This window comes from Xyrauchen texanus, chromosome 17 (assembly GCF_025860055.1).
Source record: "Xyrauchen texanus isolate HMW12.3.18 chromosome 17, RBS_HiC_50CHRs, whole genome shotgun sequence".
NCBI lineage: Eukaryota > Metazoa > Chordata > Actinopteri > Cypriniformes > Catostomidae > Xyrauchen > Xyrauchen texanus.
In genome coordinates this window covers 41396170-41540348 of record NC_068292.1, presented here as the reverse complement: position 1 = coordinate 41540348, position 144179 = coordinate 41396170, and the positions used below count along the sequence as shown (strand labels likewise).

At 37.4% G+C, this 144179-nt stretch overlaps 6 protein-coding genes across 9 annotated transcripts in view; 3 read left to right on the top strand and 3 right to left on the bottom strand.

Moving 5' to 3' along the window:
- The window catches only part of LOC127657846 (raftlin-like), a 112246-nt gene extending 87549 nt beyond the window's left edge, over positions 1-24697 (top strand). Inside the window, exons 7-10 of the mRNA XM_052146788.1 lie at positions 2412-2530; positions 15027-15130; positions 19739-19814; positions 22385-24697. Of these exons, the coding sequence (XP_052002748.1) occupies positions 2412-2530; positions 15027-15130; positions 19739-19814; positions 22385-22927 (842 nt within the window). The 3' untranslated portion in view covers positions 22928-24697. The remainder of the gene's footprint in view (positions 1-2411; positions 2531-15026; positions 15131-19738; positions 19815-22384) is intronic.
- A 15620-nt stretch (positions 24698-40317) lies between these two features.
- LOC127657845 (bromodomain-containing protein 2-like) lies at positions 40318-62474 on the bottom strand. Its single transcript, XM_052146787.1, has 12 exons — positions 62337-62474; positions 57088-57376; positions 56780-56917; positions 53564-53711; positions 52226-52401; positions 49720-50178; positions 48971-49099; positions 46686-46949; positions 45779-46023; positions 45348-45664; positions 44201-44329; positions 40318-40454 (listed from the first exon to the last, which is right to left on the bottom strand). Exons 1-12 carry the CDS (start codon positions 62366-62368, stop codon positions 40324-40326), a joined length of 2457 nt encoding a protein of 818 aa, XP_052002747.1. The 5' UTR covers positions 62369-62474; the 3' UTR covers positions 40318-40323.
- Positions 62475-63749: 1275 nt separating this feature from the next.
- On the bottom strand, positions 63750-82318 carry LOC127658012 (antigen peptide transporter 1-like). Its single transcript, XM_052147074.1, has 13 exons — positions 82202-82318; positions 81056-81390; positions 78804-78999; positions 77459-77573; positions 77195-77325; positions 74389-74594; positions 73976-74173; positions 70240-70368; positions 69814-70002; positions 68680-68853; positions 67129-67288; positions 66797-66933; positions 63750-66057 (listed from the first exon to the last, which is right to left on the bottom strand). Exons 2-13 carry the CDS (start codon positions 81380-81382, stop codon positions 65824-65826), a joined length of 2196 nt encoding a protein of 731 aa, XP_052003034.1. The 5' UTR covers positions 81383-81390; positions 82202-82318; the 3' UTR covers positions 63750-65823.
- Positions 82319-84804: 2486 nt separating this feature from the next.
- Positions 84805-105626, top strand: LOC127657731 (neurogenic locus notch homolog protein 1-like). 3 transcript variants are annotated; one of them, XM_052146601.1, is made up of 11 exons: positions 84805-85029; positions 86757-86901; positions 91967-92294; positions 92587-92813; positions 93602-93905; positions 97328-97491; positions 98009-98067; positions 98284-98413; positions 101873-101970; positions 102893-103227; positions 103804-105626. In XM_052146601.1, the coding sequence occupies exons 3-11, from the start codon at positions 92200-92202 to the stop codon at positions 104321-104323; spliced, it is 1932 nt and encodes a 643-aa protein (XP_052002561.1). In that variant the 5' UTR covers positions 84805-85029; positions 86757-86901; positions 91967-92199; the 3' UTR covers positions 104324-105626. The 3 variants fall into 3 exon arrangements, with proteins under 3 accessions (XP_052002561.1, XP_052002560.1, XP_052002559.1); XM_052146600.1 differs by having other exon boundaries at positions 91962-92294; positions 97328-97470; XM_052146599.1 differs by having other exon boundaries at positions 91962-92294.
- Positions 105627-105769: 143 nt separating this feature from the next.
- Positions 105770-117742, bottom strand: LOC127657733 (pre-B-cell leukemia transcription factor 1-like). The gene is made up of 8 exons (XM_052146602.1): positions 117335-117742; positions 116212-116285; positions 111136-111380; positions 110658-110848; positions 110285-110420; positions 109997-110138; positions 107955-108049; positions 105770-107468 (listed from the first exon to the last, which is right to left on the bottom strand). The coding sequence occupies exons 1-8, from the start codon at positions 117580-117582 to the stop codon at positions 107388-107390; spliced, it is 1212 nt and encodes a 403-aa protein (XP_052002562.1). The 5' UTR covers positions 117583-117742; the 3' UTR covers positions 105770-107387.
- Positions 117743-119632: 1890 nt separating this feature from the next.
- Positions 119633-139117, top strand: LOC127657734 (G-protein-signaling modulator 1-like). Of its 2 annotated transcripts, XM_052146605.1 has the most exons (6): positions 119633-119839; positions 129456-129576; positions 129781-130338; positions 132281-132437; positions 136427-136665; positions 137222-139117. In XM_052146605.1, the coding sequence occupies exons 3-6, from the start codon at positions 129805-129807 to the stop codon at positions 137357-137359; spliced, it is 1068 nt and encodes a 355-aa protein (XP_052002565.1). In that variant the 5' UTR covers positions 119633-119839; positions 129456-129576; positions 129781-129804; the 3' UTR covers positions 137360-139117. The 2 variants fall into 2 exon arrangements, with proteins under 2 accessions (XP_052002565.1, XP_052002564.1); XM_052146604.1 differs by lacking the exon at positions 129456-129576 and having other exon boundaries at positions 137222-139116.
- The last annotated feature ends 5062 nt before the right edge of the window (positions 139118-144179 follow it).

Here is a 144179-nt window from a genome sequence, read left to right as displayed (position 1 = left end):
ATTGTACAATTGTTTCATGCGCATTTCATTCCTCCTAAGCACTCTGTCAATTGTAGCGACTGAAACAGATTCAATATTCCCAAAGACGTTGTCATCCTCTATAACAGCACTTTGTATCTCTCTCAACCTTATGGCATTGTTTGCAATCACCATTGCACAAATGGCTTCCTCTTGTTGCTGGAGTAAAAGGGCCCTCTTCCACCTCTGCGAGGTTGTCTTGCAATCCTGTGTGGTGCAGAGTAAAATTACAGTAAATATGGCAAATCTTTACTGTAACACTACAATACACTAAATGTGTGATACAGTAAAGCTGTACGTCTAAATGTAAAATGTACAGTGACAAGTTATTGTCCCACTGCAAGCTTCATGTATGACACAATGGCAGTAGTGCAGTGCAGATTGTTTAGTGCTGAATTACTGTCCATTTATACACACCTGTTCTCCCGACGAAATGTTTGAATAATTGAATTTACAGTGGTTCTCCCAACATTTGGCTGCACCCTTCGACCAGCCTCAGCCATTGTTAGGCCGTGATTGACAACATGATCCACAATTGTAGCCCTGATTTCATCAGGGATCCGCCTATGTACTTGGCCTCTTCTTCCTCTTCCCCTGTTTTGTCCACTTCCTCTTCCTCTCCGCACCCTCACCCCTCTTCCACGAGGCTGACCTTCCATTTATGTGTCACAGTATTGTATAAATGGTACACACTATGTCCTGCTTGGTTCATATATGCTTGTAAAGTGGGGGTTTATGGGATTCAGCTCTGACAGTGATTGTAGAGAAGTGGCTTATCATTGGTTGCAACTAACACGTCACACACCCCTTCTCATCAGTGAAAGATTCACCTGAGAGAAATTGTTCAATTTAGGAGATATTTTCAGGAAAAAAAGATTTAATTTGTTTAATTTTATTTGCTTGACAGATTTTGACAACTAGTTCAACATTTTTGTATGTAATGACTCAAGCAATGAAATGAGGACTATTAGTTTTATATGGAATGACTATTCAGCATTCACAAGTATAGTTCATTTTGACTGACATGACATAAGCAAGTGATAATGTTATAGAACAGCAGAGAGTTGTATGAAAGCAGTTGATGCATGTCCAAAAGCATTACGCAATTTGTTGGAAGGAATGAGAAACTGCTACTATGATGTGCACAAATGACTAAATGTTGTGGAGGTTGAACTAACTGTTGTGCAAATGTAAATAGTGATGTGAGAAATGCACCAAAGCTGACTGAGAAAAACTGTAATATATATATATATATTATATTATATATATATTTTATATATTTTTAGCTAGTTGTTAAATTTTATTTATGCTTGTATAATATATTTTTTTATATTATACAATTTTATGTTATTTCATTTTAAATATATTTGGTTAGTCATCTGTTCCATTATTTATATATTGATATATATTGATAATATTGAGTTATTGTTATATGAGGGGCTTTCTCAGCAAATATTTGTATATGCGATTTAAATGCGATTTAATCGGGACACCACGTAATTAATTAAATAATCGATTGACAGCCCCTATATATATATATATATATATATATATATATATATATATATATATATGACGCTCTTGTTCTACTCGAACCAACGTCTCCAGCGTGGGAGGCGGGTGATCTAATAAGGATGCTAAAGGCTACAGCCTCTAGCATCAGTCGCTAGTCTTGAGATCAGGAGAGAGAGGTGTACACACTGCACAGCTATCTACCAGCTGGACCCCATATATATATATATATATGTATTTATTTTATCTATCTGTTACCATCAATTTGTTTTTTTCAGACAATAACAATAAAGTTTGTCTTGACAAACATTAACTATCTAGTATATCTAGGATCTATTACTTTGTTTTGGACAAACATTCTGATCACAGAGTCTGTACACATTTCCCACTAATTACAGTCCGCACCATTATTTGAGTTAATCTTTTGCCATGTTGGTTTATTTTTGTGTTATCAACTATTTCAGATAAACATGCCCCACTTTATGCATCCTAAAATTAAACAAACTGAGTGTTTGTTTTACATGTCAGTCAGTCAGTCAGTCAGTCACCTTCCTTTCTAAATGCCAAAGCATACTTTTTTATGTGTACCAGTTTGTCTCGTGTACGTGCACATGATGCAAATTTTGTCATCAGCACAGTACGCACGGACTGTCCGCATACAGCCTAGTTTAGACATGCAGACCTACTGGAGTTGACTGTTCTATAATAATCGTATATTTTGAAAGGCTGAGCACTCAACTTTGTGCGAGACCGAGTGGCACGTGGGACAACTCTAAGAGTACCCTAGTCTTAAATGGGCAGTTTTTGCAATAGAGATCATATTTATGCTGATAGTCAAAGGTGTCTGGTAGAGTTTTGCCTGATCGTGCCTTTCTTTCCAGCAGATCTGATCGCCAAGACCGTGGACAGCGTGTTTGTGTTCCAGGAAGGGGTGGAAGGCGACGCTAATGCAGCAACTGCGTATGACGCCATAGTAGTGGAACAGTGGACAATAATTTATGTGAGTGACACTCAAACAAACACGTTTCCATTCTTTTCTTTAAACAAATATTGTCATATTTCCCTGTACAGAACAACATAACCAATAACCTTTAATATAAAATACTTAACTTCAATAGCATGTAATAGTGGTTTGGTAATGACTGACTCAGCATAAACAAATCATTCTGGTTTACTTCCATGCAGTCTACCCATTTTAAAGTGTGTGTAAAATTGTTTCGATGTGGCGGCCTGGGTAGCTTAGTGAGTATTGACGCTGACTACCACCCCTGGAGTCACGAGGTTGAATCCAGGGCATGCTGAGTGACTCCAGCCAGGTCTCCTAAGCAACCAGATTGGCTCGGTTGCTAGGGAGGTTAGAGTTGCATGGGCTAACCTCCTTGTGGTCGCTATAACGTGGTTCGCTCTCGATGGGGCACGCGGTGAGTTGTGCGTGGATGCCGTGGAGAATAACATGAAGCCACCACTCGCTCCATGTGATAAGATGCGTGGATTTACAGTCTCAGATGTGGAGGCAACTGAGATTTGTCCTCCGCCACCCGGATTGAGGCAAGTCACTACGCCACCACGAGGACTTATACCTCATTGGGAATTGGGCATTCGAAGTTGGGGAGAAAAAGGGGAGAAAAGAAAAAAGTATATACATTTGATATACAGTAATAAGATAGCATTGTGTCAATAAAAGGGTGAAAATTGAGTGTTTAAGAACTGATAATCTGCCCTTTTTATTTATGATTTGTGCAAATAAGTCATTGTTATAGCACCTCTAGATTTCATTTCACCTGGAAAATGTTGCAATACGACACAACGTAAAAATTATTTTGCAAAAATTTTGGAATTGTAACAGGTTTTTAAGAGACCCAGGTAGTTATCTTCCACTTTCCACGTTTTCTGAGTAATGTCTGTTAAATTATCTGTATTATTACTTTTGGATGGACAGAAATTGTGATACCAATCTCAACACATTTTCTTGACCAGAACAAGCTGCAAAGTGGACCAGACATTATGTCGATAGTCAAAAGTCTGGCTATACGAGACTAGCATTCCTGAGTGCGTGAAATGACTTGCACAATCTACTAACAAACATTCAGTTAGGTGAAGCTACAAAAAAAAGCTGTCTTAAAGGTCACTGCAAATTAGACAAAAAAGCCCATTTCACATCAGAGCTTCCTGTTTGAGTGACAGTAATGGGCCCTGCTTCTCAGAGCGACTAAGCCTTGCTTGTTGAAATCAGATATCGTGCCAGTTCACCATTGATTTCTCTCAAGTTGGTTTCCCTTGGGTTTATTTGGGGTATGTATCTATGTGTGTGTGTGTGTGTGTGTGTGTGTGAAGTGAATGAACTGGGCAGTGTTGTGTTAGTTAGTGCTGTGTACTGATACTATCAGGGTAATTGAATTTTGATCTTCATTTTATAATCCTGTAGCCTTCCTGTGTTTCTGTTTTTTCTGAAGCATGGCATTGGGTAAGGATACACTTTCTCTGTCCAGCATTATTCAGTGAAGCTTGACTGACGCGCTGCATTAAAATCTAACTTTACTTCACTTTTCCCAGTGTACAGTGCGATTGTAATTTAATGGAATAATTCACCCAAAAATGTTTATTCTGTCATTGTTTTCTTCATGTTGTTTCATGAAAAGGAGTGGGCAGGATATTCTTTAAAAAAAATGTGTTCCGACGGAAGAAAGGAACTCATACAGGTTTGGAACGACATGATGGTGAGTGAATGATGACACAATTATTATTTTTGGGTGAACTGTTCCTTAAAAGATCTTACACATATTATTAAGTTGTTATTTTAAGGGCATTTTGATGTATTTTACAAACATCAGAATTATACATATTATACATATATCTATATACAGTAGATTCATTGCAAAGAAGGATGTTTTCATGAATGCAGCCTGACATTTTTAATTTGATGTTTTCTGCTGCTGCTGACTCATGTCTTCTGTCAGCCAATCCATCACGGTCTCATATTCCATCACTGATATTTCTGTATTCAATGAACACATGTGGTTATTTTAAATGTCTCGTATATCACATTTCTCTAAGAACACCAGTCAACTACTGCACTTTACTGATGGCACACTGTTATTTATTTTATCAAGCATTTTGTTTTATTTATTAAGTTCTGTCTCTCTCTGTCTATCTATCTATCTAACTGTCTGTCTGTCTGTCTGTCTGTCTGTCTGTCTATCAATCATCTGTCTGTCTGTATATCTGTCTGTCTGTCTGTCTATCTATCTATTTGTCTGTCTGTCTATCTGTTTGTCTGTCTGTCTGTCTGTCTGTCTGTCATCTATCCATCCATCCATCTATCTACCTGTCTGTCTGTCTGTCTGTTTATCTATCTATCTATCTATCTATCTGTCTGTCTGTCTGTCTGTCTGTCTATCTACCATCTATCTGGCTGTGTGTCTATCTGTCGTCTGTCTATCATCTGTCTGTCTGACTGTCTGTCTGTCTATCTATCATCTATATGTCTGTCTGTCTGTCTATCTACCTATCTATAATCTATCTGTCTGTCTATCTGTTTGTCTGTCTATGTATCTATCTATCTATCTATCTATCTATCTGTCTGTCTGTCTGTCTGTCTGTCTGTCTGTCTATCTATCACCTATCTGTCTGTCTGTCTGTTTATCATCTATCTATCCATCTATCTATCTATCTATCTATCTATCTATCTATCTATCTATCTATCTATCTATCTATCTATCTATCTATCTATCTATCTATCTGTCTGTCTCTGTCAATCTATCTATCATCTGTATGTCTGTCTATCTTTCTGTCTATCTGTCATCTAGCTGTATGTCTGTCTATCTGTCTGTCATCTATCTATCTGTCTGTCAGTCTTTCTGACTGTCTGTCTGTCTATCTATCTATCCATTTATCTATCTATCATCTATCTATATGTCTGTCTGTCTATCTATCATATATCTGTCTGTCTGTCTATCATCTATCTGTCTGTCTGTCTGTCTATATATCATCTGTCTGTCTGTCTATCTATCTATCTGTCTATCTATCATCTATGTGTATGTCTATCTGTCTGTCTGTCTGTCTGTCTGTCTGTCTATCTATCTATCTATCTATCTATCATCTGTCTGTGTATTTAGTTATCTATTCCATTTTTGAACATATTGTATTTTTTTATTTAGTTTGTTATTACTCTTTAATTAATTTATTCCATTATAAATGTATTTAGGTAGTTGCTAGAATGTATTTATTAATGTATTTATATTTAGTTTTTATTTTTATATTCAGTATTGTTTATTTTTTATCAAATCTATTTTTAATATAACTAGTTATTCCATTTTAAATATATTGAGCTAGTTATCTGTTCTATTATTTAAATGTATATATATATATATATATATATATATATATATATATATATATATATATATATATATATATATATATATATACAGTATATACACATATGTTTGTTTCTTTGTTTATTTTTTAAGTTAATCCATCTTTCTATCTATCTGTCTGGCTGTCCGCCTGTCTGTCCCATCATTAATTTAGTTAGAGCATTAAGACAGAATATACTGTATATATTTGGAAATGTTTAATTTTATGCGCAAATCTCTGAAGCTCTTGCCCAGTTGCTTGTTTGTTCGGCACAAGTCAATTTGAGCAAGGACTCTATTCTCATCGTAAAGGAAAATCAATAGGCAGTGTAGCCTTGGACAAGTAATGCAATGAGCGCTCTCTGTCACCAGAGCTCAGCCCCTGAACCACAACAACAAAAAACTGTTTTCCATTTTGCATTTCCTTGAGGAATAATCTTTGAAGATTTACTCCCTGGCAACATTTATTAGTTATGATCCACAGAAGAGGAAATTGCCTTAACTGCCTTTTATTACACTGGCAGTGAGCTCTAGCTGTATATAAGTGTGTATTATTAACAGGAGGGTAGATACTTGAAAATAAAGTAAATAAATAAATAATAAAGTCAGTGTTCTGGAACTTACGTTCAATTGAGTCCAAAGAACAGGCTTAATTCTGTGTTGCCATATACAGTAAATCATATGTGGTATGGTCCAAAATTCACTTTAAATTAACCCTCAGAAACCAAGCTTATAGCAGAATTGCACTCAACAAGCCACGTGATAAGATGTACGGATTGACGTCCCCCTAGTGTTATATAATTGCTTAAACATCAAGGCTGAACTGCTCAGATGGTAGAAACATTCCTTATTACGGAATTTACATTGGGGCATGGTTAATTGCATACATTTTTAACGTGATATTTTTCATAAAATGATTGCACTAAATTAAGGTGAAATCGACAGCCTTAAAGAAAACACATCATAAACGTTAATTCTTGGTTGTCTGAGGGTTTGCCTAAATTTGCCTGTCATAAATATTACTTGCAGTCAATGAAACTGTATTTAGCATTATTTATATGACATTATATACTGTAATTCGTCCCTATGATAATGGAATTATTCTGCTGTTTTCATATGCAAGTCAGTCTCCAGTTCCAAATGAAACTGCACCTGTCACAAAAACGCATTTTCATTTTGGTGGCTTAATGCATCGAATATTCCAGTTTTGGAGAAAAAAAGCTGTAGGCATTCATTGAGGAAAAAGTTATAAGACATAATAATAAGTTATTCGTTATAAGACTGAGCTATTTACTTGCCAAAGTCAGTATTTTCTTGCACTTAGCACTTGCCGATTGTTAATTTTGGATGTTGTTGTCATGCTGACATTGTAATGATAGCAACCGCAGGCGGTGACAAAGATTGGATGTCATTATAAACACTGCTTTACCTGCATAAAAGGTCTGACACATATTCCGGTCACTGAGAAATTAAGAGGAAATTGCTGTGATTAACACGAATATGAAAACATTTGTCACAATGCATTATCCCTGCATCCTATTTCAGGAACATTCTGTGAGTAAACACAGACAGATGAAGGCCTTGAGATGTCTGCAAGAAATCCACTGACTCCACTGCTAAAACCAATTGATCCGCTCAGGGTATCTAAAGTCTCGATGTGAAATGTAGTCCGATCTTGTTATAGTCTTCCTGTCTATCTCCCTGGATTTCTTTCCTCTTCCAAATTATTTGTGTGTGACATCTTGTGTCACTACGGCCTGCTCAAATTCTTTTCCCATGTTTTGAAGCATGCCAATGTCTGTACAGTCTTAACTCTAATCACTTTTGCTCTGATCTGGTTTTTGAAAGAGATTATTTTTGGATTAGATTTCATGTACTATGAAGGATGTGAAGGGTGAACTAAGGTAGAAAAAAACTTCAGACTTTTTCTCTCTGGACAACGATGAGATTCAACAAGGTTGACCAGGTTAACATGTTAATGCAACTCAAGGCAGATATATGGAGTTTACTGTTTGAAGCACATGGCATATCTCTTGTTAACAGTTTCAAGAAATCCAATTAGAGTTCAAATAAGATTACCTTAACGTGGTCGCATCAGGATGCTAATTACAAATCTTTCAACCATGTTTCAAAGAAAAAGAGCGTGAGAAAAAGACAGTAATCTCACATAAGTGACCTCAACAATGTCTCAAACTGTGCTCAGATTTGATAACAATAAAACAAGCAGAGATTTCAAAATGAAGATTTCTCATCACATTTTTCCATGAGAAAATAATCTGAGCTATGCTATTCACACTAATTACAGTTGTGGCCAGAAATATTAGCGCCCTTGGTAAATAGGAGCAAAGAAGGCTGTGAAAAATATGTCTTATTGTTTATACTTTTGATCTTTCATTCAAAATATTCACAAAAATCTGTCCTCTAATGGATATCAAGCAATTGCAAACACAATGCAAGTTTTCTCAAAAACAAATATTTTTGTCAAATATATTATGTGTGGCAAAATTTCACCACTTTTTTATTCAATACTTTGTGCAACCTCCCTTGGCCAAGATAACAGCTCGGAGTCTTCTCCTATTATGCCTAATGAAGTTGGGGAGCACATGGCAAGGGATCTGAGACCATTCCTCCATACAGAATCTCTCCAGATCCTTCAAATTCCAAGGTCCACGCTGGTGTATTCTCCTCTTCAGTTCACCCGACAGGTTTTCTATGGGGTTCAGGTCAGGGGACTGAGATGGCCATGGCATAACCTTGATTTTGTGGTCAGTAAACCATTTTTGTATTGATTTTGATGTTTGTTTTGGATCAATGTCCAGCTGGAAGATCCAACCAGGGCCCATTGTAAGCTTTCTGGCAGAGGCAGTCAGGTTTAAATTTTTTATCTGTTGGTATATGATAGAGTCCATGATGCCATGTATCCGAACAAGATGTTCAGAACCTCTGGCATAAAAACAGCCCCACAACATTAAAGATCCACCACCATATTTAACCGTGGGCATGGGGTACTTTTCCATATGGCTACCTCTGTGTGTACGCCAAACACATCTCTGGAGTTTGCTGCCAAACCGCTCTATTTTTGTTTTATCTGACCATTGAACCCGGTCCTATTTGAAGTTCCAGTTGTGTCTGGCAAACTGAAGATGCTTGAGTTTGTTGTTGGATGAGAGAAGAGGCTTTTATCTTGAAACCCTCCCAAATAACTTGTTGTGATGTAGGTGATGACTGAATTTAGTTTTGGAGAATTTCTGACCCAAAGACCCATCTAATTTCTGCAATTCTCTAGTTTTAATTCTTGGCAAATTTTTGGCCATTCGAACCATCCTCCTCACCGTAAGTGGAGACAATATAGACACACGTCCTCTTCTAGGCCGATTCTGTAACATCTCCAGTTGATTGGAACTTCTTAATTATTGCCCTGATGGTGAAAATGGGCATTTTCAACACTTTATCTATTTTCTTATAGCCACTTCCCATTTTGTGAATCTCAACTTCCTTTTCCTGCACGTCATACATTTTCTTTGGTCTTACCCATTGTGATGGATGACTAAGGGAATTTGGCCTGTGTGTTACATCATATTTATACCCCCTGAAACAGGAAGTGAAATAGGAAGGCATGGCTGAACAAGTTCATGTTCCTAGTCACCCAGGTGTACTAAAAATGTAAAATATGAATGGGAATATACTTCAGATATATTTTACTCATAAGAATTTCTAGAGGTGCCAATAATTGTGGCAAATTGTGGTGTTTTGGATAAAATTTGTATTTAATTATGAGATTTTCCCCCATTTCAATTAGTTTACTTCAATTAAAGGTTAGATGTTTGTGAATATTATGAATTAAAGATTAAAAGGCTAAACAATAAAGATGTATTTTTCACAGCCTCCTTTGCTCATATTTACCAAGGGTGGTAATATTTCTCGCTTTTGTTGCTGTTTTGTCATTTTTGCAGCTTGAAAGCTGTGGTCACTATAAACTGTTGTGGTATGAAAAGAGTTTCATAAAGATTCTTGAACATACTGTATCTCATTTTTTGTTTCATGAGAAAAATAACAGAACAAGGGTGATTACATTTTCATTTTTGGGTGAACTATTCCTTGAAGTAACCTGAGCTACAAAAGAGCAATAATGTTTGAGCATAATATATTTAGTATGTAGTTGGAGAAGAAAGTAAAGTTTGAAGGTCAGTGCAGTCATTGGTGCAAAGTGATATCTAGACAGCAGACTAGATCATTAAAACAAGTCCTTTGGCAATGTAACCTTTATGGCTCCTGCAGGGTTGGGAAAAACATCGTGGTCGCGGTTCCTCTTTTCTGTGGCACTCAGTCCATGTGAATGTGGCTTGATGAACTTGCAGTTAACGGCTCAGGTAATTCTTGTAGGTGTTAGTTATTGTAACTAACTATATATATATATATATATATATATATATATATATATATATATATATATGTTGTTTTGGTTAAAGTGTTCATTAAATTATTATTTATATTGACAAGCCGGTTCTCGCCTCCTCCTTGCCCATCTTAACCCCCTTACACTGGTGCCGAAATCCGGGAAGGAGGAGGGATACGCCGTAGTAGAGTTCTCGCCACTACCGTCCACCCCAATGGAGCAGCCGCGCCCATCTGCTGGGGGACGAGGAGCCCAGCCGCCTGGAAGAGGACGATGGCCGCCGACCGCGAGGGGAGAAGGGGCTCCTAGCCGACCGCCTGTAGCAGTCAGGGCCGCTGCCAGGGGCGCAGGAGTCGCCTACCGGCCGCTGAAACGCAGCAGGGTTTGAGACTGCCGACCGCGAGCGGGGAGGGGCTCGCTGCCAGGGGCGGGGCAGACCCCTTCTGTTCCCCGAGAATGCAGCGGGGTGTTCCGTCCGCCAGGGGCTGGAGGACTGCCTCTGATCCGCCCGGAGAGGCGTGGCTGTCGTCCGATAGAGGGTGGAGGAGTGGCCGAGGAACAAGCTGCAGCGTATCGGAGAACTGGCGAGTAAGAGTTCATCTCTCTCTCCTCTCTCTCTCTCACTGCCGCTCTGTGTTGGCCTTTTCCCTCTCTTTTAAATTTTACAGTGTTTTTTGGGGGGTACTACACTGTTACAGGAAGTACCCCCCCCCAGTTTAATTATTTCTGTTTCCCTTTCTGACTTGCACCGTTTCGGACCGCAAAGCCCTGCAGAGGATAGTGAGGACAGCTAAGATCATTGGGGTCTCTCTTCCCTCCATCATAGACATTTACAAAAAACACTGTATCCGCAAAGCAACCTGCATTGTGGATGACCCCATACACCCCTCACACAAACTCAAGAGGTAACGAAGCATTCGGGCCCTCAAGGACAGACTGTGTAGCAGATTCTTCCCCCAAGCCATCAGACTCCTCAATACTCAGAGACTAGACTGACACACACACACACACACACACACACACACGTGTCCTGAGATGCACTTTAATTTTGTCACTTTATAACTGTCTGCTACCTCAATAACTGCTATGTGCATAGAACACGATCTCATAGTATGTTATGTTTACATTTGGCATTGTTAATAATTTATTGTACTGTCCCGTACTTTTTGCACACGTTTGCATGTGCACTTTATTTAGGTATTTTATTTAGTCTGTGTAGTCTCATGTGGTTCTGTGTTTGTCCTATGTTGTTTTATGTATCATCATGGTCCTGGAGGAACGTTGTCTCGTTTCACTGTGTTCTGTACAACTGTATATGGTTGAACAACAATAAAACCACTTGACTTGACTTGATAGAGGATTTGACAGATGTGGTGAAATCTAGATCCAGGGTAGAAAACTGTGATGGAGGTGTAAAATAAGGTTGGACTATTTTTATTGGCTAGAATGGAAGTCTGTGCATTGAAATGTGCTTCAAAACATTATTTGAGTGTTAACTGTGAAAAAGTTAACCCTTATGTATCTTTGGGGTCATAATTGCCTCCGTTTGAACTTTGCTTCTTCAAAAAAAACATGGTTTCCTTCATCACAGTGGCATGAGATTTGGTGACTTCTCCTACATTTGCTATCTATACACACACAAAATTGGGTTGTATTGAGGTTGTGTGGTGGTATGACAAAAAAACTCACACTTGTGATGTTCAGGGTCAAATTTGACCCCACATTGGAAACGAATGGGTGAGAGGATAAAATTAGCAATTTGGATTATTATTATTTGTCAAATAAAATCAATAAATCAGCATCAAAGCAGAACACACACACACACACAGAAATGAAAGGGTGAGGCAATAATACTTAGCACAAAGCTTGCCTACGCACGTGCACACACACATACAGATCAAAGGCTGAGGTTTAGACAGTTTATAATTTTTCCACTGTGAGAAAGTTTACTCTTAGAGGTGGGAGCAATATGTTATTCTAAGTCTTATGTTTGTATACAAAATTAATTATCACTGTTCATTCCTGTTTATTGCTGTTGGTTTTATTGACATTTTTGTATTAATTCTATTGATTTATTGAATTGAGATGTTTGAAATGAATGATAGGTAACATAAATCTTACTCTAAGTCTTCTCTTTGTAACACCATGTTTTGTAATAATTAACCTTAGCGGTATTCAAAGCGCTTTACACTGCGTCTTATTCTCCCATTCACACATTCACACACCAATGATGGCAGAGCTGCCATGCAAGGCCCTAGCATGGGGTTCAGTGTCTTGCCCAAAGACACTTCGGCATGTGGACTCGTTTGGGCCGGGAATCGAACTACCAACCCTCCAATTAGTGGACAACCTGCTCTACCACCTGAGCCACAGCCGCATGTAGATCTTCACTGAAGGGAATTAGTAATTTAGAGGTAAATAAGGTAAAAAATACCCCAAAAAACTGAGTTTTTAAATTAGCGAAGTTAGTGTTATTACATTTGTTTAAAACATATATTACATGATTACGCTACAAAATTACAAGTTTTTTGTTTGGGGTCAAATTTGGCCCCCAGAGCCTCAAGAATGCACCCGTAACAAAGACCTTCTGGTACAGAATTGTTGATTGTCTTCCCTTAATAATAAAATCATGCTTTTATTGATGCTTTGGATAATTATATATTATTATATGATGTATGGCTGCATTATTTGGCTTAGAGTAATTTATGCAAAAATCTTGACTGTTCAATAATAATAATAATAATCACAAATCACACTTATTTTTTACCCCCTCTCCTCCAACCGCCTGGCTCCATTCTGGTATGTAACAACAACTTTTTATGATCAAATCATGTTAGAAACAAATCCAGTCAAACCTTTTTTTTCTTGCTGAAGAATTCTGTTTCAATCAACATTCAGTAAATAATACAGAAGTAAAACGGCATTTGTTGTGAACGCTATTTCATTTAGGCATTTTTTTTCTTGAAGAGTGGGTTCTGCTTTATTTTATTTGTACCATGGTGAAAGAATGCAGTACTTCAACAACGTGTAGATGTTCACACAATCCAGCAGCAATGGAAAGCCATTAAACAGACCATATTTTCTCAATTCTCTTCTTCTTTTAAGTCTGAGTTGCCGGTTAAAGGGTCAGCTTCTGGGACTGCTTCCAACAAAAACCTCTTCTCGCATATCTGGAGTCCCCCAAGACTGCTCCTGTGTTATTGGCCAACACAAATACCTAAAAACCATTTCAAAAGAACCCAGGGCCTCTGAGGTCTAAACACACAGCCCACAACAATCTGGGCAAAAGGGCTCAATAAATATAAAGGGTGTTGAAACACGTCCCCCACAGAGAGGACTAAACTAAGACTTTGCCTCTGTTCCAAATCTAGTGTGCTCCCTACTCCCTAAATGCACTCTAGGCCGCATTTTATGGCATCACAGGTGCAATCCAGAGGTAAAGACTGTTCCAACAGCCAGATTTCCTAAGCAACCAAATTGGCGTAGTTGCTAGGGAGGGTAGAGTCACATGGGGTAACCTCCTCGTGGTCACTATAATGTGGTTCTCGCTCTCGGTGGGATGTGTGGTGAGTTGTGTGTGGATGCCATGGAGAATAGTGTGAGCCTCCACACGCACTATGTCTCCGCGGAAACGCGCTCAACAAGCCACGTGATAAGATGCGTGGATTGACGGTCTCAGATGCAGAGGCAACTGAGATTTGTCCTCCGCCACCCAGATTGAGGCGAGTCACTACTCCACCACGAGGACTTAGAGTGCATTGGAAATTGGGGAGAAAAATTTTTTATATAAATAATAGGTGTTGCACCGTAACCCTAACTGCCCAGTTCTCATTACCGTAACATGTCCAGACATTTAACTTTTACTATTCACATTGTTTTCAATGATGATTCTCATTACCGTAACATTTATTTTTTGACTGTATTTCATTAAAAAAAGATGCTTTAGTACAATTTAAAGGTGAGAATCACCTTGTCGTGCAAGCCCTTATTGTCTATTTTAACTGAAAATGTTTGTCCTGTGTATTTTTTGCTCATTAAAGTATTGCATGATTAGCTAAGCAATATGTTAATGCCAAAGAGTTTTTCAAACTGGTAACTTATGAGGTTCCATTTTATTTTCGGATGTTGCCTTAGAAGGCAATTGCCTTCTGTATGTAGACAGTAGACACCTAGGCAGCTTACTATTTACACAGCCTACAAGAGGAGAACTGTTGGATTGAAGCCTTTTAGAAGTAGTCATTGCTAACTAACAATTACAAACCTTCCCAGAGCAACTTGCGGCTAACTTCATAGTGTGTACTAGCAAAGCTGTTATCAGTAGTCTTGTGTTATCATTATGAGTGTGAGCGTGTTGTTGCGTGGGTGCCATGCTGACACGCGACATGGTTTCCTTTAAGAGGACAGGTGCCGTTAAACCGCACTGACTTCCTGTCTACTCTTAGCGAAATGAGGCTACAAGTGTTCTCTTTGAAACCACAATACAACCACTAACTGTTCAAAACAACACAGTTACATTAACACTGCTTTCTAAATTACACATAAATGCATTCGTGATCTCTTCGCACAGTACATCTTTAATATCAAAAGCTGTTATAAAGAGCACTTCTGAAATTAAACTGTGATCTTTATCACTTTGAATTCGAGATAATTTGTTCTCTGTTCTCTCTTTGCAGGATTAACCATTTATGTGTGAAGTACTGATATAATAATGTTTTGTAAAGTGTGTTTTTGTGTATTCTTTTCAGGGTTTACAGGTGAAGACAGATTATGTTCCTTTGCTGCAGTCACTGGCTTCATTCGGTTGGAGACTGACTTGTGTGCTGCCCACACCTATTATAAAGACTAACAGGTATTCTATTGCCTAATAAAAACTTCCTTCCCATGTACTTCCTATCCTAAAGAAATGCTTGAATTTCTGTTGTTGTGTTCTGAAATGTGTCCGAACATAATGCATAATGTAACGCAACTCCTCAGTGTTGCCACAAGGGGCGCTATAATAGATATTAACATATACTGCTTTTTTCTACAATCATGACAGAGCAACTGTTTGAAGAGAATTTACAAAAAATAAATTCTACTAACACAACGATATTAACACACGTTGGCAAAGACATTTGAAAGTAACAGATATTTGAAGTGCAAAAGTGCATTAGTGTTAGTGCGATAGTCCATAAAAAAAAAGTCCAGGTATGCAAAGATATAATCCAATTATCCACATGCATAGATCCAAAAAATATGCAAAGAGAAGGAATGATAAATCCACACTCAAAAATGGGCTAAATCTCACATCAGGCCCCAACAGGGTTTACCACAGGGCGGAGGGCGTGATTATACACACCCGGTCCCTTATCAGGCTAATCAAGCCTCTGATGGTGCGGGAGAGACAGATCGTTTAAGGACATGTGCGTCATCTGTGTGTGTTTTTGTCTTTTGTTTATCATTAAAATACTATTTATATTGAAAAGCCGGTTCTCACCTCCTCCTTTCCATTGAACTGCGTTACACTGGTGCCGAAACCCGGGAAGCCGTAGTAGAGTTCTCGGGGGAATGAGGAGCCCGGCTGCCTGGAAGCAGAGGAACGGCCGCCGACCGCGAGGGGAGAAGGGGCTCCTAAACGACCGCCTAGAGCAGTCAGGGTCGCTGCCAGGGGCTGAGGAGTCCCCTACCAGCCGCTGAAACGCGGCGGGGTCTGAGACCACCGACCGCGAGCGGGGAGGGGCTAGCTGCCGACCGTCTGAAGCAGGAGAACCACTGCCAGGGGCGGGGGAGACCCCTTCTGTTCCCCGAGAATGCGGCGGGGCGTTCCGCCCGCCAGGGGCTGGAGGACTGCCTCCGATCCGACCAGAGAGGCGCGGCTGTCGTCCGTTAGAGGGTGGAGGAGTGGCCGAGGAACAAGCTACAGCGTATCGGAGAACCGGCCTGGCGCTATAAACAATGATGAACAAAAACACACACACGACGGACATGTCCGTAAACTATCTCTCTCTCCCGCACCATCCTCAGCAGTCGGCCTTTATCCCTCTCGGAGGCTTGATTAGCCTGATAAGGGACCGGGTGTGTATAATCACTACCCGGCCCCGCCCTCCGCCCTGCCACACCATGGTACTGTACATGTCTGAAAAGCATGGTATTACCATATTACATGTTCAAAAACAACAATATTACCATGGTACATGTCCCAAAACCATAGTATTGCAATAGCACATGTCCAAAAACCACAGTATTACCATGATACACTCCATGTCCAAAAAGCATGGTGTTGTCATTGGTACATTTCTGAAAATCATTGTATTGCAATTATAAAGACATTTGAATATAACCCAATTGCCACCTTGAGAAGTACCATGTTAAATGTCCAATAAGCATAGTATTGCAATAGTACATGTTTTACGATGGTCCATGTCACAAACAGCATGTTACTGCAGTTGTGCATGTCCAAAGACCATAGAATTGAATTCGTTCTTGTTAAAAAAAAAAAAAAAGAATAAAAAAGAAAAACAGTATTACTATGGTACATGTCCAAAAAGCATGTTCTTGCAATAGTACATATCAAAAAACAATAGTATTACCATGATACTGTACATGTCCAAAAAGCATGGTATTGCAATAGTACAGACTTGATTTGAAGGTAACCCTATTGCCCCTATTGAGTATTGTTACTGCCAAAGCAATTCTCATTGTCGGGTGAATTATCCCTTTCAGACAGACTTCTACTGGCTAGCTCTGTTGGAGATGTAAACCATAAAATGATCAATTGATTTTGTCTAAGCACCTCATAGTGGGGCATCAATTCCAACCTAATCCCTCACTGCCAATAATAATGGTACATCCCACAAAGAATAATAGCACATCCCAAACTCCAACTGTGACAAAGTGCTTGGGATATCAAAAACTCTCCAGGTCTCATTGAGTCACATGTAATGAAAGGCACAGCCAGTAAGGGCTAGAACAACGTGACTGTTTGTTCGCCGTAATGGAATGTCAATACGAGCTAACTGATGATGCATCCTGTAATGGTGAGTGGAAGTTTACAGCGATTTCGAACAGAAGTTCACTATGTAATCTCCATCTGTCATAACCGATGTGTGTGTTGGGCCAATCCCTCAGTGGCCTCTTTCACACGTCAGCTTTCTATCTGTCCCGTAGACTCTCCTGATTAATTATGGGCCTATTTTAAAACTTTCACAAAATGCCAAAACACAACACCGGCGATGTGGCTAATTAATCACTATGCTGTCCTAGATACAACAGAACGTTCACTTTTCTATGTCTTAGAGACGGCTGCCCTTGTTTTCCTGGGTGTGATGTTGGTACCATGGCATTAGATGGGAAAACCCTTTGATATGTAAAATAGTACAGAATGACCATGTTCATATACTAGGGTATTTACATGGTACTCCAACATGGCGCCAACAGTTTCTCACTATACACTAATTTACATACACAACTATAAAACATGAAAATATCAGCAATTTAAATAAAATAAAAACCATATTATTACTATGGTACATGTCCAAAAAGCAAGATATTGCAATATTTCTCCAAAAACTATAGTATTACCATGATAAATGTCCAAAAACCATATTAGCATGTTGGTGATGCTAAGTTTCCACTCACAGGGTGGCATCTCATTGCTATGCAATGCACTGTACAGTACTCTTGTATATTCATCACATTCAAAATCGCTGAAGTTACCATTCAATTAAGCCCTTAATGATGGAGATTGTATAGGCGATGTGTGTCGTCCTCTATAAAGCCGAGACGGAGATTAGTTTGGATGCTAGCGAGACTGAGGACAGAGCTGTAATTTTACAGACCAGCCACTCGTTTACATTTTAATAGGCTGAGGCTTGCAGAAATCCAGTTTAGCCTCTTTGATTTAAGCAGAATGCACTCGAATAAATATCTAGTTTCCTGACAAGCAAGGAAATAGGCAGCAGGAGAAAAAAAAGCTGTGTGAATTAGACATTTGCTATTGATTGCAAGCTTATGCCAGAGATGTAGAGGCCCATTTGATGTAAGAGATTTGTAGCAGAATCATGCATTGCGCTTATGGGCCGTAGGTCTTACGTGTGAAGTTAAGGAGGGAGATTACTTGTAAGCTCGACAGAGGCTCTGTATGGGTTTCGGGAGGCAGAAATAGCGGGGGGCAAGAGAGAGAGAGATAAAGAAAATCGACTAGAGAGAGCAAATACGGGGAGCGTGAGAGATGTTTATAAACTCCATCTCCTCTGAGGATTAAACAGCTTGTCAGAAGTATCTGTATTTTCAACTTTTAAACACGTTTTGACGCGAGTCATGAGAATCTGACTTTCATATAAGCTGGCTGAGATACGCCAAACATTTAAAACTCACAGCACAGTGTGCAGCTCTGTACTGTTCATCTGTAACTTCCTTCTATGCCACATACAGTGGCTCCAAAAACGACATTTTCGTCACTTAATAATGAATAACTGTCAATGCACTCGAAATCAAAGTATCAAATCGACTGTCATTTATTTTAAAGAAAGATTTTTGGGTAGTGCGTTTGTGTGATAGAGCCAAGAAAAATACAGAAAGAAAGAGAGATTTAACCATAACTTTGAACATTTCACAAATAAGATACATATTTTGTTTGTCCCTCTCAATGGTGGAATGTTCCCTTTACATTTAAACATGAAAGATGTTTGACCCAACCTGCATAATTGACACTTTAAATACAAGATGCTGAATAACACACCTTTCTTTCTCTCTCTCTCTCTTTCTATTTCTTTCTTTCTTTCCTGTGCTATTCCTTCCCTGCTTCCTTTGTTCTTTCTTGCTTCTGACCTGCTTCCTTCATTTCTGCCTGCCTTTTCATTCTTTCCTTCCTATCTTCGTCCTTCTTCCTTCCTTCTTCATACCCTCCTTACATTTTTCCTTTCTACTTCTTTTCTTTTTCATTCCTTATGTTCTTCCTTCCCTCCCTTCCTCCTAATTAATTCCTTCCTCCCTTCTTTCCTATCCTTCCTTCTTTCTTCCTCCTTTCTTTCTTTCTTTCTTAATTTATTTATTTATTTCCATTCTTTTATTTCTTCCTTTTTTCTTCTTTTCTTACATCCTTCTTTTCCTTCATTCTTTCTTTCTTCTTTCCTTCATTCTTCCTTATGTCCTTCCTTCCTTCTATCCCTCCCTCCATCCTTCCTTATTTCTCCCTTCCTTCCATCCTTCCTTCATTCCATTCTCATTTTTTCATTCCTTCCATCCTTCCTTCCATATTTATTTCTTCCTCATTCCTACATTCCTTCCTTTTTCATTCCGTCTTACCTTCATCCTTCCTACCTTCTTCCTTCTTTATTTATTCCTCCTTTCTTTTCCTTCCTTCCTTCTTCCTCCTTTCTTCTTCTTTCCTTACAACCACCTTCCTCTTCCTTTCTTTCTTTCTTTCTTTCTTTTCATTAATTTCTTCCTTCTATTTTTTTCTTCTTTTGTTCTCCAGTGATGGAAGTTTGGCCACCAAACAGATTGTTTTCCTCCAAAGGCCAGTGCTGTCTCGCAAGAAGAAGGAATCTAAGGTGCGTGACCTCATATTCTGAATTGCACACACATACTGCTGTAAAACATTCCCCGACATAATATGATATTCCTCACACATACATTAATATTCTGCCTGCTGCCCGACTGGAAAAAATATATACTCTTTATTAAGTTTGACGGAGCAGCCACAGTCACACATCAATTGTTTTTCTAGGGTTTTGTGCCAGCATTAGGCATTTCCTTAAAATACCACATAAAATAGGGCAGAAAAGAGAAGACACTGGAGACATTGGAACGCCCACTGATGAAAACAATGCATAATTAAACAAAGATTTAACTCCATGTTACATCAAGGAATAAGAGAGCATGCATGCTTGTGTGTTTTGTTTCATGTTTAGTTTTCCTGAAGATATTTATTTGCATGGTAGTGTTGTCATTGTAAATTTTTTTATGTAAATTCTACAATGCAAACAAACTGTACCAAGCTTTATTCAGTGTGTCTCAGTGGTCAATTGTGTAAGTAATTCAATGCTTTGTGTATTTTTGCGTACAACTAATAAATACACTACCAGTCAAATGTTTGGACACACTTGAAAGAATTTGTTTCTCATGAAATTAAAAAACTTTTGATCTAAAGGCTTCTGCTTTTAAGGGTTTAATGTAACAATCTATCATATGCCTTAAGTAGAACGAGACATGTGCAAGGATCCATTTTTTGGACTTCAGTTCGGTTTGCAACACCATCATCCCAGCTATACTCCAGACTAAATTACACCAACTCTCAGTTCCCATCTCTATCTGTAATTGTATTTTCAGCTTTCTGACAGATAGGCAGCAGTTAGTGAGACTAGGGAAATTCAGTGCCCCCCAGGGATGTGTGCTCTCCCTACTACTCTTCTCCCTGTACACAAGTGACGGCACTACTGTCATCAGCCTCATCCAGGATAGAAAGGAGGTTGAACAGCTGGCTTTCTGGTGCAGTCAAAGCATCCTTGAGCTGAACACGCTCAAAACAGTGGAGAGGATAGTGGACTTTAGGAGGAACACCCAACATTGACCCATGCACCATTCTTAACAGCGCTGTGGCAGCAGTGGAGTCATTCAGGTTCCTGGGCACTACGATCTCACAGGACCTCAAGTGGTTGACACACATTGACTCCATTGTGAAAATGCCCAGCAGAGGTTGTACTTCCTTCTCCAGTTGAGGAAGTTCAACCTGCCACAGGCGCTGCTGATCCAGTTCTACTCAGCAGTCATTGAGTCTGTCCTCTGCACTTCAGTAACTGTCTGGTTTGGTTCAGCTACAAAATCTAATATCAGAAGACTACAAAGGACAGTTCAGACTGCTGAGTGGATTATTGGTTGCACCATGCCCCCCCTTCAAGAACTGTACACTTCCAGAGTAAAGAAAAGAGCTGGAAAAATCCCTCTGGACCCCACTCACCCAGCCTACTAACTTTTTGAACTGTTGCCCTCTTACAGGCTTTAGAAAGTACTGAGCACCAGAACCGTCAGGCACAAGAACAGTTTTTTCCCTCAGGCTATCCATCTCATGAACAGTTAAAACTTCCCCATTGAGCAATAATTATGTCCAATACACAGCTTAGTCTATTTATATTTATCCAACATACCCTACCTCATCTGACATTACATTCCCCTGCACTATCTATATATAAAAGGTTTGCATTTGTACATACGTATATATAGAGGACACCCACATTAAGATTCAACTTTATTGTCATTGTGCAGAGTACAGGTACAGAGCCAATGAAATGCAGTTGTTTTTGCATGTCCCAACTAAGCTGGGGTCAGAGCACCCCTTGAGCAGATAGGATCAAGGGCCTTGCTCAAGGGCCCAACAGTGGTGTCTTGACAGTGCTGGGGCTTGAACACCCGACCTTTCGGTCAGTAACCGCTGAGCCACCACTTCCCACTTCAACAGGATTACAAACTACCTCATGGGTGTTGTTATCCTAACTCTTAAACTTCAGGAGTAAATAATGGCTGTGAATGGAAAGAAAAAACATTTGCAGAACGTTCCATCCAACAGACAGTGTTTACACTTTCTCCATAAATATTTCTCTGTTGTCTTGAAAATTTGGATGAAGCCTTTCTGAATTCAGGGATTGAAAGGTTTGAGTTTTAATGATGTTGAAACAGTTCATTTCCCCAGATGTGTGTCCAGACTTTGCTGACTCTATTGGAGCTCATTCAAAGGTTGCGTTTTAGTTTTGATGGAAACTGGTTTTCCAATATACCATTACATCATGTTTACTGATCTAGAATGCCTCCTTATTTAGGCTTATTATAGATTGCACCATATTCACAAAAGTCCCCAAAGTTTGCAAGGAATTGCACCAATCAGGAATTGCGCCATGCAAATTGCATTCAGCACAGATCATTTAGACATGTTTGCGCCATTACATGATTCGGGGCTAAAACAGCGCATATCATGTTTTTTTGTGATTCCCCCACTGAATTTTTCTTCGTGGAAATTAACTCAGTTCCTCCATCACTAATTTGAAATATTTGTATGTATTAAAAGTGTCTCTCTTTATATTTCAATGAAAGAAGTCTCAAACATCTTTGTCAACATTTTCTGTTATAGAAAGTCATCTTTAAAAACCGGAACAAGTCCAACAAGAATTCTGTCAAAGATGCACCAAAGAACAAGAGGAAGAAAGATATCAGTGATCAAAAGATCTGTGACGGAGCGGAGAAGATGGCCGAGGAAAGTAATATGAGCGTGAATGAACGAGAGGCGAGAAACCGGCATAATGGCGCTGATTCTGAAGTGAAACGTGGACAGAAAGAGGACAGAGAGAAAAATACAGAGGACGCAAATGAGACAGCAAAAGGAAGTGAGGTAGGAGCTGGCAAGGAAAAACAGGAAGAGGTGGGCGGTAATGGAGATGGAAATGCTGAGAAGGAAAATAAGGATGAGAAAAAGTCAAACGTAAAAACAGTTGCTGAAATGGGTCCATGTCAAGACAAGTCCTCACATGTAGATATGCTGACAGCACAAGAGACGGGACAGCGGGACAGTGAGGTGGACAAACAGGAAGACAGGTCAGCCAGCCAGAACCATGGCAACGTGCAAGCGGATAAATTGGCACCGGCGCAGGATGGCGTCTCAGCCAATCAGGATTGAAATTGTGCTCACACCCAACAGGCCTAGAGACGTGGACCTTTATGAATGTTCAAAATACTACACTGCAAAAAATATATATACAGTATATATATATTTATTAATCAAAATTTGTTTCGAGTAAAACATCTAAACATACTTAAAACACGATATATTTAGTTGAGACGCTACATTGCATAAAATCTAAAACAACAGTTTGTCTGTTTGACAATCACATATTTTATATTTAATGCACAGTTATGTGGAGTTGAATCAATGAGACTTCACTCAGTGCCCGTCCATTTTTTTTAGACGTCTTGTTTCCGGAAGTATTTTCCTATTCATTTTTTCCACAGGGATTTCATAAAATGGTTTATCAACCAGTTCCAGGCTCAGAACTTAGGACAAAAATGCCACTGAAAGTGATAAAATGCAAATAAATTACAAGGATAATTACTTTATTATTTTTTGTAATTTATTTAATATTGTACTCTAGGCCTAGTTATGCATTTTATCTCTTGTTAATATTAATAAACGGGTTAAATTGATGTATTCAACCTAAAATGATGACATATAGTATATTTTTTATATAGTTTGGAATAAAAATGCCCTCATTAAGGTAGAAAATGCCCCTGTGAATCAAATTCAGGGGGCAAATATTGACCCATTTTTTACATTGACCAGTTCCGAGGTTACAAGCTTAAAAATGAAGCCAAAAATGTAAGAAATGTGCACTTCTTGTCTTTAATGAAGGAATGAACTACAATCCCATGAAGCATTGTAAATGACATAATCTTTATTGATTACAAGTATAGAAACATAATATGTGTTTATTGCTAAAAAGAAATCATATATATATACAAATGTATTAATTTTAGAGTGTAGGGAGACCGACTCGCTTGCATCATTCAAAGTGCGTCATGGGAGTGAGCATTTGCTGTAGAGCTTTTTTGGCGCATTTTATTCAGCGTGATTCTCTGATTGGTGGCTCTTTCTCTGCAGGATCATGGGTAGTGTAGTTCTTTTCCAGTAATTGTGCTATTAAACACGATTTTTGAAACATTAAGTTGAAATAACGCAAACTGATGCCTTCAACAGAAGTATTTACCATCAGTTAACAACCTCAGCGCTCATGGTTGGTCTGTCTCTAATCAATTTCCCTATGGAAAAAGATATGAATGAAAACTTCACTAAAGTTTGTTCAATTTATGCTTCGAACAAGAAGAAACAAATTCAAGATACGTCTTCATAAAGGCAGTTTTGCTTCTCAAGTAAAGTTATCTTGTTTAAAGAATGTTTAGATTTCTTTACGGTAAAAAAGACAAAAATACTGAAAATGAAAAAGATGTTTGCAGTGTAGCTTACTGTTGCAGACAGTTGCACTGTCATGCAAACACCTCAACTGACATTGTGACCTCTTGAACATTTCAACTTGCTGGCGAGCGAGCGATACAGTCCCTTCCCCATTGAGTTCTTTAAATGAACTGAGAGGACTCCAGGAAGAGGGAGGAGATATGGGAAGAGATTTTTATCAGTAAATGCACTGCATAGGAAAACCACATTAATATTTACTCTATGTGCCCAGCGGGCCGGGGACCGACTCAAAGTCTGCACTTCTACCATACTGCATTCTGAAGACAGCAGACGCACTGGGAGGACATGGTTACTTATGCGAGAAGCAATCGATTGTGATGTAAGGTGCATATGTTTGTGTGTGTTTTTGTTTACGTTAACATTAATATTTCATGTTGCAATTCCAAATGAAAGGGTCACCTCAAAATTAAAATGTAGGTTAGCACCAGCTGGATGCATACTGAGAGTTTTTCTGTTGAAGCTACTTTTCATTTATTGATTTCTCAAATCATGAAGCATATCCCCCACGATTTTAAAGGAATCTTTCACCCAAAAATGGAAATTCTGAACTAAACCTTTTAAAGTAGGCAGATGGCATAATCAGATTGAGTGAGTTTCAGTAGAGTTGGGTTTCAGTATACTTTTAAATTGAGACAAAATGCCAATCTAGCTCTAAAAAAAGTGTTTTAATATTTATCTGAGAGGCAATAACAGAGTTGTTTTAGAAACAGACAACAGAAAGCTGAATAAACAAATTTGATCCTAGACAAATAAGGGGCGTTCACACAGGGCACGTGATTGTGCTAAAAATGCATATAGACGTATTAAGTCCCACACTCCATTTTTAATATATACTCAAATTGATCTAATTGGTCTATTGTTTTAAAAACTGACATTCAAAACTGACATTTCAGTTATTTAAAACTATTTTTAAAGTAAACGTGCAATGAAAATGGACCCAATTTACTTTCTTACAATGCAGTTCTGTAAAAAATCAAATAAAATACTTGGAATCTTTATATCAAAATGTAAAAACGTCCTAAAAATGTGTATTTTTCGCCTCTGAAAATTACTTTTTTTCTTTTCAGTTGAAGTCATCAAGCCCTCTTACTTTTCAACACCTCCCCTCAAACCACCTGGCTCCATTCTGGTATATAATGACAGGGGCGGAGCCAGGAGTTTTTCAAAAGGGTGGCCAGGTAGAGGGCAAGCAATCAGTCTGTGGTGGCATAGGTGTGGGGGCTGGGGGGGTACAATGACTCCCGGGATGGAGAGGTTTGGCGACCTTGGTGTGTGCACATGTTAAGTTTGTACATGTGTACATTGATGATTTCTCCTCTAAAGAACTAAATTGTGCCAAAAAATGACCAAAACAGCAATTGTTAGTGGGGTGGCCAATGGGGTAGCCATGTTGACCCCTGGCCACCCCCTAGCTCCGCCAATATATAACGACCACTTCTCACAATCAATTCCCAACAGATGTCTTAATCTCCAAAGACTCTTTTTTTTCTCATTGAATTTCCTATTTTACTTGGAAATACATGAGATTACGTAAGTAAAATGGGTTGCAAACAGCATTTCATGTTGACTTAACCTTGAGACATTTACATTTAGCAGACGCTTTTATCCAAAGTAATTCATCATACAAAACAAGTAATTAATCATACAAAAGTCAACAATATCCGCAGTATAACACTGCTCATTTCTAATCGCAGCTGGAGTAGTACAGAAGTGCAGAAGAACAAAAACACATTTTTACATTTGTATACATTTATTGTGTATAAAAGCAACATTTATTAACGCTTTATAACAGCACCTTCAAAAACATGCAAGGTCCTTGAATGTACATAGGCCAGTAATTAAAAAACATAGCATATAGAACGGCCCCTAACATGACTGCTGAAATCTGTTATGTTAGAAATTGAAATGTATAACTGCTCAGCATTCATAAAGTATATTTCGTCAGTCTTTATGATGAAAACCAAATTGTGTTCTTTGCAGAGAAATATAAGAGCAAAATTTAATCAGAGTAAAACTACATGGTTTTATTATGCAGACCGCAGCCAGTTTTCAATTTGCATAAAGAAGTAAATGGATACATGGATAATCCAACTCAGAAGGTCGTGATAGGAGAGGGGGGTTACTTTATGACAATGATATTATTACCCTAATGATCCAGGATATTTTTCATTTAAAGTTGAACAACAGAGAATGAGGCAGTTGGCAGGCTAACATTGACGGGATAATGTGGTTCTGGGTTCATGCATTTCATCTGCTTCTATTATTGAAACAAATGTCTTGTATTTCAGACTTTGATCCAGAAATCAGATCCCATAATCCTACTGAATAACAAGATTTCAAATGGAAAGGATTATCCTATCTGACTCATAGCTAGATTGTTCTTATGGTGTAATTGGTTCGGAGGTTGCATTTTCACTCTAAAATTACATTTTTACTCCACTGACTGTTAGGTTTAGGGTTGGGGTTTAGGTTAGGGGTTTGGGTTAATTAAATATGCATTCCTGTTGACTGTATTACACCATTTACAACTAAAAACAATACTCGCTTTTGGCACTGCTCTGTTGACATTTGTTATTTAGATTTAACAAGTTTATACAGTATAATACAACAATATTAGAAATTGTCAAATCTTCCTTTATATATATATATATATATATATGTGTGTGTGTGTGTGTGTGTGTGTGTGTGTGTGTGTGTATAAAATATATATAAAATAATTGTTAAAAAAATGTCCCCTTTCCTCCCAATTTGGATTGCCCAATTCCCAATGTGCTTTTAAGTCCTCGTGGTCACGTAGTGATTCGCCTCAATCCAGGTGGTGGAGGACAAATCCCATTTGCCTCCATGTCTGAGACGTCAACCCACAGCATCCACGCTCAACTCGCCACGCGCACCAATGAAACAAGGAGGTTGCCCCATGTAACTCTACCCTCCCTAGCAACCGGGCCAATTTGGTTGCTTAGGAGACCTGGCTGGAGTCACTCGGCACACCCCGGGATTCAAACTAGCAACCCCCAGGGGTGGTAGCCAGCGTCTTTTATTACTGAGCTACACATGCCCCTAATTTATACAGTCTTAAAATATGGAGAGCAAATAATATAAGTTGTATACACAGGATTCAACAAGCTCTGTTGACATTTCACCCATAAACTGGAGCTCACACGCATTCATACGTTCAACAACACTTCCAGCTTTGGCCACTAGGGGCAATAATTTCAATTTTGGTACAGACCGATTTCAGGCAGCCAACCAGAGGAGTCTGACAGTGAAATCGGAAACAGTAGGTTGACTTTTCTTTAGCTAAAATCAGTCTCTGCTTACCGAAAGGCAAAACACTGCCCCCAGTGGCCAAAGCTGTAAGTGTTGAGGGTGTAAGTGCAGTAAGTTGAGTAAAAATGTAATGTCAGAGTGAAAAACGCAACCTCAAGATTGCACTTGTCACTCATTATGCCAATGCAATTACTTCCACGGATCTGAACCTTGGATTCCCATGATGTTGATGCAACACACTTCCAGCCTCACCACTGGGGAAGGTAAACATGCTGGAGCCGATGCAAAAATGTCTGATAGGTGATGGCTCTTGTGGATGGGGGACATTTCGGAAACCCGTCCCGTGTGATTATGTAGTTACGACTCATTTTATTTCCATAATGTGTCATATTTCCAAGTCAAAACAGCATATTTCACACAAAATAAATGACATTTCACCCCTCTGGAATTGATTGAATGTGAAAAGTGTGCATTACATAATAGAGCCAGATAGTTGGAGGGGAGGAGTTGGAAATGTACGAGGACTTGATGACATCAGCTGAAAAAGAAAGTTGTTTCAGAGGTGGAGCAATTTATTACATTTTAATTTATGATTTCAAACATTTGGAACAACATGCACCCATAAACTGTGCACAATGAGACCAGAACATGCATTAAGAAAGTAAATGTGTCAGTTGACTTTAAGTGTCCAAATGCTTTTTGGGGTCACTGTATACCTTACCTGACCTGTATATGTATTTTCTATTAGGTCAGCACTGTTGTGTTGGTGTCAGGCCGTGTTTATAATCTGGGTCCGCAGTGTCAGGGATTTTACCAGCATGAGGTCTTCAGGGAGGCACATGTGTGCTTCTGCAGGGGCTTGCATTAGCTCTAATGGCTGGAGAGGTCACATTTAAAACCATAATGTCTTTTCCACTCACTCCTCCTGCTGGGAAAAAAATGTCTCAAGCACTTGGCCTCATCAAAAAGGACGTCGCACCCCAACTTCCCAATAAAAGACGTTGGCTTCAATCTGTCTGCATATGCTTTGAAGAAATTCACTTTGCCCTGCCCTAGATCGTCTAATTCCTTGCCTCTTACACGACGAAGGTTCTCAGTTCTTTTCAGAGACATTTCTGACACGTTGTCATTATAATTGTGCATTTGTCACAGTGCTGTTTGTTTGATTGTAGCTAGATGGGGAAATTGCATGTTTGTTGTTTGACGACGACTGAACCAGAGACGAAAAGGGACACTGATCATTTTATATTAATTTTTAACGTGTTCAATCTCAGCTCTTGTGCAGAAATAGATTTTCATGCATCAGTTGTTGCTCATCACCGACAGACAGTAACTGTTTCAGTATCGGCTGGTATAATCTAGATTGAGTCTAAATTTGATGGCTGTGCTCCACTTTGTAAACCAGATTTTTTAAAGAAAAGGAGGGACCAGTCGAAATTATGTTTTGTGGGAATCAACATGTAGTTACAAAGGCTTTAATTGACCTTAACTTGTATAAAACCCAGAATATTCATTTAACTAATCGTGAAAAATGTAGATCCCAGCCTTCCATTTATGTCTCCTATTGCATCACTAATTTCTGTTTACAATGCCCATTGCTCACTTCTGTACAAATGACTCTAAATAAGTTTATGCTGCTAAGAGGGAACTGCCTTGATTTGCTTCTGTACTGTATAAAACAGTTATGAAGTAATTGAGGAACACTGTTATCAGACTCAAAAAATAATCAAGCCAATTTTTAAATTAAATTGAATTGTGTTTGTACAAAAATAGGCCAAAATATGTTTTTAGTGCAGCTCGGTTTGAATGTGTAGCTTATTTAAAGGTATGCAAAGTATGCAAAAAATATTCCTACTCCCTTAAAGATATTAATGAAGTGTCTTGAGATATCTCACCGGCCTCTGTGACAGCTGCAGTGTTTGTAAACCGCAAACAAAAATGTGTCCGCGAACATTAATGCTTTCAATCACCTATCACCTATCGATCGTTTTGCTCGTTCTCATACTGTTGTATTTGAAGCGTTTCATTGAGGCTATGAGTCATAATGTTTATCAGTTAAGGGTGCTATTGTGCTTCTGTTGAATTTGACAGCTATAGGAACAAGCAACGCTGCTCTTTTGCTCAGTTTTGGTCTCAAAATGATCCTTGGAAGGTGGGATTTTGGAATGAGGGGGCGTGGCTAATTCAACAGCTCAGTCATGTGAAAGCTTCAATATGCTAAAATAGCTTACAGCACCTTTAAAGAAAATGGCATGCAATTTCCATACACAAAATGAGTATTTTAATGTAAATTCGAATTATCGAAATGTATCGCATTTACAAGATCAATGGAAACCCTGATGCAGCCCTAAAGCAAACAGAAACTTTCATAGTATACATACCGCATAGTACGAGTAGTGTGGTGTTCAAAACACATCCTTGATTCTGCCCTAAAACTCCTGTGGAAACTCAAGCTTAGAGAATACTAGAGCATAAACGGCCACTATTAGTTTCTCAAAGAGTTTGAAGGTTTGTATTATTGCTTTGTAGACACTGAATATCAAACAGCCGTGAACAGTTTAATTATCTGACAGTGACGAATGCTTTCTGTGTAAAAGTTACTGACCTGATCTGTACCGCCCACAGTTTTGCATGCAGACTCTAATGTACACAATAGCAGGCATGACATCAGCAAGTTTATGGTCATGTAAGTCCGGTTTGGGCCTTCGGGGTCAGCCTGTAGGTTGGTGCAGCCACATCCACGGGCGATTACAGACGAGCTATTAGGGAAAAACAAGGACGTGGATGAGAATACTAGACAGGATCTGCCTGTCCATCAACAAAATGATGCTGAGCAATATTTATTTGCCTCTTGAGTATCAGACCTATGATTCACACCGCAGTTAGCCCATCTCCTGTAGTTTCCCTCGTCATATACGAAGAAATGTGCTTGTTCGTTGGTTATATAACGATTCAATATCTGAAAGTATCCTACAGTGGTATAGAGGAGATTGCTGTAGCTAATAATGCGTACTTACGTACATGCTTTACGGTCCATTTCCTGTCTGTTTTTGCTTATCAGAAGTCGTTAACTGCTAAAAGAGTGAGGAACATGCTGGTGTAAAAGCGTGCTTGTGTATCTGAAAACATTTAGCCATTTCTGCCTCCATATTCGCAGGTTGCTTCTTGGTTGTCAGACACGTCGCCGTTGTGAAACATTTGATCAATGTTTTTCATCATTTGTAAGGACAAGCAACATGAAACTGTCATCTGTACAATTTGTATATTATAATAAATATGATTTATATTTGATTTGTGGTTGGGTTTTTCTTTGGAATAATATGTGCCAGCTACTTGGGGCGGCTGTGGCTCAGGTGATAGAGCGGGTTGGCTGCTAATCGCAGGGTTGGGTTCGATTCCCGACCCACATGATTCCCGATTCCACATGCCGAAGTGTCTTTGGGCGAGACACTGAACCCCAAGAAGCTCCCAATGGCAGGCTAGTGTCTTGCATGGCATCTCTGCCGTCATTGGTGTGTGAATGGGTGAATGAGATGCAGTGTAAAGCGCTTTGAATACCGCTAAGGTTAAAAAGGTGTTATATAAGTGCAGACCATTTACGTCAATGCTTGTAAAAAAAAAAGGCTAAAGCAAACACTCACTCAGGCAAAATCATTGCTGATATTAGAACGACACACTAATCCTAATCTTGCATACTATTTAGGACAGTGTTTCTCAACTGGTGGTTCGCATGTCTGTTGATGTCACAATGCCATGGTTCTCCCTCCATTAAAAAATGGCAAATTTCACGATAACCTGGCATTCGATGCACTAAATATGCTTGTGATCTGCTCTGTTCTAACTTACTGTATCTCTGGATTGCACGTGCATCACCCGGGCTTCCCTTGACTTCGCGGCGCAGACCACAAAAATGATGCGACCCATTTGAATTCTAGTTAGAATCTTCTAGTTTAAAGAGCTATAGAGGAAGTCAAACGGTAGACAGTTCCAACATTAAAAACAGCACTGAGGAGGAAAAGAGCTTTCCACCAAAATAAAGGTTTTTCAAATTAAACATGATCAGGCTTACGGTAATTTAGCACATTTGTATAGTAACAGTAACAGTAGAATTTTTACCCAATTTGTTTTATATATAGTTTTGTATATTATATAATCTTAATCTATTAGACAGAAAATATTGATTTTATTTACAACAGTGGCAGTTGTGGTTAAAGTTTCTAAATGTGTTTATTCTACGTTATTTTCATAACAAATAGGCTACTATTATTTGTATTATAATTTAGTATTATGACATCAACAACAAAAATGATGTCCCTTGATACATGCCCCTCTACTTGAAAACCATAAACAAAACAATACAAGATATAAGAAAATGTGACCCAAGCTACATTAAATATAGGTTATATATATATATATATATATATATATATATATATATATATATATATATATATATATATATATATATATATATATATATATATATATACTGTATATATAATAAAAATATATTAACAAATATATATATATATATATATACTGTATATATAATAAATAATATATAAAAAATGTATATATATATATATATATATATATATATATATATATATATATATATATATATATAGTATATATAATAAAAAATATATTAAAATAAAAAATATATTTAAATATATTAAAACAAAAACTTAAAAATAAATATATATATATATATATATATATATATATATATATATATATATATATACTGTACATATAATTAAAAGTATAAAACAAAATTATATAAATATATATATATATATATATATATATATATATATATATATATATATATATATGTGTGTGCTGTATATATAATAACAAATATATTAAGAGAAAAAAACAATATATATATATTATTTCAAATGCCTTTTAAAGTATGTATAGATTTTACTGTTTTAGACTTTCCTAGACCCAGACTGTCAATATTAAACTGTAAAAATCCATTAAAAAATATACAAACTATTACTTGTTTTATATGATAATCTAAACAAAAGGTGAAATAAAAAATTAACCATTTCAATATTTATTGTGAATTTATTTATTTATTTACTTACAACTGTCCCACAGTTGTGCCGTCATTTCCACCACACCAAACAGTTTTGCCCCTAACATTTTATTTATTTATTTATTTATTTGAGTAAACTTTAGATGAGACTTCAAACAGGTGATTTTTGAAGAAAATAAAGAAAATTCCAGGTAAATATCACAATCATTTCCAATCAAGCTGTGATTTTGCCAAACTATACAAATAGTGTGAAAATATTATTTAATTGTGTGTATTTAGGGTGCATAAAATGTTAGCTACGAAATTAGACCAGACATAAAAAGGAGTCTGTTTTTTTACAGCAAAAACTTGAGATATGTCATTTCCACCATATAATTCTATGAAACACAATACAGGAATTTTCTGGAAATGACACTGTGGTGGAAATTTTCATGACAAAAAAAAAAAAGACAAATGTAATGCTTGTACATCAACTGTTGGACATATTAGCAGACAAATAGTGTGAGAGTGCCTAAAACGTGCTCCATGTTGAAAACACCCATCTGTAGATCATGAACATTATATGTAATATATGTCATGAAAAGTTTGGATGGCATTCTGCATGCACCACAAACTAAATGCATGTAATTCCCATAGCACATGCAATCTGTGTCCATTACCAGAAAACACTAATGACACTTCAATGATACAGGGAGAGGAGAACACTGAATAATGTATGGACGTTATTTCATCATTAACATCAGACAGCAAGCATGGTGTCATTAACTTACACCACTGACTCATATTTTGATTCTAGATTAAAAAAAAATGGCCAAAATTGACTGTATAAACTTTGGTCAGCGTGCAATGAAACTGAAAACAAAGCAAACTAAGTACACAAGTCTGGTCAAAGGAACACAGCGCCGTTTAGTGGCTCAAGGATGTTAGTGCAGGGAAATTGTGTCAGGGTGCTTTCAGGCCTACCTGTCAAGCATTGCTATATTGCAAATTTAGGATTGTGTATTTGAACAGACGCCTAACCTTAAGTATTATGCCACCTGATACTCGCAGTGTGCTACAGTATTATAGTACCATCTAAGTGCTTTTTTTTTCCGTTAAGGTAAAACCAAGATACAGAAGTTCAAGCCTATTAATCTTCATTGAGTCCCGTTTCCACTTGAATCTCTTGTTAATGAGGGCTTTTACACTTTGAGTGCAGCACTCTAAGTTAGGAATCGCTATAGACGTAAACAGAGTTCTAGGCAGATAATCCAGCCCTCATTTAATTAACGCAATTAAGAACTGCCCTCCCCACATGCATGCTTATCTGGTGCTGTCAGAGCCCGAGATGTAAATGAATTAATTAGCTCTATCTGCTTTCTTCATGATGAGAATATGAAGTGAAGGCTGCAGAATGCATGATCAGCATAATTTTTTTTTTTGATGCAGCGCATTATCTCACTCCATAAAAGAAAGCTGTTCCCACACCTCTGATAAAAGGATATTAGAGGTGTTATTTAAATGTCTTAACTTAGAGGAACAGTTTGGCCAAAAGGAAAGTTTTGTCACTACTCACTCACATTTTGTTTCAAACCCATTTTACAAATTTTCTGTGGATCAAAAAAAAAATTTGTTTTATTATTAATATTATTATTATTATTATTATTATTTTAAGTCACACATTTTGTTTTCCTGATTGTGGTCGTGAAGCTCCAGAAAAAGAAAAAAAAATTCTCCACATGACTCGCACTCTGTATTACAAATCTTCTGATGCAGTACGATAGTTATGTGTGAGAGACCTTGAGAACAGACTTAAATTAAGGTCACTATCAACTCATGTATTTCCCCTACAGACAATGAGCCGTTTACTCAAGAACCGCTGCATCCGGAACATCAGTGAGTTGAACTAGAGAACCGGATCAGATTCAGTCCGCTTTGTGAACCGGTTCATTGTAAAGAATCGGCTCAAAAGAACGATTTGTTCACGAATCAGATCAGTCCAGTTCTCGAATTCCACTCACTGACTCTGATCTTATATAGGCCTGTATATAATTAGTTTTTGGGAAAAACGTAATTGTTCACAGAATCACAGGCCTCTTGTGAGACACAACAATACCACTATCCAATCTTATTCTTAATAATTAATTTTACCAGGCTTTAAAGTAACAAACAGGAAAAGTCACAGGAGGATCAAGTAAATAGAATTGTGTGCAAATACATCTCTATTCCCAAACTATTTTTGAACAATGTATTTTATTCACAGTTTTATATTTATTTTTTTTTTTTACAAAATATGAATATGAACAAATCTGCATACAACAGGTAACACAGATATATACAATTATAAAATTATTTCAAAATAATCCAAATAGAAACAACTACAGCAACTAAAAGTCACTCCTTAAATATGTAGTTGATTCATACAGTATATTGATTATGATTTTAAAAACCTAAAGGCTTCTGCTTATATGCTTTATGGAAGATTTATTCTCAAATATAAATTGAGTTTACGTGGATTTCTTTACAAAAATAAAAGAGTTCTTCGTTTATAATGGATGCCAGAGCTGGCCATTTTGAAGAAGCTAAAATATGAAATATTTATTATTATTATTATTACTTATTATCTAATTTCCCAAACGTCCATTTGTGTTAGATTCTCATTTTTGTGACTTTACTATTATTTTAAAATTTGAAAAGGACTCATAATCAGTGTACCCAGAATTATTATTATTATTATTACTTATTATTATTATTATTATTACTTATTATATAATTTCCCAAACGTCCATTGTGTTAGATTCTCATTTTTGTGACTTTACTATTATTTAAAAATTTGAAAAGGACCCATAATCAGTGTACCCAGAATTATTATTATTACTTATTATTATTATTATTATTATTACTTATTATATAATTCCCCAAATGTCCGTTTGTGTTAGTTTCTAATTTTGTTGTCTTTACTGTTATTTTAAAATTTGAAAAGGACTCATAATCAGTGTACCCAGAATTATTATTATTACTTATTATTATTATTATTATTATTATTATTATTATTATTATTATTACTTATTATATAATTTCCCAAACGTCCATTGTGTTAGATTCTCATTTTGGTGACTTTACTATTATTTAAAAATTTGAAAAGGACTCATAATCAGTGTACCCAGAATTATTATTATTATTATTTTGGACTGGTAGTGTATTATATTATACATTCACAAAATCCTGTATTTTTCTGTTGCCAACATTTGGTATATCTGTGAGAACCAAAAGCACTATTCAACAGTATTTCTAACAGGATAAGCAGTTTCTCATAGTATAAAGCAGCCGAGGGCATTTGTGGTCATACAGCCGGTAGCTCCATCCTACTCATTAAGATCAGAACAATTCCGGCCACCAGTCCCAGAAACCCCACAATAATCCCGACCATCAGCAGTCCTGTCTCAACCTCTTGAGGGTCTTCTTGCTTCACCTCTGTGCGATCACACACACGAGTGTTCAATAATGTACAGAATGAATGATAGTTTTATGTACTTACTTGCAACTGAAATCAGAGGTTTTTATTTTTTATTATAAATTGTATTGTAATTGTACATTACAAAATTATAATGCTACAGCAACAATTTTGTATTAAATATACGTTTACATACATACATACAAACAAAATTGACTCTTGTGAATTCATTCAACAAAAAGATTTGTTCAGTGTCCGTTCACTCAAAAACAAATTTAACCTATTTTTAAGATTTACCAATTTTTATTTCATAAAAGAATTCCATAAAATTTAACTGAGTAATATTTAACTAATTTAAATGCATATAGCTTGATCTTAAGAATAGGCTAAATTACCTGGAAGCTCAGCGGGTACTCACGCTGACTACCACACCTGGAGTCACGAGTTCGAGGATGTGCTGGGTGACTCCAACCAGGTCTTCTAAGCAACCAAATTGGCCCGGTTGCTAGGGAGTGTAGAGTCACATGGGGTAACCTCCTTGTGGTCACGATTATGGGTTCTCGCTCTCAATGGGGCGTGTGGTAAGTCGTGCGTGGAGTGCGAAGAGTAGCATGAGCCTGCACATGCTGCGAGTCTCCGGGGTGTCATACACAATGAGCCACGTGATAAGATGCGCGGATTGACGTCTCAGAAGTGGAGGCAACTGAGACTAGTCCTCCGCCACCCGGACTGAGGTGACTAACTGCGCCACCATGGGGACCTACTAAGCAGTGTGATTTGGGAAAAAAGGGGAGAAAAGAAGAACAAAATGAAGAAGAATAATGGAGGGACAAGTCGAAAAAAATTTTTGTGGTAATCAACATTATACCCAAAAACTGTAGATCGAGCTTAACTTTTTTGGATCCCAGAATATCCCTTTAAGAGCCTGTCTGTGTTTTAAAAATATGACCTGAGGACAACAAACCCCCAAGTGTCTCCATTATCATATCACGCATTTTAGTATTATTAGGAAAACTATATTGTGTTTAAAAGTTCTTCTAAATCACCTACTGCGCTTTTTTTCTGCACTGTTTACACAAGGTCCATGAAGTGCTGAAAGTGCTTGAATTGAGCTTTTTTAGAAGTTCTGTACATGGAAAATCACCTTGTTTTGTTAAAAAGTGCTTGAGGTTAAAACGGAGCATTTCTTCCATGTAAAGAGTCTGTTAAAGTAAGTAGATGTTTAGCAGACAAGTACGCTTATTACAGAGGCAAACGCCCTGGAGTAACTGCCCAAATCAATAAATGTGGCGTGTGAAATTGTTTCGATGTTACTATCCCTTTAACACTGATTCATAGTCTGTGACCTCAAATGTTCAAGTGGCTTTATTAGGCCATCTGCTCTCGTTTAGAGGTCTTATCATTGAACTCCTGTGGATAATTTTGTCCTGCAATGCAATGAGGAACATTGTAGAAGCATGTGCTGGTGGAGTGGTGTGCTTGAGAGGTGCAGATCACTGGCAGTCCAGTCTGCTGCAAACTCTGGTGAGCATCGCCTCACTCTGTAGCATCCGCGTGCCAGAGTTCCACAGCATTAAACTCCAACTCAAATCGTGCATCCTCCATCACCATATGGCAGTAGCATCAAATGCTTGGCCCCTGAGAGAGTCACACTCTGTTTAACTACCCAGATACCCAGATCAGAAATGATGGGTGGCTTGGGGCACCGAAACAAAAGTAACACAAATATCCTGTGAAATGTAAAATACAATGGTAAAAATATTTCCTCTAATTTTATTTATAACATCTGGTTATTATTTTTGATGATTTAAATATTTTTGAAAATTATTTACTATTTATAAACTGCTTGTTCTTTTAATTCTTGAATAGAATGTTATACATAATATTCTGTTCCAGGTCTAGTTATGCATGAGTAATGTTCATTTTATGGATAAAATTAATTTAATTTCAATCATTAGATTAAATTAAAAATCTATTGATCTGGTTTGAAAAAAATTGCCCTCATTGAAGTAAAAAAATTATTATTAAATAAAACCTGTAAACCAGATCCAGGGGCAAATATTGTTTAACTACCACTTAAAATGGTCATGCTTGGGGCACCGAAAGTACCACAAATGCCCACTCTATATAAAACGTTTTAGTTTTTAAACATCTGTTTAAGGCCAGCAGCTGAATGTCACGAGTCAGCTGGGAATTTACTGGTATATTTACTTCCTCCTCAACTATCATGATTGTGTTGGTAAAGTTTCCTAATGCCTGAAAGAACGTGGAGTGCTTATGTGTGATACATAGATTTGTTCTTCAAGTTCCGGTACTCAAACCTTGTTTGTGTCACTATATTAAATCAAAAGTAGTACTTTTGCAGCACTTGTAAATACAATTTTCTGCCAACAGCAGCAAATCTAGTATTTTTTGTTCAGCATACATCAGCTGTGCTAAGAATAGAAATGACAATTTCACACCCTTCACTTGTTGTATTTGTATTTTCATCCAAATAAAAACCAATGTGTAATACAGAGTGCATAAACTCTTAACTATACCGCAGATACTGAATAGGTTTCTCTCTCTCTCTCTTTCACACACACACACACACACAAACAAACACTATCACTCTCTCTCACACACACACACACAAACACTATCACTCTCTCTCTCACACACACACACTCTATCACTCTCTCTCACACACACATACACTCTCTCTCTCACACACACACACAACACTATCACTCTCACACACACTCCCTCTCACACACACTCCCTCTCACACACACACTCTCTCTCACAAACACACACTCACTCTCTCACACACACTATCACTCTCTCTCTCACACACACACTCCCTCTCACACACACACAAACACTCTCTCACACTCTCTCACAAACACACACTATCACTCTCTCTCTCTCACTCACACACACACACAAACACTATCACTCTGTCTCACACACACTCTCTCACACACACAAACACTATCACTCTCTCTCTCACACACTTTCTCTCTCTCTCACACACACTCTCTCTCTCACACAAACACACACAAACACTATCACTCTGTCTCACACACACACTCTCTCTCTCACACACAAACACTATCACTCTCTCTCTCACACACTCTCCCTCTCACACACACTCTCTCTCTCTCTCTCTCTCACACACACACACTCTCTCTCTCACAAACACACACAATCACTCTCTCTCTCTCTCTCACACACACACACAAACACTCTCTCTCAAAGACTTTTAGAAAAGCAATGCAAATAAATATAAAATGAGAGAAGGAACAGCATCATAGCATAATGCAAACTATATACAGGAAATACGTAACATTGTTTAATAAATATTCATTCTATTGCTTAAATGCAATGCCTCTACAATTCCCCAGAAATCTAATTTGTCTTAAGTTGACATTCAACCTAATATCTTTTCAAATACTATATATAATGTATAACAACTGAGTCTAGTCATTTATCCTCTAGTGCTTATCAACATATACAGTCCATCTTCTGCAATCCAATGAGGCATTATGGCTGTTATTGTCAATGCTTCACTTAATGAGAGATCATGTGTCATCACTAACATTTCACAGACGCCTAACATGACTGATAATATGGTCAGAGTGTCTGATTATTTGTCATGGATTTGACCATGTAAAGAAATAAAATGCAATTAAATGAACTCAATGTCTTACAAGATCAAGGCAATAGCAAGTTGAAATAACTAGACAGCATTCATTCATACACCGTTATGAACTACTCGGCATACATTATGCATCTGAAACAAATTCCAAAACATTCCATTACAGAGCACTGCAGCACAGAAATATAAACTCTTTAAAGACAATGCAAAGAAAAGTCATTCATATTTTCAGTTTGGGTTTATATTGTGAATCCACTCCAAAGTGGATTGGTTGCTCAAAATATGATAGAAACACCGGCACTGGTTTTTAAAGTGTTACAGAGATAAACCATAAATGTTGTTTAGAGTCAAAATGGAAGCAAAAACAAAACAACAAGCTAGGTCATCAACTAAGAATAGTTATGGTTATATTTTCCCATTATGGGCATTTTGGTAAAAGTCTTCTTTATAAAAGAAACAAAAATCATCCTTCACAATATATACATTTTCTTTCTTTCTTTTTTTTTTTTTTACACAGAAATAAACAGCAAGCACAAGAGTAGGGAGCACGGAAAATGACGTGTCCTTGTGAACAGCAGGCTACAGCTCCAGAATAGTGTGAGCTGGAAGAGCTCACTTCTTGTGCCATCCAGCATGTACAGCTCGAGAAGATCTCTTCACCTCGAGTCAGAGTCACTGGTGTCTGAAGAAGAGGAGGACGAGGATGAAGAGGAGGAGTCTGAACTGGAGCTGCTGGCGCTGAGACGAGATGACATGGTGTGCGGTTCTACGCTGCTGGGTTTCTCCACTGAAATAATGAACAAAAAGGCAGATATTCACTAATGAAAAAAACTAGTTGTTTAGCACTCCACAGTAAGGAATTTTGCCTTTTTTTTATTTTTTTTTTATATATATAACTTGCCCTGATGACATTTTCACTGGCCCTGTGGCAAAACTTAAATTCCATTTTTGATTGCATACAGTGCTGTGAAAAAGTATTTGCCCCCTTCCTGATTTCTTCCATTTGTGTATTTTCATCCTAAATTGTTTTAGATCTTCAAACGAGATGTGATGTAAAACAAAGGCAACTTGGGTTAACACAAAATATATTCTTATTGAAGCAAAAACATTATCCAACACCTATATCACCCATGTGAAAATCCAACTGCCCCCTTAAACGTAATAGCTAGTTGTGCCACCTTTAGCAGAAACAACCGCAAACAAACACATCCGATAACTGGAGATCAGTCTTTCACAATGCTGTGGTGGTATTCTGGCCCACTCTTCTTTGCAGAACTGCTTTAGTTCAGACACATTGGAGGGTTTGAGCATGAACTGCCCATTTAAGGTCCTGCCACAGCATCTCAATCGGGTTCAAGTCAGGACTTTGAGTAGGACACTCCAAAACTGTAATTTTGCTTCTTTTGAGCATTTCAGAGGTGGACTTACTCCTATGCATTGGATCATTGTTATTCTTGCTACATAATCTAGTTGCGCTTGAGCTTCAACTCATGGACTGATGACCGGACGTTCTCCTTTAGGATTTTCTGGTAGAGAGCAGAATTCGCCCTGGCCCTGAAGCAGTAAAGCATCCCCACTCCATCACACTACCACCATGACCGTAGGTATGATGTTCCATTTGTGGAATTTGGGTACCCCTGTCTTGCAAACGGTTACAGTTTCGACTCATCAGTCCACAGAACATTCTCCCAAATGGTTTGAGGATCATCAAGGTGTGTTTTGGCACAATTAGGATGAGCCTTAATGTTCTTCTGGGTTAGCAGTGGTTTTGCCTTGCGACTCTTCCATGGATGGCATTTTTGGCCAGTGTCTTTCTGATAGTGGAGTCATGAACTGTGACCTTTATTGACGCGAGAGAGGCCGGCAGTTCCTTGCTTGTTGTTGTCCTTGGCTTTTTTGTGACTTCCTGGATGCGTCGTCACTGTGCTCTTGGAGGAATTTTGGAAGGTCAGCCACTTCCGGGAAGGTTCACTACTGTGCCGAGTTTTCTCCATTTGGAGATAACGGCTCTCACTGCATTTCTTTGGATTCCAAGAGCCTTTGAAATCGTTTTGTATCCCTTCCCAGATTGATGCATTTCAATCACCTTTTCCCTCATAAATTCTGGAATTTCTTTCGACCTTGGCATAGTGTGCAACTGGGTGAGACCTTTTGCCAAATTCATGCTCCTGAAAAAGTTCTATTTAGGTGTTCAATTGATTGAATTGACAGTATATTAGGCCTGGATGTGTCTACTCCAGCTGAAACCCATTATGAATGCAATTTCATAGATTTGGGGATTTAGTAACTAAGGGGGTCAAATCCTTTTTTTTACACAGGCCCAGTTGGCATTGGATAACTTTTTTCTTCAATAAATAACATTATCATTTAAAAACTGTATTTTGTGCTTCCTCAAATTGCCTTTGTTTTATGTTAGATTGTTACATTTTTGAAACAATTAAGCATGAGATATACACAAAAACAGTAGAAAGCAGAATAGGGGCAAATACTTTTTCACAGCACTGTATTTCTGAATAACCGCACATCCAGGGATAAAGAGTATTGAGAGTCCTTCCTTCTGTGATCATGGTGAGATCTCTACATTATTATAAAATAATTTCAACCCAATGTTTCCTGTGCATTTATTTATTTAGCAAGTAGTCTTGTAATGCAATGCATTATGAGCAGTCAGATGGTTATTTTCACTAAATAAACACCAGACAAAAACAGACCTCCAATGCAAACCAGAGGTGGAATTCAGCTGTTGAGTGGTCTCTTTTCTTCATGCATAATTACATAAAATATTGATTTGTGCTGAAATTGTCCATTTATTCATTTGGTTTGTAGCCGTGTTATAAACAACATCATTTTCAGCTCTGTTTTGAATTGGGGTCCTGATCAACTGTTTCAGGAGATAAAGTCAGCATAAATGGTACTCCATAGTTAATCAAGACTAGTGTAATCAGTGTCTTCTGAAGTGATCCAGTTGGTTTTGGGTGAGAACAGACCAAAATGTAACTCCTTTTTCATGGTATATCTTGCCTTGCAGTCTCTAGGCCAGATCATGATTTCAAGCTCGATTACTCTTCCTAGATGGTGCTATTGGAAGTACAATCGAGCTTGAAATCATGATTGCCAAAGAGACTACCGTCACGACATACAGTGAAAAAGGAGCAATGTTTTGGTCTGTTCTCACCCAGAAGGCATTGATTTAACCACTGGAGTTTGAAGGATGAGTTTTATGATGACTTGATTTGTATTTTGGAGCAACAAAGGCCTGATCATTCACTTGCATTGTATGGACCTACAGAGCTGAACAATTCTTAAAAAGTCTTCTTTGTGTTCTGGAGAAGTAATACACATCTTCAGGGATGTGATTCCGGAATTTTTGTATATTTATACATTTATGCATTTGGCAGATGCTTTTATCCAAAGCGACTTACAGTGCATTTATTACAGGGACAATCCCCCCCGGAGCAACCTGGAGTTAAGTGTCTTGCTCAAGGACACAATGGTGGTGGCTGTGGGGTTCGAACCAGCGACCTTCTGATTAACAGTTCTGTGCTTTAGACCACTACGCCACCACAACTCTTGTGCAAATACGTAAAAAAAAAAAAAAAAGGGTGGGGGGTTAATATTTCATCAGGGTGTTAGACAATGTCCTGTCCATTCTCAATAAGCATTTTTCACCCCACCAAAAAAAGAAAGTGTCATTCAACCTTCCCAATTCATTGCTGCGTCTACATCCACGCACACACTGTGTTGAGAACGTGCAAGACGGAGGCTCCAGATTTTCGCCGTCAGGACTTCACTCAAGACAGACAGGTTTATTTTAATTCATCAAGAGAAATAAAATGGTTGGATAAAAAAATGTTAACAGTCGCCACAGTTGCTAACATGTTAAAAATCAAAGCTGACCTAATGCTTATATTTCAATCCAAATCGTGAAGCGTCAAAATGATCCCTTCCCAAACGTTGGCTATATATTTATAACTTCTGTGCTCTGTTTGGGTGGTTTTTTGCTGATCAACAATAGCCGTGTGACACTTTACACTTTACAATAAGCTTTTATTTGTTAATACATTAAAGTGTCGATATACTAACAATTATCAATATTTGACTGCATTTATTAATCTTTCTTAATGTTGGTTATATACATTTCCATTGTTAGTTCCTAGTGCTGATGTTAACATATACAACATTTGATAAATACAAAAATTCATGTTGAAATGAACATTAACAAAGGTTAATAAATGCTGTAGAAGGGATTTTAATTGTTAGTTCATGTTAACTAATGTTGATAAATTATGATGGGAGGTATTTGTTGTTTATGTTACACTGATATGGCAGTTGTCGTGGACTGATATTGACGATTAGCCATATTGATGCAGCATCATGATAAAGCAATACTTTACTTTTGTAGAACTGCACTGTGAGTGAAAGTGCAACTTTAGATAACACACCTCACCAAAATGCACTTGCCCCGAGCTGTTCAAACAGAATTAAACAGAAAGCAAGGATCATAACATTCAACTACCCTTAACCTGACTGTACCTTTGGGTTTCTGTGGTTTCTTGGAAGAGTTCAGCTGTCCGCTCACATCCTGTAGTCTTCTCTCCAGCTCTCTCTTCTTCTCCAGAGCCAGTTCTTCTTGGCTCTTCCCACTTCCTCCCTTCTTCACAACTACACAGATAAGTGAAAAAACAAAAAGGAAGTGGTTGCTTAACAATTATACTTTTTCATCATTGCCAGTGGACCCATGATATGTCCTAACCAGGCATGGTGACAATATAATACATATAATTGCAGAGAAAGATAGCACTAGGGCTGCAGCTAACAACGGTTTTTATTATTGATTATTTCTTCAAGATATTCCATGTTGCCAAATGTGCAAAAAAAAAAAAAATTGTTTTCACAATTAATTTTATTATCTTAACTTCATATTGTAAACAGTTTAAACCAAAGTATAAATAATACTGAATAATAACAAATCCCACAAACTGTTCATAAATTTGATTCATTTCTGTGAATCAGTTCCAATGGACCGATTCATAACACTCAAGTCTCTGTGTGGGACTGTTCATCTAAAAATTTTTAATAAAAACAAATGTACTTTGAACTTCAAGAAAAAAAAACTTTGAAGCTCCAAAAAGCACATCAAATCAGCATAAAAGTAATCCAAATTCATTTTTTTAGTGAGACCTGACCAAAATGTGACTCCTTTCTTACATCTAGCCACTGCACTCTCGAAGCATGATTATGACTATAATCTCGATTACATTTCTTTGAGCTTGACACATGAGCAGAGCACTAGAAAGTGTAATTGAGATTGAAATCATGACTGCCAATGAGACTGCTGATATAGTGATTTATAATAATAAAAAAAAAAAAGTTACATGTTGGTCTGTTCTCACCCAAAATCAATTGGATTACTTCAGAATATATGGATTAAACCGCTGGAGTCTCATGGATTACTTTTAAGCTGCCTTTATTTGCTTTTTGGAGCTTCAAAATTCTGGCCACAATTTACTTGCATTGTATGGACCTACTGAGCGGAGGATTTCTTCTAAAACCCTTGTTTGTACTCAGCAGAGGAAAGAAAGTCACACACATCATTGGTGATTCAATTATAAGATAACATTTTGGGGTGAACTATCCCTGAAATATCCCGTTTCACCACTAGTTTTACATCTCTGCTCACCGTAAGGTTTGCGGGGCTTCTTGCGCAGACAGGTCATTACATATCGTTCTAATTCACGCAGTGTGGATGGTTTGAGCGTCTCAAAGTCGATTTCGATCTCCTCTGGGTTGGTGTCACGCAGGGAGGGCTCACGCGACTGAATGATGTGCACCACACGGCCGAGTTTCTCCCCGGGCAGCTTGTTGATATCCAGACTGAGCTGTCGTTTGTCATCGTAACTCATGGGAAGACCATCCTCTTCCTCCTCAGAGTCGTAGTGAGGGATGGAGACAGCGGCTGCCGCAAAATGAGATGACGAGGATGATTTCTTTGCATTTCTGTCAAACAAAACAAGTCGTATGGGTTTGGAACAACACAGGGTGAGTAAATGACAGAACTTTCATTTTGGGTGAACGATTCCTTTAATAAGTGCTAGTGAAATAACCACACACTTGCTTTTGTTGCTTTTTTTAGCAGGCCCCTTCTTGCTCTGTGCGGATGAGATTGACGCTCGGCTCGATTTGCTCTTAGACATCTTGGCAGGTTTTTCGCGCTCATCACTCATCAAACCTCTGCTTCCTCTGTGCTTCTCCAGCTTCTTTTTCTTTCTTTTGTCCTTCTTTTTCTCTCGTTTCCTCTTGGGTTTGACGATGGGGCCGGAGGAGAGAGCAGCCAGCTGCTCGTGCACCGCTCGAAGCTAAAATACACAGATACACAGTGTTAAAACATCCATTGCAACTGATCCAATTAGAATGACAACAAGCCTTTTGTCAATAGCATAGGAACAGCATTTCATGACTAGAGGTTTACTGGCAACTAAGGTGGTGGGAAAAGCCACTTGTTTGATTTTAAATCAATATAGAGAAAATGTTTCTACACGTTTTCTATATACAGTATATACTTTTCTATACGTTTACCAGATGAAGGGTTTTGTGTATAAATATTTCACCAGATGAGGTTTGAGGAATACGTTTTATTATTCACAGGATACAAGTTGTAAATATGATGAATGTGCTGACACACACACACACACACACACAGTATCTCACAAAAGTGAGTACACCCCTCACATTTTTGTAAATCTTTGATTATAATATTAGATTTTTTGATTTGTTTACTACCATATTATTGATCATAAGTCAATCATTGGCACACAGTTCACAGCAATCCATTTCACAAGTGAATTTGTCAATCAGTTGGAGATTTATTATGAGGGCTTGTTTAAGGACCCGTCAATGTAAACCTGCATCAGACATGCTTGTGTAGCGTCTCGGGTGCGTTGCATGACATGAGTATTTTTGCATTAACTATTTCTTTACACTTTCTGCATGGATGAGAGAAGGAGAAAGGTTTGTGTACCTGAGTACACACCTGGTCCTGCAGTTGGGCCAGGCGTTGTGCTCGCTCCTCCTCGCTGTCAGAACTCGGGCAGCTGTCGCTGCTGGGCTCACTGTCGCTGCTCGGTTCACTCTCTGATGAGGAGGAAGATGAGGATGAAGAAGAGGAAGATGATGATGAGGAAGAGGAGTGGTGCATGCCCATGTTTCGCCCCAGTGGCATGGGAGATAATTCCTCCTCCGAAACCTCGTCGGGCATCTTTGCGAAGCGGAACTCAAACACATCCTAAAAAAAGAGAAGGGAGACCAAAATATAAAAAACTAAATACAGATATAAACCTGTTTGAGCTGTGAAGTAGCAGTAGTTTGCAACATACAGGGGCAATGTTGTTCCTATAAAATATTATGCAATAATATATGGGATTATATGGAAACATAATACATGTATTTAAGTTACTTAAATCAGTATAAAAACGACCATGATGCATAAACAATTTACTTTACAATTTAATAAATAATAACTCATTCTGACATGAGAATATTATTTACATAACAATAAATACATTTCCATCCAAGGATTTTATGCCAAAAAAGTTAACGCATCAAAATAAAGCTGATGGAAGAGCAAATTATCGCAAAAATTTCACAAGTGTCGACATAATATTTTTCCGTTTAACACTAGCGCATAAACCATGTCGATACATCAAACGTCCCGAAAAACTGGTTTGGAAACACTTTGTCTAGAAAATTGGCATTAATGCAAAATGTAGTGTCACATGACAGAATTTACCCTAATTGTTAGCCTGTGTTAATCACGACAACAAGGAATACATTCTTGAAAGCCAATTCATTGTTACGTGATTATGGATCGATCTTAACGGCATATAGATCCAATGCTGCAAACATGACACTTCCAGGAGCACTAACACAAATATCTCATATCATGCACATCGACATCTGAACGGAGAACAAATTAATGGCCACTGTTTGTAATTAATTTAATCCATCCGTTTATTTATTAAAGTTGCTTTAACACACCATTCAAAATAATAAACGGCAGTCATGGAATTAGCACATAACACAAAAAAAAAAAAAATTCCGTGCACAAAGATGTTTTAAATTAAAAATAAATACACAATACTAGGAGAAAGCATCGGTGTGCTATTTTGGAAAACTAACATACAGCCCAATTCTATAAAATTATTGTTTCACTTATGAAAAAATGCCAGCAAAATTCCCTGTATTAAATTAAATAAATTAGCCTACCAACTGAATTAAGCATTAAATAATTACTAAATGCCTTTTCTTAACAAAACTTAAATTAGCCTTACCCTGTTCTGTAGATGAATAAAGTCAGCTGAATGACATTCTCAGAATGTTCTAGACTTTTTTCAAGACTATAAACTATCAGAACTATTTGTCCAATGCTCTGTTCACTTTCAGAAAATGAGCTTTTGAACATTTTTAACCATTTTAAATCTAACCCTCTTTACCTCAGATCACATTTGCTGAGCTTCTTCAGAAAATGTCAATTGCATTATGATGCTAAAATTAAGTTTAGATGACAATCATGATCAGTTGGCCGTTAAAAGTTGCTGGACAAATATGCGGCACATAATGCAGTTGTGATGGCGATGCTTTAGATCAGATGATTGTTAAAAATAGCCTATTGAATATCAGGAATGGATCATATGTAAACCCTGATATTACACCGTATATATTTTTCTTTAATAGCTGTTGTAGGGTCCACCTTTACATCCAAAAGTGACCAGTGGTGAGATGGAGCAGATCTGAGATTTGCGTTTTATGGTCCTTAAAAAGTAGGGAGTGTTGTCTTGGTTCTTACAGAGTTCTTTGACTTTTACCAGAAATGGTGCATTTTGGGTGTAGACATCTTGGTGCCAGCCTTACATTGCGTATATGCTGTGTGCACATCGATTGATGGTCCTTATACTATGACTGAAAGTTTCCCCACTACGTCCAGGTTGCCAGCTTGAACTGGGCCATGACTATTCGCTTTGGGTCGGAACCGGTGGCAACCTACAATAGACGCAACTTCAGGACCAATATCACTGTCCTATCAGAAGGGAACAGCTCCCTTTTGATTGCAATTCTGTCTTCTGATTGCTTTTATTTGGGAAATTAAAATGACAGTAAGCGGTCTTATTTCAATTAATTGTCTCATACTCTCCCAATTTTACCAAAACTTCAAAGAAAAAAAAAATAGGGACATTTGGGAGGCGAAAGGGGCACAATAAGTGCTAAATGCACATTTCTGTATGGAAACGGCTTAAGGACAGATTCTACCTGTAGTTTGCGTGCCATGGTGACGACATCATGATCTGGTGGGTTGTACTTGTAGCAATTGGAGAACATGAGTCTGACATCCGCACTGAACTGTTGAGCATCTCTGTACTCGCGCTCATCCATCTTCCTCTGTCAGACACAAACCAGATGATTTTGTAGTTACAGAAATACTCAAACCAGCCCATCTTGCCACGGTCCAAATCACCGAGATCAAATTTTTTCCTCATTCTGATGGTTGATGTGAACATAAACTGAAGCTCCTGGCCCGTATCTGCATGATTTTATGCACTGCTGCCACACGATTGGCTGATTAGATAATCACATTGATGATTGTTGGTGCCAGATGAGCTGGTTTGAGTATTTCTGTAACTGTTGATCTCCTGGGATTTTCACACACAACAGTCTCTAGAATTTACTCCAAATGGTGCCAAAAACAAAAATCATCCATGAGCGGCAGTTCTGTGGATGGAAATGCCTTGTTGATGACAGAGGTCAACCAATGTTAAAATGTCAGTGAACCGCATTGGCATCAAATTTCCTGATCGGTGCATTACTTAAAATAACCATTACAAGATGATAAGTAGAAACATGCAATGTGCGGAGGTCATATGACAACAATGTTACATTTTACTGTTTAAAATGTTCATCATTGCATGCATTCTGTTTTACATACTGTTTAATAAAATAGGCGGTATACAGTACATTCTGTACATGTGTTTGTTAATGCATATATAGTGCATACAAATCACCTTGATAGTGCTGAGGTCCATGGGGTGTTTTATGATGTCATGGTAGTCATGGAGACCCAGCACTGATGCATCCACTGGTTTGTAAAATGGCCATGCGTACCCTGCATGTTTTTTGGACAGCAGCTCTTTAAGGACGCCGCTGCAGTATCGCAACTGCTTGCTCAGTTTCCCGCGTCGCGAGGGCTGATGGGGTCGCACTGAGTCGGGCAGATCCTTGCATGGTGGTTTGATTGGCCGTCGAGACAGCGGTCGCCCCAAGACGGGCTGCAGGTGGGAGGGCTCGTTCACACCCCTGACCACGCCTATGCTGGGAGTGCAGTCTACAGGCATGGAAGATAGTGAGAAGGGCATCTCTCCGCCTGAACCGTGACCTTTTCCCATACCTCCCATACGGACGGGAGCAGAGAAGCCAAGCGTAGTGGGAGTGGTGGTGTCGGCTTTACGCTTTACGCCCTTCTTCTGTGGAGAGAAACGTGACATAGCGAATTCATTAAGAACTAAATAGGACAAAGTACTTGTGCTGAACTTATTACTAGGGATGCACTGAGATCTGATACTAGTGTTGTTTTTTTGCATAATCAGTTTAGAAAATCTTTACATTATTGTGTGGAACTAATTGAGAGTATTCTTTAATATGTAAAGAAACAAAACCTCTAACTACACATTATTTCAATATAAATGTAAAGCTTATTAAGAAACACTAGTATACTGGATAATGTAGCAGCAAAATTAACAGTAATTCCAGTACAAGTCATCAGTAGAAAAGAAGAAGTTTTTTTTTCAACTTGGATTCAGATTTCTATTTTGTTCAATTTAGTTGTAAGATATCAGTCCACTTTTCATTCACACAGTTATTTTTTTGGAACTTATTCAACTTAAATATTATTATCATTTGTAAACATATTACTATTGGAATATGTTGTTATTTATCTAAATCGTGCACCTTTAACTTTTAAAACCTTCACGCTTTTATTTTGACATTTTGAACTCTCCAGGAAGTCCTGTAAGTTTGTCTGTTTATAGGCAAGTTCAGAGTAGTTTTAAGCTTCTTATTCAAATTCTGGTTAAAAATGCACAGTGAAGGCTAAAAATAGCCACGAGCATGTGTAAACAGAGCAGTGCCATTCACTGACGCGCTGCATCCGCACGTGCATTTTATTTGTGTATATATTTATATATATGTATTTACTTATTAAACACAGCCTTTTGTGATTCACAGAGCTATTGACATCAGTCATATGAACTACTTTAATTGTGTTTTAATGGTGCTTTATGTCATTTTGAGCTGACAGTAATGAACATGACTAACACAGTGATCGGACGCTCTCAAAAGCTTCAGTATCAGTATTTGGTAGCACTGCCTTTAAATTGTTTAACTTGGGTAGCCTTCCAATGGAATATTGAGCCATTCCTCCAGACATGGTGTAACTGAGTCAGGTTTGTAGGCTTCCTTGCTCACACACTCTTTTTCAATTCTGCCCACAACAATCAGATTGAGGTCAGGGCTTTGTTATGACCACTCCAATACCTTGACTTTGTTGTCCTTAAGCCATTTTGCCACCCATTTGCGACCAAGCTTTCCTGGCTGATGTCTTGAGATGTTGCTTTAATATATCCACATAATTTTCCTTCCTCATGATGCCATCTATTCTGTGAAGTGCACCAGTCCCTCACGCAGGAAAGCATTCCCACAATATGATGCTGCCATCCCCATGCTTCACGGTTGGGATGGTGTTCTTCGGCTTGCAAGCCTTACCCTTTTTCCTCCAAACATTACAATGGTCATTATGGCCAAACAGTTACATTTTTGTTTCATCAGACAGGAGGACATTTCTCCAAAAAGTAAGGACTTTGTCCCCATGTGCACTTGCAAACTGTATTCTGGCTGTTTTATGGCGGTTTTGGAGCAGTGGCTTCTTCATTGCTGAGCAGCCTTTCAGGTTATGTCGATATAGGACTCCTTTTCCTGTGGTTATAGATACTCGTCTACTAGTTTCCTCCAGCATCTTCACAAGCTGTTATTCTGGGATTGATTTGCAGTTTTCGCACCAAACTACATTCATCTCTGGGAGACAGAATGAGTTTCCTTCCCAAGCTGTATGATGGCTGCATGGTCACATTGTGTTTATACTTCCATACTATTGTTTGTAGAGATGAACTTGGTCAGGCATTTGGAAATTTCTCCCAACGATGAACAACTTGTGGAGGTCCACAATTTTTATTCAGAGGTCTTTTTTCAACATTTAAATGTTGCTGCTTAATATCAATATCGAATGATTTTAAAAAAATATTGTGATAATATTTTTGGCCATATCGCCCAGACCTCGTTAAAACTATCCCATTTATAATACTAGTTTTACTGTTTTTACACGTCTTTTGCTGTAAGCTCAAGTCTTACAAAATTATAAGCTGTTTTTGCATAAATGTCAGACTTGTGATGAATAGGAAATGTAACTATATATTGATTTTGTGACTATGTAAGTTTTATAGGTAGTTGTGTACGTACCTTTGCAGTGGGTTGAGTGGGATGTGTGTTGATCAGTGATGGAGGGGGAACACTGTTGTTCAGCAGGGTCAGTGGAGGGGTGGAGAACCGAGAATCTGGTGTATCAGGAGATGAAGGAGAATAAGCCGACTGGGATACTGCAGGCACCTGGTGATCACTTATAAAACTTCCTCCACCTGATGGAAATAAGGTACAGTATCAGAGCCAAACTTTTTGCATTAATAAGACTGTAAAGATTAAACATCAATGACTTTAGCCAGTGAACAGGTCATTCAAGGGCTGAGCGGAATGGCGATTATATATATCATGATGTATAAAGTGTCAGTCGTTAGAGATTTTGCTATACCGTGAATATCACGGTATGTACATATCAGTGTGCACGGCACTCAACCTGTACACAACAGAATTGGACAGTGAAGAAGAAACATGGAAAAAAATGAATGCACAGAATGGGACGACTCCCAAAGAAGTCAAATGCAGGAGTAGGTGCAGTGTGTGGCATGGACATGTTTGGGTCCACATCAAGCGGTCAACCTATATTGACTATTGCAGACGCAGTCAAGCTTTCGCATTGCATAAATTACCCCAGGAGTTATTAAATAAAGCCTTTATTTATCGTGCATCTTGCATAATATATAGCCACGGGTGGAAGGGTTCTTGATCAAAAGCAAATGCTTTGGGTGAAGGGGGCAATTTCATTCCAATGGATATTGATACATTCCAATGATACAGGTCTACCATTACTTCTGTTTAGAACAAAAGTAAACGTAAAAAAAAAAAGGTATATATCATGATATATCGTATATTGTTAATACACCCCCCCCCCAAATAAAAATTAAGAAAAGCACAATCTAAATGTTTACTTATATCGTCCACCCCTTGCTCATACAATTTTTACCCAAGTGTTTCTAAAATAGTTTTGCTTCGGGACAGATTTTACATTGGACAAACAGTAATGTGGCGAAACACACAGTATCAAAACTGCTTATTGTAAAGTATACACAAATACCAATAAAATTTTATATTTAAATGTATTAATTGGTTTACTTTGTCTCTTGATGGTGAAATGTAGTCCGTCACATTTTCTTCAACTTTGCATAGTTTTGCTCATGGTTTTCCTGAAGACCGTCACACAACCTGTCCATGTTATGTGCTTGTCCTCACTATAAAAAGTTGATAAGACTATTTATTTTGCCATGTAAACTATGCACGATTCAATGGTTAGTGGCATTTAGCATTGTTCTTTCCCTGCTGTCCATGATGACCCTATCAGAAGAGACCTGCAACCCTGTTATCAACTATCAGTTTCTCCTCCAGCTTCATCACTCCATAACTCACCTCTCCCTCTGCGTCCTTTGACAGTCTTGGCTCCTCTGCCCCTCGGAGCCGGAGGGAGCAACTCAATCTCGTCTTGGGGCATTTGGGCAACTTTCTGTAAGAAGACCTTCTCCAGAGATTGTGCCATCAGCACTATATCATCTGTAGGCTGGAAGAAAACATTCTCTTAACGGGCCATATTCTAAACTTCAGTAGTAATGTAATTTTGTCCTGTTAGTGAAGGTTTCTTGCACCAAAAACGGTTAATCATGACCAATTCGCACCCCTTCTCTGACCCTTAAAATTAAACAGGCATTTGGGAAATAAACAGGCTACTGTAACCTTTAAGGCTTTTATAAGTAAATTACATTAATAATGACATTAATAATAATAACTTTTTTTTTTTTAAGAATACAGTGCTTTTATCTATAAACAAGCCTAAAACACAAGGGGGACTCTTATTTTGAATTGGAGATGGTCCTACAATGCTCGCTTCTATATAGTAGGACTGGGGAATAAAATCGATTCGGTTACAAATTGCGATTCTAGAGCCAAACGATTTTAAAATTGTCTCCCTAATGAAAAATATATTTTTATTTAATAAATAAAATACATCTTAATGCAACAATGATTAATCAATAAATATAGGATGCTTTGTGCAGTGTTCCAAGTAACAGGTTCTCTCTCAGAGACGTTTTGTCCTTTAATACACCGCTGCTACATCCATCAAAGCACCCTTTGTTTACTGTTGGACATGAAAATCTTCTGCTGTAATCAATGTTCCTTCTATTATGCATAATCCAAAAGTTAATTTGAGAAGTGTTGTGGAGAGTATTTGTAACAAGTTATACTGCAGATTCTGTCTGACAATGCTTCAATAAATAGTTGAACTGTAAAAAGGCTTCTCAAACTATTGGGTTGCAAACTACAATATATATACACACACATCTAACAGCATGGGCATTCATGCGATGACTACCCATGCTGTTAGATGTGTGTGTGTGTATATGTATATATATATATATATATCCACCACTGTTGACATGAAATGCAGCTAGACACAAAGACGCGTGCTTGAGGTAACACACCTGATTTTATTTTGAAGTTGAAAGGAATGCCGTTGATGCACGTGTCTGATTTGCTTTTGTGTTCAGAATTTGCACTTTGGCGCCAATGCCTGCAGCGAGATAGTGTCTCGTGGAACACTCGTGGAACATACGCAAATTTTGAGTTCTCACTATTTTTCATCTGTCAATTATCTGGGAGAAGTTTGTAAGAAACTTAGTCTATGAGAACGTTGCATAGGATCTCAGACTATCTCAGGATGTATATGCAAATAACATGCAATGATATTGGGACTGTAGGTGAATCATCTTGTGTCATAATCATTATAATAATAGTAATAGCCTATGGTAATATATTTTAAATTCTAAAATAACAAAATTAGTTTGATAAGTTAAAATGATATATTGTATAGCCTATATTTATTTGTTGAATATAAATGGATATAAAGCAGCCTTATACATGGGTTCCTTGGTACTAACTAGTCACCTAGCTCAGACAATGCACTGACTGATCAACTGTTAGTTTTGCACATCCTACATTTGACCACATCCCTATCTTTTACCTGAAAATTACAGCCTATATTAAAGAGTGCAAACAAATGCCATTTCAGACACAAATGTTCTTCATTTCTTTCTAAGAAGCGCAGTAATAAACACCTTGTTACGACGCAGCCATCATATCGCTCAGGAAGGAGACATCTTCTGTCTCCCAGAGATGAACATAGTTTGGTGCGAAAACTGTAAATCAATCCCAAAACAACAGCAAAGGCCCTTGTGATGATGCTGGAGGAAACAGGTAGACAAGTATCTATATCCACAGTAAAACAAGTATCTATATCGACATAACCTGAAAGGCTGCTCAGCAAGGAAGAAGCCACTGCTCCAAACCCACCATAAAAAAGCCAGTCTACAGTTTGCAAGTGCACATGGGGACAAAGAACTTACTATTTAGAGAAATGTCCTCTGGTCTCATGAAACAAAAATGTAAGTGTTTGATGCCAATCATTATGTTTGGAATGAAAAAGCGTGAGGCTTGCAAGCTGAAGAACACCATCCCAACCGTGAAGCATGGGGATGGCAGCATCATGTTGTGGGGGTACTTTTCTGCAGGAGGGACTGGTGCACTTCACAAAATAGATGGCATCATGAGGAAGGATAATTATGTGGATATATTGAAGCAACATCTCAAGACATCAGCCAGGAAGTTAAAGCTTCGCAAATGGGTCTTCCAAATGGACAATGACCACAAGCATACCTCCAAAGTTGTGGCAAAATGGCTAAAGGACAACAAAGTCAAGGTATTGGAGTGGTCAAAATAAAGCCCTGACCTCAATCTGATAGAACCTTTGTGGGCAGAACTGAAAAAGCGTGGGCGAGCAAGTAGTCCTGCCAAACCTGACTCAGTTACACCAGGTCTGTCTGGAAGAATGGGCCAAAATTCCAGCAACTTATTGTGAGAAGCTTGTGGAAGGCTACCCAAAATATCTGACCCAAGCTAAACTATTTAAAGGCAATGCTACCAAATACAAACAAAGTTTATGTAAACTTCTGACCCTCTGGGAATGTGATAAAAGAAATAAAAGCTGAAATAAATAATTCTCTCTACTATTATTCTGACATTTCACATTCTTAAAATAAAGTGGTGATCCTAACTGACCTAAGACAGGGAATATTTTCTACAATTAATAGAAAAGATTAATTCCATTAGGAATTGTGGAAAAACTTTGTTTAAATGTATTTGGCTAAGGTAAACTTCTGACTTCAACTGTAGTAGCTAAAATAGCATTAGAATCGAATTGTTTTGTGTACCGGTTAAAAACTGCCTGTTTCAATTAAATTATTCAAAATTCTGATTCAACTATTGACAGAATAATTTTATTACATACATTAAAATTGCATCAAAAAGCAACTTTGATGGATCCTCTTTTACATAGATAGACAGACAGATCTCCTTTAACTTGAACTCTAAAACAGGATTTTAGAGCTGGATTTTGTAGTTGGAATTTAACCACAAATAAAGCTACAGCAATTTCATATAACAAAAGTTCAAGGCTGTAGATTCTTGCTCTAACCTTTAAGTAATGCAAAACTACTGCAGAATGTTTCCATGGCAACTTGTTTAAGTCTGCGCACACACACACACACACACACACACACACACACACACACACACCTTGTTGTAGATGTAACAGTTGGTGAACATTGTGTTGAAGTCCTGCAAGCATTCACTTGCGCTGCGGTAATAGTTATTCTCCAGTCGTTTCTTGATGGTGCCCAAGTCCATCGGCTGTTTTATGATCTTATGGTAGTCCTGAAAGCAAAACCGGAAATTGCATCATTGCATGGCTAATCAGATTATCTTGTATATTTATTATCTTCATTAGCATATTAGTGTATCTTCATTAAGGTGATGAACTAATGACCCATTTCTTTAAAGGTGCCTTCAGTCATTGAACATTCAGAAAGTGAACATTCACTCACAGGTAAGTTGAGTCGGACCGCGTCCACCGGTTCATGGAAAGGCCAAGCGAAATAATGCCGCCACAACGCCTTCACCAACACCTTGTGGAGGAACTGCAGCTGGTTGGTCGCTCGCCCCTGTCGACTGAGGTCCTTGACCTGGGCCTGTTGGGGTGGAGGAGGGCCGGGCGGAGGCACGTAGGGCAGAGACGGACTCTCAAAGCCCTCGTACAGCAGCGAGGGTTTCCGAATTCGCTTGCCGGAACTTTGTTCCATCCCACTCATGACAGACAGCCCCACTCGCAGAGTGCTGTGGTGGACACCACCAGAAAAACACAGATAAAACACAAGTCAAACAGCAATTAACTTTGGGGGAGTGGATGAGCAGGAATAAACATGCTATAAACCAACACAAATTATCAATTCAAATTATTCTTTTCAGATTTATTCATATCTATAAATTCAATGGGGTTAAATATTATTTGCAAAACTCATCGATGTGTCCATCTATAATCAGTCTGAACTTTGCCTTAGATTGGGTATTGTAGATAATATTGCACATAGAAATGTATAGGGATAATTTATATCAAATCAACTACATTTTTGTAACTTCCCTGGCTGAAATTTTCAGATTGTCTAAAGATAACCATAAATGATTAATAGAGCCAACATTTTAAATGCCATGGATCATTATTTACAGAGTTAGTTAGTTAGTGATTTTACGCCACATTGATCCCATTCTGTTTGCCATTTGTTGATGATGTAAGAGATTATGGTAGGTTTCATATCTAACGGTGGTATGGAGCATGTTTTAAGATCTGTAGAAGGTGCTTCATTAGCAGCAGTGTCTGCTTGTTCATTTCCTAGGATTCCACAATGGCCAGGTACCCAACAAAAGTAAATAATATAATTCTGTGCCTCCAGAGCTGACAATTTGGTTAGAATATTTACAAGGGCTGGGTGGTCATTTTTGAGTGATGCAAGTGCTTGAAGACATGATTTTAAATCTGTCATTATTAAGAAATGTAAATATTTACAGAGTAATCACCAAGAATTTTGATTCTAGCCCATACATTTCCAGAAATATTAAAGAATATATACATTTGCCAATCATAGCGCCACCTAGTGTTGGATGGGTGGGTGTGTGCACACGCCCGAGTGGTGGGGTTGATTTGCGACCATTCCACCAATTTTGGGATCTCAACGATTTAAAGTCTCCGACACCCATAATCAGTTATGTTTTTAAAAACTTCGATTTTTCATTATTCTTTTAAGCTAAATATTTAGGTTCTAAAATGTTTTGTACTTCAGACCTTTGTTATTTGTTTTTAATAATAGAAATCAAACATAAGCTTCATACCATGTGACCCACATTTAGTTAATCATTGAAAATGGTTACGATTTTACAATTTATGGATAAAGCCACATTGAGAGCCCCATGTCTCTGGGATTTAACCATATACAGTGCATCCGGAAAGTATTCACAGCGCTTCACTTTTTCCACATTTTGTTATGTTACAGCCTTATTCCAAAATTGACTAAATTCTTTATTTTCCTCAATTCTACAAACAATACCCCATAATGACAACGTGAAAGAAGTTTGTTTGAAATCTTTGCAAATTTATAACAAATATAAAAAGAAGAAAAAATTTAAATAAAATCACATGTACATAAGTATTCACAGCCTTTGCCATGACAATCAAAATTGAGCTCAGGTGCATCCTGTTTCCACTGATCATCCTTGAGATGTTTCTACAACTTGATTGGAGTCCACCTGTGGTAAATTCAGTTGATTGGACATGATTTGGAAAGGCTCACACCTGTCTATATAAGGTCCAACAGTTAACAGCGCATGTCAGAGCACAAACCAAGCCATGAAGTCCAAGGAACTGTCTGTAGACCTCCGAGACAGGATTGTATCTAGGCACAGATCTGGGGAAGGGTACAGAAATGTTTTTGCAGCATTGAAGGTACCAATGAGCACAGTGGCCTCCATCATCTGTAAATGGAAAAAGTTTGGAACCACCAGGACTCTTCCTAGAGCTGGCCGCCAGGCCAAACTGAGCGATCGGGGGACAAGGGCCTTAGTCAGGGAGGTGACCAAGAGGGAGGTGACTCTGACAGAGCTCCAGCGTTTCTCTGTGGAGAGAGAAGAATCTTCCAGAAGAACAACCATCTTTGCAGCACTCCACCAATCATGCCTGTATAGTAGAGTAGCCAGCCGGAGGCCACTCCTCAGTAAAAGGCACATGACAGCCCATCTGGAGTTTGCCAAAAGGCACCTGAAGGACTCTCAGACCATGAGAAACAAAGATTGAATTCTTCTGTCTGAAGGAAACCAGGCACCGCTCATCACCTTGCCAATACCATCCCTACAGTGAAGCATGGTGGTGGCAGTATCATGCAGTGGGGATGTTTTTCAGCAGCAGGAACTGGGAGACTAGTCAGGATCGAGGGAGAGATGAATGCAGCAATGTACAGAGACATCCTTGATGAAAACCTGCTCCAGAGCGCTCTGGACCTCAGACTGGGGTGAAGGTTCATCTTCCAACAGGACAACGACCCCAAGCACACAACCAAGATAACAAAGGAGTGGCTAAGGGACAACTCTGTGAATGTCCTTGAGTGGCCCAGCCAGAGCCCAGACTTGAACCTGATTGAACATCTCTGGAGAGATCTGAAAATGGCTGTGCACCGACGCTCCCCATCCAACCTGATGGAGCTTGAGAGGTCCTGCAAAGAAGAATGGGAGAAACTGCCCAAAAATAGGTGTGCCAAGCTTGTAGAATCATACTCAAAAGGACTTGAGGTAGTAATTGGTGCCAAAAGGTGCTACAACAAAGTATTGAGCAAAGGTTCTGAATACTTATGTACATATGATTGTTTTCGTTTTTTTATTTTTAATTAATTTGCAAAGAATTCAAACCAACTTCTTTCACGTTGTCATTATGGGGTATTGTTTGTAGAATTTTTAGGAAAATAATTAATTTAATCAATTTTGGAATAAGGCTGTAACAAAAATTTGGAAAAAGTGAAGCGCTGTGAATACTTTCCGGATGCACTGCAGGGTCAACTTAAGCTCAATCGACAGCATTTGTGGCATAATATTGATTAACACAAAAGTTATTTTGACTTAGCCCACCTATTCTTCAAAAAAAGCACAAATCTGGGTTACAGTGAGGCACTTACAAACAATGGAAGTGAATGGGGGCCAATTTTTGAAAGATAAAATACTCACTTTTTCCAAAGTATAGCCAAAGACATAAACAATATGCATGTAACATGATTTCAGTATGATAAATTCACTTACTAACCTTTTCTGTGTAAAGTTATAGCCAATTTTACACCTTTGTTGCCATGACAATGTAATGTCAGCAAACTTAAAACCCTAAAAGACTGAAACATTTTTACAATTTAAACAGCTTTACAGCTCAAATAATACATGAGTTTAACAGAAGAAAAGTGTTTTTATAAAATTATAATCTTCACATTTCTGCCTTTCAACCCTCCAAATGCTGGTCCATTGACTTCCATTGTAAGTGCCTCACTGTAACCTCGAAGTATTTTTATTTTTAAAGAAAAGGAGGGACGAGTTGAAAATATTTTTTGTTATAAACATTATGCCACAAATGCTGTCGGTTGAGCCTAGTTAATATTGAACCCGGAATATTTCTTTAAGCCATCATAACTCCAACTTTATAAAACCAACACACAAAAATGTGTTTTATCCATTTTTGGTTTTACACCATTGGCATATAATGCAACAAATGGTACTATAGTCAACTTATTTGAGTAATAGACCAATGCATCTCTGTGTAAAAATAAAATAATAATGATGCCATCACCTAAGGTTTCTAATGACATTTCATCCCCCCTCTACAAAATGATTGATTACTCAGTAAATATCTATACATATTATTTAAAATATTATTTTGGCTTTCATCATCATGTGTTTATCAAAATAAATATATATATATATATATATATATATATATATAAAAATAACAAAAAATGTAATGCATATTAAATATTGAATTGTTTAGATGACATTGTACCTATATAAACTTCCAGCCATGCAGTGCAAATCATAAAGACAAATGGGTTAATTAAAAAAAAATAAATAAATAAAAAAAATAAATAAATAAAAATGCCCAGATGACATATTACCATTAAGATTTGCATGACAAATAAGCACATTTCGTCAACCAATTTTCATTATTGTAATACAATTATTTAAATCAACATAATGGCAGTACACCAAATACTATAATGATGTTAAAATACTTTTGAGTTTATATAATATAAGCTCTTTTTTAAAGATATATATTTATTTTGCAATTCTGAAATGATGCTGAAAACATCCTGAAAATAATTTTGCAAGCAAAATATAATGTCTTTCTTTTGATTTTGTTGTGAAATATGACCCAGAAATGTTCTTGCCTAGGATAAATATACAGACAGACAGATGTCATATCCACAGAGACATATACTGCACTGCATTATGGTGCATTAGCAGCCACACAAATTCCTACACTGTACAAGATACTGTAACACTTCATTTTAAGTATCATCTTGTCAGTTACTCTGCCCTGCCTATTCTGTTTAACTTACTGTATGCACAGAACAGTCTTTGCATAGATACTAAAATGTATATATATATAGTCCATTTATCACAGTACATCCATACAATGAAAATATGCCATTACCTCTATGCACAATATAAACAGATGAAACTAATGCACATAAGTTGTTTAAAAACACAAGAGTTTAAAATGACAGCTATGGTAACTATAGGTTTCACCTAAATAGCATAGTTGCTACTGTAAAACCATTATCAATTCAAGAGAGCATTCAAAATCTTTATTTTTATTGACAGAAGTTCCTAAAACTCCAAGTTACCACAGTTTTATAGCTGTATGTAATAATATATTATATTTTACACCAGTAACAATAGTATTCTGTCGTGCACTGTGGTTACCATGGTGAATATTTATAAGTGTTACAGTGCAGTAGCCTTTTAAATGCTGAAGATGGCGGAGAGAACTGATGCAGTTCAGACCCCACAACAAAGGGATGCTCGATGCAATGCTGCTGTTCAAATGGCAGAAACTCATTTAAGGTTACAAAATACAGCTTTAATCCCCGTCTCCCGTTCCACCCCCTATTTAGGAGGAAATACGCCATGTAAACAAACGCATTCCCCCTCATCCTTTGTGATCGGATATACACATAGGATTAGTTTATATGCTCGGAAAGCTCAGCAGTACTACCTGTCAAGAGACGGGTTGACGGCCACCTCCATATGAATGGATTGCGATTGTTTAACGTTGCGGTATCCTGCGTTTTCGCCTCCGTTTTATTGTCATTAAACTCGCTCTGCTCGAGCACCCCTCGCCGTCCAACGTGCAAATGGCGCCTATCAATTTCCGCTCCCGGGTTTTTATATAGCATCGGGACTGGCCAATCAAAATGTGTCCCGCCTTTATGTCTGGTTTCTTATTGGATTATATAAAAGCCTCTCAAGCGATGGATACGCCCATATACAGCACAGCGGAAGTGCGGAAGTGAGGAAGTTCGTGTATGAACGCAGCCATCTTTGAAACGCTCCCGGGCAGCGGCGTACATGTGCAGCTTCTATCTACTTGAATGGGGAAAGAACGAGATCTCCAGAACGTTTGGGAAATATTACGTTCAAAGTAAATAATTCAAATCATCAGTAAAATCTGACATCACTGGTGTCATAAAGTGTGCTACTTTACTTCAGATTACCCTTAAAAACGAAATTATCCTGTCTTGTATAGCTAATGCGCATGTGCGTTCTGGAGTTGATTGACAGGCGATATCTGCATCTAAAAGGTGATTGGCTCTTTTACCTGTAAGGCGGGACTTTCTTTCTACGTCCTTTGACCGTTGGGGGCGGGGGGTTCCAATTTCTCCCATTAATTTTAATAGAAGTGGCCTGTCTCTGCTGAGTGACTCTGGCATGATTCACGGTCGGTTACGATCTACCGAGGGTTTTATGATAAAATCGACTCATTTAGACTGCGTTCCAAATGGCGTAAATCACCCTCCAAAGAGAGAAGAGTCATGGTAGTCATGCTGTAAGTTTATGTAAGGAATTTATTCTTAAAGTTATATTCCAGGTTCAAGCAACCGCATTTGTAGCTTAATGTTCCATCCATCCATCCATCCATCGTCAACCGCTTATCCTGTATACAGGGTCGCGGGTAGCTTAATGTTGATTATCTTAAAAAAAAAAAAAAAAAATTCTCCTTTTCTTAAACAAATAAAAATAAAATGTGGGTTACAGTGAGGCATTTTCAATGGAAGTGAATGGGGCCAAATTTCGGAGGGTGCCACAAATGCTGTGGATTAAGATTAACTTGTATTGAACCAGGAATATTCCTTTAACTTGTTTATTTATTTAAATAAGCATAACATGTACCCCGAAGTTCCAGATTTTTCTTCCAGACTTTTAAATCGATCAAATAGAATAATATTGAATTAATAAATGAAAATAATTTGATTATAATTAGATCATTACAATACTCTGTACACATATCCATGTTTTATTATAGCGTTAAAGGTCAAAAATGTGTTGTTGTTTTATGTATAGGTTAGTGGCCATTTTGTGCTTAAATAGATTGGTCAATTCATATAAATAAAAATACATTTAATCTTTTTTTCTTTTTCTATTGACTTGAATAATGAAACTTTGATGAATATATTTTCATACATCTGTAATTGCACATGATCATAATATAATAAAATACTATATAATGTTTTCTAATGAAAAAGCAATACATGTTTTTTTTACAACATGAAACAAACGGCACACACATAGAAAACAAGTTCTTAATTCTACCTTTACATTACTTTGTATCTATGAAACAAAGTACAACTCAGAACAGCCATAAGATATAAACATAAATAAAGCTCCCTGCCGTAGAAATTTATTTTGTTTGCTCTTTGAGCGACTGCCCCTCTGTCTAACAGTAAATGGGTGAATCTCACGAAACCAAGAACATGTCTGAGTAATATTTAATTCCAAAACAAAAGAAAGAAAAACAAATTCAGGAAATGAAGCGTATTTTTATGACCATTAAGATACCACTATACTACAAGTAGATTACTACTGGTGATGTATAATGTGTGCAATAGTTACTTTTTGGCATACTATAGAGTACATATTTGCAAATCAATTAAATATTTAATGTGTACTCTTGTATTCTTATTTTCCTAATTATGTCTGTTTATTGTAATGCACAAAGAGTTTATTGAGTAAGATGTGTTTCTTGATTATAATGTAGATGTTTTCTAATGTATATATACCCTGGCGGCCAAAAGTTTGGAATCATGTACAGATTTTGCTCTTATGGGAAGAAATTGATACTTTTATTCACCAAAGTGGCATTCAACTGATCACAATGTATAGTCAGGACATTAATAACGTGAAAAATTACTATTACCATTTGAAAAAAAAAATAAACTACTTCAAAAAGGTCTCATCCAAAAATCCTCCACGTGCAGCAATGACAGTTTTGCAGATCCTTGACATTCAAGCTGTCAGTTTGTCCAGATACTCAGGTGACCTTTCACCCCAAACTTCCTGTAGCACTTGCCATAGATGTGTCTGTTTTGTCGGGCACTTCTCACGCACCTTACAGTCTAGCTGATCCTACAAAAGCTCAATGGGGTTCAGATCCGTAACACTCTTTTCCAATTATCTGTTGTCCAATGTCTGATTCTTTGCCCTCTCTAACATTTTGTTTGTTTTTCTGTATCAAAAGTGTCTTTTTCTTTGCAGTTCTTCCCATAAGGCCTGCACCCCTGAGTCTTCTCTTTACTGTTGTACATGAAACTGGTGTTGAGCAGGTAGAATTCAATGAAGCTGTCAGCGGAGGACATGTGAGGCATCTATTTCTCAAACTAGAGACTCTGATGTATTTATCATCTTGTTTAGTTGTACATCTGGTCTTCCACATCTCTTTCTGTCCTTGTTAGAGACAGTTGTACTTTGTCTTTGAAGACTTTATTATGCATATACTGCATAGCATTCATTCCTCAAAACAATGATTGACTGGTGAGTTTTTTTTTTTTTGTGCCATTTTTTACCAAATATTGACCTTAAGACATGCCAGTCTATTGCATACTGTGGCAACTCAAAAACAAACACAAAAGCAATGTTAAGCTTCATTTCACGAACAAAATCACTTTCAACTGTGTTTGATATAATGAAAAGTGATTTTCTTGTATCAAATTATCAATTTAGCATGATTACTCAAGGATAAGGTGTTGGAGTGATGGCTGCTGGAAATGGGGCCTGTCAAGATTTGAAATAGTGATGGTGCTGTTTTTTACATCAGTAATGTCCTGACTATACTATGTGATCAGTTGAATGCCGCCAGTGTATATATCCCTAAACACATTGTACTTCAGTATTTCTTTTACGGTATTACAATACCAAGAACCACCACTGAGGACAATGGAAATAAAAAAAATTTAAAAAGTACATTCAAAATGATTGAAAAATAATCAAAATTTCTCCTTTTGATTTTGAGGTGAATTGTGACCTGGACATGTTTTTGTGAAATTCTCTCATAACCCTTTTGCAGTTTTTGATATTTACACCTAATTAAAAAAACTAGAATTTACATGAAAGAACAGATGACGTATTGATGTATTAATAGAATGAATAAAAAGGTTCAGCTATCCCTGCTTGGTGGTTGAGATTAAATATAGAGCCGCAGACGTACATCAGGTATCAGTGTTTGTGGCATCCTCTGTTTTGCGACTGATAGAAGCATTCTGTTGTTTCACAAACTCTGCGTAAAATCCATTCTTTGCCAGAAGTTCATTATGGCTGCCCTGTTCGGCCACTTCCCCTTCTCGCAGGAAGACAATGTGATCAGCCTTCTCAACCCCGCTCAGCCCGTTACTGATGAGCAGCACCGTGCACTTCCTCGTGTCATTTCTAAGAGCGCTGTACACCTGTAAATGATGGTATTCATGTATAAAATGCATGTGTATTTCACCAAACATTATTATAGCATGTATATCTATCACAGATTGATCTACAAAATACCCAGATAGTGTCAAATTTTCAAAGCATAGAATATATTCTGATATATTTATATATCAAACAGATGATGCAACATATATAGAACAGGATTCATTACTTCCACATTGAAATTTCATGAGACACAACTGGCCGTCAAACACATATTGAGCTACAAATAACACATAAGCTACTCATAAGTTTCAGGTACTTTCTGAGACTAAATAGACTTGCATCATTTCAGTAGTACACCCAAATCGTACTGTTCATGTGTTACACTTGCTATAGTTTACTTCCATGTTGCTGCTTCTTTAAATGTAAATTAAGTTAATCACTGAATCATCAGAGCCACCTTGAGTATGAAATGGCATGTATAATAATAATAAAGGGTTAATGCAAAAACATGTTGGTGCTTTTTATACTTATATTAGTGCATATAAATGAAAAATGATTTAATCTTCTTATTCAATGTGTCAGTTTACTGAAAAACAGTGTGGAACATTTTTTTAACAGTATTCCTCTTAGATGAAACTATATTGAATCAATGGCAGTGCAGTTGAAATGAAGGTTGAAAAAGAATCACCGTTTTAAGCCATTTCTGAACAAATACATAATGGCTGAAAATATTGCAATTGATATTTTTTCATCTACATGCCCCTGCTCTCCTCTTACCCTGTGTTCACTCTCTGCGTCAAGCGAGCTTGTTGCATTATCAAACACTAGAATCTGCGGTTGTCGAATCAGAGCTCTGGCGATGGCGATACGCTGCTTCTGACCTCCGGAGACTTGACCGCCCTTCTCTCCTGCATCTAAAAAAACACAAAACAAAATGTTTAACTTTCTCAACCAACTTTAAATCAGTCAGTCCCAACAGAAACTATTTGGATGAATATCATACTATAAGTAGTATGTGTACACTTAATCTAGCCATGCAAAGTAAAATATTAGAGCATCAGAAGAGCTTTGTAGAGATATTTAGACGGGTAAAAGTCTTTACGACTCACCTGTGTCATATCCTTTAGGTAAATTCAAAATGAACTCATGTGCATTGGCGAGTTTGGCAGCAGCGTACATCTCTTCATCGGAGGCGTTTTCTTTGCCGTATTTGATGTTTTCTCGCACCGACCGAGCGAACAGAACTGGCTCCTGTGAAACCACACTAATCTAAAAAGGGTGGAGAATAAAATACATCAGCAAATCAACTTCATTTATATTCACTTAAGATTGGGTGAATCACACGAGAACTGTCAAGGACATGTCTCGGACCTCAAAAGTAAGAAATGAGAAGTTATATTTTGAATAATAAATTAAGCTATCTTTAGGACTATTAAAAATGCAGCATTATGACATTATTATTATTATAATATAGCATTATTTTCATCGGGGACTAAAAACGGTTTAAGGAATAAACAAACAAAAAAAAGATTATATATATATATATATATATATATATATATATATATATATATATATATATATATATATATATATATATTTTTTTTTTTGTCGCTGCAGGTCGCCAGTGGCTGGCGGTGAAGTCGCTAGTGGGTGTTCCCACTACTGGTTGCCTAGTAACGTTTATAAATGACATTCACGGATGTCATTCCATTGCTGTTGACAGCGAATCGCATTTCTTGCAGCTAAAAACAAATATTTTGGAGGGAAAATACTAAATATAAATGGAATCAGTACATAAAATGCTATATATCAAAGATGAATGAGAAACAAGGCGTGCTATTTGCCATAGCAGCTGTTTATCTGCAGCGAAAATGCAAACGTCGGTCTGTCTGGGTCCACAAAATCCCCGCAATCTCAGATACACCTTTCCACGCAGTATTTTTCTTAAAAATGTACTTGTACGTGGGAACAGACATAACATAGAGCACTGGAAAATTGCTAACAGCAAGAATTAGCCTCTCATCCATCTTTCCGTTATTGCAGGAGCTGAGAGAGAGAGAAAAAAGGATCACGTGAGCTATCCCATCGCCAACGGTCGCAACAGCTCGTGTTGCCGGAAGTCGCTGTCCTCTCATTGAAAATGAATGGGATGTTGTCGCTTTTTTGATAACCTTTCAAAATGTAAGAAAATATATTTGGATTCTTCTCAGAGACTCTTATACTACAACACAAAATATGAGTGCTAAAAAAGAAACTTTTCACTTATTATTCAGTTTAACATTATACCTTTTAGACAGGAAGTATAGCTGGTCAAATAAATTATAATTTGGAGTTGTTCTCCAACGTGTGAACTATACCAGGAAATAAAGATAGCACAAAGCAATCCAAAGTTATCGCATATGGATACATGCTTCTCCAAAACAAAAACAAGATTATCAAAGAGTCCAAATAATCTTTCCAAACCATTTAATGTGTTTTATTAAACATTGAAACAGAATAACTGAAAACGATGAATGCAAAAATCTCACAAAATATTAAAATACTTAAACTAGTCCAAATTGACCCGGAGATTCACCCTACTAGTATGATCACATACAGTATTTTGAAAACTTTAAAACGCTAGTAACACATTGGTCACTAGAATAAAGTAAGATTACCTTCTCATGCAGATATTGGTCTTGGTAGCTTAGCAGTGGTTTATGGTCCAGTAAAATCTCTCCATTATGAAGCTGGTAAAATCTCTCCAGTAAACTCACGAAAGTGCTTTTCCCAGCACCTGACGGCCCCACAAGAGCAGTGATCTGACCTGCCTTCAGCTCGAGAGAAACATTCTGGAAAACACCAGCAAAAAACATAGAGCCATTATAAACACAAACTACTGTAGTAGCACGTTTTATATCTTCTGAGTACATACAGTATACAGATGTTTTGAGTGGTTTTATAGCTGTGCTGTGCAGTTGCTATGTGTTCTGAGTAGTTGCCAGGATGTTGCATTCATTCAAGTATGTAGCACAAACAGTGCAGTATGAGTTACTGTGCAAAGTTTGATTCTTACAGTATGGTTAGTGGTTTAAAACAAACCTCTAACTCCAAGTAGTAGTAATCGTGATACAAAATACCTCTAGGAAAATATTTCCTGGTAATTTTCAAGTTTCAAGTTTTATTTGTCACATACATAACCATACACAGTGCGACAAGTAGTGAAATTCTTGATACGACTTTTCTCCGAGTTTATGATAAAGATATATATATATACTGTATATAGATAAGAAGTAGAAATAGAAGTAAAACCGCAATAAAAACTATTTAAAATTGCCCATTTAAAAACAATAAAATACACAATAATATCTCCCCAAAATCAAAAGAAAAAAAAAGTTTTAGTTTCAGTTTAATTCAAGTTTAAAAAAAAATTCATATCATATTATTTTTTATTTTTTTTATTTTTTTGCATAGCGGCAAAATGAATGAGAATGCATTACCATGAGAATTTGGGAAGGTAATGTGCTAAATTGCCATGAAAATTATATCAAAATAAAATAAAAAGATAATAATAATGAAGAAAAAAAATGTATGGTCCTAAAAATAGGCTTCATTTTCTACAAAAATATTATAAAATAATATATATGAAACTATCATAATATATTACATTTTAAAATATTATATAACAAAATATAAACTCAAGAGTTAAATATGACTGACATACTCTTGACAGGTTGCGTGAGATATCAAAATATCAAAAAACTATCAAATACAGATAATACATTTGTTTGCTGGACATTTTCAATACACACCTTCAGTACATTTGTATCTGGTCTCTTTGGATAGGCAAAGGTGATATTGTTGAAGTGCACATGTCCCTTTAGAGCTTGAGGAGCGAGTGATCCATCAGGAGGAATATCAGGCTTACGGTCCACATACTCAAAAATCTTCTCTGATGCACCAACAGCCTTCTTTACATGTGGCCAGTATGACATCAGAACCTGTCATAAAAGTAGCATGTGTTTAGAGACATAATAGCAAACGTTTGAAGAAAATGTGAGTGGTGTTTGCCCATGCAAAGCTCGCCTTGCAAATTGAGGTATCATTTGTGTCCAGTGATGCGATGAGGTATGCACCAAAAGTTATACAAATTGTATTAGGGGATTGTTTAAATCCCTAACTCTATAAGTATGAGCAAGAGTAATAGTGATAGCATCAGACATTCTGTGAAACATTACCTCCACAGCAGACGTGAACTGCAGCTCATATAGCACAAAGGACACCAGATCACCACTAGTGACATCACTTCCTGTCACAAGCCGCCCTCCATAATACAGTATACTGACTTTCAAAGCCAGACTGGACATCTGAAAAAAGGCACATTTTATTAGAAACACTTAAATCCATGTGTGCTGTCCTGAAATACTAAGTCGTTCTTAAACGGACAGTTTCCAAAAAATGAAAATCAGCCTCATGTTAATCCATACACAAAAAGAGATGTTAGTCTCAGACACCATTCACTTTAATTATAAGGAAAAAGATGTACTGAAAGTGAATGGTGACTGAGGCTAACTTCGCTTTTTGTGTATGGAACAAAATGTCAATTTTGGGTCAACTATCCCTTAGATTATGTTAGATTATGTTCAGAATGGAACACTAGTGTAATGCTTATTACATACTACACAGTGTATACTGCACACTATGTATGTTCAGTAAGCAGTAATAAACATTTCAAACAGTATGCAGTATCATAGTTACATAACCTTGCTACAATGCATGTGTAAAGGGTTAGTTCAACCAAAAATGGGGTCACCCAAAAAAAAAGGTTAGTTCACCCAAAAATTCTCACAATTTTACTCACCCTCATGCCATCCCAGATGTGTGTGACTTTCTTTCTTCTGCAGAACACAAATTAAGATTTTTAGAAGAATATCTCAGCTCTGTAGGTGCATTCAATGCAAGTTAATGGTGGCCAGAACGTTGAAGGTCCAAAAAGCATAAAAAGGCAGCATAAAAGTAATCCATGCAAGTAGTTAAATACATGTCTTCAAAAAGGTGTGAGGGAGAAACAGATCAACATTTAAGCCCTTTTTTGCTATAAATCTCTACCTTTGACCAGCCCTAACCAGTATATGGCTGAATGTGAAAGTGAAAATGGAGATTTTTTAATATTTAAAAAAACAAATATTTATCTGTTTCTCACCCACACCTAACATATCGCTTTAGAAGATACAAATTTAACCACTAGGGTCTTATGGATTAATTGTATGCTGTCTTTATGTCCCCTTCTGAGTTCTAGTCACCATTCACTTACATTGTATGGACCTACAGAGCTGAAATATTCTTCTAAATGTATTTGTTTGTGTTCTGTAGAAGAATGAAAGTCATCCACATCTGGGATGGCATGAGGGTGAGTAAATGATGAGAGAATCTTCATTTATGGGCGAACTATCTCTTTAATTCAGCATCCAGTTATAAATATGGACATAAATATGGTTATTTTGGATTTTTAGTCACATTTATACAGTATCTCAGATTTCCTTGGTGAATTTGTGACAGGACCAACTCATAGCCATAATCATATGCTAGATTTAATTCTATCATATGGAGTTGATGTTGATACTATAGAAATTCTGCCGCAGAGTGATGACATCTCAGTTCATTACCACGTCTCTTGTTTGCTGCGATCAGCTAATGTTACTCAATCTACACTATGCTATCGTTCAGGTAGAACTATTCTTTCGACCGCTAAAGATAGCTTCACTAATAACCTTCCAGAATTGTCTCACATACTCAGTAAGACAAAAGGTCTAGAGGAACTTGATGTAATAACAGAAAATATAAATACAGTCATCTCTAGCACTCTTGATAGTGTCAGCATATTTTAGCATAACTCGTAAAAAATAACCACAACAATCCTAGGTGTTTATTCATTACTGTGGCTAAATTGGTTAAAAAATAAAGCATTGACTGAACCAGATATTCCCTTGCAGCACATAAGTAATGAATTCATGAATTTCTTTACTGATAATATTGAAATAATCAGAAATAAAATTGAAACTATGCAATCATCTGTCATAGCACCTCAGAAAACAGTGTCTAATAATTTTTCTCACAAGCAACTTCAATCCTTCACATGACAATAGGTCATGATGAGCTAACAAAACATAAAAAAATAAAAAGCCACAACATGCATGTTAGATCCAATACCAACTAAGCACTTAAAAGAGGTATTCCCTGTAATCTCAGAAACTCTTCTTAATATTAACTCCTCGCTATACTTAGGACATGTCCCAAGAAACTTTAAAATGGCAGTTAGCTTATTAAGATGCCACAGCTTGATCCTGTAGAATTGACTAATTACAGACCAATTTCAAATCTCCCATTCATGTTGAAAATAATAAAAATGTAGTGTCCGGGGGTGTGGATAGCTCATCGAGTAAAGAAGCTGACTACCACCCCTGGAGTCGAGAGTTCGAATCCAGGGCATGCTGAGTGACTCCAGCCAGGTCTCCTAAGCAACCAATTTGGCCAGGTAAAGTCACATGGGGTAACCTCCTCTTGGTCACTATAATGTGTTTCACTCTCGGTGGTGCACGTGGCGAGTTGTAAATGGATGCCTCAGAGTGAAGCCTCTACACAATGTCTCCACGGTAATGCGCTAAACAAGCCACGTGATAAGATGTGTATATTGATGGCCTCAGACACGGAGGCAACTGATATTTGTCCTCCATTACCCAGATTGAGGCGATTCACTACACCACCACGAGGACCTAGAGAGCATTGGGAATTCCAAAAAAAAAAAAAAAGAAAAGCTAATGTCCTTCTATTTCTGCAGAGAAATGGAATATATTAACAATTTCAGGCAGGATTTATGCTCCATAACAGTACAGAGACTGCACTTATCAGAGTTACAAATGACTTACTCTTATCATCTGATCATGGCTGCATTCGACACCATAGATCACAACATTCTCTTGAATAGGCTAGAGAATTATGTTGGCATTAGTGGATTGGCATTAGCATGGTTTGGGTCCTATTTATCAGACTGCTACCGCTTTGTATGTGTAAATGAGGAATTGTCAAATCAAACAAAAGTTAAGTATGGAGTGCCACAGGGATCAGTTTTAGGGCCTCTGCTTTTCTCCTTATACATGCTTCCCCTGGGAGATATTATCATGAATCATGGAATAAGTTTCCACTGTTATGCCGACGATACCCAACTTTATATTTCTTCTAAACCCAATAAAAATTCACAATTCTCCAAATTAGCAGAGTGTATCAATGAAATCAAAGATCGGATGGCCAGAAATTTCCTTCTACTCAATTCCAGATTGCTGTCTAGAACCAAGAAATATGATCATATTAGCCCCATTCTATCATCATTGCATTGGCTACCTGTTAAATTTCATATTAATTAAAAAATTCTGTTAACTACATACAAAGCTTTGAATGGTCTAGCTCGGTTCCTGCTTCATGTTGGACTCCACTGCTACGTGTCTCTGAGTGATGATGACTAAATGCAGTTGGTGCTAGCCAGACATCACTTCAGTATTTTACGATGGACTTCAGAGGATCAACTGATGCCAATATTGGATACTTCATATGCCACTGCTTGAACCTTGGATTTAGGGTGGACCCCACCGAACCTCACAGAAATTACTTGCCGGTGGAACTGCAATGCAACTCATTGATCTCTGCCTGCATCACCTTTGTCTATTGATGGATCATTCTCTTCAAATGGAATACATAGATTATCAATGAATTGCCTACAAAAGCCTTCATCAGCCAACTTCTGCAGTTAATCCAGGATGGACTTCAAAGTCATTAATCTTACAGTTCATACAAAATCTTTGTTTAAACACTGACCCTTAACACTTACTTAGTTTAATCATTTTAAACTAAGCAAAAAAAGTGTGAGTAGTATGGTAGTATGCTATTACAAACATACCCATATTGCCAGTGCTAACTTACACTATTGGTCCATGTAGAGGCAGCATAAGCTGCGGCTTCCACTTTGTTCAGAGCATACGTCTCCTCTAAGCGCTTCCTGTATCGCTCAGTTTCTCCATCCTCGTTAGCAAAGCTCCTGACTGTCTTGATGGAAGAGAATGTTTCCGTGGCAACATCGTTGGCCTTGGCGAGAGAATCTTGCACTTGTACAGAAAGTTTCTGTTGGAAAAATACATTCACAAGTGAACACAACAGTTCTCAATTTGTGTCAGTCTCAGTCACCATTAACTTTCATTGTATGGAAACATTATGCAATGAAAGTGAATGGTGACTGATGCTAGCATAAGCCCACAACATGAGGGTGTGTAAATTAAAACATAATTTGTTATTTTTGGGTAAACTGTCACTTTAAAATCAATCTGGGTGTGATTTACCTGGTAGAACTGGCCAGAGAATTCTGGAATGATCCAGATGACAGGGAGGCCAAGAGCGGTGAAAATGGACAGTCTGGTGGACAGCAGCATCATGGAGCCAAACAGGCAAATGATGCGCATTAAGTACCACATAAGAAGACTCAACTTCTCACTGAGAGACTCACTCATGGTGTTGGTGTCCGTTGTGATACGAGACACAATGTCCCCTGAAGAGAAGGACAGTGAAAGATTTGTATTCAAGCAATAGAGCACAACAGTCTGAATCCAGAAGTAAAAATCCCATTCATTTTGTCCATTGGGAAATAGATTTTTAAACGATTACTTATAAACCTTTAAAGACATTAGCTCTGAGGTTGTTAATTGATGGGATATGCTTCAGTTGAAACCATCAGTCGGCATTATTTCAATGTCATTTTTAAACAATCGGGTTAATAGTAGAATTCCTGGTGAAGGAACCCTAACCATGATACTGAAGAGAAACAATCCACCAATCATGGTGAACAAAGTGCTGCAAAAGAGCTCTGAAGCGACGCCCACTCCCATGACGCACTGGGAGTGTCTCCCTACACTTTCAAATTACTTGCATATTTGTATATATATATATATATATATATATATATATATATATATATATAGGAATATTCTGCAATAAACATAACATATATTGCTTCTTTAATCAACAACTTTAAATAAATTGTGTTATATTTTTCCACAGTTTTTACTTTGATTTCGTCATTCCAATGATTCATGGGATTGAAGTTAATTCCCTCTTTAAAAAAGTTCAGTACATAGTCTTGTACCTTTACAGACAATTTTAGCTTCAAATCAAAGTTTGCAATTTTGTGATTCACCTCTGTGCTCACTGTAAACCCTAATGCTCAAAATAATTAATTGTATTGAGTAGGGGTAAAATAAATAAATTAACCTTGATGAGTATTCAGAACTTTCTCTTACTTTTGAGTTCAAAACTGAATTGTTTTATTGTTTTGAGTTAAACCTTGTGCGACCCCACTTCCTTATGGGTGACATTGTATTGTGGCTTTGCTATACGGAATACATAATTTAAATGAAATAAAACCAACTATATACTGTTTGTAAGAGGGTTAAACTTCTGGCACACCGCGTCACGTGACACAAAAGCGTGATGTTGATTTCCGTGAAGCGCTTCTACGGGTGCAGCGCCAACAAAAGTGCCTTTGGTAAGAAACCCCGTTATGTTTTTTTATTGAAACCTGATTGGTTGTAAAGAGTAGCGTCTCTAGTTTTGTTTGAAATGCCGCTTTGAAGTATCCTTTAATTTTTGCAGATAAACACGAAGTCCACATATGTGGAAAATGGGACATTATTTAAAAGGTAAAAAAACTTGTTAGTTATTTTGAATAATTTTCAACTATAACACATATGTGGGTAATTTCGCTTAATTTTAACATAAATGTTGTTATATATTTGTGGCAGGGCGGAGGGCGGGGCTGGGTCGTGATTATACACACCAGGTCCCTTATCAGGCTAATCAAGCCTCCGAGAGGGATAAAGGCAGACTGCGGATGGTGGTGCGGGAGAGAGAGATAATTTACAGACATGTCCGTCGTGTGTGTGTTTGTCTTTTGGTTAAGTTTATCATTAAAATATTATTTATATTGACAAGCCGGTTCTCGCCTCCTCCTTTCCATTACCATTAGTAAATGCATTCCTATCTATTTTCAATGCATTTTCACTTTGAGAATAAATGTATTCATGCAAAAGCTGAAAAAGTTTGCTTTCAGAGGCTTTATATGGAGTTAGGATGAGAATAAGGTGCATTTCAAACTGTTCTGAGACCAGTGCAGACAGACAGCACACTGGAGGTTAAGTCATTCACTAACTAGGTCAATGGTGCATCCAATAACTTTCTATGCAGCGAAGTGCATTCACTCTGATCAAAAGTTCAGTTTCAGGCTGCAGATGATGTTTGGATCACTCAACATGTTTGGCAGACATGGGACAATGATAATCAGTACATAGATTCAGACACTACAGATTTCCAAAGAATTGGACGCCCACAATTCACAAAGTTCATGTGTACACCCCCCCCCTCCCCAAAAAAATAAAATATTATTTTTGTAATATATTTTGGCTAATTTGGTTATGCTTAAGCTGTCAATAAGTGTGTCTACCAATTACTCTTATCTCCAATATCTTTCAATACAATCCGCAGAATTACGTACTGTAGATTTTGGTGAAACATTTGTGCAGAAAATGTGGACAAGTCTGTGCAGGTTCCATCTAAGCCTGATATTGATGATTATGATGAAAATGGGATTAATATCTTTCTGTGAATATGGCAATTATATCAAACAAAAAAAGTAATCATGCAAGTTGCATATTTACTGATTTATTATGCTATTACTTCATTACTGAATATCTCCTGTTATACTTAACTCAACGCGTCTGTCTCTTTAACATGTTATTCGCATGTCATTTTTGCACATTTCAACATACATGACTATACTATATATTCAGTTATTTTTGTAATCAAAATGACCAGCCATTTCTAACTCATTCATTGTCAAACACCTTCTGTATACACTGTTTACTTATTTGCACTGACCGGTCTACCATCTGCATCTCTTAAAGTTTCCAGTTTATCACAATTTATTTTAGTAAATATTGCTGTTTGCATTTCTGGTTGGATATTTTTATATTTCATTGGCTTTGTACAAGCACTTGCCTTGGCACAATGACAATAAATGGAATCTAAAAACAAACAAACAGATACATATCTATCTGAAGCTAGCAGCACTAATGGAATTTCTTTACAGAATTTTACCTGTTGAAGCTTTATCAAAGAATGTGATATCCTGTTTAAGCACTGACTGGAAGACGAGACCTTGGATGGATGTGTGTATTCGGCTCATGGTGACGTTGTAGATGAGGTCACACACAAACTCGCACACCGCACTACAGAAAACAGGCACATTTCTCTTTATAGCATTTCATGTTCATCCTACAGATGCCTCAACTAACCTTTCAAACACTACATATTATTCAAGCCAAAAACATGTGAGATTGTTTTGTATGGCCCTGGTCTCACCTCATAACAGTCATCAGAGTCATGACAGTGATAGCATGATTAAAGGCCTCAGGTTCATCTTCGTTCATGATCCAGTCTGTCATTTTACCAGTGTAATGAGGAATCGCCATTTCACCTGCAAGACACCCCGAAAGAGCAGGTTACACCAGACCATTCACAATTATTACAGTATAAAAAATATTATATAAATATAAATATCATTTAAAGTTAGCATGCACAAGTAGAAAATAAAGACATTTTTGTCTCATTTAGTGATTAGATTCACTCATTTATATACTCTGGTGACATTTCACCCTACACTTCCTGTAGCACTTGCCATAGATGTGTCTGTCTTGTCGGGCACTTCTCACGCACCTTACAGTCTAGCTGATCCCACAAAAGCTCAATGAGGTTAAGATCCGTAACACTCTTTTCCAATTATCTGTTGTCCAATGTTTGTCCTCTCTAACATTTTCTTTTTGTATTTCTGTTTCAAAAGTGGCTTTCTTTGCAATTCTTCCCATAAGGCCTCCTGAGTCTTCTCTTTACTGTTGTACATGAAACTGGTGTTGAGCGGGTAGAATTCAATGAAGCTGTCAGCGGAGGACATGTGAGGCGTCTATTTCTCAAACTAGAGACTCTGAAGCACTTATCCTCTTGTTTAGTTGTACATCTGGCCTTCCACATCTCTTTCTGTCCTTGTTAGAGCCAGTTGTCCTTTGTCTTTGAAGACTGTAGTGACACCTTTGTATGAAATCTTCAGTTTTTTTGGCAATTTCAAGTATTGTATCGCCTCCATTCCTCAAAACAATGATTGACTGATGAGTGTTTGATTTTTTTGCCATTTTTGACCTAATATTGACCTTAAGACATACATCTTTTATGCTGTTGCGTTACAGTGATTTTAATATGGGCAAGGGTGTTTAATGCACTCCAACTTATCCGATAGGAACCTTTATCCATGGTAAATTCAAGATAATGCTCAGCCTCGATTAGAATGTTTGCAAACTTGGCTATGATTTTAAGGCCCAAGCAATTGGCAAAAGCAATCTTCACCGAAGTGAAAGTAAAAGTAACATAATATATCGGTAGATGATATTTCAGTTTCTTAAGACTGTATGAGTTGTAAATGACACTGGAGAGCTACTGTAAATTATTTACGGATCATAAAGCTAGTATAGAGATGATCTCAAAGCTGTTTATTTATTATTGTGAATTTAACACACCAGCACAGTATTTAACAGATCCTACAAATTTTGATCAATGAATTTCCAAGACTTTTCAGTCATTCTTGATCATTTTATAGAGTTTGCACTCACAAACATCAATATCTAAATAAAAGCATAACTAGGAACCCTGGTATTACCTAATGAAGACACAACCACAAAGAAGAAGACGGCTGCAAAGCGCCCTGTGAAAGGCTTCATGTATCCAAGCAGTCTTTGCAGCGAGGCCTTGCCCTTTGGCTGTGTTTTCTGCTTTTTGGGTGTGGGGAGGACGTTGGGCACATAGCGTTTCCACAGCAATAAAGACAAACCCAACACCGCATACCCCTGCAGAAGCTGAAATAAAATCACATTTCAATAAGAATTTCATACATGTACATACACAATATCGCTGTATCTTCAGACCTTTTAGACATTAAAGGAATAAATCAATAGACCAAATGAAAATGTTATAATTTACACTAAATTTGTTCCGACCTCAACTTCGTATTATGTCTCACTATATCGTTCTCAAATCTAAATAATACAATTATTGACTGATGAGTTTCTAGAGGAAGCTGTTTTTTTTTAAAGACATGCCAGTCTTTTGCATACTGTGGTGAGTCAAAAACAAACCCAAAGGCAATGTTAAGCTTCATTAAAGGAGCCAAATAGCTTTCAACTGCATTTGATATAATGGCAAGCTATTTTATTGTACAAAATTAGCAATTTAGCATGATTTCTCAAGGATAAGATGTTGTGGAGTGATGGCTGCTGGAAATGAGGCCTGTCTAGATTTGATGAAATGTTACTTTTTTCAAATAGTGATGGTGCTGTACATTATTCCAAACTTTTGGCCGCCAGTGTGTATATATATTTAGATAGATAGATAGATAGATAGATAGATAGATAGATAGATAGATAGATAGATAGATAGATAGATAGATAGATAGATAGATAGATAGATAGTTTTGTTATCTATGGTCAACAACTAAAAGAGACATTTTTCAATGACAAATGGGTCACGTGAATCTCGTCTTTGGACACACATTACATGGAACAAGTCAAACTAAACTGTTAGTCGTAACACAAAGTGGAATGACCTCGGTGCTAAACTACTACTCAATAACTGCAGAGTGAAATCTGAACATTTAAAAGCCAGTGGCCAATCACAGACATTTTGAATCACATAGAGTGAAATTTGGTTAGATATGCGAGTGATTTACTTGCATTGAGCCTGGGTAAGTATAAGATCAATCTTAGGATTTAAGAATCAACATCGGGATCGTTCAAATGAAGATTGTGATGCATCAGAACATTTATATTTTTACACAGCCCTGTAACAACTCCATTCTTTAAATATACACAAGAGCGAATGAGGTTCAAAAGCTTAACATGTGGTCTGTTCCTTTCACTAAGGCTGCAACTAACGATTATTTTGATAATCGGTTAATCTAACGATTATTAGAGCGATTATTCGACTATTCGAGCGATTATCGCAACGGTTAATCATTAGCTCTTAACCAATTATTCAGCTTGCGCCCGACTTAAAAGGTTGTATTAAACGTGCTTACTAACAATAAAGAGGCAAATCATCTTTTAAAAATATCTCTAAATGGCAATCATTGTATTAAAGGGGAAAAACTACTAGGATTTTAATTGTTTAATTAATTTAAAAGTTTGAAACTCTCTCGTGCTGTTTTTCACACGACTCATAAGCGGCTCTGACCACACAGACAAATGCCAGTTTCAGAGTTTGTGCTTATTTATACAGCCCACTTCCTTATTATTTGAACTGTAATAAAGGATGCATTAAATACAGTATATAATGGCGCAGTGTTTCCTTTTTAGACGCTCTGACAGGCAAGTTTTGCTCAGGCGGAACACCAGGTACGGCTCCGCTTTATTTCACGACGACACTGCTTCTGTATTTACTAATTTTGTATTATAATATTCTGCAATCTGCATCACCTTAATCAGGAAGTTTGGAGTGCGTCTGGACTGTGAGCTGTTCTTTCTTCCTCTCCTCAATCAAGTGCGAGCTGAAGTGCAGCTCTACCGTGTCATTATTAGCGTTTCAAAAGATCTCATGTTGTGTTAAATGAAATCAGACTATTCAACAACTACATTTTATGTTGACAATTTTTTATTGTCAACGTTGTCGATAATGTCGACAAATCGTTTCAGCCCTAACATTTGGCTTTAGAGACTTGAAATATGGGCTACTTCTATAATGCTTTTTTGTCTTTTTGGAGTTTGGCAGAATAAACAATCATCAACTTTTATTGTATCAAAAATAAAAAACAATTGTGTTTAATGGAAGAAAGAAAGACATACTGGGTTTACAAACACACTTCTATGTGTTTGTATCCCATTTAAAGGTGTCAAAGCACATGGACGTCACGCATCTTACCCCTTGCCAGGTGTGCCAACCCCATACAAGCTCTACAGTGGACCTGCCACAAGCCCAGAGGATGGTGATGTACACTGGGTAGAGAAGACCATGAACTACAGCGGTCTGCACACCCTCGAACCCTCTCATCCACGACGGGCTGCCAGAGTAGGTGAAGGCAAGGAAGAGGAGGAGGCAAGTTCTGATCAGTCCTCCAGCCCACAGCGTGACGAATGTGTTATTGATGAAGGACGGCGACAGTTGTAGAGCACCAATGCACATCACCGCACACACTTCAACACATAACACCAACACAACGAATAGAGGGACGGCCATCATATACTTCATCTCCAACTCTGTGAATTAGAAAACAGCATTTAAAGCAAGCACATATTTCAAAAATCACAGATTAAATAAACTTTGCAATCAGCAAAGAAAAGTAAAGAAACTTTATATGTGGCATACAGAAGACCCTTAAAAGTACATTGGCAGTACAATGATGGGATTATATGGTAACTCTATGATACTTTATATACCTTAGATATATACCTTGGACCATGGTACTGAATGAATACCATATTCATATATCATGGTATTTACATAGAACTCGAGTACCATGGTATCACCCAATGACCCCCCAATAAACCATGGGAATACCATGGTACCATGCCCAATCACATGGTAATGCCATGTTTTTGTGACAGAATGTATAAATCGTACTATAATGTACTTCAAAGAATACCACGGTAGTTGCACCATGGTAGTGTCAATAAAAATATGGTTTTATCATGGTTTCATGTCCAAAAGCATAGTGTTACCATGATACAAGTAAAAAATACATATATATAAAACAGATACAGTACCATGTCCACAAGAATGGCATTAACATGGTGTTACCATGTCCAAAAATGCAATACAATGGTACTTTTTGTAAGTGCTTCTAAACCACTTTCACTTTCATTCTCAAACATATTTGAATTTATGTTCAATGCTTAATTCTTTCATATCAATGCGTTTTATATGACAGTAATTCACTTTTAAAGGTAAAGCTGTAGTTATATAAGTGGACTGTACAGAATAATGTAAACATAGAGTAAGTACAAAGATTGGCCAACAAATCATTCAGGCAACAATATGGCATTTAAAGGGTAAGTAAACAATACGTACCTTGTGCAACGCCTACTGAAAATAGGTTTTAAAATGTCAGGATTTAAAAGATTCAGTGTTGTCAGCACGTCGATTTAATACAAAATATTAACGGGACAAAAGCACAGCAACTTTCTGTGCCTTCAAGCTGCACAACTCCTGAATCTGAAACCAAAAGTAAGAACTGCAAGGGAAAACCCATGAGGGCAAAACTAATTCATATGAATTAGGAGACGTTGGATAAATAAGCCTACAAACTTGGCTGAACGATACACATCGATAGGTGTTTGTTCAGGGGCATAGATTCCCCCCCCCAATATACCATGATCAATGTAAACATGGGTAAAATGGGTAACACCCCCCACCACCACCAATATTCAAGCCAAATCTACACCCTTGTATGTGTTAGTCAGCTGGCTAATCACTGAAGGCTACGTTATGAATATGTATTATGTTGTGTTATTGGAACGCTGCAACCAGACCATACATTACCAAGCAACATCAGCATAGCCTATGACGTCATATCAGTGAAGCTATTGCTCATTCTAATGTCCCTACTGACTTAACAGGACATTTAATTTCAGCGAACAATGTTAGTCATTCATTCACCAATTTTATATCTGAAATCTGCATGTACATCCCTACAAGCAGACGTCCTACACATGTATTTAATTAAAGTTGGGAATCTTTCCTGTTTCTTGAAAGCAAGAGCGAGTTATGTGTATCTGCATCAAACAGTATCCACCACTAAATAACTTCATCGGCGAACAGATCAGCTGAATATAAACTAGAGGTAGACCGATATATCGGTTTTCCAATTAATCGTGCCGAAGTATCTCCCGTTATATCTCCATTGCAGTCATCCGGTTGAATGTACGTTTACTCTACAGACTGATGCATTAAAATTACCATGAACCCTTAACAACGAGAATGAATCAAGTTGCTAAACTACTAATAATTAAAACCATTCAATGTAAAATTATATTTTACATTTTGAAGAGAGAAAAACTAATTTAAGACAGGCTATATTTCAGTGTCTACTGCATAGGCCTGTACAGCTGATGTGCCTTAAAGGGATAGTTTGCCCAAAAATGAAAATTCTCTCATCATTTACTCACCTTCATGCCATCCCAGATGTGTATGATTTTCTTTCTTCAGCAGAACCCAAATTAGGATTTTTAGAAGAATATCTCAGCTCTGCAGGTCCATTCACCTTCAATGCAAGTGGATGGTGATTGGCACTTAAAGCTCCAAAACGCACAGAGAATCATAGTACATTTACATTTATTCCTTTGGCAGACGCTTTTATCCAAAGCGAATCATCTTAAAGAGACAGTGGTACGAAAAGTGCCATATTACAAATGTTCACTATATTTATATTTATGCATTTGGCAGACACTTTCAGATCACTAGTATCAAACAGATTAAAGTGCAACAAGATTTAAAAACTGGTTAAATCATGGAAAATATGTGTTTTAAGTCGTTTTAAGTCGTGAGTCAGCTTCACAGATGGAGTTGGGAAGGTCATTCCACCAATGTGGTGTGATGAAACTGAAAGTCCGGGAAAGTGTTTTGGTGCCTTTTTGAGTTGGTACAACAAGGCAACGTTACTTAGCCGACCGATTAAATGGTTAAATTACTTCTAAAGTGATATGATCACTTTGGGTGAGAAACGGATCAATATTTAAGTCCTTTTTTTTTACTTTCAACTTTCACATTCTTCTTCTTTTGTTTTTTGACGATTGCACTCTTTATGCATATCGCCACCTACTGTCAAATGTTGATCAAATGTAGATATTGAAGAAAGGACTTAAATATTGATCTGTTTCTCACACATACCTATCATATCACTTCTGAAGACATGGATTTAATCACTGGCATCATATGGATTACTTTAATGCAGGCATTATGTGATCTTTGGAGATTCAAAGTTTTGGCCATCATTCACTTGCATTGTATGGACCTACAGAGCTGAGATATTCTTCTAAATATCTTTGTTTGTGTTCTCCAGAAAAAAGAAAGTCATACATTCCTGGGATGGCATGAAGGTGAGTAAATTATGAGAATTAAAATATTTGGGTGAACTTTCCTTTTAACCTTAAAAGCTACTTTAAAATATAAACAATTACAGTTTTGGTTGGTGAACTATTTCACGCTTTTTGATTACTTGGTTATTCTTCAGTTCTAATGAGTGTAATAAAGTCTGTCTATCTACAAAAGACAACATGCTGGGGGGAAAAAAAGAAACACAAATAAACATGACATTTGTCTTGCCGCACATGGATATTAAAGTTTGATAGTATGTCTAGTTTGCACACAAGGAAAGGGAGGTCTTTTTTGTGCGACATTGTTCAATTGTCTTGTCACATTTCCTTCAACACAATTCATGCAGCACTATAATTCATAAACAGTCTTGAATAGGTCATAATTCTGCAATAATAGTGACCTTTCAGTTTCTCACACACACTCGTACACACTCACTCCTATTCTTTTCCACATAGTGGCAGGAAGTCGTCCAGATATCCGCAGCGCTTCTGAAAAAGAATGAGGGACATATTTGGGGAGGGAACCGTTGAGGGTGTAGACATGAACGTTCAAACAGTGTACAGAGTATTTCTGAACTGATAACGCTGCATACATCAGAGGAAAACCACCAAGAAGACATCAGAAAGGCAGACCGGGCCTTAACTGAGAAGACACCAGGTCCTGGTTTTTGGTGATTCATATTTAAGAGGACTGTAGTGTGGTGAAATATCAGGAAAGGAGACTTAATTATTCAAAGTATTGTGCCATGCACCTGACTGTGACATTAACCTTCCTACTATGGTCAATGAGCAGATTGTCTCGAGGTGAGTCAAACTCAGTTTCCTGTGCTTTAAGGAAATCTCTCAGATGGATAGTTAAATGTAACTGAGCTGTGTTCCAAATGGCATAAATGATGCCTTCGGATGGCACATTTGAATGGAGAACAATTATGAGAGCCCTGCAGTAAAGTCATTCCAAACAGAATTTAGAATCAAAACAAAAACACAACAATGAGCCATATTATGAAATACTATACAGTTCTAAAAAGCTCCTTGTCTTTGAACGGAACACGGCTTAGGGATGATTACTTCTGAATAGAACACAACTGGAATGTTCTAACGACCTATACCGATTGAAGGCTAAATGAGGTTAGAGAGGAATTGCTTAGAATATTGACTGAAGTTATTATTTAAATTTGTGTTATATTATTTGAAATTATTTAAAGTGTTGGAGGGCAAAATATTTGTAATATTCATTATAGTTAGAACATTTCTCATCTTTAATTCTATTAAAATAAGTATAACATAAATATCCAATATATACTGTAAATATATAATATGAGAATTTTAATATAATATAGATTTATATAAAACATATATATAATGTTATATAAACAATAAATATAAATAAAATGATGTATGTTCCAAAAATAGAATAATATACAGTGGGGTCCAAAAGTCTGAGAAAATCAGGGACTTTTAGGGACAATTTAAAGCAAAGGTAAGCAATGACATATAACGAAAAATATATTTAAGATTCTGCACTTCTGTATTTCTAGGTTACTAATCAAATGCGTGCAAATTTGCGCCATTGATCATGTTAAAGGAATAGTCTGGATTCGATTCAAGTTAAGCTCATTCGACTGCATTTTTGGCATAATGTTGATTACAACAAAAACATTATTTTGACTCATTCCTCCTTTTCTTTAAAAACGAAAAGCAGAAATCGAGGGTAGAGTGATGCACTTACAATGGAAGTGAATGGGGCCAATTTATGGAGGGTTTAAAGGCAAAAATGAAGCTTATAATTTTATAATAGCACTTACATTAATTAGTCTGTTCAAACTTAAGTATTATTTGAGCTTTAAAGTTAAAATAGTAATTTTATGGTCTATGTTTTAGGGTTTATGGCGTTTTGCTGGGCAAAATTCTTTTCTTTTGTTCATTTGTGGCCATTACGGGTTGTTTTACTCATTTAGTTTCACACCCTATTGTCTCACTCCATTACAGCCATCATCGCTACGGTAATGACCTTCAACCTATATCCACTCCTATTCTACTCCATTTCCTGTTGCTGTCTCTTCTGCAAATGTCCTGTTTGTGTCATGCCCTTGTTTTCCTGTTTCTCCTGGTCAAGGTTCCACCCCCTCAGACTGGGATGATGCTTAACAGCCTTTAAACTGCAGTTTAACAACTTTTGGCCCATTTTAAAAGGACAGTTCACCAAAAAAAAAAAAAATAATAATAATAATTCTGTCATCATTTACTCACCCTCATTTAGTTACAGTCCTGTTTGACTTTTTTTTTTCTTCCATGGAGCACAAAATGAGATGTTAGGCAGAATCTCACTTTCATTGCAGCTTTTGTTCATACCTTTTTACATTTTTGTCCAAGTGAAAAGGTACTGAGGCTAACACATTGGAAAAGAAAGACATATGGGTTTGGATGAACCGGACATTTTCTTGACAGGTTTCCTGAGATTTACCCATTTAAGAGTTGCCACATGTATTCAGTGTGCTAATAACTATCTCTCCTTGCTTTCCCTTAAAAAGCCTCTCCGAGTGATCCCTATAGCAGCTGCATGGCAGGTAAAACATGCCAGGCCAAGTTTGCAAACGCAGTATGTGACCAGGAGTGCTCAAGTTCTGCCTGTCTGAGAGATGGATTTGACTGTCTGACAGACAGAGGCACTTGCATGTGAGAAATCATGACTGCAGACACTAATTACACATTTAAATAATGAGGGCATCTTGTTGTCACATGTTTTACTCCAGTGAATATTTCTCAGGGTGGGTTTAGTTTTAAAAGATAGTTTCTGCATAGCCACATATCTTAAAGTCTTGGCTCTAAAAAGTTATAGAATATTATTTACCAATCTTGCCCAGAATAAAAAGATACAGTTTGATTTTTTTACCTTTCATGACAACCGTGCCACATTTAAAGGGATAGTGCACTCAAAAATGTAAATTCTCTCATCATTTACTCACCCTCATGACATCCCAGATGTGTATGACTTTCTTTCTTCTGCTGAAAATAAACGAAGATTTTAAGAAGCATATTTCAGCTCTGTAGGTCCTCACAATACAAGTGAATAGGTACCAACATTTTGAAGATCCAAAAGGATATAAAGGCAACATAAAAGTTATTGATACAACTCCAGTGATTTAATCCATGTCTTCCGAAGCGATATGATGAGGTGAGAAACAGACATTCCTTTTTTTACTATAAATTCTCCTCCCTGCCCAGTATGTGGTGATATGCATGAAAAAAAATTGTTTTGGGAAAAATAAAAGTAGAATGTAAAAGTGAAAGTGAAGATTTCTAAAATTTTCTCACCCAAAGCTATCATATATCTTCAGAAGACATGGATTAAATCACTGGAGTTATATAGATAAGTGTTATGTTGCCTTTATGTCCTTTTGGAGCTTAAACATTTTGGTACCCATTCACTTACATTGTGGGGACCAATAGAGCTGAAATATGTTTCAAAAAATATTTTTTTGTGTTCTACAGAAGAAAGAAAGTCACACACATCTTGGATGGCATGAAGATGAAGAAGACACATTTTGGGGTGAAGTATCATGAGAGTTAAAATTTACTTTGGATGGGAGAATTCACAAAAAATGGGGGTTTTGAACTAGGTGTTTGAAACCAACATACAAAACCTCTGTTGGAGAAAACACATTTGAGCAATTGAACAATTGACTCTAAATCTTATTGCTACTGAGATATACTGTAGCTATTATGGCAATTTCTCTGTGTGACAATTAGCCCAGTCTCCCATTTAATGCAGTATAAAGGTATTCTTATTGTCTTATAATGCCCATTTTAATGCATTATATTTTTCATAAATAACTGTAAATACAAATATATTTATTTACTGTTGATACTTTATTCTGATTGGTCAGTTGCAGCATTCTACAATAATTATTTTTAGTATCAAATCCTCTAAACTGTATAATTGATCATTGTCCCAGGCAACCAATTTCCTAAACAGCTCCTTGTACTCGTATCATGCCACAGCCTCTTTCTCAGCACATATTAAAATATTTTAAACTCAAATCAATATTTCATAGACCACAAAATTGTATGACTGACCATTTAGAATCAAGTCTTCTAATATAATGAAGTCGTAAAATTTATAATTATAAATATCTTTAGAATGAACAGTTTGGTATCATAAATTACAAATGTGATTACAATGATTCACAAGAGCATACAACTGGTTTTAAAGGGATAGTGCACCCAAAAATGAAAATTATCTAATCATTTACTCACCCTCATGCCATCCCAGATGTGTATGACTTTCTTTCTTCAGCAGAACTCAAAGATTATTAGAAGAATATCTCAGCTCTGTAGGTCCAAACAATGCAAGTGAATGGTGATCAGACTTTTGTAGCTCCAAAAATCACATAAAGAAACAAAATTAATCCATATGACTATTTAAGTCTTTTTTACTCTAAATCTCCACTTTAACTTTAACTTTCAGATGTAACAGGCACCACATGTGACTTTCAGATGTAAAAGTGAAAGTGGAGATTTAGAGAAAAAAAGAAGAAGAAAAAAACACTTAAATTTTGATCTGTTTCTCACCCACACTTATTATATCAAGTCAAGTTACTTTATTGTCATTTCAACCATTTACAGCATGTACAGCACACGGTAAAACAAAACAAATTTCCTCCAGGTCCATGGTGCTCCATAAAAACCACACCGAACTACATGAGACTACACAGAACTAAATACGTGCTCATGTGCAAACATGTGGAAACAGCGCAAGACAGTACAATAATTGCTGAAACAGGACAATAGGTACAGTAAAGGACTGCGCTGCACCGACCAGTACACAGTTCTGGTGTGGAATAAAGTGCAAAAAAAGATATTACAACGTAATAATAAATACTGTAAAATGTAAACATAACATGCTAGTTAGCAGCAAAAAATGCAGATGGTCAATACAGTATTTAGTGTGTATTAACAGCAATTTAAGAATGTGGAATGGTGTTCAATTGAGTATGAATGCGTGTATGTGTGTGTGTGTGTGTGTGTGTGTGTGTGTGTGTGTGTGTGTGGCGTGTATGTGGGTTGGTGTCAATCCCGTCTCTGGGTATTTAGGAGTCTGGGGGAGAAACTATTACACAGTCTGACCATGAGGGACCAAATGCTTCGGTACCTTTTGCCAGATGGCAGGAGGGTGAAGAGTTTGTGTGAGGTGTGCGTGGGGTAATCCACAATGCTGTTGGCTTTGTGGATGCAGCATGTGATATAAATGTCTGTGATGGAGGGAAGAGAGACCCCGACAATCTTCTCAGCTGTCTTCACTATCTGCTCCATGTCTTGCGAACCGAGTCGGTGCAATTCCCAAACCAGGCAATGAAGCAGCTGTTCAGAATGCTCTCGATAGTCCCTCTATTGAATGAGGTGTGGGTGAGTGGTGGGAGATGGGCTTTTCTCAGCCTTCGCAGAAAGCTGCAGAAAAAAAGAGATGCTGATGGGCTTTCTTGGCTATGGAGCCAGTGTTGAGGGACCAGGTGAGGTTATCCGCCAAGGAACACCAAGGACTTTGGTGCTCTTGATGATCTCCACGAAGGGGCTTTCGATGTTCAATGGAGAGTGGTCACGCTGTACTCTCCTGAAGTCAACAACCATCTCTTTTGTTTTATCCACGTTCAGAGACAGGTTGTTGACTCAGCACCAGTTGGCACCTCCTCTCTGTATGCTGAGTCGTCGTTATTTCTGATGAGACCCACCACGGTCGTGTCATCAGCAAACTTGATGATGTGATTCGAACTGTATGAAGATATGGATTTAACCACTGGAGTCTTTTTAGATTTAGTTTTGTTGTTGTTGCTATTAACAGTTTTTATTGATTCCATACATTAAATCATACAAACATAACATAAAATACAGAATCAATTATATATATTATATATTATATACACCCCAAAATTCCCCACACACCTCACCCGACACAAACACGCACTACAGTGGTCATCAACAATTAGAACATAAATAATAATAATAAATAAATAAATAAAACTTACATAAAAAGATATACTTTCTAACATCATCATCTATTCTAGAATAAATCTTATAGACTGATGAAAATAATGTATAATCCCTTCCGGATGGGTTCAAAAGTCTCCAAATATCTGTAAAACCAAGATTTTTACACATCCTGTGAAGCGTCACTGTTGCTCTAGGAGGCTTACACACTTTTGCTTCACTATGATCAAGGACTAACTCCATCAATAGATTAAAGTCTCCTCCCAATATTATATCATGAGGGGTGCCAGCGGCTTGCAACATCCCTTCAAGATCTATAAAAAGCCCCGATCATCAACATTAGGTGCATATATATTAGACAAAGTAAGACCCTGAATTTCTGCTAAAACAATAATGACTCTTCCTAATTTATCTTTGTTTGAGACATTTGAATTATAGATGTTTATTTATCAATGTAATGACACCCCTGCTCTTACTTGAGCCAGCACTAAAGAAAGCATGCCCACCCCATATCCTCCCAAAAATGTCAGCTAACAGTAAGAAAATAATTAACCTTCCTTCTTTTTATGGGGTGCCTAAACCCATTCACATTCCACATGGAGAGAGCCAATCTACTCATATTAATATTTGACATTTTGACATATTAGAAAAAAATTATTGTATAACAAAAATACAATTATAACCACCACATTCAACAATCAAATCCCAAGCTTTCCTCAGAACTAAACAAACAGAAAAAAGAAAAACGTGTGCATTATCCCCACGCATGAAAGCGCCAACCGGCGTCCATCCCTCTAAACTCAAGAAAGTCCATGTATGCCTACGAGAGCCCCCTCGACAACTTTGCCATCAGATTGCTCAAGTCCGGTGTTTCTATACAAATTTTGTGAGACAGAATTACAAACAGAAATATTCTATAAAACCTACTCCAACCAATAAGCAGAAAAAACACAAAAAACTTGTAGATTGCCCCGAAGGTGTGTTCCTCCAAAAAACAAACTCCAGCCACTAGCGGAACGGCACAAAAAATAAATTAAAAAAAGGGGTGCCGTTCAGTTCTTCAGGCAGTCGAACGAATGTTCAGTGAGCTAGTCCATTCGGTCATTACAAGAGTGCAACACATGCAATAAATATTCCACAAAACAATCTCCAACCGATAAGGTGCATTAGAACCAAGAACAAGCAGATTCATCCACAACTGTCCCAAATAAATTATTCCACACAAAACAAACTCCAGTTATGTTGAGCAGGCTCGGTAAGAATTTCACCATATCTCTCCTTCCTCGTTCTCTTACACACAATTTAAAGTGCGCAGAGCTCGCCATTCACACGTCCAACCCTTGCATGGTGCTCATGAGACCCCCACAGATTACTTCTTTGTTTCCTTTATGTGATTTTTGGAGCTGCAATGGTCTGATTACCATTCACTTGCATTGTAAGGACCAACAGAGCTGAGATATTCTTTTAAAAATCTTTGTTTGTGTTCTAATGAAGAAAGAAAGTCATACACATTTGGCATGGCATGATGGTGAGTAAATGATGAGAGAATCTTCATTTTTGGGTGAACTATCCCTTTAAGGTTCATTCTGTGGTGCCTTGTGAATTCATGGCAATATAATAAGAACCTTTATAATGCAGGTATCAAGTAAAATGTTGCGGTATAATCTTTTGCTAACCAAAAATTGTAATTATCTAATCATTTACTCACCCTAATGTTGTTCCAAACCCATCCAACTATATTTTTCTCTCAGTGCAGGATATATTCAGTACTGCCGGAATCACTATGACAACAGTCACTGCGATCAGGGCTGCAACACTGCCCCCTGTGGATGGGATGGCTCGGACTGCTACAGGAACCAGTACCCCATCTGGGCCAAAGGGACGCTTATATTACACACTAGAATTCCATTCCAGAGGGGTCCATTCCAGAACAGCTCTATTTTATGGGCTTTAAGCACTGTCCTTCAGACCAGTGTTAAACTCAGAGGCATGGCACCTTTCCAGACCAACAAAGACCTTCTTACAGTAGATATTCGACAGCTCGCTGACCTGTACACTCAAACACCATCTTATGATAGTGAAGGGCAAGTGATATTGTCTTATCTTGTTTTTTAAAGAGGTCATATCCTACACATGTGTAGCTTTTTATTTATTAAATTCACAGATAGTCAAAGTTTCTGTGGATTTCTGAATAAGCCGTTATTGGATTATGATTTTTAAAAAATGGTTTTGGTTGTGAATGTCAGAGTTTGCCTACATAATATCATCAATCTAATTTAATAGTGCTTTGTATTTGTTGTGACTACAGTAGATATCATGCTTGCATCACCTGTTTTGTAATTGTTTTGCTGACTGCATCTATTTTATGTACTGCAGATCAGTGTTATTCCTGCAGTTGGACAACAGACCGTGTTCCCGTCTTCTCTCCACCTGTTTCCAGTATGCCATTGAAGCTGCACACTTCCTGCGTGCCATGCTGGCACAGAATCATGCCACATTTCCCATGATCACAGAGATCCAGGCAGCTGTAATCAGTATGCGGGGAGTTGATGAGGAAATAGGAGTCAGAGAGGAGGTGAATCTCCCAAACGAGAAACACAACGGTATATTTTCATCATACTTCGCCCAAACATATGTTCAGGGGTCCCAAAAACGTTTTGGACTCTTAAAGGAATACACTCAAAAGATATTTGAGCCTATTTTTTTTTTGTAAGATTTACAAATTTAAAGTTCATACCAAAATTCCATCCAACTGAATTGTGAAATGTTTAGCAAATTAAATTAATAAAACATATAAAAAATATTTAGATTTAAAATGTTATTTTATTTAACATTTCTCAATTCCATTGGATGAAATTTTGTTATGAAATTTAAATGTATAAATCTTAAAATAGAGTTAAAATTTGAGTGTAGTTCAGCCAAGAATTTTCTGTCAGTATTTGCCCACTCTAATCACAACAAACCTGCATGCAATTTTTTTTTCGTGCAAAACAAAAGAAGCTTGAAGCTTGCATCTTCACACAGCTCTTTTCCATATGACAACTGTTTACAATTACTGAAACTGTAAAGCTCCAAAAAGGAGTTCTAAAATAAACAAAACTTAAAAGGTTGTTCATATGACGTGTGTGCTATATTCCCGGCTTTCTGAAGTCATATGATAGCTTTGTGTAAAAAACAGGCCAAATGTAAATCCCAAATCACTTATTATTCATTGTTCACAGCTCTCAAATCTCATTTGCATTTAATTTCACATTCAAAAGTGGTGTGTTAATGTGTTGAGTCATGTTTGCTGTCATTGACGATGAACTATTCTTTGAGAAGAGCTTTAGCATCTAATACAATAAAAAATTGCATTATTTAGAATCTGAATGTAATTGTTTTTTTCACGAAGCCTCCCCTACCTGGATGTGGCCTGTGGTTGGCGTGGCAACTGGAGTGGCAGTGGCCGTGATTATTGCAGTGGTGTTCCTGTGGTTAAAGAAAAGACGAAAGCGGCGAGAGTGTGGAGAGCGAGTTCGTCACAGGTCAACGGTAACAGACAACAATAACGGCAGCAAGGCCTGGATGCGGCGTGCTGACCACCAGGAGAAAAGAGGAAGAGAGAAGGACAGAAATGGGATAAAGAAAAAGAAGAAAGGAAAAGAGTTGGGGAAAAGACGTAAAGAACCCGTTGGCGAGGATGCGATTCGAATGCGGTGAGTGAGACTGTTCATAGAAAGGACCATGCAGCGCTGATTTTATCATTAACAAAAATTCAAAGGAAAACTAAACATTGACTTTGACTACTGTAAAATATGATAATCTAAACAAAAAGTTACATCATTTCTGTCATTTATTTATTTATTTGTTTATTTTCAAAATGTACGACTATCCCACAGTTGTATAGCATTTTTCAAATTCAACCACTCAAAACTATTTTGCCCCTAACAAATTTTTTCCAAAACATAGTGTACCTGTTAACCAAGTGGACAAAAGTGTCAGCAAAGAGCATGCTTGAGAAGAAATATGAGACAAGTGATGTTTGAATAAAACAAAGAAAATTCAAGGTTAATATTACTTGAATATTTTTATCAGGCGTCTTTTCCAGTCCAGCTGTAATGTTGCCAAATTATGCAAAGTGTGAAAATAAAGTCAGCAAAAAATCCCTTTTTCAGGACACTAAACACTGTACTTTTAAAAAATCCAAATAACTTTACAGATCTTTATTGTAAAGGATTTAAACAATGATTTCCGTGCTTGTTCAATGAACCATAAACAATTAATGAACATGCACCTGTTGAAGGGTAATTAAGACACTAACAGCTTACAGACGGTAGGAAATTAATGTCACAGATATAAAAACTTAGGACACTAAAGAGACCTTTCTACTGACTCTGAAAAACACCAAAAGGTAGATGCCCAGGGTCCCTGCTCTTCTGCGTGAACGTGCCTTAGGCATGCTGCATGGAGGCATGAGGACTACAGATGTGGCCAGGGCAATAAATTGCAATATCCGTACAGTGAGATGCCCAAGACAGCACTACAGGGAGACAGGAAGGACAGCTGATCATCCTTGCAGTGGCAGACCACGTATAACAACACCTGCACAGGATCAGTACATCCAAATATCACACCTGTGGGACAGGTACAGGATGGCAACAACAACTGCTCTAGTTACACCAGGAGTGCACAATCATTCCATCAGTGCTCAGACTGTCCGCAATAGGCAGAGAGAGGCTGGACTGAGAGCTTGTAGACCTGTTGTAAGGCAGGTCCTTACCAGACATCACCGGCAACAACGTCGCCTATGAGCACAAACCACCTTCGCTGTACCAGACAGGACTGGTAAAATGTGCTCTTCACTGATGAGTCGCGGTTTTGTCTCATGAGGGGTGATGGTTGGACTTGTTAATTGTCAAAGAATGAGTGTTACACCGAGGCCTGTACTCTGGAGCGGGATCGATTTGGAGGTAGAGGGTCCGTCATGGTATGGGGCGGTGTGTAAGAGCATCATCGGACTGAGCTTGTTGTCATTGCAGACAATCTCAACGCTGTGCGTTACAGTTACCTAATGCGCAATTAAAAGAGTTGATTTTCGCTAAAAGAGCAATAACACAGCTGGCGTTGAACATTCTTTTCAGGACGCGTCTTTATAAATATGCCTTTCCGCCCCTGTGTAGTTCCTGGATGCGTTAGAGTGCTCTCCGCTTCTGACAGCCACAGGCACTGTCTCGTGTGTCTGGGCTGCGATCACACCGAGGCAGCGTTTGTGGAGGGCTCATATTCTCACTGCGAGAACATGACCATGGCAACGTTGCGGTCGCGGCTTTCCTTCAACAGAAGGAACACCACTCCAGCCGCCCCCTGCATCGTTCCTTCTTCCCACGGGATTGAGGATGACCCAGCTGGGAGAGGAGATCTGGGGATGGCTCGGTTCCACCGGGTACGCCCCCGCGAACCACCCGCCCCCCGGCACGCTCGTTGACTTTCGTCCGGGCTCGAGGCAACAGCATAACAGGGAAGACATCCTCCTCCCTAATGTGGTACATTTCCTGCAGGCTCATCCTGACATGACCCTACAGCATGACAATGCCACAAGCCACACTGCTCGTTCTGTGCATGATTTCCAGCAAGACAGGAATGTCAGTGTTCTGGCCAGCGAAGAGCCCGGATCTCAATCCCATTGAGCATGTCTGCATCCTGTTGGATCGGCAGGTGAGGGCTAGGGCTATTCCCCCTAGAAATCTACCAAAGTGCCTTGGTTCAAGAGTGGGGTAACATCTCACAGCAAGAGCTGGCAAATATGGTGCAGTCTATGAGGAAGAGATACACTGCAGTACTTAATGCAGCTGGTGGCCACACCAGATACTGACTGTTACTTTTGAGTTTGAGCCCCCCTTTGTTCAGGGACACATTATTCCATTTCTGTTAGTCACATGTCTATGAAACTTTTTCAGTTAATGTCTTAGTTGTTAAATCTTTTTATGTTCATTCAAATATTTACACATGTTTGCTAAATAAAAGAAAGAGGACGTTTCTTTCTTGCTGAGTTTATTATTTAATTGTATGTATTTAGGATATGTAAACTGCTAGCTATGAAATTAACCTTAGCAAGACAAAGGAGTTAGCCATTTTATTTCAAAAATGTAAATAATTAAATTTCCTTATGGCTGAACCCTAAATTATGTATTAATAAGTTCCCTTTCTGCTGGTCAGAGTGGATTGTGAGGGAGTTTAATATGCTTGGTGACCTTTATGAGAGTGGAGTGTTGAGATCTTTTGAAAATATGGTTCAAGATTTTTAGATTCCCAGATCTCAGTTCTTTAGGTATTTACAGCTGCACCACCTGCTCTGTACTGTATTTGGGAGTAGCACACGCATCCCTAAAGCAGCAGATACCCTGGAAGGGGTGATTACTGCTTTTGCAAAAGGTCATGAGGCATCAGTGTATTACTCCCTGTTAATTCAGAGTCTAGGGGACGGAGCTTCAACTTCTCTCAAGAGATTATGGGAGAAAGATTTAAACTTGGTATTGGAGGAGGGAGTGATGGCTAGGATTCTAAAAAACATCAAGTCTACATCTAGAGATGCAAGGGTGCGTCTGATGCAATTTAAGATTTTACATCGATTCTATTGAACCCACACTAGATTGTATAGGCTTGGTCTCAAAGACAAATGGGCTAAAGCACATATCTGTTAATCAGAAGGTCACTGGTTCGAGCCCCACGGCCCCACGGCAAGTCACTTAACTCCAAGTTGCTCTGGGGGGGATTGTCCCTGTAATAAGTGCACTGTAAGTCGCTTTGGATAAAAGCGTCTGCCAAATGCATAAATGTAAATGCAAATGTAATGTTATTTTCTACTTAACACATCAACTAAAAAATGCAGCACTCCTGTGCAAGATGTGGAAAAACAGCGAGGTGCGACACAATGGTCAAAGGTGTCCGTCTAGCACACGTATACATAGAATTGTAGATGGATGCAAAAAGTGTTTGTGTGATGACCCTTTAGAAGGCAGTAAGTAGCGAGGCAGTTCACTTTTGGATCAGAGCCCTTGAGTTGCTCAAATGCTTTTGAAGTGTGAGGAAACTGCACTAATAAGTAAAGAATTGACTCTGTCTTCTACACTAATAATAGGCCCTTCAGGAAGGAACTGGACATCGGAAGTGACACAGATGTGACCCAGAGTTCTATTGAGGACATCAACAGGACGATCTGTGACCACAGATCACCAGACCAAAAACACTTCCAGACCAACCACCAGCAACCCCGCATGCTAGGTGAACTCTGTACCTACTTCAGTGAGGAGGAGTACACTAGCTTACTGAATACTGAATAATGTATATACTGGATACTGTCTACCATTTTGTAAAACTAATAAGTGAAGCAGTATGCAATAATAAATGGCACAGTTGTATGCTAGATTATTTGCCGCATGACCTCATCACATTGCATGTGAGCAGCATCCAATTATCGACTTTGAAATACCGTAAATATGGTTGCTTTGTATTATAAGTTACATTTTGTGTTGAAATGTCATAACATTTGGCAGTCCAATAAAATGATGAGTCAAGAAAGAGGTAAATAAATAAATAAATAGCAGCTGAGATAACTTTCAGGTAATTCGCCAAACTGGAAATGGAAGTGTATGTTATTCCAAACATAGCCTTTTAAAATCCTTCAGAAGTAGTACACTTTGGCATACTGTTTCATATGAAATGAGACACGTTCATTCTCATATTGCATATTATTTAGAATGGATAGTATGAGTATTCGGACATGGCCACTGTACTTTAAATTTTTTATTCTCACCTGTAGCTCCCCCTAGAGGATGGGAGAGGAATGCTGTTCCTACACCACAAAGACCACCTAGAAATGTTAGTTTTCCTGATTTACACCCTTTTAACATTCAGCTTATGTAGAAAAAACATATTATATTATACGGTTAAGTTTAACTGTTATCAAGGAAATATTATTTAATTGTGAATATTCATTGCTACATGCTGTATTGTTCTGCATGTGATGACAAAACTTGGATTTGATCTTTTAGAGTTGGCTCTGTAGAGCTAACCATGTGTCCTGTTCTGTCTTAGACTGCTCCAGTGCAGTGGTGCGGTCCGGATGGATCAGTCGTGCTGATCCGAGCTGTCAGGAGTGGCCTTGACCGAGTGGTTCTGGAGCTCCTGAGAGCCGGCGTGCCGGTTAATAACACTGACCATACGGGTAAGAGATACTTTAACAATCTCTGAACATTTCTGATGCATGTGGACTGAGTTCCTCCAATAAATGTGGTCTTCAAGAATACAGTACAATAAGGGAATGGTTCACCAAAAAAGAAAATTCAAAAACTCACTATCATGTCGTTCCAAATATGATGCTTTTGACATTGGTTCTTGCTTGTGTTGTACAGTTTGAGTATGTTCAATGGAGAATGATATATGAGAGCCGCAATGGAGGGGAAGATTTTCAATAAAGAGCTAATTACATTTCAAACTTTAATTTTCAGACTTCAAATTTCACACTTAATTTTTGCAGTGATATATGGTTAAAGGTTGCTTGTCAGTTATACTATCAATTCGTGAAGGTAACTTGTATTTCAGGAAAATAAATAGTGACTCTGGGAAATAAAGGGTGTCACGGAATGGGTTAGAGAGGTGAGGACTCAAGCGCAGAATTAGGATAAAACATTAAACAAAAACACACCCTGTAGGGGAGAAACAAACGTCCCAAAAACAGACTGGAACAGGGCAAGATGGGCTGGGGAAGGGAGAGTCTCAGTCAACAGAACATGGATGTCAGGATCCCGTCACCAACCAATAAACATGATTGACCAAGGTGACAGGATCCTGACAAAGGGTGCCACTTATGTAACAATGTCATACTATGTCAAGTATATTTTAAAAAAGTGAAGAAACTTTGGTTTGGAGCCTGACCATTTCATTTTATGAATGTGAAACTTACCCATTAATATTAACAATTGTATGAGATCCACTTTATATTTATCTATACCATGATCATTAAAGTATTTCATTATTTCAGTTCCATTCAACTGTAAAACAATATTCTAAACAAATTCTTCCTAATTATTTCTTCCTCCCCATATCAATCCAAAATGTTTTTGTATGTATACAATGAAAAAATAAATGAAAAATGGTTTCCTTGTAATTTATACAGAAGTCACAAGAATAATCAACATTCAATTTAAAACCCTCCAGCACATGTTTCACGTGATATATTCTCTGCATTAATTTAAATGAACTTCTTTTACTTTATTATTAACTTATAATAAAACATTAATTAGGCCTCACAAAAAGTGGCTTTAGAAGGCAATATATTTTTTATTTTCATATCACTAAACATGAGCCTTTCATTGGTCTACATTCCAGCAATCCATTTTGCAACTGATTTCATCAATCTGTCTGAGATAGATTATTACAAGGGCTTTTCAAATATGCATCTCTGTACACGTGTCCGATGGATGCTTTATGAACTTCTCACTTTGGTTGCATTGCACCATTAAACAGCAGTTTTAGGAAGCTGCGTCAAGTTAAACGTAATTTGAAAACACATCTTGAGACCCCTGCATTCGGAGTTGCGTTCTGTTCAGCTGTGATTTGTTGCCTATACAGCTGGACTTTTGCTTACTGTCCCCTGCTGAAAACAGGTGGTACTTCAAGCTTGATGTACCGATTGTAGGAAATTCCATATATATATATATATATATATATATATATATATATATATATATATATATATATATATACTGTAAATACTGTATTTATATACTATATAAACTGGCAGCCAAAAGTTTTGAATAATGGAAATGCTTTGGGATGATCGTACTTATGCGTATTCACCGTGGGTTGCCTCGCCTCCATCTTTACGTGTGCTAATTTTGGAAGAAAATTGGTACTTTAATTCACCAAAGTGGCATTCAACTTATCACAAAGTATAGTCAGAACATTACTGATGTTTTTTATCATCAGTATTTGAAAAAAGTCATTTTTGATGAAATCAAGACAGACCCCATTTCCAGCAGCCATCACTCCAACACCTTATTCTTGAGTAATCATGCTAAATTGCTAATTTGGCAATAGAAAATCACTTGCCATTATTTCAAACACATCTGAAAGCTATTTGGTTTTCGTTAAATGAAGCTTAACATTGTCTTTGTTTTTTGAGTTGCCACAGTATGGAATAGACTAGCATGTCTTAAGGTCAATATTAAGTAAAAAATGGCAAAAAAAAAAAAAAAGAAACAGCTTTCTCTAGAAACTCATCAGTCAATATTGTTTTGAGTAATGAAGGCTTGAAACTGAAGATTTCATACAAAGGTGTACACTACAGTCTTCAAAGACGAAGGACAACAAAACAAGAGGATAAGTGCCTCACATGTCCTCCGCTGACAGCTTCATTGAATTCTACCCGCTCAACACCAGTTTCATGTACAACTGTAAAGAGAAGATTCAGGGGTGCAGGCCTTATGGGAAGAATTGAAAAGAAAAAGCCACTTTTGAAACCGAAAATCAAAAAGAAAATGTTAGAGTGGGCAAAGAAACACAGACATTGGACAACAGATAATTGGAAAAGAGTGTTACGGATCTTAAGCCCATTGAGCTTTTGTGGGATCAGCTAGACTGTAAGGTGTGTGAGAAGTGCCCGACAAGACAGAAACATCTATGGCAAGTGCTACAGGAAGTGTGGGCTGAAATGTCACCTGAGTATTTGGACAAGCTGTCATTGCTGCACATGGAGGAAATTTGGAAGTTCTGAACTTTTTTTCAAATTGTAATAGTAATTTTTCATGTTATTAATGTCCTGACTTTACATTGTGATCAGCTGAATGCCACTTTAGTGAATACAAGTACCAATTTCTTTCCATAAGTAATGTAAATCTGTACATTATTCCAAACTTCTGGTTGCCAATGTATATAACTATTGGAGCTTGGCGATGTGGTCACTAATTTGAATTGTTGTTTTAGGGAACAGTGTGAAAACTCTACAAAAAGTCTCCTTTTGACTTCCACAGAAAATATATTAGCATATGGGTTTGGAAAGACATGGGGGTGAATAAATAATCCCAGAATTTTCTTTTTTGGGAAAAACTTCAAAGTATTTCTTTGAACATGCTCACCTTTCTGGTCCTCCAGAAAACATGTATTATTCATTTTGAGTACAGTGTACAGTAATTATGTGCACAATATTTGTGATTGCCAATGATCGAGGCGGTTTTTGGACGTTGTTGTTTCCTTTGCAGTTGGGGAGTAATGTGTTTTGCCCTTTCTCATTTTCCCTTTGTCTCCTCCTCTCCTGTACTCCCCACTGCCACCCTCCTCCTCACTCCAGCTCCCCTCATCAACACGTCTGATTCAGAACAGAGTTAATGTGCTGTAGCGCCCGGGCAATGTGGAAATAATGTATAAACCTTCCATGCTTCTGTTTCTCTCTCATAAATTTCTCTCTTTCATGGTCACAATCATTGGCTTTCTTTTTCCCCTTCTTGTAACACATTCCTGGATGCTCTCACTTCATTTTTTGGCTTCATTCTCTATTTCCTGACCCCACAACAATCTATTTCCTGGTCACCCTTTCTCTGTTTGATTAATTGCTTCTTGGATCTATTCTCCTCTCTCTCTCTCTCTCTCTCTTTATCTCTCTCTCTCACACATTCTGTTGATCCAGGGAGATCTGCCCTCCACTGGGCATGCTCAGTAAATCACCTCCCATTGACAAGGACTCTCATTCGCTACGGTGCTGCAGTAGACTTGCAGGAGCATAAGGTAAGATAGGCTAGTCTTACATTATGTACATAACTAATACATCCCGGAGTGGGCGGTATGATATAGTTATTTTTAAGCTTACATTAATTATTTTGTTAAAACACATGTATAATTTGAGCTGTAACGTTGATTCAATTGTCATTTTGAAGGTTTTAGGGTTTGTTGACAAAGTTGTAAAATTGGTCATACCTTTATATGGGTTAATACGTGGATTTTATCACACTAAAATCATGTTAACACATATTGTTTATGTCTTGTGGTTGGCTATAATTTATTTTTATTTTTTTAAAGAAAAGGTGGGGCAAGTCAAAATGAATTTTTGTGGCAATCCACATTATGCCACACATGCTTGAGCTTAACTTGTATTGAACCCGGAATATTAATGTAAGTTTGTCGTAAAGTAGTCTACGTATATACAGACACCCAGGTGCGTAGATTCCAGGGGGGATGTGGGGGAGGTAACCCCCTCAATAATCAAAACAAGCAAGTACAACCCCCCATTACTTATACCATGATCAATGGAAACATGGGTAAATGCTTCACGCTGCAACCCCCAAATGTTCTACGCCCTTGCAGACACCTATAGAACACAGGTGTGCGGCATTCACAATTAATGCATTGTTGTGTCTGGCTGTGCTGTTTTTAAAATGGTTTTCTATATAAATGTCTTTGATCATTGTGGCACAAAAGTAATCCATACGGCTCCAGGGGGTTAATAAAGGCCTTCTGGAGCAAAGCAATGCATTTTTGTAAGAAAAATATCCATATTTATATCTTTATAAACTATAATCACTGGCTTCCGTTAGTCGAGTTCCGGCATATGATGTAGGCGTAGCATAAGCACCCCCCTAATTGTTTTGATTATTTATCAAAACCTACACCCCTGGTTACATAGAATTAAAAAAACAATCTTTTCCTTTAGGGTGAAACAGCTTTGTTTCTCTCAGCTCTCCACGGTTGCTATGATACGGCACGATTCCTCATTCTTAATGGGGCTAATCAAGAGCTGTCTGACTGCAAAGGGCGGCGGCCACTGGATGTGGCACGGGAGGGCTCACATCACCAAGTCCTCGAGCTCTTATTGGCTCACAGAGTTCAGAGGGGGCAGGTCCCTCTAGATCCAGCCACTGAGATGCTTTGGGACGATCGTACTTATGCGTATTCGCCGTGGGTTGCCTCGCCTCCATCTTTACCTGGAAGAAGTGCCTCTTTTTCAGGGGTCATAGGTTCCAGAGGGATGGCAACACCTCCACCTAGGTGAGTGAACACAACTTAATTTACTGTCAATATGCAGTTTTGCTCGGCCAACCATTATGCTTATATTTTGAATCTGTGTGCATGTTCGAAATGCTAGCGAACTGTTTACTGCATACTAAGCTTACTAAGTTTTAAAAGTAGTATGTAAAACAGCATGCAGTATGCAAAAAGCATACAGATTCACATGGTTGTTGTGCTCAGATTCAGATTGGAATACTAGCATAGTAAGTGCAAAAAACTGTCCAGTATATTGTACACTGAATACTATTCTATGCTCATGACGTAGCATGTTCATATTTTGCAATTGGCATGCAATTATCCTGTTGGAAATAAAAATGGATGTTGATTCGTTTGCATTATTAATCCAATTTAAAAATAACCTTTGACAATATTCCACACAGTGTAATCTGGTTGTATACTGTGCATTTTAACCAGACTACAGAAAGTGTTCTTCCTGTGCACAATAAACATAATGCATACTTAAAAGTAGTATGCATAGTATGGTTATATGCTATTTCAAACATAGCCTTTGTATTGAAACACAGCCATATCAAACTCACATTTTGTTCTCAACAGTGATTGGCAGATGGGTAGAGCACAATGCTTCTCCCCCCAGAACTGGCGTCCAGCACCCAACCAATCAGCGACGGCATTGGTAAGCCCAAGGATTCATGGCCGCCCATCTCGGCCTATCAGTACTCTTCAGGAAGTGACATCAGATGCGGAGAACGAGGAGAGGGAGATGACCCAGGATGTTACTCGAGCGGCAACACCTCACTTCCTGTCTCCTCATCCAGCACCTAGGCAGCGCTCGTTCTCTTGTACTCAGCACGCGCTGAACCGTCGCTCCAGTGGCAACCAACCAGAGCTGTCCGTTGCCACAGCTGCAGAGAAAATAGCCAATGAGCATGTTGAAAAAGTGGTGGTGCCCCACCCTAAAGAAATGCCCAGCAAATCAGAGAGTAAAAGCACAGGAACTGGGCTGAATGCATCCCAGTTTGACTCTGAGAGAGAGAGTACTAGGAACTGCAATTCTAAAATCCAGAATGAGAGAATCAATAATGAGTCCAGCATCTCTATCCAAACCTGCATGTGAGAGAGGAATTTGAAGAATCTTTACGCAGCTCCTTTCCATACTAAAAAGGTTAATAGTGACCATGTCTGTTACGGTGAAAAATTGGACAAAAGCACAGTAAAAGTACTCCATACAACATGTGCCCATGATAATTCAAGTTTTCTAATATGGTAGCTTTATTAGAGGAAGAGACACTGCAAATAGTGTTTCATTTTTGGGTGAACAATTTCAAATAAATATATTATATTAGGAAATCTCAAAAACATGTCCAGGTCACATTTCAACCCAAAATGTTGAAGAAAAAAAATAATATTTTGCATAAAGCAAATTAAACCTATTTTTAGAACCATTAATTAGAGAAATGTTCCCTTTAAAGTTCCCTATAAAGTGTCCAGGCTTTTTTCTTTATACTTTACTGTAATACAGTTATTCTTTCTGTAACACTTTACAATAAGATTGTATTTGTTAACTTACAAATGATGATCATGTATTAGGTATCATGAGGTGAATATAATATTTTAACTGCATTTATTCATCTTAATTTAAGCATTTATAAATGTTTATTTATCAAAACACTATTATACGCTTACCGAGCATTTTATTAGGTACACCTGTACACCTACTTACTCATGCGATTACCTGTTCAGCCAATTGTGTGGCAGCAGTGCAATGCATAAAATCATTCAGATGCGGGCCAGGAGCTTCAGTTAATGTTCACATCAACCATCAGAATGGGGGAAAATTTTGAATCTCAGTGATTTGGAGCGTGGCATGATTGTTGGTGCCACATGGGCTGGTTTGAGTATTTCTGTAACTGCTGATCTCCTGGGATTTTCATGCAAAACAGACTCAGAGTGGTACCAAAAACAAAAAAAACATCCAGTGAGTGGCAGTTCTGTGGATGGAAATGCCTTGTTGATGAGAGAGGTCAACAGAGAATGGCCAGTAACTCAGATAACCACTCTGTACAATTGTGGTGAGAAGAATAACATCTCAGAATGGGCTGTAACAGAAGACCACATCGGGCACTTTAGGTGAGGTGGCAGACCATAGTGTTCCTAATAAAGTGCTTGATGAGTGTACATTGTTAGTTCATAATGCACCAACTAATGTTAACTTACACAACTTAATTTTAAAAATGTATTCCTATACATTATGTTGAAATCAACATTAACCAAAACTAATAAATGCAGTTAAGGTTTTGTTCATTGTTAGTTCATAGTTACAAACATATTGTAAAGTGTTATTGATTTCTTCTTTTTTTAATCAGCTTAACGGCATCACAACAAATACTACCATGAAGTATGAACACTTCATAATTTAAATAAATCATGTTTGTCGCAATAATAAAAATGCAATGTTTTGCATGAAAATGGCGTATTTTTATAATGGCATCAATAAATGAAAACATTCGTATTATGTTGTATCTAAGACCACTGTTGCATTGGCCAGCAGAAATGATGAATGTGCACACAGACAGTCTTTATTGTAAAAGAGGTAGAGAATACAGCTGTTTCACTGTACAGAGAAAAAGACAGCACTGTTGATACTCATTCAAACTGTAAATAAAGAGCAAACACACCTCATTCATATAACTGGTACTTACACAAACCCAGTAAAAAAGAGAAACGCACACACTCACACAAAAACAATCTTTGGATTTTTCTCTATTGCCCCCCCTTCACCCAAGCCAATTCTATCAGAGCTTTTAATAAACAATATATAGAGCAGTGATAATAACAATAATAATATAGATATAATGAAAGCAGTCTTAATGCATTTTAAAAAACTCCCTCTTTCAACACCCAGATATTGCAGTAACAAAGTGAAAGTTGTGTAGTGTAAAAGTAAATAAAAGAAAATACATGGCAACTAAAAAACGTTTCGTCATTCAGCCCTTCTTTCTCACGCAAATACACTGGAACTCACTCCAAACGGTCAATGGGACACAATTCATGAAACATGAGCAGAATGAATGTGGGTAAATTGTTAAAAAAATAAATAAATTAAAAAAATATTTTGTAAACTAATTTAATTCCATTAGAATATACGTAAGAATTGTTTTACAAACAATCTTCACTGAAATTCATTCTTCTTGAATTGATCTGAACGAAATTTACGTTAGAATAGTTTGAGCGATTTATACAGAAAATTGTTCTGCTCGCACCTAACTAAATGCAAACATTTAAGCAAGAATGGTTTTATGAACAACTGACCAAAAAATTTGCTCTGATCACATTTAAATAAATGCGTAAATTCACGCAAGAATGGCTTTGTGAGCAATTTACATAAATTCGCTCTGCTCACATTTAATTCAATATGAGCTTTATGTAAGAATGGTTTTCTGAACAATTTACACAGAAATTTGCTCTGCACGCATTGAATTAAATGTCAAAACGTAAACAAAAATGGCTTTGCGTGAATTACACGTTCGCCTTACTCGCTCGCATTTGATTAAATGTGAAAATTTACGTGAAAATCATTTTATGACCGATTTACACAGAAACGCGCTTGCATTTAATTGAATTCGAAAATGTATGTATGAATGTTTTTACAAACGATTTATCTCACATTAAATTAAATGTGTCATTTTATGTATGAATGGTTTTATGACTAATTTACCCAAATTCAATCTGCTTGCATTTAACAATGCGACAATTTACATAGTTGTTTTCCGATTCACACAAGAAATTATTTCAACTCCAATTCCACTAAATTGAAAGCAAAAATGTATTCAAGTATGATTTTGCCAACGATTTCCACAAATTTGTTCCGTACTAAGTTGAATGTGAAAATATAAGAATAGTGTTACGATTTACACAAAACTTTGTTCCATTCACGCTGAACTGAATGTGAAAATTTGTAAGAATGGTTCTACAAACTACTAAAATTAATCCTGCTTGTGTTTGATAAATGAGGCCCAATGAAAAGTACAATAATGAGATATATATATATATATATATATATATATATATATATATATATAAAAAAAACTGCAGTTAGGTAATAGAGTGACCATCATTCTTTCTTCATTACTGTAGTCCTCCAAATCTGAGCCAGTCGTCAATGGATGGAGTCAAGTTCATCAGTCAGAGTTGTCAGAGTGATCGCTTCCGGGTGAGGTGGCAGAGGGTGGCGTGTTTTGATCTTGCCAGTTACCATTAGTCTGCAGAAAGAGAAAACTGGTGTTAAAACCATAAATACCATAGTCATCCTCTACAATAATTCTCTTAACCACACTACAGCTAACATCTTTACCCAGCTGTGACTTAACATCGAAATAACATCCTAAGTTAATGCACATACATGAAATGTGTGCAATTTTTATTGCAAATTTGTGCCCCTTTTGTCAGAACTCTCATGGTTTGAAAAGGTTTTAGAATATAGTGAACAGTACATTTAAATATATGCAGACAAAATAACTGCAAAGGGATCATTGACCAATAAGGTTGTCTGAGGTGAAAAAAATAAGAAATATTTCAAAAATCTAGTTTAAAACACATGGGTCAAGTTCATAGAAATGTTATCTTTGTCCAATTTGGTTCCATATATTTTTAAAAAACACTGGGTTACAATAACATTTATTTACTGACTTGTAAAAAATGTCTATCAAGTAAACGGTATTAAAGTACTTTCTTGACATTCTTCATACCTGAGCGCTCATGTGATAGGGAGGCTGCTCCCCATTCATTGGAGGACCTCCTAAGAAGCAGTCAGCTGACCCCGAGAGCGAAAATGACCCTGAGCCTGTCACGATGAGAAGAATGAAGCACAGTCAGCTATGACAATACTCATCACAATGCTTTTAATGCCGTATACAGACCATCTATGACATTGCCTACTGAGCTGCCTAGCTTGTAGGGCTGGGTGACACACCGAATATTCACATTATATATTTGCAGTGATTTTGCTGGCGATTAAAAATGTAAATGATGAAAATGTCCTTGCATTGTATGGGAAAGACTAGAAAGGTGACTAAATGCTTGTAGTGCTACAACTAATGATTATTTTGATAATTGATGAATTAGTTGTTTATTTTTCTGAATAAATCCTAAATTTATTTCCTGTATTTTATCAACAAATACAAATTTTTTTATTAAAAAATCAAAGTTAGTGTATGTATGCAATAAATCGTGTACATGAAATATACAATATAAATGTTACTGTGACAGGGCAGAGGGCGCTAATCAGGCTAATCAAGCCTCAGAGAGGGATAAAGGCCGACTGGAAGCTGCAGTCGCCTCCTCCTCTCATTTAATCCCTTTACACTGGTGCTGATATCCGGGGAGGAGGGATGCATTTGAATAAAAATGATTGTGCTCCCTTTCTGTTCATTTTAGGGGAAACTATGCCTTTAATGCACCATTTATTTGGCAATTAAGTCTCCTTAAGAGCTTGTCATTAGACCACTTTGTCAATTGTTACTCATGTCACAACTCACGAGTATGAGTATCAAGAAATAGCATCTCTGATTTAAACTTCAGTCTCAAAAATTGTGTTGAGTTTGTACATTTGAAGGACGGACAAGGAAGGATCGTGAAACTAGTCTAATGACACACTCTTTAGGCAACTTAAAGGGATAGTTCACCCAAAAATGAAAATTCTCTCATTATTTACTCAACCTCATGCCATCCCAGATGTGTATGACTCTCTTCTACAAAACACATGTGAACATTTTTAAAAGAATATTTCAGCTCTGTTGGTCCTCACAATGCAAGTGAATGGTGACCAGAACTTTGAAGGCCCAAAAGGCCGTATAATTCTTTCAAAGTAATTCATAAGACTCCAGTGGTTAAATCAATGTCTTCAAAAGCTATACAATAGGCGAGTGAGAACAGATCAATATTTAAGTCCTTGTTAATTGTAAATCTATACTTTCACACTCAGCCAGCTACTGGTTGGGGCTGGTCAAAGATGGATATTTATAATACAAAAAAAATACTTTGTTTTTGTCAAAGACATTGGTCATTAATTTACTTCCACAGTACACTTTTTCTTTTGTACGTTGAACTGTTTCTCACCCACACCTATCATATTACTTCAGAAGATATGGATTTAACCACTGGAGTCAGATTGATGAATTTTATTCCTCCATGTCATTTTTGGACCTTCTGAGTTCTGGTCACCATTCACTTGCACTGCATAAAACTACAGAGCAGAGATATTCTTCTAAAAATCTTAATTTGTGTTCTGCAGAAGAAAGAAAGTCACCCTGGCATGAGGGTGTGTAAATGATGAGAGAATTTTCATTTTTAGGTGAACTATCCCTTTAAAGATCCACAAAAAGTGCCTCAAATATCAATGAAATATTCACAATGTTGCAAAATTTTCTATCGCCAGCAAAATCACCTCAAATATATTGTGACTATTCAATTTATTACCCAGCCTATTTTAAAGGACATATTTAACATCAAAACACATTTTGGGGCCGTTCACACCGAACTTTTATTTTTCTGACTATCTGTGCCCTTTTGGACTTATTTTTCTTTGTAAAATATGCTGTACAGGCATTTTTGACCGTTGTGCTGCATATCGCTGTTTTGTTCAAGATCTTGCACAGGGGCAACAGGTTTTTAAAACACTGTATCAAGTTGAAAGGATTTCAACTTTTGAAAACATGTTTTGAGATACCCAAAAAAATGTTAACACAAGAACGCATTCGGTCTGATCGGCCCCTTTGAGACTCAAACGAACCAGTAGAGTTTGGAGTGTGGGGCGATTCCTCGCTCTGTGTCGCTCCTAATGCCGTCTTCATGGCGTACAGATTGGCCTCTTCCTGGAACTTCCCAATGTTCTTCTTATAGCGAATCCTCTTGTTGCCAAACCAGTTGGACACCTGTTCCAATTTCAAAGCCAACATGAAACTGATATCTCTCTGAGGGCCACACACTCACATAGTGCAGCAAGAGTCAAGCACTTCTACACAGCTGAAGGAAAACTAGTCTGTTAGAATAAACATAGATCTGACAGCAGATTTCTTACCTGAGAAACGGTGATGGCACAGTTCTTGGCCAGCTCCTCTTTGGCTTCTTCACTTGGGTACGGGTTCGAGAGATGTGAATAAAAGTATTCGTTCAGGACTTCCGTGGCCTGTTTGCTAAAATTACGTCGTTTACGCCTGTCAACGCAAGGAAACAAAAAAAATGCTTTTCTAGATAATCTGATGTCACCAATTCCTCTTACTTTCCAACCTCACCCCTCCAATTATCTGGCTCCATTCACTTTTCACAATGCAATAATTCCCGTAGGATGAAACCAATTCCAGTCCTACTTTTTTCTCATTGAATATATCATTGCATTCGAAAATATGACCGATTAGGGAAATGTAATTGGTTCCGAATGGCATTTCACCCACCTGGCATCCAGAAATCGTGAGCGCAGTATCATAACGGCTTCACAGGTGCTTTGTTTGAGCTGCGTCTGTATGGAGCTGAACTTGCGATGGATGATAGCCACCATACGCTCAATCTCACGGGGAGACACGGGCCGGGTGCGAGACTGTTCTCTCAGCAGGTTCATAACGTGTGTGGTGAACTCACTGCAGGCCTGTAAACAGCAATGAGATTAGAGACTATCTCCTTTGTTCTCAATGAACATTTTACACCAGTGGTTTTTAACTGGATTGGCTTTAGGTACAACACAGTACCTAAATTGTGTATCGTACAAGAATAAATGAGATGCAATGTTATACATAGAGCATCAAGTATTTTTTCTGTTCTCATTGCAAGGAAACAATATCTGATTCATAATATACTGCAATGTGAAGCAGGTTTTTGGACCAATGAGATTTCACTGTGGGCAGGCCTACCCTGCACAATGGCAGCAACATGTACCTGCTCGTATTTTTCCAGCTCTGTGTGGTAAATGTTCCGAATTTGGCTCAACTTGCTTTTATAGTCGGAGTGCTCCAAAGAGCTGTCAGGTGACATCCCGCCAGAGCTGGTCGCGGCAGATACCGCCGCAGCGGCTCCGCCCCCATTTTCTGGACCGGCTACACCTTCGGCTAGCAGCATATTGTCCAATCGTACGAGCTGTGAGTCTGGAGGATCCTCTTCCTGAGCATTTCTCATGGAAAGACCTGAAACAAGAATTTATTAAAAATATATATTCTATTATTATTATTAAAGCATCCATTCCTCTATTTGGATTCCAAACATTCTAAAATAGAAGATGTAACTAAATTCAAAACAACACTTACCTGTAGAATAAGGTTCTGTTATTGTATACATGTCAGGGACTATATCTACTAGTGGAAGGATGCCATTTAATGAATTATTTAATTTTCTAATGAATTAAATGAAAATAAAATGCTTGTGTTAATGAAAATGTGTAACTTTAACATAGTAACTGCACTCTAGTGCTCATAATACAACACAGCCTGAAGTGCATTTTTACCTAAAGAATATATACCGTATTATATTTACATTTATTAAATATGTAGATATTTGAATCCAATACAATTCTTTATATAAAGCAAGTATGCAATAGACATACAGTATGCCAGTACTCTTTAATACAATATACCACAATAATTAACTTACATGGTTATGTTATTGTGGACATTTCATGATACAATGAAAAAATATAGATAACCAAGCCAAATAGATAATTTTAGCCAAATTATTTAGATTTTCATATTTCTTGAATGCACCATAGCTTCCCTCTATGAGTTAAGATTCACAACCAGGGACCAAATTAACACTCACCAATTAACCAGTTTCATAGCCCATACAAATTATATTATATTTTTGCTATGATTGTAATTTGTACATATATGGACACAAAACAAATCCCAATCTTGGATATATATATATATATATATATATATATTAGTACAACACTTGCACATCAATAAAACTTATTATTAATCTAAAAGACTTCTAAAAATAAATCTTTAAAAGACCAAATATATTTATATTTATAAGTGATAACATGATGGCTTTGAGTGACCTACAACACAAATAGGAGTGATTTTCCATTTAGCTTTGTCTTTCATACAGTTGAAGTTTATATACACCTTAGCCAAATACATTTAAACTTCCTGACATTTAATCATAGAAAATGTCCCTGTCTTCATGTCAGTTAGGATCACTACTTTATTTTAAGAATGTGAAATGTCAGAATAATAGTAGAGAGTATGATTTATTTCAGCTTGTATTTCTTTCATCACATTCCCAGTGGGTCAGAAGTTCACATACACTTTGTTAGATTTTGGTAGCATTGCCTTTAAATTGTTTAACTTGGGTCAAATGTCTTAGGAAGCCTTCCACAAGCTTCATACAACAAGTTGCTGGAATTTTGGCCCATTCCTCCAGACACAACTGGTGTAACTGAGTCAGGTTTGGCAGGACTCCTTGCTCACACATGCTTTCTCAGTTCTGCCCACAAATGTTCTATCAGACTGAGGTCAGGGCTTTATGATGGCCACTCCAGTACCTTGACTTTGTTGTCCTAAAGCCATTTTGCCACAACTTTGGAGGTATGCTTGGGGTCATTGTCCATTTGGAAGACCCATTTGTGACCGAGCTTTAACTTCCTGGCTGATGTCTTGAGATTTTGCTTCAATATATCCACATAATTTTCCTTCCTCATGATGCCGTCTATTTTGTGAAGTCCATCCTGCAGCCAAGCACCCCCAAAACATGATGCTGCCACCCCCATGCTCCATGGTTGGGATGGTGTTCTTCTTCAGCTTGCAAGCTGCACCCTTTTTCCTCCAAACACAACAAGTGTCATTATGGCCAAACAGTTGATTTTTTTTTTTCATTAGACCAGAGGATATTTCTCAAAAAGTTAAGATCTTTGTCCCCATGTGCACTTGCAAACTGTAGTCTGGCTTTTTTATTGCAGTTTTGGTGCAGTGGCTTCTTCCTTGCTGAGCAGCCTTTCAGATTATGTCGAAATAGGACTAGCTTTCCTGTGGATATAGATACTTGTCTACCCATTTCCTCCAGCATCTTCACAAGGCCCTTTGCTGTTGTTCTGTGATTGGGACAGTTTTCGCACCAAACTGTTCATTTTTAGGAGAGAATGAGCGGTATGATGGCTGGATGGTCCCATGATGTTTGTACTTTGTACTATTGTTTGTACAGATGAACGTGGTACCTTCAGGCATTTGGAAATTGCTCCCAAGGATAAACCAGACTTGTGGGTCCAAAATATTTTTTCTGAGGTCTCGATTTCTTTTGATTTTACCATCATGTCAAGAAAAGAGGCAGAGTTTGAAGTAAGAAGAGTTGAAGATAGGACTTAAAATATATCCACAGGTACACCTCCAATAAAGTACACCTCCAATCAGAAGCAAATTGGCTAACTATATAAAGGCTAGGGATGTCCCGATACCACTTTTTCCACTTCCGATCCGATTCCGATAACGGAAATCTCAGTATTGGCCGATGCGATCCGATACCAGTGTTGTTTTATTGCATAATCAGTTTATAATATCTTTACATTATTGTGTGGAAATAATTGGGTGTACTCTTTAATATGTAAAGAAACACAAACCTTTAACTACACATTATTTCAATATAAATGTATAGCTTATTAAGAAACACTTTATTATTAACTAGCATACTGGATACTGGCACTCCCTGAGTTCTGATTACACGCACCTGCATATCATTAGTGGCTAATCAATGACTGCATAAATACCCCGCTTTCTCACCCGCGCATGCATGCACGCACGCACGCACTCTCTCTCTCTCTCTGTTCTCATCGATAGTAGAAAGTTCTGGAGTCTCAGAAATACTATGTCAAACATGTGTCTTCATTATTGCCTGCAAGTATCATAAAATTGTTGTAAGTTATCTCTTTCGTCGTGTCTATACACTGTCTGGATATTACTTACCTGCTGTTTGCCACTCTGCTTAACTGGATTTACTCACAATGTTTACATCACTGTTTCAATCCTCTGCTCAATAAACCCTGCAGAGTTCATATCTCTGCTGTGAGTCTCTCCATGACAGCTTTAACTTTTAAACCCTCACCCTTTTTATTCACAGTTTGTAACGATCGTTACTGTGTATTCATGTTTATCACATTATAATGCAGTGTGCCCCTTTAAGAGAGATGGTTACGTCACTCATGACGTGTACTATGCGTGATGACATGGTTGGAGATGAGATGAGGACATTGTAGATGCTGGACGTGCTCTACCCTTTTTTCTGTATATTTTATTTTATAAGTTTTGTGACGCAAAGGAAGAGTAGCTCTCATGTATGAGAAGATTGCATTGCCTGTGCACTTGTCATTAAATGTGCGTGATACAGCCTTTCAGCCTTCAAGCTCTTTCTTCCCTCGAGTTCTCGAGTTCTCCGGTCCAAGCGTTACAAGTTTAATTCGCTTCTTATTATAAGTCCATATTATAAGTGAACCGAACTGCTGAGCATCTACATCCGAGATGTTCGTTTGTAGCGCTCCAATATTGTGCACGTGTGAAGGCTATAAATAGCGCGCGTGTGTGTGTAAACCGAAGCATCATTCACTAACGGGCTGAAGCTGCGCGTGCATTTTTATGTTTACTTATTAAACACAGCCTATTGCAATTCACAGAGCTATCGCGTGTCTTCAAGTGGCTTTGAATAAAATGCACGAGTCATATGAACCGCTTTAATGGTGTTTTAACAGTTCTTTTATGTCATTTTTTAAGCTTGACAGTAACGAACATGACTAACACAGAGTATCGGATTTGGGTCGGGCTCGTCAGACCGATACCCGATCCGTCTAAAAGCATCAATATCGAAGCCGATACCGATCTAGGTATCGGATCGGGACATCCCTAATAAAGGCTTTACATTTTCAAAGCTGTTTAAATGCACAGTTAACTTAATGTGTGTAAATGTATGTATGTAATATATGTAGTCAGTTAAAATTGAAACAATCAATCTGTGAACAACTGTTCTGGAAACATGAATTGTGTCATGCACAAAGTATATGTCCTAAATGACTTGCCAAAACTATAGTTTGCTAATATGAAATCTATGGAGTGGTTAAAAAATTTGTTTTAAAGACTTCAGCCTAAGTGCATGTAAACTTCTGACTTCAACTGTACAAGTAAATCTGCCTTGACAAACCTGGGTTAAATGCCTTGCTTAGTCTTGTTTCAAAACAGAAAAACACATTTAATTACTGACCATCACAGTAAACATTTCCTCTAACAGGATTTCCATACAATTTCCGTAAAACTTAGTTAATCTTCATACAAACCAAAGAACACACCATTGTTATGCAAATAGTGCTATTCTAACATGCAAATAATGGGATGCCACATACAAATAGAAGGGTTTGAGAGTGTTTTAATATGTTGTAGGTAATACAGGTCAACATTTAGAAAAAAATCTGTATTTATTTAGTGTTTAGGCGCTGTGAACTCCGTCTCGTTTAAACCATTCACCATTTTTAAATGTATAACTGCTATCCTAACAAGTAAATTAAAGGGTATAACATGCAAACTATAGGCTTCAAAGTAATATTGCAATACTAGAGATGATATAGGTGAATATTTGGGGTAAATTGTATTTATTTGGCTTTTAAGAGCTGCAAGCTGTTTTATGACAAGCCAGTGAACATTTGTTAATGTTGTTCAAACAGTTGTTCATATTCTAACTATCAAAAATAATTAGGTATAACATGCATATGATAGGAAGTGAAATTGTTTTGAGATTAGATTACTATAGAGTACTATTTTCGAGATTTATTGGATTTGTAAGAGCTGCAAACTTGGTCTTCAGACAAATACATAACCATTATGCTATTGTTGTGCAAATAGTGCTATACAAACACATGCAAATAATGTGGTAGCACAGGCAAATAATACGGTTTGAGGATATATTAATATACAGGAGTTCATATAGATTATTTATATATATATATGTACCACATTCAGAATATAATGCATGCCTGTTACTCACCAGTTTTCTCTTTTATTTCACACAGCACACTGAATAAAGCCGGTTTCATCCGATGACAGTTTAAAGCGTGTTTTCTGTCACAAAACAACAAACAAAAAGTGTGTAATTTAACCAGCAGGGTAGTGATTTGTCAATAAGAGGCTGCTAACAAGACTATAAACACTGTAATTGTGTTACTGAAAATGAATTTATACTTTATAACATCATGTATAATGAAAGTCTCGCTGAACGGCCATACTAATTTACTGTAAACATAAGGCAGTGATTTATTTTTCGTGGAATGAAGTGTTGGGTAAGTTACTCATTTATTAATTACATCTTTTACAGTGTAATTACATTACTGTACTAATTACTCTGTCTGAAAAGTAATTGCATTACTCATTACTAATTACTTTCAAAAACCCTTATCAACCTCGACCAAATGAAAAATATTAGGATAGACATAAAATTGTTCTTTTAATTCTTTCAAATAATTTCACATAAAGTCAAATAAATTATTCATGAACTGGCCAAATATTTAAGCATATATTTTAACATTAAAGGTTAAATTCACTATTGTTTTATATAGAATTGTTCGATAGTCTATATACACTATATAACGCAATTACATCATAAATAACTGTAATTAGATGACTGAAAAATTAAGAGTAATCCCTTACTTTGCTTGTTTATTTTTCAATGAAAGGGTAATTTAATTACAGTAATTATTTACTTAGTAATGCATTACACCCAACACTGGGAATGAATAACTATAAAAAGAAAAGTTCGATGAAATAAACACTATCTAGAGTATAATAGATTTAACGTCAGATAATTATTATTTGAGATTTTTATATAGCACCAAAACCGAATACACTGATTTTGTTTGAAGTCACAAGACACGTAAACAATAGCAGCTACCTCGCTAACTTTAGCATGGAGGCTAATCATAATCGTACCAATAATAATATAACACTTTATATATTTATTGACGAAACAAAAATCAATTTGCTTATAATAAAGATGATAGCATGTCTTGAAGAGTGTTACACTTTAATTATTCTGTTTTCAGATGATGCCTCACGCAACCATTAGCCCCGTTGCTAAACATGTAAGTTTTAAAAAGCAATAGTTTCAAACGTACTTTGCTTGAGCTTCGTCTAAACTTTGGTCGGTGATGGTCATGATCTGTTGTAAAATATCCCCGATGTCCCGGCGGTTGTCGTGTCCGTTTTCGGTGCCTTCGTGGCCCCCGGGGTCTCCTCGGTCGGCGCGGTGTTGCGAGGGCGGGTGCAACGGGTTGAGGGGGTGCATTCCGGTGTGCGCGCTCAACCCGAGGCCGCGGCTTGCGCTGGGCCCGTTGCCTGTGATGGGCTGTTGCTGCTGCAACATGCTGAGCGGTACATTAATCTAGCTGACTGTGTGACTCAGTGTGAGTGAGTGTGTGTCCGTGCTTCACCGCACTGGAGTCCCCTAGCGATTGACAGACAAAAACGTGCCCTTGCATGGAATAATAGACATTTTGTACATGCAAAAGTCAAGATATGAGTCATTGTGACCCACGCAGTAGCTGCAGTCCTATTGCAAGAGCCACTAACAGTATGAGGGGAAAAAAACACAGAGGTCAAATTAAATCAAATCTAATCTAGTTTCTGGTCATGTGCTCGTGCATTTTTGCTCCTTAGAGAATTGAAATGCACAAATACGAAGTTCATTTCAGGTTGTTGTGAGTAAATCTCATGAAAACTGCCAAGAACGTGTCTCTTCTCACATCAAAATTAAAAGTAAATACATAATAACTATATTTTGCATAAATAAAGGATTTATGCATTGGGACAATATAGCAATGCAAATACAATTATTTTATTAGTTATTAATATATACACTGTGTGTAAATATATATGTAATGGCAGCCAAAAGTTTGGAATAATGTACAGATTTAGATTTTTCAGAAGGAAATTGGTACTTTATTTCACCAAAGTGGTATTCAACTGATCACAAAGTGTAGTCAGGACATTACTGATGTAAAAAACAGCACCGTCACTATTTGAATTATTATTATTATTTATTTGTTTTTTTTAATCAAATATAGACACCAGCCATCACACCAACAACTTATCCTTGAGTAATCATTATAAATTGCTAATTTGGCAATAGAAAATCACTTGTCATTATATCAAACACAGTTGAAAGCTATTTGGTTGGTTAAATGAAGCTTAACATTGTCTTTGTGTTTGTTTTTGAGTTGCCACAGTATGCAATAGACTGGCATGCCTTTAGCTTTCTCTAGAAACTACTCAGGCAATTATTGTTTTGAGGAATGAAGGCTATACATTGCTTGAAACTGCCAAGAAAAACGGAAGATTTCATACAAAAGTGCACAATACAGTCTTCAAAGACAAAGGACAACTGTCTCTAACAAGGACAGAAAGAGATGAGGAAGGCCAGATGTACAACTAAACAAGAGGAGAAGTACATCAGAGTCTCTAGTTTGAGAAATAGACACCTCAAATCTCCTCCGCTGACAGCTTCATTGAATTCTACCCGCTCAACACCAGTTTCATGTACAACAGTAAAGAAAAGTACTGCAAAGAAAAAGCCACTTTTGAAACAGAAAATCAAAAAGAAAAGGTTAGAGTGGGCAAAGAAACAGACATTGGACAACAGATAATTGGAAAAGAGTGTTACGGATCTTAATGAAAATAATGTCACAATGTAATAAAGCGTAAAAGACCTAAAATAGGATTTATTTACTTTTTGCAAATAATACATTATAATTTTCATCCCCTTTTGACTTAGGTGTGAAGTGTGACCTGGACATGTTCTTGTCAGTTTTAACAAGATTTACCCTTGCAAATTAAAACACCACTTTATCTAAGTTACAGAATGTGAAATTCTTTCATGCAGGGAGTTACTCAACATACTACAGTAGATACCTTTTCTGCATAGCTTGCCTGAGGCGTTTATTAGCTGTAATCAATGGGGAAAACAGCAAGACTCGGTGCTAGATGGAATGTGAATGCTAAGAATCTTATTATAAATGTATTGTTTTGTTTTTGTTGTTGTTTTAGATACTCAGTTTGTGTCTCCTTGAAGCTTATGTCTTACTCTGTGTCACCGAGTGTTACTTCTCTTTTTTGCTGGCAGTCAACAGGAAATCTGCAAAACCACAGACTGTGTTAAACAAACAGGCCGCCTGTTTCAACATGCAAGAATTTCACCCAACTCAAAAGCTGTAGATTGTCAGCAAACATTGCCCATACCTTTGCTTATAAAAATATTCTGTCAAACAAAGTTAGTTTGAGCCAAGTAAAAAGTAGCAATGATTTTTTTCATACATTTTTTATATTGTATTTTTATGCATACATTTTTTCCAATTTGTTAAACAGATAAAGGCTAAATAAAAAGGGTGGATCAGGGCCAAATTATTCAAACAGGAAGAGACGGAGCAGTCAGTCTGTGAGGTAGAGAAGTTGTCGATACATCGTGTTAGCATTTAGCTCTTTCAAATTCTTTTGTGAAAAACACTCATATAGTTTGGCTAGGAAATGTGGCTGTTATTGCATGTTCATACAAGGAGATGAGATGTATGTGGGCTATACTTGACATTCCGCCTAGGGGACCTTATTTTGACTCTAAATTTGAGAAGGTAAGCAGGGATATAAAATATCATCCGCCTTGTTGGGAAAACTGACCAGATAGATATAGTGGTCTAATTATCTAGGTTAATTGATTGGATTAAATACAGTTATTGTTGTATGTGCGTTGATAACATGTTTGATCTCAATATGATTTGTTGTCATATGATGCATTCTCATTTATACTATGCTTTTATAGAGATGAAAAAAGTTATACAATTTCTTCAACTATGGTCACTCTAAATGTAAGTCCAAGAGGTTGCTTTTTAATTCAAGCTAGCTGATTATTTATATGAAAATCACATTTACCACACACCATGCCTTCATTAATTTATTTACGTATGTTTTTAGATTGCATTATTTTACTGCTTGCTAGGACCCATCATTTTAACCTTAATATACAGCGACACAACATTAAAACAACCTGCCTAATATTAGGTCCTCTCGTGCCGCCAAAAGAGTGCCAACCCGCATCTCAGAACAGCATTCTGGGATGATATTCTTCTCACCACAATTGTACAGAGTGGTTATCTGAGTTACTGTAGACTTTGTCAGTTCTAACTAATCTGGCCATTCTCTGTTGGCCTCTCTCATCAACAAGACATTTTCTTACGCAGAACTGCCACTCACTGGATGTTTTTTGTTTTTGGCACCATTCGGAGTAAATTCTAGAGACTGTTGTGTGTGAAAATCCCAGGAGATCAGCAGTTACAGAAATACTCAAACCAGCCCATCTAGCACCAACAACCATCCATGCAATTATCTAATCAGCCAATTGTGTGGCAGCAGTGCATACAATCATGCAGATACAGGTCAGGAGCTTCAGTTAATGTTCACATCATTCACATTAGAATGGGGAAAAAATTAGATCTCAGTGATTTGGACCATGGCATGATTGTTGGTTGTGGTGAGATGAATATAATCTCAGAATGTTATTCTGAGACGCGGGTTGGCGCTGATTTGGTGTCACGAGGGGGACCTACACAATATTAGGCAAGTGGTTTTAATGTTGTGGCTGATCGGTGCCTGGAAATCCATCATGTTTAAACTTTGATGATTTAAAGAAAAAGTGAAATAATTATAAACCATATTTTAATATTTATTGTGTTAAATTATTTACTGTACATCAACTTCTACATGTATTATGACTGGCATCATTTCTACCACAGACAGAATTCTCTTATGATTCATTTATATCCACTGATGGACATAGAGGAAAAATAAACTTGTGAGAGTGTGAAAAGTGTGTTTTAACCCGTAACCCCCATGCAGATGGTGTCAAATTTTCAAAACAAGTTCAAGACAATTAAATCAAGTAATTTTTATTTGCATAGTGCTTTTCACAACACACATCTTTTCAAAGCATCTTTAAAGGAAACCATGCATTAACCAAAACATTTAACTGTAATCTATAAATCTAAAAGTCAGAGTGATTGTGTAGTTTGATTAAATATGATTGTAAATTGTGAATAGAAATTAAATAATTAAATAATAATTGTATTTTGAACCCAAGTGAACAAGCTGAAGGTGACTGTGGCAAGGAACATAAAACTCCAGAAGATGTTGGTGAATGGAGAAAAATAAACTTGGGAGAAACCAGACTCACTGTGGGGGTCAGTTCCCCTCTGACTAACATCATGAATATAATGCCAATATAAGTTCTTTATGTGCAGTGCAAGTCATGGTTTTAAACGTGTAAATTAAGTTAATGTTATGGTCCATTGTTTAAAAAAAAAAAACAAAAAAAAAAAGTTTGTTTTTTTACTTTAAGGTTAATGAATAATGTCTTTGAAGTTCATCCTGGATTAACTGCAGAAGTTCACATAGATGCAATTTTCCCTGTTTGTTGGCTGATGAAGGCTTTTGTTGGCAATTCAGTTATATTCTATGTATTCCATTTCAAGAGTGTAGTCCTTCAATAGACCGAGGTGATTCAGACAGAGATCAGGTATGTGAAACGCAGTTCAACCTGTAGGTCATTTCGGTGAGGTTCGGTGGGGTCCATGATATGTCCAAGGTTCAGACAGTGGCATATGAAGTATCCCATATCTTACAGTTGGAGTTGGCATTAGTTCATCCTCTGAAGTCAAAAGACTGAAGTGATGTCTGGCTGGCACAGGCTGTAGTTTATCATCATCTTTCAGCGACATGTAGCAGTGGAGTCCGACATGGAGCTGGATCTGAATCCCAAGGTTGTGACATGAAACAATAACAATTATATTAGCGTAGATGCCATTCAATTTTATGCAGAGTTATAGATCATGATGGATGTTTCTGGTTTCTGGTTCCGGCAGACCTAACTAAAGCACCCTAATTGAGTTGAAGGATTCATTAGTTGTATGCCTGGCTAAAAAGATGAGTCTTTAGTCTAGACTTAAACTGAGTGTGTGTGTCTGCATCCTGAACAGTGTTAAGGAGACTATTCCATAGTTTAGGATCCAAGTATGAAAAGGATCTACCTCCTTTTGTGGATTTTGATATTCTTGGGATTATTAACAAGCCATAATTTTGCGATCATAATGAACGTGATAGAATATAGCGTGATAGAAGGTCACTTAAGTACTGCAGAGCTAGACCATTCAAAGCTTTGTATGTAGTTAAAAGAATTTAAAAATGAATACGAAATTGAAGAGGTAGCCAATGTAACGACGACAGAATGGGGCTAATATGATCATATTTCTTGGTTCTAGTTATCAATCTGGCAGCTGCATTTTGATCTAAGTTTATTTATTGAACTTGCTGATCTAAGTTTACATTTATTGAATGTAATGCATCACAATAATCTAGTCTTGAGGTCATGAATGCATTAATTCATTTTTTTGGCATCATCAACAGAGAGCATGTGTCGTAATTTAGCAATATATCTGAGGTGGAAGAATGCTGTTCTACAAACATTGGAAATTAGATTTTCAATGGACAGATTGGTATCAAATATAACACCTAAGTTCTATGCTGTAGAAGATGATCTAAGAGTACATCAATCGAGAGTCAAATTATATTAGAGGTTTTTGGTCCAATCATTAGTACCTCTGTTTTGTCAGAATTAAGAAGAATGACATTTCTGGCCATCAAATCTTTGGTTTCATTGATACACTCTGCTAATTTGGAGAATTGTGAATTTTCATTGGCTTTAGAAGAAATATAAAGTTGGGTATAGACAGCATAACAGTGGAAACTTATTCCATGATTCCTGATAATATCTCCCAGGGGAAGCATGTATAAGGAGAAAAGCAGAGGTCCTAAAACGGATCCCTGTGGCACTCCATACTTAACTTTTGTTTGATTTGACAATTTCTCATTTACATATACAAAGTGGCAGCAGTCTGCTAAATAGGACCCAAACCATGCTAATGCCAATCCACTAATGCCAACATAATTCTCTAGCCTATTCAAGAGAATGTTGTGATCTATGGTGTCGAATGCAGCCATGATCAGATGATAAGAGCAAGTCATTTGTAACTCTGATAAGTGCAGTCTCTGTACTGTGATGGGCCTAAATCCTGACTGAAATGGTTCATATGTACTATTTTTCTTTAGAAATGAACATAGTTGGGAGGACATTATATTTTCTAGTATTTTCGACATAAATGGTAGAATTGAAATTGGTCTGTAATTAGCCAGTTCTCCAGGATCAAGCTGTACCTTCTAAATAAGCGGTTTGATAACTGCCATTTTAAAGTTTCATGGGACATGTCCTAAGCATAGCGAGGAGTTAATAATATTAAGAAGAGGTTCTGAGATTAATGGAAATACAATTTTTAAGAGCTTAGTTGGTATTGGATCTAACATACATATTGTGGCTTTTGATTTTTTGATACCTTTTGTTAGCTCTTCATGACCTATTACAGCGAGCGATTAAAATAGCTTGTGAGCAAAATTATGATACACTGTTTTCTGAGGTGCTATGACAGATGATTGCATAGTTCCTATTTTATTTCTAATTATTAAAATGTTATCAGTGAAGAAATTCATGAAGTCATTATTATTGTGCTGTGACTGAATATCTGGTTCAGTCGATGCTTTATTCCTAACCAATTTAACTCTTTCTGTAAGATTATAAGTGAAGCTATCTTTAGTAGTCAAAAAGTGCTTCTACCTCAATGATAGTGTAGTGTAGATTGAGTGACATTAGCTGATCGCAACAAACAAGAGATGAGGTAATGATCCGAGATGTCATCGCTCTGCAGCAGAATTTCTATAGTATCAACATCAACTCCATATGACAGAATTAAATCTAGCGTATGATTATGGCAATGAGTTTGTCCTGTCACATTTTGTCTGACTCCAAGAGAGTTCGATAAATGCTAATCTCAATGTGTAATTTTCATTATCTATGTGAATGTTGAAGTCACCAACACTAAAAACTGTATCTACATTAACTACAAGATCTGATAGAAAATTAGCAAATTCACCAAGAAAATCAGAGTAAGGCCCAGGAGATCTATATTCTGTAGCAAGGGCAAAAGATAACAGTTTAATTTTATCTGATGGTATAAATATTAAGCATTATTAGTTCAAAAGACTTCAACTTATTTCCTGTCCTCTGAGAAACACCAAAAACTTCACGTTGTTAGCAACACCTCCTCCTCGACCATTCAGACAAGGCTCATGTTTATAACAATAACTTCATTTACAATTAGTGCTTTGGCAGCAAGAGATGTAATGTTTGGTAGCCCTAGCTTTATATGATGTTTATCTTCCATTTTCTTTTTTTTTCAAGTTTGATCATAATCAAATTTTTTCGAAATGATTTTGTGGGAGTTTTGTGTTTGATAGTTCTGGGGACAGACACAGTCTCTTTGTGATATCTAGGTGATACAGTCTCTATGTGTTTATGTGACCTGTGTGACGTCTCAAGGCAGCAAACAGACGTTTGGATTAACCAGTTTATTTGCTTCCTGACCTGGGCCCCAGTTAGTCAAATATTATCAGTATTAAGACTATGAGCGAAATTACTAGAGAGGAGAGCGCACACCTTCCTTGGAGGTATGTAGTCTGTCTCTCTTTAGCAGGTCAGGTCTAACCCAAAAGCTCTTCCAATTTTCTATAAATCAGAATCAGAATCTTACATATACAAGGAATTTGGCTTTGTGACAGGAGCTTCCAGTGTACAACAATACAAACAATTCAAAAACAGCAGCAAGACATAGGTAATTAAAAACAAAAAAAGAATAATACAAATAAATAATTATACATATACATACATACACTCAACTTCATACATACCCACATACACACGTAGTGCAAATCTATTACAAATCTGTTATATAAAGAACACAAATACAGTATATTATGTACAGTGCAATGTATGTAATGGCAGAAGTGGATATGTTGGATAAATATAAATAGACATAACTGTGTATTGCACATAATTATTGCTCAATGGGGCAATTTAACTGTTCATGAGATGGATAGCTGAGGGAAAAAACTGTTCCTGTGTCTGACGGTTCTGGTGCTCAGAGCTCTGAAGCATCGGCCTGAAGGCAACAGTTCAAAAAGGTAGTGGGCAGGGTGAGTGGTGTCCAGAGTGATTTTACCAGCCTTTTTCCTCAGTCTGGAAGGATTATTGGTTGCCCCCTTCAAGAACTGTGAAGGGGGTTCTTGAAGGGGGCAACCAATAATCCTCTCAGCTGTCCGAACTATCCTCTGTAATCTTCTGATGTCTGATTTCGTAGCTGCACCAAACCAGGCAGTTATTGTAGTGCAGACGACAGACTCAATGACTGCTGTGTAGAACTGCACCATCAGCGCCTGTGGCAGGTTGAACTTCCTCAACTGGAGAAGGAAGTACAACCTCTGCTGGGCCTTTTTCACAATGGAGTCAATGTGTGTTTCCCACTTCAGGTCCTGTGAGATGGTAGTGCCCATGAACCTGAATGACTCCACTGCTGCCACAGTGCTTTTTAGAATGGTGAGTGTGGACAATGTTGGGGTGTTCCTCCTAAAGTCCACAATCATCTCCACCCTTTTGAGCATGTTCAGCTCCAGGTTGTTTTGACTGCACCAGTCAGCCAGCCATTCAACCTCCTTTCTATATGCAGACTCATCGTCATCTCGGATGAGGCCGATGACAGTGGTGTCATCTGCAAACTTCAGGAGCTTGACAGAGGAACCCTTGGCGGTGCAGTCATTGGTGTGGAGGGAGAAGAGTAGTGGGGAGAGCACACATCCCTGGGTGCACCAGTGCTGATGGTACAGGTGGTGGAAGTGAATTTTCCCTGCCTCACAAGCTGCTGCCTGTCCGTCAGAAAGCTGGTAATCCACTGACAGATAGACATGGGAACAGGGAGTTGGTTTAACTTAGTCCGGAGAATAGCTGGGATATTTGTGTTGAAAGCCGAGCTGAAGTCCAAAAAAAGGATCCTTGCCTATTTGTCCCGGTCTGTCCAGATGTTGCAGGACATGATGCAATCCCATGTTGACTGCATCATCCACAGACCTGTTTGCTCGATAAGCAAATTGAAGGGGATCCAGAAAGGGTCCAGTGATGTCCTTCAGGTGGGCCAACACCAGTCTCTCAAATGACTTCATGACCACAGATGTCAGGGCGACAGGTCTGTAGTCATTAAATCCTGTGATTTTTGGTTTCTTAGGGAGAGGGATAATAATTGAGCGTTTGAAGCAGCATGGGACTTCACACTGCTCCAGTGATCCATTGAACATCTGTGTGAAGATGTGGGCCAGTTGGTTAGCACAGGAACGGAGGCACATCTGGGCCTGAAGCCTTCCTTGACCTTTGCTTCTGAAAGACACGGCACACATCATCTTCACAGATCTTGAGTGCAGGTTGTGTAGCAGGAGGGGGGGGGAGGGGGTTGCAGTACGTGTTAATGTTTGTGTGAAGTGAAGATCTGAGTGTGTGTGGGGTGTGAAATTGGGCCTTTCGAATCTGCAGTAGAACACATTCAGGTTGTCAGCCAGTCATTGGTCCACCACAGGGTTGGGGGTAGGAGTCCTGTAATTATTAAGTTGTTTCAGGCCACTTCACACTGATGCTGGGTCGTTAGCTGAAAACTTGTTTTTCAGCTTCTCAGAGTTGCTTCATCTAGCCACACGGATTTCCTTATTCAGCGTGTTCCTGGCCTGATTATACAAGACTTTATCCCCACCCCTGTAAGCATCCTCTTTGGCATGATGAAGCTGTCTGAGTTTTCCTGTGAACCATGGTTTCTCATTGTTGAATGATAAAAATGTCCTATTAGGGATGCACATGCCCTCACAGAAACTGATGTATGATGTAACAGTATCTGTGAGCTCATCCATGTCTGTAGCTGCAGCTTCAAAAACACTCAAAGCAGTCAAAGCAGGTTTGTAGTTCCAGCTCTGCTTCATTAGTCCATCTCCTTGCAGTCCTTACAACTGCTTTATTGATTTTAATTTCTGAATGTAGGTCGAAAGAAGATGAACCAGACAATGATCAGAGAGTCCCAAAGCTGCACGTGGGACAGAGCGATATGCATCCTTTATTGTTGTGTAGCAGTGATCCAATATATTCCTGTCTCTGGTGGGGCATGTAATGTGCTGTCTGTATTTGGTTATAACTGAGTCCGGGTATTGTTGTTCTGTGTCTGTGATTTGATCAGCCAGCTGTTGCAGCGCTATGTTCCAAGACGCGTTTGGAGGAATGTAAATACACACCAGAATAAACAAAGAAAACTCCCGCAGCGAGTAGAATGGCTTACAGTTAATAAAGAGCGCTTCCAGATTAGGACAGCACATCCTCTTTAACGTTTTTACATCTGTACACCAACTTTCGTTGATATAAAAGCATGTTCCACCACCTCTCGTAACTCCGCAATGCGATCCGCTCTGAACAGCTGGAAGCCCGACAGATATAATGCGCTGTCCGGAATGGCTTCACTCAGCCAGGTTTCAGTGAAGCACAGTGCAGCAGAGTTTGAGAAGTCCTTATTAGAACGAGTAAGGAGATGTAGTTCGCCAGTTTTGTTGGGAAGAGAGCAGAGATTCTCTAGATGAATGCTCGGCAGTGCTGTTCGAACGCCGCGCTGACAGAGTTTAACCAGCGCGCTGGCTCGTTTCCCTTGCCTGCGTCTCGTAACGCTTTTAAACAACATAGCTGTGCCTCCGACTAAAATGTCCAGCAGAATGTCAGAATATTCAAAAACTGGGAAAAGATTATCTGGTATGTGCTGCCGAATGTTCAGCAGTTCGTCCCTGGTAAAATTGACTGGAAATGATTACTAAACACAGGACAAACAAACAAAAACAACAAAAGAATTGGAGAGCTCCACACCGATGCAGCCATCTGCGGCGCCATCGTTGCACTATATCCTAAATATATACTATATACTAACTATATACTATATACTAAATCCTATGTTATTCTCCAAACACCACTCAGCAACAGTATCTTCCAGCTTCTCTTTCTCACTGATCTCCACTAGTGTTCGGATGCGTGTCTCTAACTCATTAATCTTCTCCATCAGCTTGATTAATTCCTTACAATTACCGCATGTAAACTCCTCACTGCTGACGAAAGAAACTATAGTATACATGTGGCATGTAATACAGGAAGCAATAACATGCGCGGATGCTATGACTTACCGCAATTGTTTGTTGTTTTGGTTGTTCTTGTGCAGCAAGTGCTTGAGATCGATGTGGTTCCTAATCAGCAGATGTGTGAGATTGATGCAGTAATCCATGTTAAACACTGTGGAAAAAAGCGGAAAAAATAAAGAAAATAGGAGAAAAATGGGTGCGTGCGGTATAATACACACAGGTGAAACAGCAGTACAGCAGTAACTGAAACAGTAAAAGGAGAAAAACCCGAAGCACGCGGTAAAATGTCAAAAGATAACATGATGAACGTTTAAGAATAAGCAATACTAAGCAGCCAAGCAAGCTATGAACACGTGTGCAGCGTGCCATCAGCAACAGGAACAGGAAGTGATGAGAAAATTGAAAATAATAGAACAGAATATATAGTTTTTTTTTTTCATATATTAAAGAGATGATACAACAAATTAGAACAGGATTAATTACTTCCACACTTCAATATCATGAGACGCAACTGTCTGTCAAACACATATTGAGTTACACATACAGTAAGCTACACATAAGCTACACATGAGTTGTATTTTCTCAGGTCCTTTTTGAGTTTAAATAGATGTACAACTTGCATAATTTCAGTAGTACACCCAAATGACAATAGCCAAATCATACTGTTCATGTATTACACTTGCTGTAGTTTACTTCCTCGTTGGTTCTTCATCAAATAGCAATGCCAAATGTAAATCTAGTCAATTACTGAAACATCAGCGCCACCTTGAGTAACAAATAACATGTTTAATGTGTATCTGTACACGCATATGGAATACTGACAATTCACCACTGTCACATGAACATGATATAGTTTTCATTTTTATGAATATATTACTCTTATTACTTTGTCTTGTAATAAACTAAGCAATAGATATCCTGTGATAATTAACTTATATAGATATGAAATAATCATAAAAATCTGAATTATAGAAGTACAAAAAAAGCAATACCATTTCATATCATGAGTCTACACTTTTGGTAATAAAGCAGTAAAACAAATATGATATGTTTTCTTTCTTTCTTTCTTTCTTTCTTTCTTTCTTTCTTTCTTTTTACACTATTCAGAAGAGAAAGGTTGAGGAATACTAAAGAGGTGTAAACATAACTCCAAAAAATGGATGATGTTCAGGGGGTGGAATGAAGTCCCAGGTCACTAATGACCCAATAAATGCATTAAAGTGTCAAGGTAGTTTATTTTCTACCAAAGAAACAAAAGTGCAAGCAGTTAAAGAAACACCCATTCATTTTAGTGCTAAGACATTGTAATCATTCAATACTTTAGATATTATATATACACTAATGTACACCGACTGTTCATAACTGAGTCCTTAAAGTGTCTTGCCTTATTAATATATGGAAATAAGGATTCTCTTAATTCTTGTTTTTATAGCCTCTCATATTTTCTACATGATTTATGGAGAGTTCTGTGGAAGCTACGATGGAATCCACAGAGGTCACAGCTGAAACCTCAGCGGACACGCAACTGGAACCCCTTCTCATTTTCGAAGAGGGGGATGAACCTTCAGATATGATAAATAGCACAGAAAGAGGAAGCACAGTACTGAGAGTTAGACAGGGTGAGGCAAACAGAAAAGATGAAACTGGCAACATAACAGAAGCTGCAGAGGGAAGTCAACAAGATGAAAACAATGTCCATGCAGGAAAAAGCGAAAGTGGAGCACTAGAAGAAGTAGTAAATGAGGAGGGGAACGTAAATGTAGAACATCAACAAGAGGAAAAGTTGGAAGATCATGAAGGGTGTGTAAATATGATGAAAACAGATGGGAGATTGTCAGATGGGACAAAGGGGGTAGCTGAGAAGATGCCAAAAGAGGAGATACAGGAACCAGTGGAGAAAATGACAGACGCATCGACTCAAGATAAACCAAATGCTCAAGTTAAACTACGACCCAAAGACAGACTGAGTCCTGATGATGCAAAGCAAATGGTAAAGATTCCAAATAATATTGTGCTGAAATCTTTTAAAGATCCCATTAAATCCCTTGATGAGTGCAGTTGACGTACATCCTTATTAGGAAGTAGAGGCGGGACATTCCAAAGGAACTCATCACTTTTTTTAAAAACAAAAACTTTAAAATCTTATCTGGGAACAATGATTTGCGACTTGCTAGTCTTTTGCAGTTGGCATTGGGGGAGGGGCATTCTCAGACAGCATTTTATTGGAAAAAAATCTGGATTCCCAGATGTAATGTAATCATATTTTTGGTCCATTTTCCCAGAAGAGTGTAAAATTAAAATGCATATATCTGGTAAAAGTTTATTTTGACCAATAGCAAATGGTCAGTTGAGCGCTTAAAGTAAAGTACATGTTGGTTTTCAGGGTTACGCAAATTCATCACCAGCACGGTACGAAAGGACTGTCATGGACAGTATGCATCTTTGCACCATCCTGGGGTGCTTTGCATTTCTTAAATTGTGCATCCTCGATTCCTCGCTCCTCTTTCCTATAACCCATGGCCAGGAAACCGATCAAGAAAGCTTACCGAGGATGCTTGAGCAAGGAAACACAGGATCATCTTATGCAGAAGACTTTTTAGTCAAAGTACCTGATGCACACAAGGTTGTTTCAACAACATAATGTCAAGAGCTCATGTAATACAGCTGCGCTGAGCCGGCACACAGAAGTAACACTTGAGTGAGCAAAGACATTTCATTTTACAAATCAGTCTTGCTTAGATTGCTCCATCCTCATTTGCACAATTTCAGAAATGACAAGCATCCCTGGTCTCATAGATTCATGTTTCTTGCTATAACAAAATGTTTTGCTAAATTAGTTTTACATGGCTCTTTGTACGTAACACGGCAGTTTCCTGGTGAAACTTTTATTCCCTTCGATAAATAAACACTTATTTTGTAAGTGTTCCAAACACAACAATATCTGAAGACATCTTAACACATTTGCTATGGCACATAATTTGAAAGACGATACATTTTAGACTTAGATGCACCACGAAATGATGTTGATGACGTTTTTCACCTCACATTTGCTTCTATGACACTATTGGTTAGGTTTAGGTGTAGGCTTTCGGGTAGGAATGCCATTTTGTTTATTTAAAACTAAATAGAGTACTAACCTTAAAACCTCATCTGTTGGGGAGAACATTTAACTCGCTATTAGCACCACACAGAAGACATTTCACCTCGAAACTGCCTAAATAAGTGTCATAAACCATGCCATTTAATTTTGCAAAAACGTTGCCTCAGTCATATAATGTTAATGAGATCAGGTGTCATCATCCCACGCACCTGTTATTCACTTTGCTAAAAGAATATCACAATGTAGTCGCATGCATCGAACGTGTTCGTATGGGCTCCCAGTCAAAAGAGCATACTTTGAGCCTGAAAGAGCATGCTGAAAAACAAAGTATACCCTAGCCTTAACTTCTCGATTACGTTGACGTGCTCTAGACTTTCAAAGTATACTCTTTTGTCCAGAAGGCTGTGCAGACACATTCAACACATGCACACTACAACTACTTTATGATATCCTGTTGTACAGTCCATGCCAGGTGTTTGAAGTCGATGCAAAAGTTTGTGTGTCTTCCGACAGTTCACGTGCCTTGAAAATCTGGGGTAAATAGGGTCAATTTTATTTTCATATAACATTGTTAGTAGTGTTGGCTATGGTAATTGTTAATGCTTATACTTAGGGTTAGGGATTTGAACAAACCGTGTAATCTGTCCCACTGATCAGTTTGCTTGTCTTATTAAACATTGTTTATAATATTTATTAATAATATTTGTAACTGGCCCCTTTAAAATATTGCTCTTATTCAATTGACTTTACATAAATACAGACTAAAGGAAGATTCATGATGAGCTGCAGGAAGCAATTTGATGTAATGATCATACATTGCTCATGTCATTAGGTTCACCGGTTATCTGCAGATTCTCCTGATGCTCTGTGTGAGCTGCTGTACATGTTACAAGAGGGCCGACGACTCAATGACCAGCGCTGCTCATTCAGACTGGAGGGCCGGAGAAGATGTTACTCTGAACCCAGCACCCCTCGGCACAGTCAGAAAGGTGAAGAACATACACCCATTCAAAAAGTACTTTGGTGATACCATGCTAAAGTAAAGTTTTCATATGATAACAGATTTTACCATGGGTAAGGGGTGTTCATAGGCAGACATGAAGCAGATAAAAACCACCACCAATGTTCAAGAAAGAGTTTAATGTATTGATCAGAACATTGGAATAAACTATTCTTGTGCCACATAATACAGTTCATGAGTCTAACTGTAGGACGTTTACAGTTGCCAAGCAACATTTAGAGTCAGAACTATTTAGATTTTATTTAACATGCTATTCATACAGTATGTTATCTATAAATGGATTCACACATGTAAACTTTTTTGTTCACTGTATTTATTACATGCATGTCATGCATGTTACATATACTGTATACTGAATATTCCGTAACCAATATGGCCACTTTGGCTTTCATTGTTTAGCTTACATTGCTGTAGCTCAAGTGGTAGAACACTGCGGTTTCAATGCCTGTGTCATAGGTTCGATTCCCAAGGTAAACACATACTGCAATGAAAACCTTAATAAGTTGACTTTACTCAAAGTAAACTTGTTCCATCAATTAAACAAAATAATGGCGTCTCCAGGACTTTGTGTAATTAAGTTCACTTAACTTGGTGTTCCTAACTAATGAACTTAAATATTTATGTTAAGGTAACTAGATGCAAGTATACCACTTAGAATTGCTATTTAAGTATTGTATCTACTTAATTTTAATTCATACTATAATAAAGCTCAAATAAAGAAAATACATAAATACATAAACTTTATTCTCCACTGAAATGCATATAAACCTGTACTCAGGGTTGGGAGGGTTACTTTTGAAATGTATTCCACTACAGATTACAGAATACATGCTGTAAAATGTAATTTGTAACATATTCCATTAGATTGCTCAAGGTCAGTAACATATTCTATATACTTTGGATTACTTCTTAAGGTCTGGTTGATTTTTTCACTTGTTTTGACTATAAAAACTCTGTCAGTACAGTGAGACAAAACACACATGTTAAAAATACATTCTCTGAAAAACCCATATATCTTATGCAATGTTGTTTCTATACCAAGATCAATCAACTTGATCTTGTTATAAGGATTTTTAGATATTTTTACAGGAAAACAATACAACAATTATTATCAAGAATATGAATTTTGCCCTAATATCAAAAGTCTTACAAGAAATTATAATCTAACGTAAATTTTCTTGATAAAAAACATGATCTTGTCTGGTAACATGTGCATGTAAACTGGCTAGAAATAACATTTTAGCTTAGCGTAAAGCTAACATATTACACAAGGTTTATTTGTATTTCTTCTGCTCCAAACTTACTGAAAGGACTAAATATGAAATTAAACAAATGACAATAAAATACAAAGTAATCTCTTCAGTAATCAAAATACTTTTTGAATGTTACTGTATTCTAATTACAAACCATTTAAATTGTAACTGTAGTCGAATACAGTTACTTATATTTTGTATTTTAAAATGTAAATCCGTTTTTTTTTGCACGTGTAATAATGAGTGTAAATCTGTATTTTAAGATGATTAGATTAGATTCAACTTTATTGTCATTGTGCAGAGTACAAGTACAAAGACAACGAAATGCAGTTTGCATCCAACCAGAAGTGCAAAAAAGCAGAAAGGTGCAATGTGCTATTCAAGTGTAGACAGGTGGTGCAAAGGCAGGACAATAAATATGTTGCAGCAATATTCTTTTACTCCCCAAACCTGCCTGTACTTCAGTTTATCATGCTAATTCGTGAATTGAAATAGAATTATCACTGTCCAACTTTACCAAACTGGTACAGCCTTTACAAAAAATCCAGAGTTCTGGCAAACTCGCCGCAAATTTGCCACACATTTGCAAGTAGTAATTTTCACATGAATATGAGCTTGTGAATTGCCTCAAATGTTTGCCAGTTTGCGTCTCTTCACTGATAGTGGTGAATCTGCAGCAAACATTTGGCGACAATGGACAAATTGCAGCATGTTTGCCGCAAAGCTCAATTGCATGTGAAAATGATCAGTGGTGATTTTGGAGCAAGTTTGCGGCAAATTTGCAATGAACTCCCGGTTTTTGCAAGGGAGATCACCCTAATGGAGACATCAAACGAATTAACTATTTGCAACAAAACAACATAAATAATACTACAAAAGAGCTAAAAACCTAAATGCACCTAATAACCTAATAACAACTATTTAAATACCCCATAAGTTCCCTTTGACCAAGGAAACATAATTAAATAATTCAAACTCAAGGGATTATTGGTATTACCCATAGCCTCTATATTGTACTCAATCATCTGAGTTATCAACAGGGTTGGGGAGTAACAGAATACACATAATGGGATTACATTTTAAAATACAAATATTAGTAACTGTAGTTCACTTCAGTTACAGTTTTACGTATTTTGATTACTGAAAAAATATTTTTTTTCTTTTTTTCATTTAATGTTTAAACATTTATCCATATAATTGATATAATCTGAGGAGCTTTCAAACAGCAGTGAAACACTTTCTTAAGATGTGTTACATTCATACAAGTTCATACTGTTGTGAGTGAAAAGGTGGATATGACGTCAATGAGGAATTGTCCCTTGGGAGCTTAAAGTCCCTGTAAAGTCAAAATTAAGTATGTGTTCTGAGTTTGTCATATCACAGAAAAATGTGTTATTAGCCACCCAGCCAAATTTGAATGGTAAAAAAAAGTCGGCAAGTACATAAAATAAGCTATCAAAATCTTGAAAAAATGAGCAATGGTCTCTGCTCTCAAACGCTGGGGGCGTGTCCGCTGGCTGCGCTGAAACCACGCCGACACCGATCTGTTTCGTACATGATCGCATCCAGGTAGTACGCATTTCTGTGCCGAAGGCATAGCTAACTAGCAAACTGTAGGCTGTAGTAACTAATAATAGTACTGACAGTAACTCGCGATTGAGCGCCAAACTGATGCGAATGTGCTCTATTTATATTGTTAGGGAGCGGCCAGCCTCAGGGGCTCCAGTGCGTCATCAAGTAGGGGCGTGTCCAGGAGCTCAGGGGCTCCAGTGCGTCATCGAGCCCCCATTTTAGCCCCGCCCAAAAAATCCGGAAAATAGCAATGGTGAAAAACTGTTTAACGGTCTAACTCCACAATTCAGTCCTTCACAGTTCACAGTCTTTGTAATATGTTTTAGCAATACATTTCTAACATTTATAATGTGTTTAGAATTTTTTTTTTAGAATTGCCTTTACAGGGACTTTAATAGAGGAGCTACATCATGTTTCTACAGCTTAACAAGAAAACAGTTAGAAAGGCTTTGACAGATGAAACATAAATCCAATTAATACATGATTACACGCCTTGTCAAGTGATTTTTATGATGTTAGGCTATTTTTACAAGAAATGCTAACCAATTTAGCCTTAAGCTAAATAAGTAAGACCTTTGATATTAGAGCAAAGATGTAATGCAAAAATCATATTCTTAATGAGAAATTAAATATTGTTTTCTGTAAAAAATATAAAAAAATCCTTAAAGCAAGACAAATTTAAGTGAATTTTCTTACTTAATTTCCTTGTTTATCCTTGTTTCCTTGTAAAAATGTGCCAGTACTGAAGAAGTAATCCAAAATATTTAGTTTACATTACTGACTTTGAGTAATCTAATGTAATATGTTAAAAATGACATTTTACAGCATGATTCTGTAATCTGTAGAGGAATACTTTTTAAAAGTAACCTCCCTAACCCTGGTTATTAACACCTAAAATTCAAAATATGAGTTGAGCTCAAAATCTGACATTTCAAATAAAGTTACAGAACAACTTGATTTTTCAAGTAATGACAAAATTAGGGTTTACAGTGTAGAAATGTGTACATTATATATTGAATGTACTGCATGTCACTTAAGATGAAATTGTCTGCCAAAATAATTAATGCGAATTGTTGGATGTCTTTTGTTGTGTATGTTCAGTGTAGCTAACAAATCGTATCATTCAAAACAGTGGTCTTCTCCTCCATGACGTCACTGCAGAAGGAAGAGTTCTTCGATTATTTGGCAATCTCACAGAGCCGTCGACTTGATGACCAGCGAGCAGAGCTCCAGAACATTCCTCCAGCCCCCCCACCACCCCAACCCAAATCCAAACAGAGGAAGAGCAGCTGTAAGGTCACAGAGGTTACCCCAACGGTTCCCACACCAACACCAAAAGAGGATTTATACAACATGATTGTGATTTCACAAGTAAGTGCTCTAATCGTGTTCTAGAGATCATATTGATAATTAATATGTCATTGAGTTTTTTATATAACATTTGGTTCAATATCAGTAGTATAGACATCTCTAATTTAATGTTACTCAAGGTTTCTTGAACCAAAAAATAGTGCCCAACATTTTTTGATGGACAATGTCGAAATCTAGAGAGTAGGGTGACCAATTGCATATTTACTGCATATATATAACTCTAGGTTTTTTGTACTTGGAAAGAGAAATGAAGACTGTGGTAGCTTGATTATAACTGCCCATGTAAACGTATCGAACGACTGTTTTGAGCCGGTTCTGTTTAGTGTCCGATTCCCAAACTACTGACTCCCATGACCCGGATCTTCTGCATCCATAGCACGAAATACAGTGCGACCCGTGCAGTCCGATTCTTGAACTAATTAGTCTAATTAGACAGTTCTTTTAAATCTACAGCTGAAACACAGCTTGACCAAGAATCTTGTTTTCCATAATATGTCCCTGTGCGATGCTTATTTTTCTTTTTATCACTAATTTAATAATTTCTTCACGCTTTTAGGCCCAGGGGCGTTTGGAAGAGCAGCGCAGCGCAGCTCCAGGACCGATGGACGATGAAGATTTCTTCTCTTTGTTGTTGAAGGTCCAGGGCGGAAGAATGGACGAACAGAGGACCGAACTCAAACCTGATAGTTTATAGATGCTATTAAGCTGAGAAACAAACATGAGGTTCCTGCTTTACTGGGCCTTTGTCAATGTTATGCAGTATGTGATTTTATGATGTCAGACTCTTTCCTGTCTAAATATAAATAACTATAAAGATCAGACTACCACTGTAAGAGTACTTGCACTACTTTTTAATGTTGCTGCATTTGTTGAGCTTAAAACCAAAGCTCCATACAGATAAATGATGGGAGATTATGGTATCTCGTGCTTTTAAATATTAAGAGACATCTGAAGGATCTCTGTCTTTTTCTAAAACTGTACAAGCGTTGTTACAGTCTTTAACTGAAAATAAACGTAAACATAAAAATAAATGTTTAAATGTAAATTATGATGTTTACTCTTATGAGGAGCAAGATATAAAATGTGAATGATACAAAAGCTTTATTCATTGATTATATAGTTGGCCCATAAGAGATTTATATACTGTGGATGTTGTCATGACAACTCCTTTGCTACTCCTTTTCTGAAATGTTGTTTATTGCAACAGAAAATAATTCTCAATTTGTTAAAACAAGCAAGAATTGCGATTACATAACTGCACTTACAATTAAAGTCAATGGGGCAATTCTTTTGAGAGCATAGCAAGACTGAAAAATCATCTGTGTTTACATGAGACTATTGTGGTAGGTAACTCACTAACATTGTCTGTGTAAAATATAATCTTTTAATTTCATAACTTTTAGATAGGATATAGGATACCAGAAAGAGACGTGATAATGCATTACCTGTTATAAGGAACATTTTGACAATTTTGCTGCTCAAATAACACATTTTTGCACAAAATAATAAATGTATGCGCTTAAACAAAAATACAAAGGTCACTTTCAGCTTTTAAACCCTCCAGAACATCTTACTCTATAGTAAGTGCCTTAATATAAACTCATTTTTGCTTGTTTTAACAAACTAAGGATGAGTCAAAATGATTGTCTGTGGTATTATTATTATCATTACTATATGAATCACAGAAGAATAAAACCTTGAGTTAAAACACCCATTTTTCCATATTCCATAGAATGCAAAAGCAATAAAAGAGAGGCATTTTGTCATTTTACACAGATATACACGCACATGTGTTGTCAGTGGTTAATTTTCACCACTGCTGATGTTTGTTTGAGTGTCTTGTATTTTTGCTATTGATGTTTTAAAGAGATTGCAACATTTTATATAATTAAACATGTCAGAACTGATGGCATGTCAAATTGTTTTGAACTTTTTAACTGCTTATGACAGGAGGGATTCATTCTTTTTTTATTCTGTACCTCTAATGCATACACACACACACACACACACACACACACACACACACACACACACACACACACACACACACACACACACACACAAAGATATGATCCTTAGCTAATCAGATTATTTCAGAGGGACGAAGCTTTTGTCCCTTAGTCTTTAAGGTGTCAGACCCAGTTATGAAGCCCAAACACCGCAATCAAATTGCAAATGCTGGCTATTGTCACGCAGCAAAACTGCTGAGTCATATTTACAGCTAGATTACATAAACTGGCATCTACAACAAGGAGGTGGTAGGATTGACATCAAATGCTGCCTATATGTCGGCCATATTTCTGGTCACCTTTCACCCTAAAAATCAAAATATATTTTGTAGAAAGAAAATAAAGCCTGTTTTTAGGTCCATTTTTTTCATGCAGTCATTACTCAAAATACCTGAAGTTGCATGACCAAAACGTATTAATTAAATTGTTTATAATAATTGTACAGCATTAAAGGGCTTGTTCTCCCATGAATGAAAATTCTCTCATCTTTTACTCTCTCTTCATTTACTCTTATGCCATCCCAGATTTCTAGAAGAATATCTTAGCTCTGTATCTCCATACAATGCAAGTGAATGGTGACCAAAAGCACATAAAGGCAACATAAAAGTAATCCATAAGACTCCAGTTGATTAATCCATGTCTTCAGAAGTGATATGATAGGTGCAGGTGAGAAACAGATACAAATTTAACTAGAAATTCTCCTGCCAGCCCAGTAGGTGGCAATATGCATAAAGAATGCAAATCACCAAAAACAAATGAAGAAGAACTCTTAGGAGAGAAGAGGGCATATGAAAGTGAAAGGGAGATTGATTGTAAAAAAAGGACTTATACGTGAGTATATGTGTACATCAAATATTGATCTGTTTCTCACCCACACCTATCATATCATAAGCCATGGATTTAACTACTGGAGTCGTATTGACTACTTTTATGCTGCCTTTATATGCTTTTTGGAGCTTCAAAGTTCATTTGTGTTCAGCAGAAGAAAGAAAGTCATACGCATCTGGGATGGCATCAGGGTGAGTAAATGATGAGAGAATTTTCATTTTTGGGTGAACTTTCCCTTAAAACATAATTTCACAGTACTTAATTTCACTTCTCATGTAGGCCAAGTGTATCTTGTTTTAAAGATATGTAAGTATCTAAAATAAGATTGATTTTGAAGTATAGTCTTTCCATTTACAATTATTGTCCTCAAAGAAAAAGGCCAATTATTTAATTTTTTTATTTTTAGTTTTTCCATTAACACTAAATTATGTCTTTAAATTGTGTTTTAAGATTTCGCAGCTCAAATAACACACATTGGGAATATTTAAATTTTACACCAGTTATACCTGCTAATCCAAGACAATGTGTAAAGGTCTTGTAAACACCTTAAACGTCTTTAAGTTCATAAACCATTTTTGACCATTACCCAGATTTCAGGCAGCAGGTAAACACCTTTAAGAGCATAATCTGATGATTTTTAAATCTCATGTAAACATGGGTTTTCTTTTACCTGGACGTGTTTTCTGAGATTCATCCAATGAGATTCTCTGTGTTACATCCTCAATTTACTCACTAGATGGCAGCAGACACTAATGATTTAAACATAATGAGACCATGATAAAGAGGTTTTGGATTTTACTTACTATATAATGCAGTGGTCCCAAAAGGTAGACCACACACTAAAGAGGAAAAATATAATTGCATTTGTATATAAACATTATCAAATCAAGGAGCATTTATTTTATGCACAAACACATGTTTAAGGCAAAACAATTTACAATAAATGTTTGTTAGTTTTTAAATCATAAAATAATAGATAAACTATTCCAAATGATGACATACATATTTTGGACACTTGTAGATGTCCGTAGTTAATGTGATGAACTCCACCTGTGGTTATTCTGCTAGGACAGCTGAACTGTGTGAACTTGAGGGGAACTGACTTCATACATCTATGAATAATCACATTTATGCCAGTCTGGGGAGTCTCTGGGGCGAAACATTTGAGGCCCGAAGGTTTTTATTATTATTATTATTATTATTATTATTATTATATTATTATTATATGGAGTCAAACATTTTGACGCTCATTTTGAAAAGTAATACATATGACTCCAGTGGTTCAATAATTGTTTTCTGAAGCGATGTAATCGATTTTGTGTTAGAACAGAGAAAAATATAACTCCTTTTTCACTATAAATAATGACATCTGCGGTCTTCTTTGTGATCATAATTTCAATCTCAATTATTCTTACAAGTGCCATCAAGCGCTCTGGACATTCGTCAAGTACTAGCAAGTGTAATCAAGCTTGAAATCATGATTGTGCCAAGAGATTGCTATGGCAAGATGTACTGTACAGTGAAAAAGGAGTTCTATATGGGTCTGTTCTTCTAACCCAAAATCGACTGGATCACTTCAGAACACGTAGTAACCGCTAGAGTATTATAGATTAATTTGATGCTGCCTTTAAGTGCTTTTTGGAGCTTCAAAGCTCTGGTCACCATTTACTTGCATTGTATGGACCTACTGAGCTGAGATAATTTTCTAAAAATCTACATTTGTGTCAGTCACATCTGGGATGGCATGAGGGTGAGTAAATGATGAGAGACTTTTCATTTTTGGGTGAACTTTCCCTCTGAGAGTCAAAATATGTTCTGGAGCCACAGTTTGTTTTAAAATAAATGGCAGCCAATGGCAATTAAAAAATAAGTTGCAGTTCCATTGTTTTTATAGGTGACAGTGACAAACTTAATATGACAAGATGCTTCAACCACGCTCATTGTTTCCTCTTTCTTAATATTGGAAAATGTCAGGCCCTTTTCTTTGAGTCACATCTCATTACATTCCTCAGTTTATTTCCTTCTCTTTGATAGGTGACGGAGGTGAGCAGACACACTGTTTAATGTGTAGACTAATGAGAGCACAGTATGTATCTGGCCCCATTCTGCAGGGACACACCGCACTGACTTTAAACTAGGTTTATACAATTGCATGCGGTATGGTGAAAAGAATCCAGAGTGTGTAACTCGGACATTTATTTAAATATTGCCTCGAGCCTATGGCAGAACCCAAAATGTTGTATTAATAAGTCTCCTTTCTGCTGGTCAAGAGTGGATTGTGAGGGAGGTAAATACGCTCGGTGATCTATACGATAGTTGAGTGTTGAGATCCTTTGAAAATATGGTTCAACATTTTGGGATTCCTAGATCTCAGTTTTATAGATATTTACAATTGCTCCACCTGTACTATTTTTGGGAGTAGCACACACCCCTCTAAAGTGGCAGACACTCTGGAAGGGGTGATTACTGCTTTTGGAGAAGGTCATGAGGCATAAGTGTATTACTCCCGTCTAACTCAGAGTCTGGGGGACAGAGCTTCAACTACTCTCAAGAGATTATGGGAGAAAGATTTAAATTTGGTATTTGAGGAGGGAGTGATGGCTAGGATTATAAAAAACATCAAGTCTGCATCTAGAAATGCAAGGGTGTGCCTTACGTAATTCAATATTTTATATATATTTTATTGGACCCCCTATAGATTGTATAGGCTTGGTCTTCAAGACACACCCACCTGCTGGCGATGCCAATCAGAGGATGGAGACATGGCCCATGTTTTTTGGTGGTGTATTGAGATCCAGGAATTCTGGGTGAAGGTTCAGAGTTTTGTTTGTGATGTGTTGGGTTCTCTGGTTTTGTTTTGCCCCAGACTCTGTGTTTTGGATGATGGGGCAGTCATTGATGTGGGGAATAGTCACATAGAGAATTGGGTTCTGACCAGTGTGCTGATTGTCAGGCAGATTAATTTGAGGGGTTGGAGTTTAGCTGGTGCGCCCCATTTCGGGAGTGGCGGCTTTTGAAGAGGTGTCATTTGGAAGATGGGGTCACTTGGATTTGTTTGTTGGGAAATGGGGCAACTATATAGAGTTTTTGGAGGGCTCTCGGGGTAGCGCGTGGATAGAGTAGTATAGTTTTAATTGAGTTTGATTATTATATATATATATATATATATATATATATATATATATATATATATATAACACATATTGTGTGTTTTTATTTATGTGAGTGTGTGTGTGTGTGAGCTTGCTTTTCTTTATTATTGTAAGAATAATTATTGAAAGAATTGTCATTTACAATGTTACAATTTTAACAATTGTCATATTTTTACAAAGTTCTGCATTGTTTTGGATGCTTGTTATTATGACAACAGTACTTTGAAAAGAGGACATGTAAGAGATGAACTAGAGACCTTCCCAGAGTCCACTGAATGCTGAACAGCAGCGATCTATCTTCCTAGCTCCCCCGTTCAATAAATGAATAGCTCACTTATAGCTCTGATTTAATTCAGCCGGCTATGAGGGATAAACTGACATTCTTTATGAATTATAGTCAGTTTGTGGTATAGAGTCTGTGGTAAATAACACAGACATACCTGAATTCAGCTTCTTGACCTTTTTTGACCCCTCTACTCACCTGTGACCTCTTCTGTGTTCCTCTGGGGCCCATATTTATTGAGGTTCACTGTCTGTATGCACTACTATAGGGTTTTAGAGTCAATAGAGATCTGATTATAAAGGAGAGAGATCTGGTTTGAAAGATATATTTCTTCGCACATAATTAAAACACTTTTAACTTATGCTCATTTATTGTCCCCATTTATTTATTTGGTAAGTAACTGTGTTTTTAGAGGGATAATGTACCATCAGCTGGTCGTTGTCACAAAATAAAACCCTTGAAACAAGATCACCTTGTCAGGGTTTATTCTGCAATAATAACCGGCTGACTCTACATTATCCCTTACTTAGCCAGTGAAACAAAACATAACAAAATAAAATAGGTAAGGGATAATGTACAGTCAGCCGGTTGTTATTGCACAATATACCCCAGCATGGTGATCAGGACCCAGACACGAAGCGGAGGGGTCTCGTATCACCCTGAAGGGATTTATTTTGTGATAACAACCGGCTGACTCTACATTCTACATTCTTATTACACAGCTACCAAACAAATAAATAAATAAATGCACATGAAACATTGAGTTGACGTTGAGCTTACTTGTAGAGATCGCACAATGAGCTGAGAAGCAGGAGAGATGGCTCGCAGAACCCGGATGAGCGGTCTGAAACGTCTAAATCCCCGGATGTGCGGTTGTTACAGAGAAATATCTGACCACTGGATGGCGCCAATGAACAATCAGAATTGAGTATTCCAGAGAGCCGTGTAATATTTGATGCACCTTAAAGCATTTACATTGACACATGACAATTTCTATTTTATTCATCCTCTCAAATCAAAATGTCACTTCTCTCATTAGGAGCCAAAGTTCTGCCATTCATTTGAGATTGTTGTTCTCTGCAATCATATTCCAGAGCTATATTTGCTCTTGTTCTGGACAAATGGACACTGTGATCTCAGATGAACCATACAGCAGTCTGACTATCACAGACATTTCTTACAGCTACCAAAAAAACATTCTGTTGGAGGAAGATTAAATTGCCCCAAAATAAACAACAGAGC

What these genes read in the sequence shown, in the direction of transcription:
- LOC127658012 (XM_052147074.1), bottom strand. Translation starts at nt 81,382, where the DNA reads ATGAAGTATATGATGGCCGTCCCTCTATTCGTTGTGTTGGTGTTATGT. An exon ending in TGTGGTTGTGTCTTCATTAG is followed by an intron (nt 77,574 to 78,803) that starts GTAATACCAGGG and finishes GGTGTCTTGCAG; the next exon opens with GTGAAATGGCGATTCCTCAT. An exon ending in ACGCAGAGAGTGAACACAGG is followed by an intron (nt 66,058 to 66,796) that starts GTAAGAGGAGAG and finishes CATCATTTACAG; the next exon opens with GTGTACAGCGCTCTTAGAAA.
- LOC127657845 (XM_052146787.1), bottom strand. Translation starts at nt 62,368, where the DNA reads ATGGAGGTGGCCGTCAACCCGTCTCTTGACAG. An exon ending in CGGTCCGACTCAACTTACCT is followed by an intron (nt 56,918 to 57,087) that starts GTGAGTGAATGT and finishes TTTTGCTTTCAG; the next exon opens with GACTACCATAAGATCATAAA. An exon ending in CCACTCAACCCACTGCAAAG is followed by an intron (nt 50,179 to 52,225) that starts GTACGTACACAA and finishes TTCTCTCCACAG; the next exon opens with AAGAAGGGCGTAAAGCGTAA.
- LOC127657734 (XM_052146605.1), top strand. Translation starts at nt 129,805, where the DNA reads ATGGAGAGTTCTGTGGAAGCTACGATGGAATCCACAGAGGTCACAGCT. An exon ending in CTGATGATGCAAAGCAAATG is followed by an intron (nt 130,339 to 132,280) that starts GTAAAGATTCCA and finishes TCATGTCATTAG; the next exon opens with GTTCACCGGTTATCTGCAGA. An exon ending in ACATGATTGTGATTTCACAA is followed by an intron (nt 136,666 to 137,221) that starts GTAAGTGCTCTA and finishes TCACGCTTTTAG; the next exon opens with GCCCAGGGGCGTTTGGAAGA.
- LOC127657731 (XM_052146599.1), top strand. Translation starts at nt 84,972, where the DNA reads ATGCACCTGACTGTGACATTAACCTTCCTACTATGGTCAATGAGCAGA. An exon ending in CCATCTTATGATAGTGAAGG is followed by an intron (nt 92,295 to 92,586) that starts GCAAGTGATATT and finishes TATGTACTGCAG; the next exon opens with ATCAGTGTTATTCCTGCAGT. An exon ending in TGAACTCTGTACCTACTTCA is followed by an intron (nt 97,492 to 98,008) that starts GTGAGGAGGAGT and finishes TCTCACCTGTAG; the next exon opens with CTCCCCCTAGAGGATGGGAG.
- LOC127657733 (XM_052146602.1), bottom strand. Translation starts at nt 117,582, where the DNA reads ATGTTGCAGCAGCAACAGCCCATCACAGGCAACGGGCCCAGCGCAAGC. An exon ending in TTAGACGAAGCTCAAGCAAA is followed by an intron (nt 116,286 to 117,334) that starts GTACGTTTGAAA and finishes GTTTTGTGACAG; the next exon opens with AAAACACGCTTTAAACTGTC. An exon ending in TGAAATAAAAGAGAAAACTG is followed by an intron (nt 111,381 to 116,211) that starts GTGAGTAACAGG and finishes TTCTTGTTTCAG; the next exon opens with GTCTTTCCATGAGAAATGCT.